Consider the following 110,058-nt stretch of genomic DNA (forward strand, 5'->3'; position numbering starts at 1 on the left):
TTTAACCTTTAACTTCAATATTAGACTTTTGTCTCTGAAAAACCAGCTCCATTCTGAGTCTGATTCCAATCCCACAAATCTGGTGTAAAACCTTTAATCTGCTCCGTTTCTTATCAGCAAAGAGCAGTTTACAAAGTGTTGAAGTCGTTGCTAAACAGCAAGTTTGAGACCTTTCTGGGATATTCTTTGAATGTAACTGAAAAACAAGTTTCACCAGAAAGAGCGACTCACATTTAAAATCAATCTTTTCATCTGGACTGAAGTAAAGTCAATTTAAAGCTTTCATCTCTCATCATTGAATCCTCAGTCTGCATGTGTTCCTGGTAGAACGTGACGTCTAGAGAAACCTTCTGCTTTCCACACTAAAACCTCGACTGAAAGCACATCGCTATTTTGTAAGAAAGTGGGGGGGAAATGGTAAATTCTGAAGTAAATGTTTTAACAGCTCGTCTGTGTTAGTGTTTTATTTAATCTTACACACACACGCACTGTCAAGGCCTCTCAGGAAGTTAAGTTTTGAGTGCACAGAATTGCTGCATGTCCTGACAACGCAACCTGTATGTCAGTGGAATAGTGTGAAACTAAAGCAGGAACGTTTACGTTTTTGAGTAAATGTTTTAAAACGAGTTATTTAAAAAATGGCTTGAGTTGCATCATCCTCACACCAGTTGTAAAACTAATTAAAAGTAATAAATATGGTTAATCGTCAGCTCTAGACATTAGTGTGTGGACACTGTGTCACATTTACTAATTTATATAAACAATGCAAGATTCATAATTTATAACAAACTGTAAAATGTGTTTAGAAAATGTAATTCTTTAAAAATAAATTTACTTAATTACTTTAATAGTTAAAGACAAAACCCCTGATTCATGACTCTAAATATACAAACTCAAAATCTTTATTTTCATTATCATTAATGAAACTTAAGTGTATTTGATGAGTTATCAGATAAATGTGCTGTAAATTTGGGCCTAAAATATTTGCCTCTGAGAAGTAGAAAGTAAAAAATGGAAATAGTAAAGTACAAGTATCTAAAATTGTACTTAGTGTAGGTACAGTACCTGAGTAAATGAACTTAGTCACTTACTAACACTGATTATTATTATTGCTCCAGCAAGAAACTGGCAAGGGCCATTTAAGGGGTTACAATTTTTACCGTTACTCCAGCGCAAGCCCCGGAAGTACATCGCAAGGGCTTGTGGGTAAAGAGGGTTGTTAGCCAGTCAAGTTAGTGTTCATTTCTGGTCAGTTTTGTCTTTAAAAGCGTTAGCTAGGAGGTAACTGGTTCATACACTTTACAATAAAACAGGATTTAAAGTCACGTCTTATCGTAAAGTGTTAGCGCGAGGGTTTTCTTTTGAGGACAACAGTCCCGATTTGTGCGGGAAGTGAAACCCTGGAACATGAAACTACGCTACCCACAATGCAACGCTCCGGAGGGGGTCACATCTGAATTTAAACGGCTAAAGCAGCAGAGCTGTGTTTAACAGTTCTCTTAACGCTTCAACCAGACCATAATAACTCAGCTCGGTGGATGTTTCGTGGTGTTGTGTAGACCTATGTAGCTACCGACCCGATCAGCGTGGGTTTCCTCGGACAGACTCTTCCGTTTGTGCCATGACTTTTACCGGATTTTGCCAGTTAGCGCTGCTAGGCTAAGCTAACTCGTTGCTAACGTGTGATGACTTTCAGTGCGTTCTGTGACGTCTCGCAGGTGATGACAGATCAACGGTATTAACGGTAACTACAGTTTTATTATAACGCCATTCTCCGAAGAGTCACGTCACCGAGGAGCGAGGAGACCATGACCCTCGCCCCGAAGGAGCTGTCCAACCTGCTGAGCATCATATCGGAGGAGGCATGCACCAACACCTTCGAGAGCCTCTCCACCCACTTCCACCACTACTTCGGGAAAGCGGAGCACTTCCGGGTGGGTTCGGTGCTGGTCATGCTCCTCCAGCAGCCGGACCTGCTGCCCAGCTCTCCGCAGCGGCTCACTGCGCTCTACCTGCTGTGGGAGATGTACCGCACGGAGCCGCTGGCCGCTAACCCGTTCGCCGCAGTGTTTGCACACCTTCTGAATCCATCACCTGCCGGGGAGGAGCCGGAGAAGGTGCTCTCAGGTAGGTCTCTAGTGTGTGTAGGTCTGTGTCGGTAGGTGTGTGTTAAATATTAATATATATATTATATTAACATTTGTTGTGTACCCTAATAGTAGAAGAAATCCTCATTTCAGATACTATTTCATGCACTGAACCATGTCTACACTAATACAGTAGTTGAAAGTAACTTAAGTACTTATGTACTTATGGTCAATTTTGAGGTACTTGTAAATAACTTTAGTACAGTACAGTATGTTCTGCTGCTTTATTTATAATTGACATTTCTGAGCCAAATATTGTACTTTTTACTCCACTACATTGATTGATAACTTAAGTTACTTTGTAGATACAGATTAAATGATACAAAATTTAATTTAAAAAAAATACAATATACATTTGAAGCATCATAAGTCTTACACATTTGTCTGTCCTGTGTCACGTGACCTCTGCAGGCTTCCTGCCTCCCATCACCCAGCCAGAGAAGTTCTTCCTGTCTCAGCTGATGTTGGCGCCGCCCAGGGATCTCTTCAAAAAGACGCCCAGGCAGGTGTCCTGCATGGACGTCGGCAACATGCCCCAGTCCATAGACATCAGTGGACTGCAGCTAGCGTTAGCAGGTCAGTGCTCGGCTACACCACTGTTCATCTACTGGAAAAAACAACAACACTGCTTGTGTTTAAAGGCTTAAAGTGTTTGCTGAAAAGTTAACAATTTGAGCATTTTACAAATTTGTTGGAGCGCACACACCATCAGCCTGCTCCTTGTTTTTGTAATTTAATTTTCCATGTTTTGCGTGTTTGTTGTGCAGAGCGTCAGTCAGAGCTGCCCACTCAGAGCAAAGCCAGCTTCCCCAGCATCCTGAACGACCCCGATCCAGATTCATCCAACTCAGGATTCGACAGCTCCGTGGCCAATCAGATCATCGAGTCTCTGGTCACAGGGCCCCGACCTCCTCTGGAGAGTAAGTGTTTTTGATGCTGATGTTGTTTTTAAAGTTGAAGAATTGGTCATCGTGTAGAAAACAGAAACAAAGTTACAGGACGTCTCAGAACTGCGTTTGAACAGAAGGAACCAGGGACTAAGTTTAGTTCAATGTGGCAGATAGTGAACGTTAACACACTGGTTTCTATTCACATGAAAAGAAAACATTTGATTTGTTGCATGTTATAATGTAGTCTTCTGTCCAATCTTCTGTATTTTGTCTTTTGACTGAGTGCTAATAGCTCAGCTGGTTGCAGACAAAGTGAAATCTTAAATTCATGTCTTTAAACTCAACCTGCTCTACATGTCACTTTGGCAAGTAACCAGGTGAATTTTAGGTAATTTGGAGTTCATATTAAACTCCACAACACAAAAACACATTTGTCAGGTGAAGTGGTTCCATGTTCTAGTGCCCAGGTTGCATAACAAAGTGAGAAACCACCAAACAGAAGCTGCTCTAGATCCCAGAGTCCTAATCCCTTCTCTCTCGACTCCGTCCTCAGGTCACTTTCGCCCCGAGTTCATCCGGCCGCCGCCTCCTCTGCATGTGTGCGAGGATGAGCTGGCGTGGCTGAACCCCACCGAGCCAGACCACAGCGTCCGATGGGATCGCTCCATGTGCGTGAAGAACAGCACCGGCGTGGAGATCAAACGCATCATGTCCAAGGCCTTCAAGAGCCCGCTGTCCGCCCAGCAGCAGTCACAGGTGAGCTCGTGTCCCGCTGTGTCGGTCACATGGTTGTTTAAAGCCCATTGGTTCCTAGTAGATGCATTCAGTGTTGGTTTACTTCATCAGTCTCTCTCTCTCTCTCTCTCCAGCTCCTGGCCGAGTTGGAGAAGGACCCAAAGTTGGTTTATCACATCGGTCTGTCCCCGGCGAAGCTCCCTGACCTGGTGGAGAACAACCCACTGGTGGCCATCGAGATGCTGCTGAAGCTGATGCAGAGCAGCCAGATCACGGAGTATTTCTCCGTGCTGGTGAACATGGACATGTCGCTGCACTCCATGGAGGTCGTCAACAGGTGAGGCCGCTGCAGTAAAATGTCCCGTGTTTTTCCTAAATTTGAACTGAGATCATCATATGTTTGTAGCATCGCTGTCCTGAGAGAAGCCACGTTAACGAACGAATGTGACATTACATTTTCCAGCTTATCCAAGAGGGTTTTTATTTAGCTAAAGAAGCGGGATACTTTTCTCAACACATAAAGAAACTCTTCATCCTTCAGTTGATCACAAACATTCAATATCAACACATCTGTCATAATGTCGTGGACACGTATTTAAAGGTGCCACTTCTTCTTTAAATGTCGATGGTTTTCTTTTCTTTTTTTCCTAAATCGCTGCTCGTGCTTCCTCAGGTTGACCACAGCTGTGGATTTACCTCCAGAGTTCATCCACCTCTACATCTCCAACTGCATCTCCACCTGTGAGCAAATCAAAGACAAGTACATGCAGGTAGAGTACAACACCTTGCTCATAACTATAGTTAAAATGCTGTGTTTTATCAGATCTTCGGTTGAACAAAAACAGAAAGAAATTCATTGAATATGTCAGTAATTCTCCTCCTGTACATTCTTTATTTATTCATTTATAATACGCTGTCCTCCAGAACCGCCTGGTCCGTCTGGTCTGCGTCTTCCTCCAGTCGCTGATCCGAAACAAGATCATCAACGTCCAGGACCTCTTCATCGAGGTTCAGGCCTTCTGCATCGAGTTCAGCCGCATCCGAGAAGCCGCCGGCCTGTTCCGCCTCCTCAAGACCCTGGACACCGGAGACACCGGCGAGGCCAAACCGGCCAAATAACGACGCTCACAGAGACACTGCACGGACGGTGGAAGTGGCCCGAATTACTAAAATAATGCCACGTTTATCAAAACTATCAGAGGGACGCGGTTTGTTTGAACATTCTTCATGTCTTTGTACGTCACAGGAGCCGGAACTAAAGCGAGTTAATATTGTAAATATGTAGTGACGTTTTCTTCAGACCTTAAAATCCAGTTCTGCCTCTGAACTCTGTCACCATTTCCCCCTTTTCTCTTTTCCAGAAGTTAAAAAAAAAAGGATCAACTCCGTTCACCTTTTCATTTTTTTAACCAGGGCTCTCTTTCCTTTGGAAATCTTGCGATTTTTCTCAAATTAAACAGAGTGTTTAATTCAATCTTGTGGTATTTCTGTTCTTTCATTGATGTTTTAATTTATCAGGTAAATATTTATGACATGAATCAACTTAACGCAGCTAACCATTTATAAAGACACAACGGGGCTGAGGCACTGAGGACTTTACTGTCTGTAGACGTCGAGCTGTTCCTCAGTGACGATGTGAGAAACGTGTACTCTCGAGTCAGATGTTCAGATTTATACCACTCATGTTTGTACGCTAATTATAAACATTCAGTCGTGTCAGCATAGACGAGATTTTCAGGGAGTGACTCTTTACATGTTAAGTGATATTAGTTGTTACAGGACAATCTCTCTCTCGTACAATAACAACACAGTTCTTAATACAAAAATCTGTTTATTTGTTCAATACATTTGGCGTTAACCTGCTTCACTGCTGCACATAAGTGAGATGTTTTTAGAAAAGAAAAAGGCAATATTACAACAAAGAGTTTAACAATCAGATTGCTTTAAATTGTTTGTAGAATCAAACTCCAGGAAGTTCTGTTTGAGTTTAAAGTCTGGACTTTTCTAAAGTGTGTGTGTGTGTAAAAGGAATAGACTGCAGTGGTTGTACCAAAATAAACGTTCTAATGTCCCTTTGCCTTCAGACATCACTTCCTACATGTGTACCATAACCTAATATCTGTACCCGGTCAGAAACCCTGTATAGCCAATATATTTAGGTGGATGTGGTCGTTAGGCTCTCTTCATGCCGCGAGCCATGAGGCAGGCGAACACCGTCATCACCATCTTAGGTTTCACCTCCACCAGGTCCTCAGGCAGCGCGTACACCCGGGTGCCGATTTTCCTGGCCATGGAGATGGCGTACCTGTCAACACAATGACAGAGATGAGAAGAACTGTTCGTCTCCAAACACTGACTCACAATCTCTCTCTTTCTACAAGACTTATGAAATGACATAGAAGATGGAAATTATGTGAAATAATTAGTAACAAATGTGTCAATACTTTGCATTGTTGAGTTTCTCCTCTTCAGTTAGATCTTCTGTCTTCAGCAGGTCGTATCTGATCGATCCGGGCTGGATGGCATCGATCAAGTCCAGAACTGGCATACTGCTGCTGATAGACCCGTCCTACACACACACACACACACACACACACACACACTAATGAACCTCTGTCTAACCAGAACTGCACAGCTGCCAGTAGAACTATAAATAAAACTGTCATAGGAAAGGATGGCATAAATATATCATAAAAAAGTCATAGTATAGTATGTCATAAGACATTGTATAAATACAGTATTAAAAAATATTATTTGCACAATATCTGATCTAATAACCAGGCGGCCTGACAGGTTTTGATATCATTCATAAGATAATATTTTGTTATTCAATCTTGTAAAATCTTCAGATTCTTCCTTCATGTCTATCCTCGTCTATCTTCGTGTGTATCTTTGTGCTTCAGTTACCTTAAAGCTGGAGATTTTGGATTTTCCAGCCTGTGTGAGCATGTCGTTGACCCAGGTCACGATGGTGTCATCCGTCACTTTCTGACCGTCGCCCAAGTCCTCCAGGATGTTCAGCGTGTATCTGAGGGAACAGACAGCGATCAGTCCTGCACAGGCAGCATGAGGGGAGAGCACAACAACACCTGCTTTCAAAATAAAAGCTTCACCTGCCCAGGGTTGATACAAAAACATAAGGTCTTCTTTTATAGCTGAGGGAACTGAATTAAATGCTTTTAAAGACGTGTCGTTCTCTGAAACATACTTTTCAGAACCACTTTGGTACTTAAAACATTATTTTTGTTGGCGTATTCCTTTAAGAAAACAGATGTTTTTGTTACCTCTTTAAAAATGAAGGTTTAAAACACAAAGGTGTTGTTACCTCCTCATGAGCTGCCAGAGCAGAGCGAGGGTGAGCTTTCGATTCCCTGCGTTCAGGTCCTGACCTGCGATTCCCACCAGGGAGAATTTGGCCTCCTTCTTCCCCAACTCCACTGCGTAGTTACAGTTCTCCAGCTGGAACACACAGAAGAATTATATTCTATTTTAGTCACAGTCCAGTTGTATTTGCTGGAAGTATTTCATTTTTAGAGCTACACAAACAGTTTCTTTCTGCTTTTTCAGTGCGTCACAAAGCATGTTGTGTGTGCTCAAATCACACAGTAATCAGGCTTAATCTGTTGACTTCTGAGTGTGCTGTCACACATTATTCTCCCACAATGCAATGCACAAAGGACATGGTGGAGCTGCTCATAGCTGGACAAAATTAAAATCACTTGCAGGAGGTGAGACGGCTCCAGAAATATCTCAGAAAACTAAAATACGACACACATATTGCAGAACTTCCTGTTGGAATAAAAAAAGGAAGGTGTGTGTTGATCTTTTTATAACAACACACACACACACACACACACACACACACACACACTTGTCAAATACTTTGGTTTATGACCAAATTCCTGAAAAACTAATGACTTTCCTGTCAGCGTCATTTGTTCTTTGTGTTTATTGCTAATCACAAGAAGATGAACCATTAAACCTGCTGGCATCAGCATGTTAGTATTTGCTGAGCTTTTTCTCAGTATTTAAACTCTAGCGTGAAACATAATTCTCAACCGTAACAGACTTGAACTTTGCTTGTCGTACCTTCTTCATGTTGCTGCCCAGTTTAGAGTACGGAGGCTTGTTGACTTTGTCCCAGTCCACCGGTACCTTGATCTTCTCGTACAGCTGGAAGATCACCAGGGCGTCATCGATGTCTCTGTAACAAACACACACATTAAATGACTTTTACTGCGGGGCCACCATCAGATAATTATCAGGTGTATTTGGCTCCGTTTGGCTCCATCTGCTTCAGGTTTTTAAATGGTTGTCAAAGCATCGTAGTGGTCAGAGAAGAAGAGTGAGTGTTCTTACACGTAGAGGTGGTTGACACGAGGATTGACCCCCAGTGAGTTCATCCAGTTCCTGAAGGTTCGCTCCTCCCTGGTTTCACCTGAAAGAACAACATCAGTGCTCCCATTAAAAGACAGGAATTACTGAAGTACAGTGTAACGTGAAGCTGATATCTGATTCTCTGTATTATTATTACTGTAAATATATCAGTTGAAAGCAGCAAACTGTGAACTGCGTCTTTGTGTTTGACAACAATGTAGAAATCCTGAAAGTACAGCGGTCCGACATGTTTTAAATTTCAAATTTCCAGACTTCTCGGTGGATTTTTCAGACTTGACTGTGTGACAGAGAATGCTGTGACAAGACTACAGCGCTTGCAGATGGCCTGAATGTTAATAAATAAATTGCTGTAAATAAAAACGTGCACCCTTCCATAAATAAAGATGTTGAGATGAGGAGAGAGAAGAACAGATCGTCTCATATTCCTTCTCTGTGGATGAACTCACCTTCGATGGAGCTCCAGTCGATGTCCTGGTTCTCTGGTTTCTTCAGAGCCGGGTACTTGTTGAACAGATTGGCGACAAAAGCCAAGTTCAATTTGGGGTTGCCGCGGACGACATCTGTTGGCATGACGAACTGTCTGCATCCGAGCCGGTCGGCCTGATCCAGCATGCACTCGGCCCGCTTCAGGTCGTCCTTCTCCTGCAGAGATGGACGACGACAACTGTGTTCATCTCACATTCAGATCAAACATTTAAACATCTTTTAAATCACTTCTCTCAGATTTCTATGAAAGCTAGCACCGTTTTATTTCCAAGTTTATTATTACTATATTATATCATTATTATTATTAGACTGTTGCTTTAAAAACAAGCGATTTGAAGGCGTCACCTCGAGCTTTAAGTCATTTTTTTGTAAAAACAAACCTGATTATTTTCCACAATTTTCTGACATTTATACCAGAGAATTGAAAGTAATGATAGAAAATAGTCTGCAGATTAATCAAGTAAGTAAATAGTTGTGAGTTTCAGCACTCATTTATATTCATACACTTAGAGTTAGTCTCTCTATATAAGAGCCAAGTGAAAAGTCAAGTCAGTTTTAGAAATCCCTCCTTATCCCCAGAGCCTCAACTAAAATGTAAATTAAATTGTCAACTCCATTTCCAGATGAGAGTAACAATACCTGATACACGAAGGTTAACAAGTGAACTGATGAGATCATTAATTAGGCTAAAGGAATAGTTCAACAACCTTTTTTCCCCAAAATGACAAACTATTCCTTTAAAGTTAAAGCTGCCAAATTATAGCTATTGAACAGATATTGTGTGATTCCTCCACATGATGTCGGAGTCTCTCACCCTGAGTCCTGACACGTCGATGGCGATGGGGGGAATTCCCTCCTCGTCTCCTTTGGGTGCCACCTGGTTCAGGAGGTTGAAGTACGCCTTGGAGTCCTGAAACAGTTTGGGAGTTAAGAGGGGGATTTGCCTTTAACAGAACATATTTACATATTTAATCTGTCTTTGTCTTTTGTTTTTTAAAGCAGATAGAAAATCAACAGTATTGATTTTATTGTCGAGAATCTTCTTTTCTTTGACTGGAACAGATGTGTCTATTGTTTTGTGTGTGTGTGTGTGTGTGTGTGTGTGTGTGTGTGTCTGTGTGTGTGTGTGCGTGTGTGTGCGTGTGTGTGCGTGTGTGTGTGATGATAACCTTGATGTCAGAGCTGAAGTTATTGATCTTGGCGCAGCCAGCCTCCTCCAGGTGATAGTTGGCCCAACGCAGCAGCAGTTCCTCCGGGGAAAGTTTCATCAGATCCTCCAGACTTTCTCCATCACGCAGCAGAGCGATCAGAGCTGCACACAACGTGTAACGTGTTCATCAGTGAGCTTTAGAGGTGCTGCTAGGGTTGATTTTGTTACCTTTGGACAGAGCCAGGCTAGCTGTTTTCCCTAGTTTCCACTTTTTGTGCTAAGCTAACTGTACAGACTGAACATCTAACTCCCAGCAAGAAGGCAAATAAGCGTATTCCTTTAAACTCTGGGGTCATTTTTGAGGCTGTAATTAGTTTTGCTGTTCAAAGTTGAATCAAGATGAACACACACACACACACACACACACACACACACACACACACACACACACACACCTTCATTCTTGCTGAGCTCGATGTCGGCGAACAGCCCGATCTTGATGACCTGCCACAGCAGACCCAGGACCAGGTGCTGCCTGCCCTCCTTCAGGTCCTCAGCTCCGATGTTGACCACGTGGCAGCCGATGGCCGACGACGAGTTCAGAGCCAAGTTCAGGTTCTCCTGTTGGGCCGAACGACACGACGCAGGATGTAAACAAACACACACGGAGCAGAGCAGGTAACAGTGGGACCAAACTGAATCTGACACTTCCTGTCTCACCTGGATAGTGAAAGGTGTGAGCTTCTTCTTGTTGATGGTTCTCTCGTCGATGGTGTCCGGGACAGACAGGTTGATCATCTTACTAACAAGCGAGAACATTGTAACATTTTAACGAAACGTTTATAGAATAAAGCACATCCTTAAACATACTTTAAACGAACAGTTTGACATTTCGGGAATTACACACTTTGCTTTTTTGCTGAGAATTAGATGTTTAGATTCATACCACTCTTATGTTTTTACAGTGAATATGAAGCTACAGTCAGCAGAGGGTTAGCTTAGCACAAAGACTAGCATGGCTCTGTACAAAGGTATTAAAATTAACCTACCAGCACCTAATTTGTTGTTTTTACTCTTCAGTATTTGTATAGATTAGCAAAAAGAAGATATAACATATCAATTAGTGAGCTTTAGAGATGTCGGTAGGTGGATTTTGTAACGCTGTTTCCCACTGTTTCCAGTCTTTATGCTAAGCTAAGCTAAGCTGCTGGCTCCAGCGTCATATGCAATTTATAGACATTATAGTCGCATCAATCTGTAACTTTCAGCAAGAGAGCAAAAAAAGCGAACTTTCAAAATGTTGAAAAATCCTTAAAAGAAATCTGACGGTATATTTTTCTCAGCAGAACGTACCACAGAACGATCCCGTCTCCCATAGCGGTGAACAGGTCGTCGGTGTTGGGATCCATCGGCAGAACATGTTTACAGTCGGCATCCTTCTCCAGAGCTTTATTGATCCAGTTCACAAAGGCCACTTTCTCCTCCTCTGCAGACACAGGAAACCACACAGCGGGTCACAGAGAGCAGCCAAAACCAAAAACAAGGTGCTCTTACAAAGCCCTGATATACGGAAAATGTTGAACTTGAATACAAATAATACTCTTTCTTCAGCTGTGTGAAAAACAAGATAAGTTGTGCTTTCACATCCTTAAGGCTATGTGTGTGTGTGTGTGTGTGTGTGTGTGTGTGTGTGTGTGTGTGTGTGTGTGTGTGTGTGTGTGTGTGTGTGCGTGTGTGTGTGTGTGTGTGTCACTGATCACAGACCTGAGTATGAGTGCTGAGTGCCGGACTGCTCTGAGGTTCCTGCCACGTTACAGATTCCCTCCTTTTTATTGATCGCCTTCCTGAAGGTCTTTGCCACCTCCGAGCTCTTCAGCCCGTGGACAATCTGACGGTCGACACACGAGTATAAAGATCAGTAATGAATTCACACCAAAGACAGTTTACAAAAAGGGAAGAGGTTCAAGGTTTCGACAGCAGGGGTCAGATCATCTTTGAGCATTTCGTTCTGAACGTTTGACCCGTGGACTCACCTGAGTAAACTCGTCAAAGGTGAGCTGGTCGGTGGTCTTGGTCAGCTCTTGGACGATCTCTCGGACCCTGTAGCCCGGCAGCGCCAGGTTAGCAGCCCTGAAAAGCTCGGTGAGCTCAGCCTTGCTGATGAACCCATTCTTGTCCACATCTGGAGGAGAATGGAAAGAGGTCAGAGGTCAAACACAGGAAACAGACAGCATAACTTTAATACCGTTTTTCCCTAGTTTCAGAATATTCATTTTAAATGTAACCTTTATTACTCAGAACTATAAAGAGGACAGACTGGTTTGGATTTGTAAATGCTAAAAGTAAAAAACGTCAAATCTTTAAAAGGACAATTTCAAAATGAGTAAGTTACAACTGAAGGGTTTTAGAAAGGATTAATAATATATCCCAAGGGAAGTTATTGTGCAAATAAAACAATTGTAAACAACTGAAAATATCAATAAGGTGCAAAAAAACAAATGTACACAATGCCAGAAATGTAAACAGGTTAACGGTGAGGTGCAAACCTATAATATCTAAAGTTCAGTGTGTTTTGTATATTTCTGATGCACCCGTCCTTTGCTGGTTGAATCAAAAGAGGAGGTGACAGGATCCTCTGTCAGTTCACTTACCAATCTTGGCGAAGGCTTCTCTAAGTTCCTCCTGTTCCTCCGGAGAGATCGGCGTTGGGGTGGTCATGGTGGGAACCTGAAACTGAAACAGAACAAAAAGCACAACATCCTTAAATTAAAAGTCAGAACCTGACAGGATGGAGCGGCTCGGCATACGTGTGTAAAGGAGGAACTTGGTGTCTCCTAATGTGATGAAAACTGCTCATAGTTCTCACTTCTGCCATCCTCCAACTTCCTGCATCGGCTGCACTTCCTGCCTGACAGAGAAGTGTTTCTTTGTTTGTTGCTGCCATTTGTAATAAGATCTGCTGGTCCCACAGGTAGTCTGTACTCTGGCCGGTGGACTGAGCATCACACTCCTTTTGTATAACACAGTCAGACTCATGCTGGAAATGGAAAATTGATGCCAGCAGAAGCAGAGAAATCTACTGCTTTTCAAATTGCGTACTTCTTTTTACTTTTAGTACTTTATGCATTTAATTGGGACATACTACTTCCTCATTACATTGCACTATGACACTCTTACTCATATATCCGCTGGATTGTGGGTCAAAATAGCCAGAAAAGCTGGCTGGAAAAAGTGCAGCAGGACATCCTGGTATATTTGGCATACTGCATTTAACGTACTATGTACTGACACATACTAAATACTATAGTAGCAGGGGTATTGGTTCAGATGGTCTTCATCTTCCTTACCCACAATGCAACTCTCCCTCAAACAAACATGATATAACATGCTAATCAGTGGGCTTTGGAGGTGCTGGTAGGTGGATTTAGTTACCTTTGGACAGAGTCAGAGCACAGAGTCTTTATGCTAAGCTAAGCTAACTGGCTGCTGGCTGTAGGATCATATTTGGTATCATCTCCACATGAACTTTAAAGCTACTGAAGGGGAAACTAAAGGGGGAAACGTTCTGTCTTTATTTAGTAATATGACGTCTCCACACTAATACATTATGTGTTTTAAATTAGCTGCAGCAATAGTTCTGTAACTGTTAACATCAACTTCTTGTGTCTCAAGAAAGGAAAAGGTTGCACATGAGGAAGAGTGAAGCAATTCTGAGAAGTAGGAAATTACATGACACAGAGGGCATTATATTTCAGCCTGTGGTGATTCACTGAGACAGTGTGTGTGTGTATGCGTGTGTGTGTGTGTGTGTGTGTGTGTGTGTGTGTGTGTGTGTGTGTGTATAGATCCTTTTTTGGCGATAAATGTGATCGAGGAGAACGTTAAAAAAAAGAGTGTGATATACTGAGGAGAACACTTGAAACCACAAAGAAGACCGACTTCAACCCTCAAGACGAGTGATTCAACTTCCTGCTCTGAACTATGAGAAGAGGAAACACGACGGTGTGAAGACTGAGGCCAAATGAATTAGTGATGATATATTACAGTATACTGAGAGATCTGTTCCGCTCATTACAATGGGAGCAAAATATTGTATGTCCATGTGAGGAAACCTTGTCTCTTAGAAATTGGGCTTTTACCACCTAAAGTCTTCAAAGCATCAAAATATAAATATTTAAACGAAACTACAATCTTTTCCTAACCTTAACTAAAGTGCTTGCATAACCCTACAAAAAACTATCTGGTCTCTGCTGTATCAATAATTAACAATTTCTTGCTAAATGTATTTGCAAAACAAATCATCAGTATATAAACGTGATTTCCAAGACGTAGGGTCGTATAGAGAGGTTTCTACCTGATCTATCCTCTTCCAAAGTAGACTTAAAGATAATCAAACCCGAATCAAAACGTAATCGACCGGATCCGACTCAAACAGCACGGCACTCTAACTAACAAGCAGCCAAAGTGGAAAATAAGACCAGTTCACATCATTTTTCCTGCACTTCACACTTCAAAGAGGGTCCAGACTGCATGACCTGAAACCTTCAGATCTGTGAGCCAATGAGAACAGAGTGGAGTCCTTATACGTGAGATGTGTTACTTCCTTTTCTGCCACAAAAGTATAAAAGCTAACAGGCTGCTGCTTTTACTGTTTTTTAAACTCCTCCGGATCTTGAATCAGCTATGAAAAACACACACAGATAGAACTTCATCTTCAGCCTGTTATAAAGACGCTTGTTATCTAACATTTTAACATTAGCGAGCCGTGGAAAACAATGTTAGTTTCAAACATGTTTGACGTTTTCATAATGTAGCTTTTTGCTGGCCAACATATATGCAGCTAAAGCTACGTTAAGATAATATATTGGCCTATTAATCTGTCAAACTGTATCAAATCTGTATTTTGTAAGTGTGGAGGGGACAAGGACGAATGTAATGAATGAACTAGTCTTAACATGAAGTTGGTTCAGTACTTATAAACTCCTCAATGTTGCTCAACTGACCGGAGAACAACCCGTTCCTGCTGTTACAGTTATAATTCAAGAGCATTAGTTATCAATTCAATAAAAATAAAATAAAACTCCTGACCTGACATGCTCCATCATTATCTAAATTTGGAAAAGAAATATGAAAATAAACTAAAAAAATTCAAGAAAAAGTCGAACATTTTATTCTGAATAAATCTGCATTTAAAAAGCATAAAAAGAAACTGTTCTAGCTGATTTATTGAGATGCTCTGCTACATACTTTGTAATTGCTCCACTGCTGAGGATCATAAAAGTTGATTAATTTAATTTTAAATTAAACTGAATTGTCTTGAATTAAGGCAGCAACTGAAGATTAATTGATCATCAGTTAGTCTCCTGATTATTCTCTATCAATGCATTATTTGTTTGGTCTATTAAATGTCAGATTATAGTGAAAAGAACATTACAATTTCATAACGTCTTTTTTCAAAACCCAAAGATGTTCAGTTTGGAAGACGGCAAATCATCACAACTGAGAATCTAAAAATGTTGGAATTTTGCTTTAAAAATGACTGAAACAATCAATATATTATCAAAGTAGTTGCCAATAATTTTTCTGTCAATTGACAAAATGTTGCAGCTCTAAATCTAACTGAATTGAATTCAACAATTGGAGCAGAGATGCTGAGGTTAGCTCACCTCAACAGGTTTGGTTGTCACCTTTAAATCTAACATATTCACGCTGCAGCGTGTCAGCTTGCTCATGATGCAGGAAAGTGTGAAGTTCAGACGGGGGAGTCGTGAAGTCAATCGTTTCCTGTTTGCTTTCAGATTAAATCAGCTTGAAGGCTCTTGATAAAATACATACGAATTCAGTTCTTATCAAACCCCAGAAGCCGACAGTTAAGAACTGAAACTACTTCCTTCAAAATCTCAGATTGAGGTATCCATTACTTGTAGATAATAGTCTTGTGAAACTGTGAAACTTTTTTATATTAATGTAAAATAAACATTAATATTAAAATGCAATTTCCCTCGTGCTCCTGCCTCCTGATTGGCTTCTGTCAGAGTGATTGAAAGTATCTCTGTTGTCAGGAAAATAACAAGATTGATTACCTGCAGACTTTGTTCCATATTATCTTTAATCTTTGTGTTTGGGGAAGACACCCGGAAACCTTTCATAATGTTGTTGATTAACATGAATTGATAATCGTTTACGGGTAAAACAACTGAAGTTTATTTTTATCCGAGCACACGTGACCCCTGAATTAGGACATTTAAAAGCTCAGTTTAAGCTTTAAAGTAAGAGATGACATTACGTCTCTTCTCTAAAATGTTGTTTTAAGGAACATTTGTTCCTTCTCTAAAGTCTAAATGTGACAGCAGCTCTGCTCTGTCTGTCCTGAAGAAGCAGAAATGAAACTCAGCAGCTACAAAGAACCTCTGAACAGTTTTAAACATTCACTTCTCATCAGCTTTGTTTGTGCTGATTTTAGTTAAGTGACTCAGTCTGACATTTAAAGGTGCAAAACTGGAGATACTCTGCACGTCTACTTTACCGTTTCTGTCCATGGCAACAAGCTCCACCTTCTTTGCAGCCATTTGTATTATTTAATTATCTTAACTGTCATCATTGTTTCTATTGTTTTAATTGACTACTTTAGCTTTGCTCTGTGAAATTGTAGTTTTCTTTCCTTTTGGCTGAATCTGTCCTGATGTTGTCTCCTTTGCTGCAGGATTGTTGTAATTGTTAGCCATCATCTGTCACACTATACCACACTCTTTGTCTTTATTATATTTATATCATATGAGGTTATTTGAACCACCTATTGATAAACAAAACACCCCCCCTCACCCCCCAAAAAAGGAATAAAATAAAGATTAGCGGATTTGTGCTTTCCATTTTAATTCATTTCTTTTGGACCTTACTTTAATGATTGTATTAATGTTTTTATATTGAAATTTTCTTATGTGTGGACCCCGGAAAGAGGTGGATTTCTCTAATGATTCACAGGGTTCAGATCTCTGTGTGCAGCACCTCAATGTGTAAAACAAGGCAGCGCCACTGAGAGGGTTTGTGGTTTGAATCCCAGTGACGACGCCTAGTCCTGAAACAACTAAGCCATTATAACTGATTAATTAACCCGCCAACAGTTTTGATAATTGTTTCATAAATTAAGCAAAAATAACAAACTGTTGTTGGTTCCAGCTTCTCAAATGTGAGGATTCGCTGCTTTTCTCAGTTTTGTTAATCACTGTAAACTGATTATATTTGGGTTTAAGACACAACGAGACATTTGAAGAGGTCGACTCGGGCTCTAGGGCATTTTGATTGAATTTTTAGGCATTTTAAACACTAAGTGGTGGATCAATTGATCGAAAAAGGAAAACAATTGTTACTTGCAGCCCTAGAACTGCCTCGGTTTTACTGGGAATCAACCAACTCTCTCCCACATTGACACATTGACACAACCACAGACATACAGTGAACGTGGTTATTCAACTGTGAGTGCAATTCAATTTCTGAATCTGTGACTGATCAAAGAAGTGAGGTACTTCAGACTTTATAAATCAATCTTCAGACAATAAAACAGGATTGTCTCTGAGCAGCGTGGCTTCTATCTGTGAGAGTGTATTTGCATGAGCTGAACCTCAGCATGCCTCACACGTGCTTGAGTTTCACTAACTTTATTCACAACGTCAAAGTATAAAAGACTAAAGAAACACAGCCCTGAGCTGATGGCGGAGTCTCTGGAAGGATTTCGTAGCAGTTGAAGTGAGGCTAACCGCAAACTTCCCTTTCAGCTCGCTGCAGTGGTTTTAACTTCTTCTTCCTCTCCCCTGAAGGCCTCACTCTGCCTCCAACTGCTCTTATCTTTTCAGTTGTACAAGTTTTGTATGATTTTTTTTGTCGTGACGGGCACAAAGTTGTAAAACGTAAGATATCCAGGTTTTATGTTTTTAGTTGTTGCTTCGTGCTCGTTTAAAGAAGTGGGACAATTTGTTCGCATAAACCTGGACTGCAGTGAAGAACAGTCAGGCGTTTGGATTGTGAAAATGTAGATATAATACAACAAAATAAGATGACAAACACACTCTGTCTTCCCCTCTTGTTCTTTTCTGCCATCCCTCTTTCAAAAAGAACATACAGAATAGTAAAAAAGAACCTCTCAGGGGTCTTTCATCTCACAGTGATGCCTTCAGGAAACACCAGTGTGGACCAGAGGCCCCCTGATCTCACGTTTAGTTACCTGAGAGGTGAGGCGAGGAGGCTGGTGATCTCTGGGCGTGGAGGACTATTAGTCTCTCTCTTCCTCGGTTGGTTCGTCTGGCTGCTGTGCGACTCACTGCTTGACAGGCAGCGCACTGAGTCGCCACCAAAAGCAGTGCGACGACGCCTCTATTCAAATCTACATGGAAGGAAGTGACACGCTAGCCTTCAGAAACGGGAATGAAAGAGGTTTTGTCTTTATATGGCAATGCACGCTGGCTGCTAGCGAAGGTGACCACCTTTAGATGTTACAGGACTGAGGGCTTCATTTAAAATGCTGTCATGATCAGAATAAGGTGGCGATAGAGACCACATTCACAATTCTGATCAACTGGATGTGTCAATTATTTTAATGGACACAGTTTTTTATTTTATATCTGAATACAATACTGTTGGTCCTTCCTGTGACATTTAAATCAAGCAGCCAGATAGACAGGTGTTTAGAGAGACAGACAGTTAGATGAAGAGGATACAGATACAGTTGAGTAGCCAGAACGGCAGACGGGCAGTTTTAAATGTCAATGTAGAGACGGACTGGTAGAGTGAGGTGGACAGAAAGACAGAAAAGACAGGTGGATACCGCCAGGCAAAGACACACACGCGTAGTTTAAAATACCAATCAAAGGTATAGCAGATAATTAGAGACAAGGAGGTAAATAAGAGAGTCAGACAGGTAGTAATGAGGAAATACTGGTAAAACTGAAGACCGATAAGATAAAGACATGTAGAGAGGCAGGAGGGTGAAGATAGACAGATAAGACCGGTGGAGACAACCAGGTGATGTCTACATACTTTTGGCAATATATCTGTCAGCTCCCTCTGGGGATGTTATATTCAATGTTACATAAAATCTCTCGATACTTTCTCGGCCAACAAGCTACCAAGTAAATGCATTCAAACTACAACTATTGAACTACACCAGACCTCGTTAATCTCCTGGTCTTAATGTTGTGTGCCGATAAAATCTGCGACAGGTTGTGCTCTCGTGTTGATCGGCTTCGTTTTTGTTTGTTTGTTTCTGGGCTTCTGGCGTCTGCTGCTCGGAAACACAAAATGACCTAAATGTTGTTGACATTCAGCAGAGCCAGACATCATCTTCACATCATGTCTTCTGATCACATCTGCCTTCTGCGGAGGCCTCTGCCCCCAAAACAGCTCCCTTCCATCGTGAAACCCAATCCTGTTTCCAGTAAACTCACTCTGAAGAATACAGATTTCCCACAAATATATGTAAAATATGCAGAACCCAGTATGTGGGGATGTTTTCATTTGTTCAAACAAGGAACAAAAACAAGATCTGTCCTCTGCAATATGCTCACATGATCAGCAGCAGACAGGAGAGAGGGGGGGGGGGGGGGGGGGGGGGGTGTTATCAGAAATTATGAAAAATCAAGAAGGAACTTTGTTTTGATACTTTTATAAAAATGTCAGAAGTGTAAAACCGAGAAAGAGAAGTTACAGTCAGTGTTCCAACTCAGCAGGACTGGTTTCGTGGAATGAACCTGTTCCTCTTCTATCACTGTCTGCATTTTCAGATTCAGATGATAGTTTATCAATGCAGGTATCATGAAAGTCGTCTCTACTCTTTACCTCAGCAGGTATCAGGGTGAGGTAAAGACACCTCCACCCATCTGACGGACACAATCACTGAGGGGTTCCCCTGTAAACCACCACGCCTCCGCCCCAAGAACCCCCTACTGACACTCCTTAAGTCAGGTAAAACTGAATGTAGTACGTCTAAACCTGGAGAATATCAAAATGTCACTTCAATAATAACTCTAACTTGTGTTTTGGCAGATACGAGGTTCGTAGAGGAGGTGGACATTGTGAGTATCTTGTGTTGTAATATTAACTTTATTCAAAATAAGCTTTTGCAGAAGTTTTAAGAAAAAGGGTTTGAAATGTCTTGACGAAGCCAAAATGAAAGACATTTGTCCAAATCAAACAAAAGTTTGGTCTTGAATCATATGTTAGCGTACATCTCGCTTCCCACACCGCTGAGAGCTGCTGTTCTTCCTCTGGTCATTGAGGTTGGCATATGTAAACTATTTCAGGAAGAGGACAGAGATTTTGTGGCCTGAGATCTGTTTTTTTTTAACTGTACAAATTCAGATGATTTAAGAGAGTTGACTGAAGATTTCTGAAAATTGTGGTTTACAGATGTTTATGTTTGCTAACTTTGTCTCAAATTCCTAAAACTAAATCCAGCACATAGCTACAGTGCAGTGGTGGAGTAACTGTGTTTTGAGATACTTGTCGCTGTACTGAAAACTACACTGAGCAGCATTGAACCTCCAAAAGGCAAACAGAGGGAACTGTTTTAAAACATCTACACCCTGTAGGTGGCAAGGGATGAAACTGAAAGTGACCAACTCATATTTACCCGCCCTGCTTTCTATGTGTGTGTGTGTGTGTGTGTGTGCGTGTTAGAGGAGTTTATTTGGGATATTGACTATCATTGTGCCTAGTATGAATTATTATATATTCATTTTTATTAAGTAAACTATGTGTTGTTATTTCTTTTTTTTGTCTAATTACATATACACCAACATATTGAGGTCAATCAGAAGTAGGAAGATTGGATAAATCAGGTGGAAAGATGGATTTTGAAATATTTGTGTTTGGATTTATTTACAATTATTATTTTTGTAAATAACACTGTTGACTTATCACATACATACAAGGGAATAAACTACTTCAGAGACTATTCATGTTATCAATTGTAAAAAAGAAAAAAAAAGAAAGTAAAAACATATAGTATGTTAATTACATTTTAATTACATTTTGTAAAAAAAAAATTTTAACATGTATTGCAGTTAATAGATTTTAAAAACTTGTTTATGTTAAACATTGTATATAATTGTGCCCATTATGGATGAAACAATCTATTATATTAGACCCATGACCAATGTTTTTATTTGATGTATGGTATTTTCTTATTTTCTGTGTGTATGTATTTGTTTAGCATTACTTTTATTTTATTCGAAATGAATAAAGAGATAAATAGATACATGTCACGTGTCGATGACGTGGCGGTAAACAAAGCGCTGAGCCAATCGCAGAGAGGCAGCTCGGTCAGCCGACAGAAGCTTCCGGGATTGTGTTGTGTTGTCAAAATGGAAGAACACCATCATCATCACTTCTCTCTGTGCCTCTGCGATTTAATGAGGTACGCTTCTTCTCACACAATCCCTCTCTTCATTCACTTGATGACATTTTATTTAGAAAAAGGTAGAATCCCACTGAGACGGACTCGAGTCACGAGTGGAAAGTAACACGTCTTTCGGTAAAGTCCCGGTGGTGTTCCCGTCTACTCACGGTCCTGTGTTGTGTGTCCTAGGTTGTTGTGGTCCCTGGTCGTGCCCTGCGTCTACCTCAGCGTGGTCCTGACCCTCGTGCTGCTGCTGCTCCTGCTGGGGGTCCGACTGTGGCTGAATGGCCGCCGCAAGGCCCGCGGGGCTCCGGATGGAGGCCCCGCGGTGGCTTTCTTCCACCCGTACTGCAACGCCGGAGGAGGCGGGGAGCGGGTCCTCTGGTGCTCCCTGAGGTCCCTCATGAACCGGTACAGTCTAACTGCACCACCTGTTCACACTGTACGGCCAGCAGCACGTGGACACACTTGTTCTAATGGCGGAAGTTCTTTACTTCAGTACAATTGTTGAGATTTCACTGAAGTATTTACATTTCCTGCTACTTTAATAATGTAGAATATAGTCCACACATAAATAATGATGTTATATTATAGATTAATGCTTAAGTACTTCACATACTTCAGTGTACTTTAACTGGTTTGATGTTTTCCCTCATCTCCTCAGATACCCGAGCGTCTCCTTCGTGGTCTACACTGGAGACCAGGGAGTGACGGGCGAGCAGATTCTGGAGGGAGCCCGACAGCGTTTCAACATCACGCTGCCCCGACCGATCACCTTCGTCTTCCTGCGACACCGCTCGCTGGTGGAGGCCAGTTCTTACCCGCACTTCACCCTGCTGGGTCAGAGCGGCGGCTCCATGTTCCTCGGTAAGGCCGCGCCAGAACTTATGCTGAATTAGTTTTGATGGACATAGACGGGGATTGTGAGTTCAAGTACATTAACACTGTGTGAGTGTTGCAGGCTGGGAGGCGCTGACGGCCTTCGTCCCCGACCTGTACGTGGACTCGATGGGCTACGCCTTCACCCTGCCCATCTTCCGCTACCTGGGAGGCTGCAAGGTGGCAAGCTACGTCCACTATCCCACCGTCAGCACCGACATGCTGTCTGTGATCAGAGAGAGGAACCCCAGGTTCAACAACGCCGACTTCATCTCCAGAAACCCCGTGCTGAGCGCAGTCAAGGTGGTGTACTATTTCTGCTTCGCCCTGCTGTACGGCCTGGCCGGCTCCTGCAGCGACGTCATCATGGTGAACTCCACCTGGACGCTGGGACACATACTGTCTCTGTGGCGCGCCCCAAGCCGCACCAGCATTGTCTACCCTCCCTGCGACGTCAGGGCCTTCCTGGGCGTCCCGCTGGAGGAGGATGAGGAGGAGGATAAAGAGGAAGTGGAGGAGGGCTGGGAGGAGCTCGGACGGGAGCTGAGTAGTGAAGAGGAAGGAGTCGGGGACAGGAAGTGCCACTCCATCGTGTCGGTGGGTCAGTTCCGACCAGAGAAGGACCACCGGCTGCAGATTCGGGCGTTTCACAAACTGCTGGACAGGAAGAAGGAGGGGCCCAGGGGACGGGAGTCTCTGCGGCTGGTGCTGATTGGTGGATGCAGGAACCAGGAGGACGAGGAGCGGGTGCTGATGCTGCGGGGGCTCTGCCAGGAGCTGGACGTGGCCGACCGCGTCGACTTCAAACTCAACGTGTCCTTCGAGGAGCTGAAGAGAGAGTTGGTGAACGCCACCATCGGTCTGCACACCATGTGGAACGAACACTTTGGTATAGGTGAGGACAACACGCCCCACACACACTTCACCTACATAGTATTTACAAAAACTACACAGGTACTTTATTACTTTGAAGGTCTCCCAGACATGTTTTTAAGAGACACAAAAGAAGTTTGATTACTTTAAAAATTATTAAAATGAATGACATCTCCTCCTTCTCCCTCATTGAAAAATCAAGAATGTATGACGATGCAAATATTGTTAATTTCAAGTTTAACAGGTGGACACATGACGGCAGAGGATTTCTGACGGTGAATGTTTGTTTGTATTAGATCAGCAGCTCTCTCTCTCTGTCTCTCTCTCTCTCCAGGTGTGGTGGAGTGTATGGCTGCAGGCACCATCGTCCTCGCTCATAAGTCTGGAGGTCCAAAGATGGACATCGTGGTGCCGTACGAAGGCGGACAGACGGGCTTCCTGGCCGACAGCGAGGACGGCTACGCCGCTGCCATGGAAGCCATCTTGGCGCTGTCTCCATCGGCCAGACTGGAGATCCGACACAACGCCCGGCGCTCTGTGGAGCGATTCTCCGACCAAGAGTTTGAGGCTTGTTTCATCGCTGCCATGGAGTCTCTGATGTGTCAACTGGAGCGATGAGGAGGACCAGACGAGGCCCGGTGTCCACCAGGGACCAGGACTTCATATTAAGTTAATTCTGCTCCCCAGATATATGAGGGGGGAAACAGTGAGTCATATCTAAGTTTAAAACAAGCTGAGCTTCCGACACTGTTACTAAAGTGTGACATAGTGTCTCGTTCCTCATTTAAAATAATAGTCGACATTGTTAAGTTCCTGGTAGACACCCAGAGATAAACTTGTCTGTCTTATACGCTGCGATGAAGCAAAAACAACAACAAAAAACATTTCCAGTGACTTTGCATGTGTCAAACTCTCGACGACTGTTCACCAAACGGACAGAAACATGGAGAAGAGATGAAGCGTCTGTAATGTTCGTAGTAACAAACGTCACTGTTGAAATCCTCCCCGAACAGAAAACCGTAGCGGGGCTGATCGCCGTAATGTTCATTTATCAAAGTGACCCAGCCTGGAGAAGCGGATGACAGATGAAACATAAAAGTCTCATCGTGTTCACTATTAAACCATCAACGTCGATGGGACGTTGGCTAACAGCTCAGAAAAAACTTTAAATCACATTATTCCAAGTGGGAAGTTACATTTACAAGAGGAAATGGATTTTGGGAGTTTTTATTATCATTAACGTCATATCGCTGTGATATTTGGTCCAGGACCTGTTGAGCCTAGTTTACCACAAAGGCTGACAGCAGAGGGACACTGCTAGCCTGCGTAAAATAAGAAAACGCACAGATATTCAACTTGTATGAATCTTCTCATCTGACTATGAAGCATATTTCCCAAAAATGTTCCTTTGAGGCGTTTGATTAAAATTGAGAGTAGTTACATTCCAACCAGCTTTTTATGCGACACCACTGAAGGCCGTATGTGTTTGCTGGTGGAAGTGAGTTATATCGAGTTATACTGGTGTGACTTTGAGTATAGTTTATTTATGATGATGTTTTACAATTACTGACTGATTCTTAAATAGATGTAAAGGGGTTTGCAATGTTGTTTTTCCTCACGAAGTTACCGAAATGAAGACTTTTTCTGTTTCTGAGCACATCGAGGGAGCACTTCAAAAGTAATGATGGCCAAATATCTCTCATTTAAATGTTGTTTCACTTCCTGCATTCCTGTTTGTAATGAGTTCACGAAAATATTACACGTGTTGAATATTAAAAATCTTTATTTCAAAAAAGAATTATTACTATTTAAGTATGTCCATGTTGAGAGGATGAGAAAACTGAAACAATACTGCAATAAACGCAATCGTCAAAACACTTCATAGAAACTGTTTGTTTGTGCTGCCAGCCTGTGGCAAGAAACAGTAACGGCACAGCAAAGGTAAAACACTACTGCTGCTTATTAGAGAAGAACATCCATTTAATAACAGTGACCAGCTGTTGTGAAAATTACTGAGCCTTTCCCTTTTTTTGTTAAAGAACATTTGTGTTTTTAAAGATTCATGTCTTCAGTAGGAACCTATTGGCACGGAGCTGAGAGCCGGGGCAGACAAGTATTGAGAGACGGACGAACACATTGTTACTTTTGGTCTTTTTTCGTGGGATTTGTTGAAAGTAAGAACGATATAGAACGCCACCAGACTCACCCGATATAAAGTACAAAACAACGCACGAAGAACCCTAACAACTGGGCGTTCAGACATGCTGGACCTCAAGCTCTCTCTTTGTATTCTGCACAAAACTAGTTCTTTCTGACTAAAGAGTGTGGCAGGCGAAAACATCAGATCTGTGTGGAGCGATGAGAAGACTTCCTCACATTAATACATGACAATAAATGTCATATCTCCATCATGTGTTCCACGCTTTGACCAGAGCTCTTTTAATTAATGACCTCATCTCATTGTGTCCTCTTCTTCTTCGACGGTTTAATGGCGCCGAATGGATAATTAGCTCCACCAGCTGCTTATCTCCATCAACCAATGAACTCATATTCACACAACAGTAGCGGATGGAAATGCAAATTAATTTGCCTTTACTTTTGCCAATTTCCTGGAAATTTTGTTATAATTTGCACTAAATTTGGATGCCTTGATTTATGTTCAGAACAGCTATAAACACTTCAAACTAGTCTGTTTCAAGCTAACTGGGACCTTAAAAACTGAATTAATAGGACAATGAAGGTGGATGGTTATAGGAGCCCTCAGAGAAAATCTTACCAAAGCGTATTATTTGTCGAACAAACAAATGCATCTCCTCCCCCATAAAACATATGCAAAGCTGAATTTGACATGTTTTAGTTGCTGCTGTCTTGTTTTGACGTGCGATCGTCTGAATGCTCGGACTGACCGTCACATTCTTCGGTCTCAGGCGAGACAATGTCTGCACAGGAGTCTTCAACTTCCTGCTCGTTGTGTTGCGAGTGTGCAGCGCTCACTTCTCGTCCGACCTCATTCTCGTTCATCCCTTCCTCCACTGCTGCCCTCTCCTCTGTGAGCTCCGCCTCGTCCGAGCTCCCGTCCTCCATCACAAACAGGTTCTTCATGGAGTCGGCCACCGCCTCTCTCAGCTCGTCCTCCGACTCCTCAAAGTTGCTGATGAGCAAAAAGGAAATTAAAATGATCTCATGCAGAGCAAAAAACAGTATGTTTGCTAACACACACTTATTATTATACTATAATTATATTCATAAAAAATGAAAAGGTAAAGAGCAGCAAACAGAAAGTAGTGTTTCTTACGTGTCGTCATCGTCTGACCTCGGCTCCAGACGATCTTCATCCATCTCCACATCAGAGTCCTCCTCCTCTTCCTCCTCCTTCCTCTCCTCTTCTTCTCTGTCCTTCTCTGGCTCTAAATCTGAGAGTAAACACAGTTCAGTGAGTCAGATTTTTTTTAAGTAGTTGTAATAAAACCTCTGGTTTTCTGTCCATGTTGTTAAGATAAATCCTTCAACTGGACACCTCATCATTCTAATAATTATTCAGATGTCAGTGTGAGAGAGTAAAGTCAGACCTGCATCCACTGAGTCCAGAGTTGATGCGAGTTCAGCCTGAGCGAGAGCGTTCAGCAGAGTGTTGGGGGGGTCATCGACCCACCGTCTGCGACCGGCCGCATCCTCACCTGAGGGGGGGGGCGGGGTCAGGTGACATACTTGGTCATACATCCCGCATTGTCATGGTCAAGATTCTCTACAGGTTTTCTGGAATAGCTGTAGAATTTCTCCACGGGGATTTTAAAGCTTTGTTGCACTTCAGCTAAGGCGAATTTTGTTTTCCAGTCTTTATGCTAAGCTAAGCTAACCATACACTGGCTGTGAATTCATATTTAAGGTATTTGAGAGCGCTATTAACCTGAACATCTAACTCTCAGAAAGACAGCGAATAAATATATTTATGAAAATGTCAAACTATTACAACTACCTTAAAACTAAGAGAAGAAGACAAGAAAAGCTCAGAAAATAAAAATAAAGTAACTTAAGAAAACAAACTTTAAATCTGTGAAACTTTGGTTTTTGTAAAAAGTGAAATATAGAGAGAAAAGATGAGAAGATGACGTGCTTTTATCACTCACTAATAATGGATAACTAAAAGTTACCATACATGACTTGAACACATTTCTGGGCCTCTTCACTCAGATGTTTAACAGGTGTACTGCACCTTGTTCCTCGGCCGCGGTGCTGTAGGCAGAGTTGATGTCCATGTTTGCGAGAGCGTCCAGCAAAGTCTGTGGAGTCCTCTGGCTCCACCCCCTCCTCCCCTCCGACCAATCTCTGAGCTTCAACTCCTCCCCCTCCTGGCAGCTCAGAGTCTGGTTCAGAGGGTCCACTTCCTGATCGGAGAATCAGGGACAGAATGAGAAAGAGACAAAGTGAAGAAGAGGAGCAGTGAAAGAGAGACAGAGAGAGTTGTCACTTACCTCCTCCTCCATTTGTCTTCCATCACCCACTTTCTCCTCTTCTTCCTCGCTTCCCTCCTGTTTCTCCTTCTCTGCGTCCTCTTTCATGCCTTCCTCGTCTAACCGGATCTCAAACATGATTCCTTTCTGCAGGAATAAAAGTTATAGCGCGGATTTACACTTTACAGCTGTTGCTCGAGGAGGTTCATGGTCTTTTTGGCCGTTTGTGCGTTTCAATTACCAAAAATGCACACATCACATGAAGGCTATTTGTAAAATTGCACGAATGAAAAAGATAACATCTTCATCATCATGGTGCTGATAAATCCAGAGGGGTCATCCTCTGAGAGCAGGAATATCCTCAGCAGCACGTCATGTAAACCAACTTCTATGATTTTAGGAGGATAGCGGGCTGAGAACTGAGCTGCTTATTTGGGGTACCACATGCTATTCTACGTAAAATATCAATCTGACACAACTGTTCACTAAACGGACAGAAATCGTGATTAGAAGCTGTAATACCAATCTCAAAGACAGGTCTGACTCTCGCGTTAAGACTTCAGCTCTGACTGTCTGAGCTGAATATTTAGTGTAGTCACCTTGTCTTTGTGTTTTCTCTCCAGCGCTCTCTTCTGGTCTCCGTTCTCCTCTCTGATCTGCCTCAGAGCTGCATCCACATCCTGCAGACACAGGAAGGACGAACTATTAGAGACTCATACATGTGTGTTTTGTTGAGAGCTTATGGGATGAACACGACTTGTGTAGTTGATTCTGAAACAACTCTGTGTCTGCATGTTTTATCTCTGAAGAGTAGCTGGATGACGGGAGGATGTCACAGAAAAACAAAACATACGGTGTTCAAAGTAATGAAGGAAAACGTCAACAAAGGCAACAATCCTTTCAGAGTATTATTGTTATATATGGAGTACTGACTGGAGTATGAAAACCATTATGGCCAGAATGAGAGTGACACAACTGATTTCTTGTGAGTATTTACCTGTGCAGGTGGAGCTCTCTGCTGCTCAGGTTCTGGGTCTCTGGGTTTCTCCACCACAAAGGTTTCATGTTTGTGCTGTGGCTCAGGCTGACACATGATCAAATGAAAATATGTTAATGTTTAACTCGGTCTCATTCATCACGCTGAAGCAAGTATACATTCACAATGACAGAGTTACTGACAGGAGGAGCTGATGTTGTCTCATTCAGACTAGAGGGGGAGGCAAAGATACTGCAGGAGGTGAATTTGAGTCAGAAATTCCAAATATATCATTATATAATGTAACGAGTAACCCTCCATCCATCCATCCATTATCCAAACCGCTTATCCTTTTGAGGGTCGCGGGGCGCTGGAGCCGATCCCAGCTAACATTGGGCGAAGGCAGGGTACACCCTGGACAGGTCGCCAGTTCATCGCAGGGCACATATAGAGACAGACAAACATTCACGCTCACATTCACACCTACGGGCAATTTCGAGGCTCCAAAATAACCTAAGCTGCATGTCTTTGGACTGTGGGAGGAAGCCGGAGAACCCGGAGGGAACCCACGCTGCAACGGGGAGAACGTGCAAACTCCACACAGAAGGACCACCCGGGATCGGGGGTTGAACCCGGGTCCCTCTTGCTGTGAGGTGACAGTGCTAGCCACTACACCACCGTGCAGCCCTGTAATCTCATAACTGTACAGTGCTGTAGTGTCTTTAAAGGGCCGGTGTGTAGGATTTAGCGGGATCTATACATACAAATGGAATATAATATTCATAGCTATGCTCTCCTTAGTGTGTAATAGGGCTGTCAACAAATATACTACATAGCTAATGCTAAACAAACCATGTACCTACAGTATCAGTATCGGTTGGTTGTAATCTGCAACCTTTAGTTCACACTAAATCCTACACACTGGTCCTGTAAGGATCACCCAGACAAATCATTGCACAGGTCACGTGCCATGCAATAAAGGGATAACAGAGATGGAGAAATTGTCCCTTTAAAATCAGACACTTTTCTGACCGCTGTTCTGTAACCTGAAGTGGAAATTAGGTTTTTGTGTACCTCTACTTCAGCCCTCAGCCTCATCTGTCTCATCTCCTGGTGGTACTGCTGTCTGATGAGATCCAGCTGACGTAGGTAATCCTGCACACACACACACACGCACACACACACACACACACAAAGAGACATAAACTAAACATTCAGGTCTGTTCATAGGTTTACTTAATACAATACTTGAGTAGTAGCTGCCAACATGTGGTTCAAAACTCTGCAGAAGCAGTGGTATTTTTGTATTATATATTTTTATATTACTTTATCATATAATATTATTTCTTTCCAGGATTTCTGTGGAACACCCATTTATGCCAGCCCATTTTTCTACTATTTTATTTATTTTGGCAAAGCACAACTCCAACACATTTCATTCAGTCTTCACTAAATCATCTAAACGACAAAAAGTCAGAACCTTGACTGTAATCACCGACCTGCTGTCCCTCCTGCCGCTTGTCCTGAGGTGCATGTTGTTGTGCAGGTCGCACTTCCTGCTCCTGACCAACGCGCTTCCTGTTGCACTCAGCTGTACACGGACGCAGACCCTGACGCTCAGAAAGTAGAAGTCAGTTAGAGCTGATTTTTGTTTTAAATGTGATTGTTAGTAATGACTGTGTTCCTTCAGTGTGGGATTTTTCTAAACTGGAAGGAACCTGAATGAGTTGACAGCTAAAATAAATAATTTAATAATCCAACAGTCAAGCCAATAATCAGAAATATGTTGTAGAGTCAGTAGAGTCAGCATGTGTGAGTGACAGAACAGACTGTGAAGCATGAGCTTCATCCTACCAGCTGTTTCTCTGCTCTCAGCTTGTACTGGTTGGCCTCGTGTCTCCTCTGCAGGTATTCATTACGAGCTGCAGCCACACTGACAAAACAAGTGAGGGGGTGGAAACAAAGACATGGTTAATATTGTTATTAAGACAGTATGTCTGGTTTTGATCAGAATCCATTATGACAACACATCACCAATGAATTATGCTGGAAACACAATATCAGCTCCAAAAAACAAGCTAAAACGAATTGTTGACTTAAAACATTCAACATTTTGGGAATTAATGTACGGTAACATACAAACATTACCTAGTTTGAGCTTCTCAAATGTGAAGATGTCCTGCCTTTTTTCTCTTATGTGATTGTGAATTGAATATATTTGAGTTTTGGACTGTTGATCGGACAAAACAAGCAGTCTGAATACATCTCCTTGAGTTATGGGACATTGACGGGAGAATAATCCACAGATGAATCGATAATGAATATAATTGTTAGTTGCTGCCCTGGGTGTATGAACACTCACAGCTGGTATGGTTCCACAGTGTGGTCTTCACATCGCTCCTTCTGTCTCTCCTGAGGAGGAGGAGGAGGAGGAGGAAGAACGTCTTCCTTGTTCCTCCTCTGAAAGGCGTCCAGCTGGGCGTAGTGGTGCTGGTAATGGCCGACTGGCTGCTGTCCATTAAACCTGCATCAGTAATAGTTTTAGGTCAAAGTGTACCTCTGAAGCTCATTGAGAAGATTTCCGTTCATGGAGGAAAGAGGTTGACTGTAAGATACAGTCGATCTAATTCACCTTTGCTTCTGCTGCCCTGCAGCTTCTCTGTCTGCAACTCTTTGATGAAGAGGCTGCAATCATAATTAAATTAAGTATTAGAACAATAGAAAGAAGAAAAACAATATATATATATATATATATATATATAATACAGCATTTCCTTCTGTGATGTAGCGGAGTTGAAGTTTAAAGTAGCATCAAAATGGAAGTACCTCAAAATTGTATTTAAGTTCAATACTTAAGTTAATGTAGTTTATTCTACCTGCACACTGTCAATTACTTGTACTCATTTTATTATGACATGTTGGTGATCAGGTGAATTTCATGAGGGCAAACAGCACCAGCACCATCACATACTTGAACATGGGGATGAAACACTATTCACAGGGTTCCAATACGAGGCTATTTTTATATAAATACCGGGGCTCTTTGCCAATTATTATAATTATTATTACTTTGTAGTGGGCAGGAGTGTAGACTCTGAGTGGGACCCTCCAGTCTGGTCTCTTCACAGCGACTCCGGGCCTCTCTGCTGCTCTGGACTTCTGCTTGTTCTCTGGATAACCGGAAAGTCTTAAGTTAGAATAGCAAAGCAGGTAAACAAGCTGTTTATCTAGATAATGGTGTAACTTTGAATGCTGTCAGTGACGTACATTTACTTAAGTACGAATTTAAGTCACTTGTACTTTTTCCATTGAATATAACTTTATACTTCTACTCCACTAAATCTCAGAGTCAAATATTGTCTCACAGAACAACAACCCTATAAACATATGATGATCTTATAGAATATGATGCATTGATGTAGATTAAACTACCCAACAACACTGGCTGCTGTATACATATATCACATGTGCACCTATAGGTGGCATGAGTTGCCGGTTTAGTACTTCCTGCCTTTGTCTGAAAGTGTTTAAAAATGCTAAAAAAAATGCTTTCAAATTTGAATAAACACTTTTAAGTTTACAAAAAACATGTAATAAGACATTATGAGCTGCCAGTGCAGGGATGAAAGATGAAATTAGGTAACCATTGTGAAGCAGACTAGCAAGTAAACACAGGCACTTCCTCATTGATTTAAGACTTTAATATCTGATGTTACCAAAACACAAAGTGTGCCAAGATGTGACACAATCAGTCCAATCAGGATCCTGCCCAGCTGTGATACGACCGAGGAGAGAGTCGTATCACAGCTTCAGTCTATCGGACGTGTTGAAGGACGGCAGCTGGAGCCGAGCCTGCAGCAACAAAGCCTGATCAGACTGAACTGGTGTCGGTGAACGACCACTGGGTGGCGCTAGAATCCAGAGTCGACACATCTTATGAGAACTGAACCTACTTTACCTTGTGGGAGGCAGTGTATTTTTTTCAGCATTATTGTGCAGACATTCCATGATAACCTTTCAGCATATTATAATTGAAGTGTTCTGAGATAGAACTATACTTCTGAACCTCCTCTTGGCTCTGTTTTCAGGATTTATTAAATCTGGCCTGTGATGGGAGACTTTACGAGACAATCGCAGGTCATATAAAAGAGAGGGCGTTTCTATTGGTTTGTTCTCCAAACACAGATGTGCGTGCAGGACTCTTCGGTGAAAGACTTTTTTTTAAAGGCGGAATATGCTGAAAGAAAAGTTGCTGTTCCAAAAGGACACCAAATATATACTGCTTACCCCGATCTAAAGATTCAGTTTCTGTGGCTGCTGTTACGCTGGTTGTTATCTGTGTTACACGTGTGTTGTGTACATGTTATTTTCATGTTTATGTGTGTGCGGCCTTACCTGCTGCTCCTGCTCTTGTTTTAACAGCCTGGGATGCTGCTGCTCTGTTTCGATGCAGCACCGTGTGGCTGAACTCCTCCTGCATCACCTGCACGCACACACACACACACACACACACACACACACACACACACACACACACACACACACACACACACACACACACACACACACACACACACACACACACACACACACACACACACACACACACACACACACACACACACACACACACACACACGTTTATTCATCTGTTCTTCTGGGGACCCTGATCCATGGAAACAGATAATGGCCACAGAGATTCAAATATTGTAAGAAACTGAACAAATACATGTCAAATTTAAGTACCACTAAATTCAAGGCACTGAAATATTTTGCTGTATTTCAGGGATATACTGTGTATTTTTAACACTTATTTGATTGTTTAATGGAGTGAGTAGTGAGCCGATCAGATTCATTACCTGTGGATCCAGGTGTTTGCTGATGTGCTTCTCCAGGAATGGACGCCTGAGGACGGAGCTGACCGAGGGTCGGTCCCGGGGGTTGACCTGATAAACAATGCGAGTGTCTTTATGTGTGCGAGGATAATGAAAGTGAAGATGAACACTGAAGAGCAGCATCATTTGCAGAAGATGCTTTTATATTTATTAAATGAATTTATAATTATTTGTGCAGTCCAATAACAAAACTCATCGCAAGTGACAAAACATAGATTTCCAACAATGTCACTTACTTTCTCTCCTCTAAATTCTGTTTAATCTGTTCCAAAGCTCCTGTAAACATCTGAAAGACTGCAGCAATAATTAACATTCTAAATGCTGCAGTATGTTTCATCTGCCTGAGTGTCTACAGTAGACAATGGAAGCTTCCTTATCTGCAGCTCAGGCTGATATCCTGAACAGCTGCTCAAACAGTTTCCTGACTTTCTGACATTGACACTTTCTGTTTCAAATTAACTTGTTTTGCAGTTTGAACTCGGAGAACTCAGCAGGCGATTAAAGGAAGAATGTGTCTGGCAAATTGTGAAAATGTCAGACGACCCTTTAGGTAAACCAGCAATTTTGGTATTCTGTATTGTTTTCATTTCAGGTTCCTTCCAGAATTTTGAGTCACGTCACAATTGAATTGACTTGTTAAAATTTGTGTCATCAATGTTCAAGTCCAGGTTTAGCTACAAGTCCTGATCTGTTGTTTATGCAGACCTACTTATGGTTGATGCACCTCATATCCACACACTGTGAAGAGAATATATGACGAGTATCTCACCTTGAAGAGTTGGGTGACCAGCAGGCGGAGATCGTAGGAGTAGTGGCTCGGTACTGGGTTGTAGCTCCCTCTGCAAATTTTACCGACCAGCTGCCGCAGACTGCTGCCCTCAAACTGCAGGTGAAGACAGGTAGAAATATAATAATATATGTGTGTCAATACATATTAGTAACCACCAGTGACCAACATAAATAAAATGTCTATTGACAGGTCAAGTGTTTCTGTAACACAAAATAAAATTGTAATACAAATAGTGCAAATAAATTCATATTGTATGGGTAGATATGTACATTATACGCATGTCTATATACAGTATATACCGCATGTAGGATCTGTTGAGACAGTGACATTGTATGATGATAGTACATGTTAAAAAAGAAAGTCGATGTTTAAGCGTGTGACAGATTTAAAGTGAGAGGTTTTGGCGCGTTACTTTAAGTGTTGGTTGTATAAAACAAGCTATTTCAATACATCACGTTAAGAGTAGAGAGATGCAGCAAAGGTGCCCGACTGGATTTGAACCAGTTACGTTGTGGTGTATGGTCAGCATCTTAACCAGCCATTTGTCACTAGTTCTTGACATTTTAAAGACTAAACAATCAATCAAATAGTGAAGAAAATGATTCGCTGATTGATATATATTGAAAATCATCGTTAGTTGCAGTGCTCATTTTGCTCTACAGTGTAAGTGCCGAGCTGTTTGTGTGGGTGTGTGTGGTGCAACTTACTGGATGCCTCAGGGTGCAGAGTTCATACAGGACGCAGCCCAGAGACCAGATATCCCTGCAGGGAGGACACACACACACACACACACACACACACACACACACACACACACACACACACACACACACACACACACACACACACACACACACACACACACACACACACACACACACACACACACATTATGTGGCATTATGAAGGATATTAAATGCAATCCGACATTAATTTAACAGGATTGTTATATCACCCCCAGATGTGTTCCCAGCTCATGCTTTGAAACTTGACGGAATCAGGGAATGCATTTATGAAGTAACCATGATGCACCATTAGTGCGTCTTGTGTAACTTGACATATTTCGTGTTGAAACAGGATGCTGGGGCAGGGCCTGACATTATCCCCTGTCCCCCTGAGCTAAAGTCATAAACACCAGAAAACAAAACCATCATGTAAAAATCCAGAACAGTGAAGTCTCCAATCAGAGCGAAGCCAACAGAAACTTCTAGTTAAACGGTTTTCAGTTCTGGAGTCATACGACAGCTTTTTTTCCTTTTTGGCAAGGAAGTAAGTATGTGCGTGTGTGTGTGTGTGTGTGTGTGTGTGTGTGTGTGTGTGTGTGTGTGTGTGTGTGTGTGTGTGCTAGTTTGTGAGGTCCGACTATAGCTTTAGAACTTAAGGATGAGGCCAATATCAGGAATTAAGATCTCTTTGTCCAGTGAGTTTAGAATTAAGTTTAGGTGAAGGTTAGGGGCTCAGGCATGGATTATGTGAATGAGGGTCTCACAAGTTTAGCAATCCAAACATGTCTGTGTGAGCGTGGGAAAGAGGAAGTACCGTAACTTTGACCTCAGTAGTATCAAAACAAGTTTACAGAGAAGAACCGTACAATGATCTGTCTAAATACACAGAAGTAAGGAAGTAAGTATGTGCATGTGTGTGTGTGTGTGTGTGTGTGTGTGCATGATGGTATGATGGTGAAATGAAACACCCATGAGTGAATGTGCTACAGTGCAACCAGATGATAACAGAATGATTGCAGAAGTATTCACTTCTATCATCATTTTGCAAAAAACAACCACAACATCATCATTCTTATCACACTAAACACTAAAATAACTGTCACACTGCATGTGAACATGTTAGTGGTTTGTTTCAGCCAACAGCATAACGAGCATCAGAATGTTAATCAGTCAAAATGTATCTCCTCTTCGGTTCTTAAGATGACAATTTACAGGAACCTCCGTGAACTGACCAGAAAAGATAGACTCCACCCAGCTGGGACTCAAAGTAGATGTAAACAAACGAGACACTGGACCATTTCCACACCACATACTGCATTAATAATATACAGTGTGAATTGTTATTTAATAATTATAAATGTTTATGAACTGCTTATAAATGGTGAATTGGTAAAAAAAAAACGTTTACAGTTTAAGTTTGTGGTGGTAAAGGTGGTGAAAATGCTCGAGAAACATTTAAGGAAGCAAAAGAATTATGTATTCATTTCGGATCTTCACAAGATTTTTCTGTCCGAGTCCGGCCCTGATTTTTATTTTTATTGTGTGAACTACGAGCCACCATAGCTCATTACAGAATGTCAGAGATGTGAAAGCATCCGTACGTACGTCTTGTTGTTGTAGGGTCGACTCTCGCAGATCTCCGGGGAGAGGTAGTACGGTGTCCCAACACAAGTCCTGGCCAGCTCCATAGTGCTGCACAGCCACAGGACACAAACACAACACAGTCAGGGTTCATGGCAAAAAGTCACACAAAATTGTAAAATCACTCCTTCTATTCATACCAAATATTACATGACCCCTTCCTAACATGCTTGTGAAATCAGACTTTAAAAGCTTTGTGTGCAGAGCTAAAAACGCTAAAAACATCAACCTGCAGCCCACTGAAACTGCTAATAGGTAAGAAAGAGACAAGCAAATAGAAATATGCTTATTGCTCTGCATTAGGACAGAACTCAAAAGGGCCGTTTAGGTTGCAGCTAGGTTAGCTCATTAGCCAACCTGCAGCCTGACTACAAACTGTCCAGTCAAGTTCTTCCACAACTGGGAACACAATTTGTTTAAGGAGTTGGCTTCATACCCGGAGAGTGAGTGGAAACAGGAAAGAGACAAGAGCAACATCATGATACGGAGTTGGAAGAATAAGGCTGGTGGTTCAATGGTGCAGTGGCCGTTCGCAGCTCATCCAAGCAATCTCCCAGTTCTATAGTTAAGGCCAGTGGTTCCCAACCTAGGGGGCGGGCACCTCCAAATGGTCACCAGATAAATCTGAGGGGCGTGAGTTAATAAGTGGGAGAGGAAAGAAGAAGAATCTAAGTTTCGATCCACAAATCTGTTTCCAGTTTCTAGGCTTTTCTCTCATCTTTGATTTGTTTGTGAAATATTCTTATTTGAACAGTTATTGTTCAGAGGAGAATCGTCTCTTTTGTGGAACTACAACAACTCAGATACATCTAAAACATAACAACGGGCCCAAATTAGAAACTGCTTGCTTGTGTCGGGTTACAAGCAAAAACGGTTGTGAATCATTAGTCTAATCTCTATAAAATAATTTAAATAATACGTATAAATATGTTCCCCCTTTTTTCCGTCCTGCAGGGCGACCATTATTTCCACAACATGTGTGTTTACATGTCCTGGTCGACAGTTTGTGGAATGATAATGACTTGTTTGGAGATCTTCCATGTGTTACAGAGAACTCAGAGACAAACAGCTGCACTGTGTATGTGTGTGTGTGTGTGTGTGCGTGTGTTTGTGCGCGCGTGTGTTTGTGCGTGTGTGTGTGTGAGTGTGAAAATGACACTGACTTACTTATTCAACATTCTTGCAATTCCAAAGTCCCCCAGCTTTGCTTTCATCCCTCCGTTGGTTAGGAAGATATTCTGGAGCAGAGGGAGAGCAGGAATGAAAGCATGTCTGTGTTCCAGCAGAGAAACAGTGACTGTGCATGTAAACGTGTGTGTGTGTGTGTGTGTGTGTGTGTGTGTGTGTGTGTGTGTGTGTGTGTGTAAACAGATATGATTGATGAAAGATAGTGATGCTTGTGAACAGAGACGCAGCCTGTGGTCAGTTATTCTGGGAGTTGGCACACAGTGAGGTCTTTGTTCAGAACAAAGCTGAAGCTCCGGACAGTTCAGCCTCACAATCCTCTGAACTCTGTAATGATAATACTCGTTAATTAAAAAGTTCAACCTCAGGGTCTGTGGGTAATGTTGTTTACCATGTACAAGTTGTACTAGGAAATGCATGATGTAGAGTCTGTGGGATACAAGGCTCAGTTAAAGTCATAGTCCACCCAAAAGTAGGCCACTGAGCTCTGAGGATCTCATAAAGAACCAGACCAAGTTTAACCTGAAAGTGTGTTTGTGTAATGGCTACCCATCAGCCCTCTGCTCACTCGACTCATGTCGAATAACATGAATGTGCTGCTTTTGGAAGTGAATGAAGCGTGATTGTGTGCAGCACTGAAGGCGGTCAGATACCTGAGCTTTGATGTCTCTGTGAAGGATCTTCCTGTCGTGGATGTGTTTGAGGCCGAGGCCGATCTGAACAAACCAGTCCACGACCTGAGGAACACACGGCTCAGTTTTAAGACCAAATGACTTCGTAATGACAGAGACATGGAGAGCATCCTCAGCCCTCCAGAGGCCACCTCACCTGCCCCTCAGTGAAGAAGACTCCTCTCTGCATGTTTATCTTCTTCATCAGATCTCCTCCGCCACAGTACTCCATCACTATGTACAGGCTGCCCCTCTCTATAAACACACACAGCAAACCTACAGTATATGTTGAGCACAAAGACACGACTACATGTTCTGTATAGAGTTTTACACTCACCTTGAAATGAACTGATGAAGGCCACGATGTTCGGGTGTTTCATCTTTGACAGCAACGTCACTTCTTTCTTGGACGATTCCTTTTCCCTCGCTGACATCTGAGCAGCGAACACACTTTTAATCCAACACTTTAACTTTCTACATGTGTAAATGAACACTAACCTGAAACAGCTGGCTAACAACTGGTTTAAATAACAAACCCTCATGTTTTTCAGAACTTTGGATTTCTTTAATATGTTGGGATGCCGCATAGTTTCCTGTGTGGAAATGTCCTGGTTCTCTCTGAGTGACACTTTGTGGTGGTCTGCTATTAACCTGAAGTGAATTGATTTTGTAACTATGCACCATTTCCTCTAATATCTAATCTGAAATTAGACAAATTGTCTCATGAATGTGATTTGAAGTTAGCTCATGAATGAGATTTTGAAGGGCTTTAATTTTGAAATGCTACATCAGAATGTCCTGGTTCTCTCTGAGTGACACCTTGAGGTGGTCTGCTATTAACCTGTGGTGAAATGATTTTGTAACTATGCACCATTTCCTCTAAAATCTAATCTAAAATTAGACAAATTGTCTCATGAATGAGATTTTGAAGGGCTTCAATATTTAGTTGGTTTGAAGCAATCACTGCTTATTAACTCAGGAAATTGCAATCTAAAAACGTGGATACACCTTCCATGCAGTGTTATTTTTTAACCATACATTCTAAAAATAGTTTTATTCAGCAAGGCCCGTACAGTATCAGCTGTGGTTTTAAAACATGAGTGAGCTGCAGGTTGTTGGTGAGGAACCGTTTTACCTTTCTGAGGTTGATCTGTTTGACCACACACTGTCTGTCTCCACCTCCCCCTTTGTCTCGAACCAGGAAGGCTTTACCAAACGCACCCTCTCCAATCTGACGGATGACCTCATAGTTGTTCATGACACCTGCAACAAGAAATAACAATAAAGTTTCTTCACCGAAATGTGAGAAGAGAAAATTATTTTATTTGAGGAGCTCGAACCATCAAATATTTTCGCATTTTTGCTTAAAAAAGAAATGATCATTCATCAATCAATTAACAAATGTATCAAATTATTTGCAATATTTTCTTTTGATCGACTAATCAGTTAATTGACGTATTGTTGCAGCTCTAACAGGTTTTATGATGCTTTGTGTGCAGCATTTTATGTTGTAGTGATATATACTGTTGATTAGTTTAATCTCCAACAGCAGTACATCATTATTTAATAAGCTAATAATTTATTTTGTATGTGAAATATAAATATAGCAGCTACAACTGTTAAATAAATGTAGTGAAGTAAAAAGTACAGTGTTTGCCTCAAAATGTAGTAGAGTTGAAGTATAAAGTTGCATAAAAAATAAGAATACACAGGTAAAGTACATTGTACTAAAATATTGTACTTGAGTATATGTAGTTACTTTCCACCAATGTGATTAATCAATACAGATACTATTCCTGAAATTACAGCCGTCTGTATTATCTGCTAAATTGTAGCTAATTTAACGTAAACAAAATGTTCCCAGCGTTCACAGCGACAACTTCCGGCGGAAGGAGCCCGTTGCCGTGGAGACAGATACACGGGGCTACTAACTTAGCTTCCATGCTAACACAAGTTGAGTTTCGGCAATAAAAAGTTGTTTTTCTCTTTTAGTGGCAGATAACAACATATCTTCTTACCCTCTACAGAGTGGTCTTGTTCTCAGAAGTCACATAGGGAAATGAAAAGCGGTGGCAACGAGTTTAAACTAATGAGACGTTGAAGTGTCTACGGTCTGAATACTGTAAAAATACGTCAAATACGACAAGTGCAAGGGGGAAAACACATGGTATGCTGGGAGTTGTAGTCGTAGTAGTTGTCTTTGCCCAGTCCGACAAAACGCATCTTCCTTCCAGCATATTGATGAAATAAACATGAAGTTAGTCAGTTTATGACAACAAGACACCCTAAAGAACTCAACTGCCAGTTTACATAAACTTTATTGTTGTATAATTTCAATAGTAGTCCTATTAATCTGAATTTGTTACAAGATCTGAAACAATTAACTAGTTAATAGATGACTAGTTAGTTGATTCCAAGAAAATGTAATTGTTCACGGAGTTCCTCAAATTTCAGATTTATTTTCCATTTTTCTGATTCTTTTTTAAGTTTGTGCTGAATTACCTGAATTACCCTTTGAATTCATATTACAACATTTAACATTTACTATGAAAGCCCCCCAAAAAACCACCCACAATCAATGTGGGTTTGCAGAAAGATTTATTGAGATTCATAACAGTGTGATGGCACTTTTATTTATATATTATGCATTCATCTCACACCTGTCCACTCTGTCATCAGAACCAGAGGCTTCACTGCGACTGCAAAGACAAGATCCTGTTTTAAATCCTCAGTTTGGCAGCAGAGGTTTGGTGCTTTATTCACAGTTACAGATCATGTTGCCGTTGTCACATTTTAGCCATCACACCCCAGAATGATATGCCAGGAATCCATCATGTGTGTGTGCGCGTGTGAAGTTATTCATAGTGTACTGTACGTTACTCTATCTGAAAGAGTGGTGGAAATGTAGCGTAAGCATCTTCAAATTAATATTTGCCTTATTAATACATTAATGCAATTTTAGTCGTGCTAAGCTCGGCTAACTATCTTGATCCCATATCTGCACTGAACATACAGACGTGAAACTGATATTCCTCTCACCTGATAGTGGGGGACAGAGATTAACAAAGCAATATTTAACAGTCTGTCTTTAGCTCCCAGCTCTTAGCTTTTCAATTATCAGCTTCATTTATCCTCCCACTGCAAAAACAGACACACAACTGTCCATCTATGTTTAAATAAATGGTATTGCAATCAGATAAGACAAAAGTAATTTATAGGTGCTTTTTTGAAGAATGTCCTTTGTTTCAGTAATATTTGTTGTGCCATTGTTTTGTTATTCTTGTATGTTATGTTTGTGCTCCATACCTGTGATCATAGTGCCCGAGAAATTAAATTAAAATGTATTTTCCAAATCTATTTCTGTAAAGCTTTGTAGTTGTTTTGAAAGACGCGATAAAACTGAAGTTTAGTTCAATAAAAAGAGTCAATGATGTTATTAACTGTTATTAACTTCTGTCGTTACATGATCACTTTGAACAACCTCCTCTCTGATCCGTCAAGGTGACACGCCACCTCTAACCACCTGGCTCGTTTCCCATGATGCCCCTGGGCGAGGTCCCTCTGATTAGTGCTGTAATCAAGGACACATTTCCACTGTGATCGAATGACACGCAGGTGCTCGGCCTGCTGTGACAGCTGATCTGGGGTCAGTCCTCCGAGGTGACGGCGGCAGACACAAGTCACATGATGACACAGCAGAGTCGTACAAATAAACAAGTACACAGCGATATTCATCCTCCATGATAATACTATAAACAATGTGTACTAATCAGTGGTGGAATAAGTACAAGTAAAAGGCCTGCATTCAAAATCATGCTTAAGTACGTATCAGCGAAATAATAAAATAGTCATTCTGTAAAATGTCTCCTGTGACATGAGATTGTTTCCATTTTACTTTTGTAGCTGCTCAAGGTGGAGCTACTTTTAAGTACTTTACATCCAGTTTGCTAGTTTAGTCCAGTGGTTCCCAACCGAGGGGTCAGGCCCCATCTAGTTTCAGCTCATAGACGTTTCTCTCATATTTGATTTTAATTGAAATATTGATAATTTGAACATCAACTGAAATGAAACCATGCGAGACATTTAGAGGGGAAATGTCTCTTTGGTGGAACTGATGAAGACTCAGACGTGAAACATGACAAGAGACACAACTACACACAAACCCCTCTTTAATAATGCATTATATTTTATACTCTTATCATATTATCATATTATGTAAAATCCAGAGTAACTAGTGCTGTCAGATAAATATAGTGAAGAAAAGGGGAAACATAAAGTAGAAGTTAACATTAAATTAAAATTCTGATATTAAAAAACACCAACAATAGTTCGGTTTGATATATTTCGGTGTTCGCTAAAAACGTTCCTTTATGCGGAGGATACCGGCAGCTTAACGACGACTCAAAGGAACGAAAACACACGAGAGCACCAGGTTTGTTTTTCTATTTTCTTTATTGTGTTGGTCTGCTCGTAACTTTAAAGAGAGTATATACACAAATTAGTACAACAAGAAGAGTTATCCAAAAGACAAATTACACATTCAAAAAAAAGACAGACAACCCTTGAGAAAACAGATTTTAACATAAGCGTGTGTCTAAACGCCCTGCTGTGAATTATATTTTCTCATTTCTATTCAATGCAAACTCATAATCAAAGCTTAAAAAGAGAAGCACGAATTCACACTCGTATTTTAAGATAATTTTCCAGTTAAGGAAGAACAGGTGCAGTGTATTAATAGCTACAGCAGACAAAATACAAAAAACAAAAAAAGTCTCCCTGGACTGATTCTGCTTCAACAACCAGGATGAGTGGTATAAAAGTCGCCTTTCTCTTGAAACTCAATATGTTTGTACTGAAAAGACGGCAAACTACATTTACCCTCGTCTACTGAAATACGTGTTCATGCTAATAATTGCATTTATTTTGATTAAAATAATTTACTATTTCATAATCGGATGACTTTTAACTAGTTATTTATGAAAACATTCCAAGAAGATCCCCGTACAGAAAAGTGGAAAAATACACAACTCTTTGCCTTTTTTTGTTTTGTTTGTTTTAAATCACAATCAATGAATAGCTTTACCAAACAGCTTCACATTTCACTCTTCTCAACCAGTCAAACTACCTGAAGTAAAGGACAGAAGAAAAAAAAGATGGGTTTTAAAAAAAACAAACAGATCTCACTGCACACCAGTGACTTTAAGAGCAGCTGTGAGGCGACGAGGACTCTTAAGGCTCACAGATCAGAGTTTCCACCACAAACTTGTTCTCGAAGTGACGAATCTTGTGGCAGTTCAGAGCTTCACGCTTCTGCATACCTGTAAGTCAAACAGAGGGATTTAGTGTACCGCTGAGGTCCCTGGTTAGATTCCCTGTGAAGCTCCACGGACAGCGAAGATTAAACTCAGCTTAAAGTATCAAGGTGTGTTCAGACTGTCGTTGTAGGTGCTACGAATTAGGCTTGCAAAGGCACGGGAAACTTCCTGAAATTTGGCCGGATGGATGGCTGGTATCCTTGCATTTGTTTTCTCCGCTTTACTGAACCCACACCTAACTGACTGTGAATGCGGGGTATGAACCCTCTGATATGTACAAGTATCACAGAAACACACATGGCCACATGCCTGAACGACACCAGAGTACGTTTGCGGGAGAAGCTTAATTTGTTAACTGTTACACTTAAAAGTAAAAGTCATTTTAATAAACTTAAATAAATAAAAAGGCTTGAATGGCTTTCTATTCCTACCCAGAATCCTGTCCCTGCGCTGCAGCTTGAAGGTGTCTTTGCCGCGGCAGAGGTTGTAGATGAAGTAGCCGAGCTGGTCGACGTGCTCCAGGCGCTCCGTCACAATCATCTCCTCGTGGAGCAGGTAAGACTGAGGCAGGTAGGTGCCGGCCTGGCCAGGGAGAGGACAAATAATAATAATAATGATTACATGATATCCACTAACACCTGCCAACCCTTAAATATACATTCTAAAAAGACTGGAAACAGGGAAACAGCGAGCCTGGCTCTGTCCAAAGGTATTGATCTCCTCATTTAACGCTGTATTCAGTCACCTTGACGTTGCTGAGCAGCTCCATTAAGTCTCTGGGGGGCATGACGATGGAGGTGTTGAGCGCGATGACGTAGCACTTGTTCAGACTCAGATCAAGGTAGGCGGTCAACCTCTGAAAACCAAGACAAACAGTTACAAACCAAGAAAACTAGTATTTATAAAAGTAGTATTTTATTTACCTTAATGGCCCTTCGATTTTTAATACAATGCAAGACACTTCCAGCTAATTTTTCACATTAAAAGTCTTCCAGCCTGCTTGTTATTGGTGGGTTTTTAATGTGAAAATCCACAGGAAGTGTTTCATTGACAGCTGCCATTATTTGAATACTGTGTTCTTTATGTGAAGTCTTACGAATGTAGCTGTAATCTCTCATACGGCGCCTTGTTACATTAACATTACAATATAATTTACATGACATCTGGTCTTCTGATGATCAATTAGTACATCAACAGAAATCATAATTCGCTATCAATCTTTCGAGTCGTTCGTGCTTCTTTAACAGGAAGCAGCAGAGCATCTGGAGTCTCACCCGCTGGAAGTCGTGCACGATGTCGGCCGGGTCTCCGTCACCGAACTCTGGGACGGGGACGCTGATGAGCTCCACCTGCTCCCTCTCCAGCACCCGGATCCTCTCCTCCATCTGCCGCAGGGGGAACTGGTTCGGCAGATCCACGCCAACCTACGAACCAGTTCAGCCAGTTAATTAACCGGCCCCACAACCAGTCACACAGGCGGTTAATGCCATTGTTCACTTTCTGAAAGAGCAGATTTCAACACCAACCACAAAAGGGTGGTGGAAGGAATGAAAGCGGGACGCAGTGTTCGCACGGTCGAACAAATCCGATTAATTGATAAATGATTAATTGGCAAATCCTTGCCACACTGCATTACATTCTTGCTAACATAGTGTGGAAATGAAGGAGAAACAATGAGAAGAAAAAAAAAAAAAAAAGAAGCGTCAACTGTACAACAAACAAAGTTAAAACTAACAACAACAACAGAGTGGTCCTTTTTGTGTAAAACTCAACATAAAGTACCAAAGCTCTGAGAGCACACAGATTTAAATGACTTTACTGCGAGTCCACTGCTGACCGAAGTTAATTAGTCAGTCAGTGACTTTGGTCATCAATCAATCAGTGACTCGGTCTGTAATGATTAATTAAGCTGCAGTGAAAAACACACTTCACGTCACACGTATTGAACACAAACATCAATGTCTGATAAGCAGCAGGAAGAGATACTAATGAAGTGATGCGTTGTACAGCTTCATACCTCCTCTTCCTCCTGGATCATGAAGTCTTCCTCGCGGTAGTTCACGCCGCACACAAACACCCGGCCTTCCTGCAGGGACGAGAGGAGGATGAAGAAATAGAGAATATGAGAAAACAGACAGAAAAATAGACAGAAATCAGAGAGTTATGTCTCTACTTTGAGCCTTATCACTACAGTAGATATGAATGCATGCCAATGTGTTGAATTAACACTGCCTCTTCTACTACATGAGACATTTCGTCTCCTCTCGCTCTGTGTGAGTGGTGTCCTTGAGTGCGTCTCCTAGGAGGCTCCTCTCTCCAGGTCTTCATGGTGGAGAAGAGGTCGTAGCACCAGGAGGTTTACTCGATGTCGTCCTGGATCAATGTTGTGTTTACATCATCTTTGTCTACCTCATATCATCATTCCGTTTCTCTACCTGACACCGCTTCCTTTTTACCGGTTGGATTCGTTATTTTGGAGGGTTCTTCCTCTGAATCAAGGGGTTGGAATGCTCTAGATTAGAAACCCCTTTGAGGCAGATTTTTTGATTTATGATTTTGGGCAAATAAAACTGACCATCTCGCAGGCGCTTGTGCGTCTAATGCACAACTATAAATCCATCTTAAGACTGACATTTGTTACCCCAAGAATAGAAAAGGTGTATCTGCATTTTTCATCCATCACAGCCTCGTGCGTCTGTAGATTCATAGTCGGGTTATATGCCACAAGTTAAAATCACCCGGACATAATAAAACTAACTAAAGGAGGAAATACTGTAAAGTTATAAAGTGTTGAACACAGCTAGATTCATTTATCCTCTCACAGCTGTATTTCCTGTGAAGTTTCTGTTTTGGCTGATTCCACTTTGCTGCAGTTATTAATCCCCAGGAATCGGTTTATCCTTCACGCTGCTTTAGAACCTGCCCAGGTGGGCGGCGTTAGCGCTTCTCATAAAAACAGCTCACTGCAGTTTGACTTGCTTCAACCTGTCGAGTTCGTCCATTCACATTTTCTCCAGAAATATGTGATTAACACGCCACGCTCGTGAGGTGGTTGTTGTGTTGGATCGTGGACTTTAACCCGAATAAAGACTATCAGATGATTTGTTTATTACTTTTATGTTATTGTGTTGTATTGCATACATTTGCTTGTGTGGCTGTTTGTTGTGAAACCTCTTCCGTTGAGTCTCCAGACTTTTAAGCAGCTAACTCCTCCTGGGCCTTTGCAAAACAACAAGTTCTAATCCGCCTTCAAACCTCCTTTGCCGATACTCTGATAATTGATCATCGTTTTAATTTACCTCTTCTTCCCACCCTTGTTGGGGCTGGTAGCTCACCTCCAGGAAGTAGTAGCGGTACAGGTATGCACCTCCAACCACCACTCCAGACAACATGAGGGCGAGACCCAAGCACATGCACCAGCACCAGGCGCGAGACTGGTGACGCATCGGCAGCGCCGCCTCCGCATCCTGCAGGAGAAGAAGAAGAACGAGGGTCATAAGACGTCATGAAGTCAGGGAATAGATAGGATCTCCTTCAACACATGATGAATATATACAGTAAGATCCTCCAGGGGCGAAAGAGAAAACACACTTGATTATGATCTTTCATTACTTGCTGGTACTTTCAATTTCCAATATTTCTACAATTCATCACCAGTGTATTTTCTGTACCCTTTGATTCAAAGTGTTTTATCTACATTTAACCATTACGACCCTGTCCCAAGCTGCTCACGACACGTTTTAATTCCTCAAACGCAAACTGCATGCAAGTTGCAGACCACATGCCCACATTAGCCTGGTTCCTGACCTCTGAGCTGCAGCCTACATCCCTTTTTTTTTGCCATTTAAACATTTTTGAAGAATAGCATCAAATGGGAACTAAAACCCCGCATCTCCAGTGGTGACTTCATGCTGTTTTTAGTGGCCGTCGTTAAAAAAGTCCAACCAATAAAGCCAATAAACCAATCGTGCTAGAGGAGCACCTCTTGGTTACGCAACTACTCCCTTGGTAAATATACAAGTATACGTGGAAGCGGAAAGACCGATATCCCATATGACAGTTCAAATAAAAAAAAAAAAGACAGATGCATGTGTGAATCTTTCAGTGTTTTATTTCCGCCTGAGTCATGGAGAACACCGAACACGAATCACTGTGTTGTGTGTTTGAGAGAAACTTGAGACTTTGAGCAGAGGGGAAAGCACGATTGTCAGTAAATATTCAACGGAGCAGAAGAAACCAGAGCTCATCGCCATCAGACCGCCATCAGCCGGTGGACTTTGGGCACGGCGGATAAAGAAGCAGCTTCCTCCAGAACAAGCCCCGACTCGTCTCCTGCTGCTACCGACACAAAACCTTTTTCAGACTCCGGGAGAAACCTGGTCTGAGGATTAACGGCCGGGAGCCATTGATGTGAGCGTTTGTGGAGCTGCTTCCTTCGACCACCATCACGTCTTCTTAAACTGATGTTATGCCTGAAAACACAACCTGTGGTTTCACTCACAGAAACGCCGACAAAAGCATTTTGCTGTTTATTGTCAACACACTGAAGTTTACTCAAGTGGTTCTCGTGAAGACTTCTGGTGTTTGAGATTGTTTTTGTTAAAGTATGAGTCACTGTAAGTTAGGGCGCTTTTACAAGTCACAGTCTGAAATAGACACTTGTGTTTAACTTTCTATTTTGTCTATTTAGTTCCCTTAGAAGTCCACAAAACGTCAAAAACAGAAGACACCATCACAGACTCGCAGAGCTCCTTTAAATGGCTGCTTTTGTCAGACCAACACTCCGAAACCAAAAACATATTAACGATTTATTCTGATATCAAACAGAGAAAAGCAGCAAAACCTCACATTTGAAAGAGACGATCAACTATAATGTTTCTGACATTATGTTTGTGCAGAATTGTCTTTGGTTTCCCACAATGCAACACTTCATAACACATGGAAACAAACAAACACCTCGAAAGAACAGCTTTACAAACGGTTTTTCAAAAGTTCTCCTTTTAAAAACGAGAGACCGTTGAGAAAAGAGGAACCGAAGAACGAGTGTTTGAGGAGAAGAAGTGAGGGTGAGCCCTTCAAAGAGGGATGTGCAGAGCGTGCCGTTAGATGTTGAGAGTGTGTGACCGACACTAGAAGGGAACATTTCCCCGAGGCTGTAAAGCTCCGGACATCTCTGCCGAGTGAACGTTTGTTGGAATCGCTCTCCTTCCCTTTGACTCCGAGGGAAAGAAAAGAGACGACCGCAGAGGAGGATGTTTGCATTTACTGCATGTCCTCCAGCAGACAGATGAGAACATCAAACAGTCGAGTTTAGAGACTTTCTGACGCTGAAGGCAGACACAAGAGTTGATAGTTTAAGAGATAAAACTGTATTTATTGTTATCTTCTCTTACTGTGTTTATTGTTATGCACAAAAACTCCAAAGGCAAGCCGGTGAGCTAAAAGATGAAATAATAGTCGCGGTGAGTTGGTATTCTGAACCCACAGTGAAGTGTTTTAGCGTCTCGTAAGTCTTTAAAGTCATTAATCTGTTACTCAATGATGAACACAGCGTAGCAGCTCAGTTTACTGAGAGTTCAACGGGTCATTCTGATGAATTTTAAGAGGCGAACTACTTCAATCTGTTGCACACACACACAGAATGTAAATGTTACAGTTAAAATATGTTTCAAAGAACAAGTGCGCTCTGGACTCTGCTGCAGCGATCTTCCTGTTTCACAACAGTCTGCTAAAGCTTCACCGACAGCAAGACCCAACAGGCCTTTAGACCGCCATTTCATAACTTCAACACACACACACACACACACACACACTCATTAACACAATCATGTGTCAACACAGTGAAGTATGTCAACTTCACACACACAGCAGGGACAACACGTACATGTACAACATGTACAGTCAGAAACTCGCTCACGGAGGACGAGGCTGCAGCTAAAGATTACTACTTATTCACATCGCCTGAAGCAACAGTACAAAACCCGAAAGATTATTATTTTACTATGGTGTGACAAAGAACTGCACCAAATCCTCACATGGGTTTTCCTATATAGTCGTATATATGGTAGTATATATAGTGCAGATGTTTTACGTGCAGGAACTGATTCCCATTCATTCAGCCTTTTGTATCTAAATAAATGTCAAAAACAAACAGATTCACTCCCTCTTTTGTTCTCCAAACTGTCTGTCCAACTCGTTTATGATGATTCGTCTCTACGTTGATGTCCACTGTTGGCACTTTTTGGTCTCATTTTGCTGCAGAACTCCCCGGTGTGGGTGTGCTGTGGTGAGGCTGGTTTATCTGGGCTGCATTCACATCACACACTCACGCTACTACAGGGATCAATGACCGTCTTTGTGTGTGATTGAGATGAACCAACTAGAAAAAACCCGAATTTAATAGGCTGGAACCAGTTTGGCATTTCTGCTCGAAAAATGTATAAAGAAACAACAACTACTAATCGATTAACTGATCAGCTGATCATTAATCGACCGACTTTTAGGAGAAATATGTCATGTTAACGTGATGTTATGTTATTATCCTACAGAAAAGTAATGACAAAGACATTTTTTCTACATTGTGTAAATACACGACTCTTCTCCGTGATCCTATACAAGGTTCGGTCCACGGCGAAATATCTGAAGCGGATCAGCCTGCCGTGTTGCGAGTGTCGCCTCACCTGAGAGCAGCTTGTGTTCCCGTCTCTGTGGAGACAGACAGGCGAGTATCAGTGTGAGACAGGCGAGTATCAGTGTCCGGGACTCAGCTCCAGTTTCCCTGAAACTCCATCCTCTGCTCGGAGCTGCATGCGGCCTCTGTGAAGACCGAGGAACTCGACACACCGAAGACCGTGTTCACAACTTAACTAGAAAAACCCCCTCTGTAGTTTAGATAAAGTTCAACCGAACATTTCCACGAATGATTGCAACGCCACACTGATGCGAGGAGTTACTTGGATTATCTTATTCAGATATCAGCGACATTACACACACGAAAAAAAACTGTATTCTCCAGTTATTAAAGTCCATGAAAACAATAAAAGAGAAACTAAAACTAAAGTGAAACTATAATCCAAAGCCAACTGTCCTCTTCCTCTTCCATTAAACCAGTTACACAACAAATGTAAAATGAGTGCATCACTAAAACAAAACTGCAAGACTTGTTTCAAGTAAAGCAGAACTAAACTAAATGGAGACATAACCAGAGCTGAAACTAACGATTATGAAATATCCAACGCGATATACGTCTTCTTTTGTGCAGCCAACAGTCTAAACCCCACAGATATTTCACCAACTGTCATAATGTGACGAAATAGGGCAGAAAATCCCCACGTTTAGGGAGCTGGAACCAGCAAATGTTTGGCATTTTTTAGTTTGAAAGAGGACCGACACGATTATTCGATAATCAAAATTGTTGCCGCAGCTTTCGACGAAACACATTCATCTCGTAGTTGCTGTAAATGTGGTTCTCTGCACTGGGTGAAGGGTCTCTGGAGGTTGTATATCTGTTGGTTAATCTTCTCTCTTCTTGAGTTTTAGCGCTCGGCGCCCCTGCAGGAGGCTGCTAAGTCTCTCCGGCTGAGTCTCCATCTGACCGATTAAACCGTAATCCTTCTCAAGTCGTCTGCATGCCTCAGACGACGATCGGAGGACACGCAAGGCCGAGAGCAGCAGCAAGTAGCTCAGGGAGAAATTTGGGCTGTAATCCTGTAATGTAGCCGCGTATGTACGATACCGCTGGAAGGTTTGGAATCTCCTACAACATAAGCTTGATCGGGTCCAGTTGATTGGGCTGAGAGGACTAAGATCTTTAATACATTAAGGTAGAAAGTCCTCTTCACAAAAACACGATATTTTCCTTCAAATGACTGTTCCTTCTCAAGTCCACCAGCCATCTTTATCCCTAAAAAGAATGCAACTGATGCAGTTTGGTTGTAATTTTTGGGTTTGTACCAAATGACCCAAAGTGCAGCCAGCAAACTGAAGTAAAGTAAAGCTGTGAGATTCACATGGAGAAGCTCTCTGGTAGCCAGAGATGTAAATAGATGTAAATCATTTCCATGAATGAATCGCCTGTTAACTGCTGCAAGATGAAGAACAACATCAAGTATGAAAGATGGCTGCCTGCAACTAATGCCTGTTATTCTAATGTATTCATTTGGTCTATGAAACGTCACAATTTCTCTCCGTCACTTCCTGAATCCAAAAGTGAAAAGTTTGTCCGACCAAGAGTCCAAATTTCTTAGTCCTTATTTGACTATTACGCAAGACAAAGAAGAACAGCAATTCCTCACAATTTAGAAGCTGGAACGTTGCATTTTAAAGCATTTAGGATCGACTGATTGATTAATTGATTTATCATTTCACAAAACCCTGTTAAACCCTGCAGCGATGGTGCACCAGCTACCCAAAGAACACCTGTAGCAGGGAAACAAAGTAGAGGTGAAAAGGGAATACATGCATACTCTGTTTACTAAATGAGAGATCTCATTGTTGCTTCAGGGCCTGGAGAAGATTCACTCCCACCACCATGTCTGTTTGAGATCTGCACACAGTGAATCCTTTGGCACACTGTGGACTCATTCCGTCATCACAAAACAGGAGCACACAGTAGGTGTGTGTTACCTGCCGACACACGTCCACAAAGTCACAGACTGCACAGTCATTGAATACTTCAAAAACGCACAACTTTCACTGTAAAAGCCAACAGTAATTTATGACTTTTATGTGCTCGTCTGGTTTTCCCACATGCACGCTCTTAAGCCGCACATATAAAAATAATTCCCTCTCACACATCATCAGCAGAGCAACAGCGAGGTCAGCAGCAGCCAACAAGTCTTAATAAAGCTTCGTTCCTGCATCCACAGACCACGGTCTCCGAGTATATCCGGCTGCAGTACCTCAGATCCTATAAAACCACTTTTATAGTTCAGACTCTCTCGCCGTCAGCAACAAAACGCTGTTTACTCAGCTGGCTTCAATTAACAAACTCAAAGTTGTGTCAATCAGTGCGTTGTTGTGGAAGAAATACAAAACAAACGTTAAGTACAGCTTAACAAATGCACGCTGTTGTTAAGATAAAAGCAGGTGACTTGTGATGGAAACTTGATTAACCTGGATTCACACGCTGCTGCTGCTGCTGCTGGTGTGATGTTTACTACACAGAGCTGACAGCAGAGTGTGACGTGTTAATGTGCTGGAAGATAATCTCAGGTGAGCTGCCTGGAGGTTATTTTAAGTGTCGTCTATAAGCAGAGAAACCGAGGCCCGATCACCACAAACTCAAGTAACGTCTGTTCGATTGTACAACTTATAAAAGATAAATCAATCAATAACTTTATTAATATATCAATTAAAATAACAGCTATTCAAATGGGAGCATTTGCTGCATTTTCAATCACAGTTATTACTATTTTAAGACCCTTTTGGGCAAAAGACAAAGTGAAGATTGGGAGAGTTTTTAAAACATCGGCTGACCGGTCCGTCCTGGTTCTAATGGAGCAGATCACCGTAAAGACTGGATCTATAAACCAGCAGAATCAGCACAAAGACACAGCGGGAAGCTCATTGTTCATTTGCACAAAAGTCAAACTGTGTTTGCAGCCGATAAGCAGATAAGATGCTGATTAACTGTAACGATGCTCTGGATTAATTAGACACAAACAGACCTGATGTTGTACATGTTGAGCGCTACTACCTCCATCTAAAGACACACTTCTTAACGCCTGAAGACTTCAGGAACCTGATGACAAACTAAGTGATTAAATATAACAAAAGTGTTTCCATTGTTTTGCCACTTTATACTTCTACTCCACTACGTCTCAAAGGGAAATAACTTGTTTCCTTACTTAAAATATCAAATGGAGGATTTATACTTTAACTGAGTATTTAAATACTGTAGCACGGATACTTTTACTTGAATTAAGTATCAGAGTATTTCTGTTTTTTTTTTAAGCGAGCTGGAACTTAATGTTCGACAGGAAGAAAGCTGCTTCCCTTTCTGAACCAGCACCACGTCTCTCTCAGGGAGAGGCTGAACTCAGCACGCTCAGCAGAAATGTTAAGCTCGGTCTATTTTTTTGTTGCTGTAAACGTCTCGGCGTTTTCTGAATCTGCTGCGTTTGCAGCCAGAAGAACAACATTAAGCCCCTTGTTGTCACAATAGAAGTCAGTCATACTGAAACCAACCCAGACCACCACTACAGTCTGCAGGGCTTAATAACCACACAGGAAGACAGCAGAGTTATGCACAACATCAACTAAAAGAAACACAGCCTCTGCATGTATGATGTCTACAGCTCTTTAGATTCATATTTATGACTCTACAGAAAAATTGTCTTTTGCTGAAACTTCCTCAGAAAGCCTTAAACAGAAACAGCTTCTTTCACAACAGGGTGGAGATGGAAGGAGTCGCACGAAAGGGTTTAACTAGACTTTATACCAGAGAGAGAGAGAGAGAGAGAGAGAGAGAGAGAGAGAGAGAGAGAGAGAGAGAGAGAGAGAGAACTAAAACATCTTACAAAACGTTGAGATTCACAGCAGCTGTTTTTTTTGTTTTGACTCAAAATTGTCACATTTTTGCAGCGATTGCAACCTAAAATTTGTCTTTTCCTGACGTTTCCAAAGCAATTAAATCCCGGAAAACAACTTTCACAACTTCTCTAGGATTCCTGTGAAAAGGGCAACTTGTGACAGGAAGCTTTGTCTTTGTCTGTAACAGGCAGATGATGAAAAACTCTTCATTTGCATGAGCCTGATATTAGCAGGAGATCAGATAAAGTTACCTGTTGCAGCTAAAATATTCATGGGTGTTTTGCTTGATGGGACATTTCATTTCATAAGCTTGTCTGCTTTCTATTTTGTAAGAGTGAAGCACTTTAGTGCCACAAGATAAAAGGTTCTGTTTTTTTCTTTATGATGAAGAGATCAGATATAATGAGACTGAGGAACTAAAGGGAAACATGAGAGCAAATCCAACCAAAAGGACAGAAAGAAAAAGGTGTTTGACCCTCTTTAAAAGAAACATTTAAATTACTATTCTTCACTTTTTGATTACTTCAATTAATTTTCTTAACACATGTTGAGTTCTTTGAGTTTTCTCACTAAAAACAAATAACTGTGTACCAATGATGCCTTTTAACCACCATCTAACAAGGATGTTTTCTCGAATTACCACACAAATTAAAAAACGATGCTGCAATTATTTTGCCACAAATAGAAGAGAAAAAAAATAGAAAAATGTGGGAATTACGGTAATAAATTTAATTATTTAAAATGTCAGTAGACAAGTCAGACCGTCAAACACAAAAACTGTGTAATATTAAATATTATATTATGTTTTTCAAAGAATAAAAACATGAAGTGTTACATGAGGAAGTAACCTATATAACGTTACCATAACACGATTACGAAATCCTGTTAAATTATTGCATTTGTCTTTGTTTTTGAGTGTCTAACTTACAATAACGGTGAAATATAAATAGAGAACTTGGCTAAACTAACCCATTGTGTGTTTATATGAACTGCGCCTTCCTCCCTCGAGCTGGAAGCTCAGTTAGCCATTTTCTACTCACTTTGTCCTCCTCGGGAATGAGAGTTTCCGCGTCCTTTTTCACGTCTTTCTGAGCCAACGCGGAGCTAAAAGACACTTTCACCATCCTGGAAGTAAACCTGACGAACTCCGGGACGAAACAAGTACCACGAAAAAAGCTGTAAAAACACAGCAAAACAGAGAGAATTTGCTCCGAAGTAAAAGGAAGTCACACTTCTTCTCTCCCGGTGCCAAGTCTGATCTGTTGTGATAACGAAAGAGGGTCAAGCTAAGGCACAAACGTACAAAACTGTTTCCGGTTTGGTTTCAACATAAGAGCATAAATAGCAAAACATGGCAACGTTTCCTGTTTGAGCTTTGGTGAAAGTTTTTTCATCTTTAACTTTAGTAAAAGTCGAAATACTAATAACTAAGTATATTTATTTACTACAATTTTGAGTGTTTATGTTTGAGTATTAATATATATGTCACAGGAGACGTTTATTGCACAACAGTTTACTTTTATCAATACTTTAAGTACAACTAATAATACGAATCCTTCTGTACTTAAGCCGACTGCTGGTACTTTTGATATATTTTGTTGATAATACTTCTGAACTATTACTTGGGAATTTGAAGAGTAGAGCATATAATACAGAAATTAAGCGCCTAAAGGAGGTTCTACATTTGACCTGCAGTCTGGTGGAGGGGTGGGGGGATCCTCCATTATCTTTTTCAGGCATCTAGCATTTTTATTGTGTAGGTTAAAGAAATAGTTTGTCATTTTGGTAAATATGCATTTTCCCTTCTTAATGGGGATAACATGAGAAGATTGATTGAACACACACAGAACACAGAACATGGAACACGGAACACATACAGAACCCACACGGAATGCAGGACACACAGAACACAGAACACACATAGAACACGGAACAGAACACACAACACAGATCACACAACACACACGGAACGCAGAACACACACAGAGCACGGAACACACAGAACACAGAACACAGAACTGTCTGTTCCTTCACATATTTACTGTACAGACACGAGTCTGAGTCTGACATGAGTAGTGTCAATCTGAACATCGAGCTAACTCACAGAGAGAAAGCAAATAAACGTATTTCCCAAAATGTGATTTAATTCCATCATGTTTGAAGGCCATAAATACCAACACAAGTATACGATACAAAGTGTATTTCCCAAATATAGGTCAATTTTCCATGGTGTTTTTGGCACTTTTATTTTGAAGTCAAACACACTCATGTACCGGAAAATGGCTGGCTAGCTACCGTTAACTTGATCTATTCACACCCATGGTTCCCACAGCTGCTACAGGAGACAACATTAACAAAACTCAACGGACAACCTGGGAATGGTTGCCAGATCTCGGTTGATTTCCACCGGAGTCAGACATTCAAAATTCTACTTAAGTGAAAGTACAGAGGTATTATCAGTAAAATGTACTTAAAGTATCACAAGTGAAAGTAGTTGTTTTGAAGTATAGAAAGGATATAGAAACACAATAACTTATATCACTATATAATAATATATAATACAATAAATTATAATGTTGTTATTATTGCGCTTTTATATCATCAAATGATATGCTCTATCAAAAAATTCACCTCAATTTCTATCATGTATACTTCATTATACTGTTATAATGTGTATTATTACTTTAATGTCTGTGCCTTACATAAACTGCACATGTATACTGTAAACTAACTAAGGTTAGTTGAGTAAAGAGTACAATATTTCCCTCTGAGATGTAAAAGTGTAAAGTGGAAATATTCAAGTAATGTACAAGTACCTCAGAATTGTAGTTAAGTTGCCTACATTACTAAATGGTGTACATCAAATGTAATCTCATAATTTATAAAGTAACCAGTAATTGAAGCTATTAAAGCAATCAGATAATTGTAGTACAATTGTAGTAAAAAGTACAATATTTGCCCCTAAGATGTAGTAGAGTAGAAGTATAAAGCATCATAAAATGGAAATAATATTTATTTAATTTAATTTAATTGTTTATACTAAACCACAAGTACAAGACAGCCTGATCCACACTCCATACCAGTTGATGGCGATAATCCACCAATTCATTGTTTGCTAACCGCCAATCAACCTACAAAAAAAGAAAGAAGAAGAACTTCACCAGAAGATAAATTCATGTACTTGTAGGAGGTAACTTCACCAGAAGATGGTAGTAGAATACGACACTTCCAGTTTACATTAATAAAAAAAACTCAAAGAAGAATTTGCAGACGTCACTTCCTGTCTTGAGGCAGAAGCGACGCGAGCCAACCATGGCGACGGTGGTCGAGAAATCAACGAAGGAACGGCTGCTGTCTGCGTTGGACGATTTGGAGGTTTTATCCCGGTAAAGTTAAAACTCTCGCAGTTGTAACCTGGTGTCGCTTTTATACAGTTAATTACGGTATTGCTGTTTCACGTGTAGAGAGTTTATTCGGCTGGTCAGAGCACATGAATCAGCTAGCTAACCATCACGTTAGCCGCTATTTGAATCTCCTTTGCTTGTGTGTTTTTATTATTTCAGAGAGTTGATAGAGATGTTGGCTCTGTCCAGGAATCAGAAGCTGCCACAGACAGGAGAGGACACCCAGGTAACACAACACACTGACCAAGAGTTTCATTCATAACAATACACAGACCAAGATTTTCATTCATAACAATACACAGACCAAGAGTTTCATTCATAACAATACACTGTCCAAGAGTTAAACCATCTGATTTCAATCAGAGTGGTGGAGGTAGTATTTAGTACACTCTATTCAAATAAAACCTGTGTGTATACTAGAAGTGTTTTGTGTGTGGTCCTCAGATCCTGGAGCTGCTGGTGCAAAGGGACCGGGAGTTCCTGGAGCTGATGGAGACGGCTCAGCAGCAGGGGAAGGTCCACCAGGAGATGCAGCTGCTGGAGAAGGAGGTGGAGAAGAGAGACAGCGACATCCAGCAGCTCCAGAAGCAGCTGAAGGAGGCGGAGCACATCCTGGTGGGTGGTGCTTTTGTGACAAATTTAAATATGGGACTTAATACTGTGACATTGAAAACAGTCCAGAAGATCTTTCTGCACCAACACTGTCTTTCCTCACGACTGACTTCATGCCTGATCTTATCTAAATCCTTCATCTTTATTTTTTAAGGCCACTGCTGTTTACCAGGCAAAAGAGAAACTCAAATCCATTGAGAAAGCCAGGAAAGGTGAGTTAAAACACCTGTCCATCACTCTCTGATGATTGCTGCGCTTGTTGACTCTGGTTTTGTGTGTGATGGTTTGTTGACTTGTTGTTTTGCAGGAAGCATCTCTTCAGAGGAAATCATCAAGTATGCTCACAGGATCAGTGCCAGTAACGCTGTGTGTGCGCCGCTCAACTGGGTACCAGGTAGGAACCACAGAATAACTGTTCCTCCTGCTCCTCATGTTTCCCTTCACCGCTAACACGCGTGTCGGTTACAGGTGATCCACGCAGACCCTATCCTACTGACCTGGAAATGCGCAGTGGAATGCTGGGTCACATGGCCAACCTGCCGACCAATGGCGTGAACGGTCATCTGCCGGGTGACGCGCTGGCTGCTGGGAGGTTGCCAGGTAAGTCCTTCCAAAGATTTAGGGTTTTATGCCTCTGTGCCGGAGACAGAGGCGGGATGTTTTCAGGTTGTCCGTCCGTCTGTGCGTACCTATGTGAACGCCTGGAGGGGATTTCATTACATCTGGCACAGGCATCATCTTGGACTGAAGAAGGAACTGATTACCGTGACCTCACAAACTCTTTTGGGCCATAACTCAAGAATTCATGTGCTTATTATGACCGTTTCACACAAACGTCTAATAGGACAAAATTATGAACTGATGGCATTGTGGACAGATGTGTTCTAGTTCATTGTTAGAAAATGTCTGCTTGTTTATCACGTGTAATGATGCAGATCTTACTCTACTCTCCTTGCACTTCTTTACTAAAGTGGCACGAGTGAGACACCATTTAATAACACAATTTCTTATGAATCAGTTTAAGTCGTAAGTTTTCATTTGGACGTTGATTTCTTATATTTTCTTTGGTGAAGGGTTTGATTTTGCCCAAACCAGTCGGGTGTAATTGTCAAAGTCCTCTACTGTGTGTATTATTTGTCTTCATCTGGACACCTCAGAGGACATTATTACTGTTATAACATGGGCACTCGCTCGCTAGATTTGTGAATCCCCAGAATAACCTCCGTCTCTCCTCTTTGTCCTCTCAGACGTCCTGACGCCTCACTACCCCTGGCAGTCCTCAGACGTCTCCGTGGGGATGCTGCCTCCTCATCATGGCAACGACTTCGGCCTCGAGCCTCCGGGTCACAACAAGGAGAACGAGGACGACGTGGAAGCCATGTCGACCGATTCCTCCAGCAGCAGCAGTGATTCCGACTGAAAGACTAAGACTGTGTGTGAGTGTTTGAAAGGTCACCACTGAGCTTTGGTCAGACAAAAAGGATAAAAATTAAGCTTGTAAATTTACAAGACCATTCTGTTTCTTTGCCTTGACATGTTCCATTTACGTCAAATCCAAGTCTACATAAGTGTCTTGTGGTAAAACTTTGCATGTAGTGAATCTCTGGAGTCATGAAGGAGCTAATTCCTAAAATGGAAAGAGATTAAAAGCTGTATGTAGAAGCTCCACTCTCATTCTTCTCAGCTGAGATCTTTAGTTTAGTCACTTCCCTGCTATCCTTTAGTAAAATAAGGGCCATCTTTTATGTACATTTTGTAGAATGAGCCAGTTCGTACGAGCCATTTTTCTTTTTTGATTCTTGCATTGCAAATAAGGTTATCTTTGTGTTTTAACTCCTCTTCTTTGGATTGTTCATAACTGGTCCAGTGTGGCCCAGCAGTTGAAGGTTTGAAGAAATCATTATCATAATTAAATCCCACCTAATCGTCAGTCTGTGTGGCTTTTAACAGTCAGAGGGAGCTGTTCCTCCAGAGTAAACAGAGCTTCTTGAATTTGCACCAGTTTGAAAATATAAGTGAAAACAAATAAGTGTCTGTCTGATGTACTTTAATTGTATATAGTTTAAACACAAATAAGAAAGATGAACTCCTATTCTAGACTTTTACACGATGTAATTATTCTAATATCCTTCTAAAAGACACTCAAAGAGAAACCAAACCCAAAATCTGACCTCTCTTGCTCTTTGGTGACCGGTTACCTGTGTTTGAAGTGTGTAACTACTTTTTGCCAGTTTTAGTGTGAATGTTCTACGTGTAGTGCAGGTTGTTCAATAACAATGTGGACTAATGCTGTGGATTTACCTCTGTGTAAATAAGATTGTACATACTCAGCCTTGTAAATAAATACTTTTTGAATAGAAACTGAGTGTGTGTTTGTTTGGTTTTTCCATTGTAAAAAATAATGTGAATGTTTGGTAACGTGAAGGAGGGAGTGTTTCTTTACGGGTTGATAATATTCAGACTCAGTAAGACAAGGTGTTAATGAAAAGCCCTGAAAAACATAAAATACAACAACACCTATTCTTCATCTACAAGTATGAGTTGACTTAGTTAAATATGATTAATACTCTAATTCCCATATATTACACAGCAGTGATTGATTTAATTTAGGTGAAAGGCCAGAATGAGGCTATATTTACAGTGTCAATGCCATGACACTGCTGCCTTCACGCACTCTGTAAACTCAATATGTCATGAATTGATATTGTATATTATAGTTAAAGAGTAAGAGCAAAGACATGCTATTTTTTAATATGGTATCGATTGCATTTCATCTTCGCCTTACACACATTTTAGTAACTTAAATATTTTCCAGTCGTGTTTACTGGGATCCGTTTTTAGATGATTTACTAATATCCGATAGCATTGAAGGCGACACTGGTCGAAGCCGTTTTAGCAGTTCACCACGCATGCGCGTCAGTTACTCCACTGAAGAAGGGAGACATGGCGACGTCCCTGATCTGCGGCCGTTTGACGGCTAGCCTGAGAAGCTCAGGGGCCAGAAACACCATCAGCTCCGCTTCCAAGGTGAGTGTGTGTGTCCTGCATTGAAGCGATGGTCTCCTGCTTCCCGAGCAGGTATGTGTGGAAGTGAACCACCATCGTTAAAGACTACAGTTTACCCCAAAACGGACAGGGTCAAATCTGACATTAGCAACATCATCATTGGGCTCCTGTTGTTTTGGCTAGCATGCTAACTAGCACGGAGTTAGCATTAGCGTTAGCTCGGCTGTCACAATGAAGTGATCCAGGCAGAAACATCAGCTAACACAAGCATAAACGTTTGTTTTATCCGGCGCTTATTCGGTCACATCCGTGTGTTTTGAACGGTGTCTTTTGGAGGTGAATGTGCGCAGTTGTAGCCCGGTGACCTCCACCAGCACAGCGGAGGAGAAGCTCTGCGCCATCGCTTCTGTCCCATCGCGTCTGTGTCATTGCGTCTGTGTCATCTGTCCCATCGCGTCTGTGTCATTGCGTCTGTATCATCTGTCCCATTGAGTCTGCGTCTGTCCCACGGCGTCTGTCCCATGGCCTCTGTCTCATTGCCATTGCGTCTGTCCAATGGCGTCTTCTGGAGGAAAGTTAGCTGGACAAATCCACTCAGTCTCAGTGAGCACTGACAACAGCGTTCACTGCAGAGAAAGGCTGTCAACAACAATGATCAACAAACATGGCGTCCTACTGGTATGTCAGAGGAGGTGTCATTATTAAGTACAAGTTACAGCAGGTGGGAAACCTATAATTATATTGCTATTAAACTCAAGTTTGTCTCGTGTATTGTCCCGCTCACGCAAGTTGCAAACAACTCCTGAGTTGCCTGGCTCAAGGGAAGCTTGTAACGTCTGATTTGGGCCTTAATGTGGAGCTTGTGGTTGACTGAAAGTCATTCAGAAAGTATTCACACCACTTCCCCAGCTCTGAGCCTCCACACAATCCGGTCTGTTGAGCTCTGCTGGCAGCTCCTCAACCTCATTAATATCAGGTGTGTTCATTTACCAATCATGTCCAATCAATTGAGTTTACCACAGATGGATTTAAATCAAGGTGTAGAGACATCTCAGTGATGATCAAGAGAAATGGGAGATGCCATAATTCAATGTCGGCTGTCATTGTGTCATTTGCAAAAATGTCTAAAATGCTGTTTTGCTGCAACGTGAAAGGTGACTACTTTCTGAATGCACTGTTCTGTATATAAAACCAGATATCAGGGATTTGGATTGTTATTTGTTGCAGTTTATATGAATGACATCAGCTGGTGATAACAACTGGAAACTGAGAGACAAAACAAGATATGGAACCACCTAGTTCCCCCAGATGTCCGAGCTGCTAAAAGAGTTCAAACAGCTGCGTGTTGGAGCTGAAATTGAGAACCAAAAGTGTCTTCTGAGTGACGCCATGTTGGAATACCTGCTCTTCTTCTATCTATTTTGCCCTGTTTTGATCATTGTGTTAGTTGATGTAGCAGATTAGCAGGCTTTTGTGTAAACACTGATGCAGCAGGCAGTATATTTTACTTCTCAGACCAGCATTACTGACTTCTGTAGTTTTCCCAGATTTTGGTATTTTGAATTGAGAAGCCCTTTAACACACTGTCTCGGTTTCATATCCTTAATGAAGTTCCCCCTGCTGCGTGTGTTGTCCTGCTGACTGTACACTTCTCTGTTCTTAGAAAGTACCTCAAGACACTTTTGTTGTTGCTGTAGATTGTTTTTTTTAAATGTGTGTTTAGTGTGGACAATTCCAACCTGTTGTCTGTAATTTAGCTGTTGTCAGTTTTACAGATGCTGTACTACATCTCTCTGCCTGTGACACACAGATATTTAATCTGATAAAGATGATCCTGACATAGATTTAAGATTTTCATAAATTTTAATGTTTTTAAATAGGAATGCACCGATACTGATATTGGGCCGATAATAATTCAAATAACATGATCTTGGACAATATGGCAGATATATCAAGTTCTATGTTCTTCCACTTTATACATGATATACTGGTATGTTATTGAATTCTGAAGACTTATTATTATTATTATTATTTTTTTTTTACCAATCATCCGGTGCCCAGATATCATATCAGTATTTGTTTTTCATATCAGTATCGGGACTGAAAAATGTTCTCAGCCAGCAAAAGCCATTCAATGCTTGTACATGCAGTAATGAACCCTCTATATAAAAACATGAAGTTTTCATTGGTACTGAAGGAGTCCACTATTGCTGCACAGGTTCTCGGTGGTTCTTCGGGTCTGTTTGGAGCCCATGTGTCCCAGCTGCAGCAGCAGCAGCAGAGGAACCTCTCCCTGCATGAGTACATGAGCATCGGGTTGCTGAAGGAGGCCGGCATCGCTGTGCCAGACGGCTTGGTGGCCAGCTCCTCGGAGGAGGCCTACTCTGTGGCCAAGCAGATCGGTAAGAAACTGCCAATAATCAAATAATAATAATAATATCATACATATTTATCTGTACAGATGATCAAAGGAAGGGTCTTTGCTGAACTCAAAGCATCTTATATTGAGGAAGTTTCCCATGCAGCCGTACAAGAACTTTGTTGATCAAAGAATAATTCAACAAGATAACAAATCTGACCAGACATTTAATGCTAACTTCCGGTACACACACGTTTTGGCAGCTTCCACAAGAGTATGGAGGTTCGACACCTCGCTCTAGTTCTTATAGACAAACCCAGAGTTTCATGACCTTTCTATGAGGGTTTTTAAATAGCTGTTTAGTAGGTGGACGGACACACACTTGGTCTAAACATAGCAACCTCCCGCTTCAGTGGTATCAGTTGACACCCGGCTAACATAATTGCAGGACAGTAAGAGGGAGCTCTAATATCTCTGCTCGGTGTTACGGAGCTTTATAGTGAGTTTCAGCTCATTGTGTATCTGTCAGGCCCACAGCTTTAATGTTGTAGTTCACTCTTACTGCTGCCATAGCATCGTTTTCAGAGGAAACGTATGTAGATAGTATCACAATATCTTTCCAATGTGACGTCTTCAGGTGTTTTTCACACAGTCCAAAGACATTTAGTTTACATTTAAGACTGATGAGCCCAAAACTCTTGATGTTAATTCTTAGCGTTAATGAATTATCTGACTTGTTTTCTGATACTCTGTCGCCTGATTGACTTGTTGTCTCAGCACTGCGGTGGGCGGGATGTTAGGGGGAGGTTTGGGCTGCAGAAGTCATCATCAGAGTCATCTGTCATAGACGTCTTTTGTTTCGTCACTATCACAGTTAATAGGACAGTGTTTTATTGATGGACGCTTGTGTGTGTGTGTCAGCTTCAAAGGACCTGGTGGTGAAAGCTCAGGTGCTGGCTGGCGGCAGAGGAAAGGGGACATTTGAGGGCGGACTGAAGGGAGGAGTGAGGATCGTCTACTCGTAAGTAATCCAGCTTCTTGTCATCAAACACAAATCCAGTGCCAACAAACATAAATAATGCTGCATTGACAGTATTAGTGCAGCTCCCCGAGAGTGGGCGTTCGGAACGGGCCGAGTGCTCGGGTGCTTGCAGCGTTCTCAAGAACCGCTCATTAACTCCAGGGAGGTGAAGAAGACTTTGGTTGTAACGTTGAAATATCCAGCAGTAAAAATAGACTGAAGTCTATAAGCCGCGGCCTGTAAAGGCCCACTTAAGACAATTGAACGCGCCCTCACTTCACTAACTTGGACACTGCACATCATTGGGTCCTCAGCAGTACACACACATTGGGAACCTGAGGCTTTTGCTTTTTATGAACCATTATCCACATTTTTTCTGAGCTTCCTGGAGAGGAATTTTAAACCTCTGCTTTTCAAGACATGCACCACAGAAATTAAGTTATAGCTGAAGTGCTGCAGGTGTCTTTTAGAAGGTTGCATTAGTTTTAAGGGGCAAAGCTGTCTTTCAGAAATGGTAAAATGTCAACAGTGTGGCAGGAACAACCTGCAGAGAAGCTGCAAGAACATGAAGGGGAAGATTATCTTCAGTCTGCATGTCGGGAACAAAAGACAGTTACCAGAAGCTCTCTAAAAGTCACCATCAGCTTCATGTGGTATTCTTAGATTTTACTTATTAGATGTGATAAGAAGGCCGTGTACATGACGCTTCTTCTGACGCTCACGATGTTCTTCCTCCCGCTCCTGTCCAGGCCAGAGGAGGCCCGGGACATTTCATCCCAGATGATTGGTCGAAAGCTGTACACCAAGCAGACCGGGGAGGCGGGTCGTATCTGCAACCAGGTGTTCATCTGCGAACGCAGGTACCCGCGCAGAGAGTACTACTTTGCCATCACCATGGAGCGGTCCTACCAGGTGAGGGAACACACACAAACATTTAGATACTGTGAAGCCTTAAGGTGGATTTAAACTGCTGTCTGTACTGTCTGCTACATGTCTCTGGTAATGGTATAAAAAGTATATAAATCCATCGTAATGACTATTTCCTGCATCGTTCAGTAGCTTGATGAAGGTGCTAATCGTTGCTGTAGCCAAAGGCCTGATTTAAATTCTGTCTCTTGCTCAAATGGCTCTATTAGTGGACAACAATATACACAAGGCAGAAAATCAATAAAGACCAAAAGGAGAGTGATTTCAGAGTTATTTAAAAAACCAAAAGTCATCCCTTTTTGCTGGTTGTGCTGTATCACACCACTAGATGGCAGCACAGTACTGAAGATAATGGTGACAGAGTACAATGGTCTCAGGTCATGGTTTAATGTATGTTAAATGACAGACCGTCAGAGGTTTGATCCCTTTAACGTCCAGTGAATCTCAAGTGTCCTCGTTCAGCTGAATACAGAATGGGCATTGCTGATGGGATAGGAAAGGCTTTAAATGTGATTTAACGAGTTAGAAAACCTGCATCGTCTTTCACCAGCGAAGGAACTAAATTGTGCCCTTGCTTCATCATTACCAGATTTTCCATCTGACCACTGGGTTTGCCTGCTGCCCTGCTGTCAGTCCACCTCCCAAAAGCTTAGAATTAGCGGCGGTATTCCCTGAACAACCCTAACGCTAGAAGTAAATTGGGAATTGGGAGAAAATGCCAATGAAAAAAAAAAGAAGATTTTAAAGCCATTGCTCAACTACTTGGTCAGAGAAATATCAATAGTACAGTTTAAGGAGAGTCTGAGTGGTAAGATAAGATACTAAATGTGTCTCTGTAGGAGCAGTATAGTATCCTTGCTCTTCTTCATTTTGGAGAAGGTAATACAGAGACATTACGTACATACACAATGAGATCATTATCATACATCATACACGTCATAGATGATGATGATGATGATGATGATACTCATCAGAGATGTGTCCTTTTGCTCTTAGTCTTCACTCCTACAGCAGGGAAAAGACAAAAGAAGCTATTTCACAGGTGGGAGTCTGTGGAACAAAACCTTTTATTAAAGGGAGAGTGTTTGAAGTAAAGTGCCTCCCCTTCAGATCTGTCGACAGGGAGACTTCTAGTAACCACAGATCTTAAGATCCAGCTATGTTCACCAATCTATGCAGCATCTCTACAACGTTTAGTTCACTTTTATCTACATTTCAGAGAGACATGCTGCTTCACAGGTAAGCCTCAATGTGCAGAAGAAGTGTGAGTGTAAAGGGCCAGAATAGACAATAACTGACGTCTCATCTGGATTGAAAAAAACTATTTGGATATATTTACTTTTTTGAGCTAGTGTCACTTGTCCTTTGTCCTACTTGTCGTCGTCGTCGTCGTCGTCGTCGTCGTCGTCTTGTAATAAAAAAAATAGAGCTGAAATGCTGAGTTGATAAATCAATACATCAAGAAATTGATGCAGAAATACAGAAATTAATTGGCAACTATTTAGATAATTGACTAATCGTTTGAGTCACTTTTCAAACAAAATTCTTAAATATAAGGACAACACGATTCATTGATTATCATTCAATCATTTATTGATGATTCCAGCCCTAAAAATAAGTTCAACTTAATGTAAGACTCAACTTTTTGCTGTTTAGATGCTCGTCCTCTCATTTTGTCATTAAACCACTTTCCTTATGTGGATGGAAATAGTTCGAGATCATTCATCAGGGCGTAGACAAAAAGCTGCGATCAAGTCGGGACAGTTTCCAGCAGCCTTCAAAGAATTTACAGGAAGTCACAGAAACGGTTACATCCTGTTGGATCCGATCTGTAGGCTACCTGTAGTTTGTGGACAACGTTCGGATAGTTTGTAATTCTTTGTATATGTGAAAATGTGTGCGTGTCTGGCATCGGATTCCATCCTTTTTTCTTTCTAAAATCTTTAAATTTCACGTATTTTCTAATTGAAATAGTGCAGAAAGTCAGAGTGTCAAACTCCTCATCACCCCCTCTTGTTTCCCACAGGGCCCCGTGTTAATTGGCAGCTCGCAGGGGGGCGTGAACATCGAAGATGTTGCCGCCGAAAGTCCAGACGCCATTGTGAAGGAGCCCATCGACATTGTCGAGGGCATTAAGAAGGAGCAGGCTGTCAAGGTACAATCAATAGTAGATGGAGCAAGTCACACAACACACGGGAGACGCTCCAACTGTGTGGCTTGGGCTGCAGGAGAAATCGAAAAAGAGAAGGAAGGGATGCTGTTTGTGTTCACGCTGCATTGTGGGAGACGATGTCTAAATCACAAGAGGCTATATGTTGTTTCTCAGAAGGAAACTGTTTCATTTAACAGGACACAGGTCCAATCTTTTCTCACAAATCAAGTCTCAGTTTAGAGAATCTCTCCTCCGCAGACTTCATTCCTCCCGGATGCAGATGTTATTTTTTCGGAGTAACAAAATTATAATCAATCTCCAGGTCTTTATAGAAAACAATCTGTATTTTATGATTGTGAAAGCTGCTTTGAAAATAATCATCCTATTTAGATTTTTCAGTCTGTTTGTTATTAGCAACACTCGGATGTTTAAAATCGTCCGTTAGTCATAAATAAACCCTCGACTTTAAAGGACACGACGGAAACAATTGTTTTATTTACAAAGATTACAGTTTTTCTAAACAGTTGAGCTTTTTTTTTTTTCACAGAACAAATGTCTTTTGGACAAACTTCAGTGTGGAACCATCTTCCATCTGAATTATTAAGAGCTGACGTACATGTGAGATACAGCAAACGTCAATGGAGTCTCTAAAGCTGCACTAATTAAAGTTGTCATATTGATAAAGCGTCGACTGACTCTAGAATGTGAGAGACGTTGCGTATAGTGATGAACACAGAGAGTTATCACCCGTCTGCGGCTCCGAGGAGCATTTCAGCCTCTTTTGGCTCTGAGATTTGGTTTTTAGGCACATTTACTCAGCGCTCATAGCGTCGTTTTTCAGAATAAAAGCTGTAAAAAGCTACTTTACTCTACCTGCTCAGCAGCAAACAGACACAGAAATCGGTTAATACATTTTAAGGTAATTACCTAAGTTAACCAGTCATTCTTTCTGAAATCTCTCAAAGTTTTTTCGTATAAAAGTTTTATTTGTTAACCAGTGACGGAACCCTGTCACGACCTTTTTACGGCTTCACGAACATTGTTTTTCAGTCCTGCCGGTTTCATGTTTATCTTTTCTAAATCTTTTCAGAAGCTGATTTAAGAGTTTCTTTTTTATAAATCTTGAATCTATTTTCTCTGAATTTGATTGTGAATAGACTCATTTCTCCACTCCCTTCATTTTCTTTGTCTTAGTCCAGTTTCCTTCTCGTCTCTCGCTGTATAATCTTGAGTTTTTGTGTCTCTGGATATTGAATGTTGGTTGTCACAGGAGAGCAGAGACTCGATATATTTGACAAAGGGGAGAGGTGCTGATTGCAAGGCTCTCCAAGTAGACGGAGGTTCATTGATGTTCTTTCACTCCTTTTCATTTATTTTTCTCCACCGAGACCACGTTTGTAAAGCTGCATGACATTCATCGAAACATCTGCAGCTTTTACTGTGTTTACAGTGATGCAAGAAGAAGCTCATAGTGTCCTTTAAAATCCCATTCCCAACTCTATTTTTTTATTAGTAATATAAGTACTACTAGAGCTAAAATGTGGTGAAATTACTTAACGACTAACAATGTTGATTCTCATTGTTTTCACAGATCAAGTTATCGTGTAATGTACTTGATTTTTTTCTAGACATAACAGACCATGAACTCATCAGAAATGACTAATCTTACCTTTCTCTTCAATTTTCTAAACACAAAACTGTTACACCTTCATGTTGTATTCAGTATCAACAAAGTGACACGTTAAATATGCAGATATTTCTGTGCGGCTGCAGCCTGACATTAACGAATGACAGCCCTCAACATTGTTTTTATTTGCTCAGCTGGTTGAGAAGATATGTAAATGATTAGAAAACGTATTTTTAAATTGTTGTATTTTTTGCCGCCAGTGTTTGAGAGAAGAGAGACTAAGTTAACTAACGGCACAATGTAGTGTATTATTTTGTTCAGTCTTCAAAGCTGAGATATGAAATGCTGATACTGTGTGTAATACTGAATTACATGGAAATGTTCTGAGGAATGACGCACACACGAGCCATCTGCTGTACTGTATAATCATCTGTTTGATGTGGCGGTATTTTAAATGAATAGTGTCTCCTCTTATCTTGTTTGTTTGATCCGTAAACAAACTGAAAACATGTTTGAGCTCACCGATTAACGTGTATTAGCATGAAGACTGGAAACTCTGTCCAGGCTAGTTGTTGTTTCCAGTCTTCATGCTAAGCTAAGCTAACCGGCTGCATCTTCAGAACGCGTGAACACGATACCGAGTGTTGTTGATGAAATCTTTTTGTGTTGCTGCAGGTAGCTCAGAAGATGGGCTTCCCGCCGGCGCTGGTGAACGAGGCGGCGGAGAACATGATGAAACTGTACAATCTGTTCATCAAGTACGACGCTTCCATGTTGGAGATCAACCCCATGGTCGAGGACGCGTCTGGAATCGGTACACACACACACACTGAATGTATCTACTAACAAATATTGTGTGTGCATCAAAGCCTGGTTTATCTTTTTCCTCTGTGCCGTAGAGGTCCTTCGTTTTAACTCTATTTTAAACACAGTTGCTCTGGGTACCATGAACACGTACACTGTAGTTTATTTTGACTCAATCCCACATTCACAGTCCTGCTGCCCCAAATACTTACTAGAGCAGCAAAGTTGGATTAATCCGCTTCTGAAAATTGTCCAAAACAAATGCATTATTTCCTCCTTTTGAATCATATATTTGTATTTTTTAAAGATATATGTCTCCACTAGGAACCAATGAGCTTGGAGCTGAAAGCCTCAGACAGGAAGTCAGACAATATTGACAGATGGACTAACACATGGGTGATTTTGGTCTTTTTCGTGAGATTTGAAGAAAATAAATAAATAAAACAAAAGCTCCATATTTAAGCTTTTAAGTTAAGTCGTGGTTTGAATTCCAGCTCTCTCGGATCAATAAGTTAGGGAGGCATCTAAAAATCTATGGGTCGATCTCACTATTTGCACAAACTTAACTTATTGTTTTAAATGACACTCGCACAAAGAGAGAGAGAGAGATTGATTTCAGTTTGAGGTGTTTTGCGTGTGTTGAGTGCTGGTTAATGACTCTCTGTAAACCCACATTGATGAGCTCCTCAGGCGTGAGTCAGAGCTCTTTAAACACTCGTATGAAGAGGAGAACACAGACCTTTGTGCTAAATGACAACTAATAACCAAAACATGAAACAATCATTAGTTGCAGGCCTACAAAGGTTCCTCCGGCTGCAACCGAACCTTAACCGCTAGCTAACGAGAGCCTGAAATATGTATCAATGTACTGTAATTATGCTTAATATATGTAATGGATCTCCAACTAATGACTCCTTTTATTGTGTATTTATCTGTTGATTATTATTATGATTGTGTGCCCCTTCTGGTTTTAAGACTGAAATGGAAATCTCTGCACACAACCGTCACGTCTTCTTCTAATGGCAAAATGTTGTGTTTGTTTGTCACCAGTGATGTGCATGGACGCCAAGATCAACTTCGACACCAACGCAGAGTACCGCCAGAAGATGGTGTTCGCCATGCAGGACTGGACCCAGGAGGATCCCCGGGACAGGCAGGCTGCCAAGGCCGACCTCAACTACATCGGCCTGGATGGAACCATCGGTTGTCTGGGTCAGTGCACCGTAAAAAGCCCCAAAGACGACTACAACGTAACAAACAAAGTCAATCAGGGGTTTCAAGGACTTCAAAATCAGATGTCAAACATGTGTGGTTGAAAGAAAACATTTGTGACAATTTTCTTTTTGGAAAACATTTTGACTCGCGCAAGAACATTTTCCTAACCCGAATCTCGCTCATATCCCCTTGATGAGTTCCTCATGTTCGTGATACGAGGAGTTGTGCTCGTATAAGGCTCCATTATGCTCCATAAGGTTCTGCTCCATTTGTGGGCATGTTTCATTCACAAAAATGTTACCGAAGAATTTCAAGTCTGCCGTCAGAAATCATCAAACTAAAATAGAGAAAAGTTGGCAGAGTCAGTGGTGATAGAAGAGGCCTCAAAGCAGTTAGAAAATATGAATATAGCTGCCGGCGACGTGACATCGGAGCAGCACCGTACTCTGACGTAGAAGGAGAGACGGGTTTGACGTGAAGTTGTTGGTGGCATTACACTGTCTGCTGTTGTAACGGAGGATGATCCCAGACAGAGACCTGCAAGAAAAGCTGTCAAACCTCTCAGTAAGCCGTGATGATACGGTGAACGGAATAGAAGTTCATTTAAGGTTTTTATTTTTACATTAGTTGATTGACTTGTGAGTATGACTCGTACGACAAGTCTGGACCTTTGAATGTGTGACTGACACATTCTCTGAAATTGCTCAAACGTCCCTCTTAGGACATATCCGTGAGTACAAGTGAGTCCTGCCTGAGGCCCAAAGTTATTATCTTCTATTTATAAGTGAGGCTTTTTGGCAATAAACTGTTAAATAAGATAAGAATTAACAAACACCGTGATGATAACCAGCTGATTCGGGCATATTTCAATGGATTTGCCAATCAAAATCCAATCCGTTCTTTACAATGTTCTGCTTTCCTTTACGACAGCCGGGCTCCACAGTGGAGCATTTCACCCCATATGCAGAACTGTTCCTGAATTACTTACAAAAAAGAACATTGAGGTAGCAGCTTCTCATTTATAGCCGGCACTGATCGTCCCTTTCACCGTTTAAAATGACAAACTTCAGCTTAGGAGTCCCATTTTCCCATCCAAACTTCTATTCATACCTTATCAGTGTGTCAACGTAATGGTTTTGAATCAGGACCTTCTACATCTGTTATGTCAACAATGGGAGATGGACTAAACAAACACTTCACTTTCCTGCTAGCTTGTACTGCAGTCAGTGATTGTCACGTTTGATATTTTACTTTGAAATGACCAAAGAGCGTTGTTCCTTCTAGTTAACGGAGCGGGTCTGGCCATGGCCACCATGGACATCATCAAGCTCCACGGCGGCACACCGGCCAACTTCCTGGATGTAGGAGGAGGAGCCACAGCTCATCAGGTGACCGAGGCCTTCAAACTCATCACCTCTGACAGGAAGGTAAGAACACACCGCCTGCTGATCCCACAGGCTGTTTAATTCTTTATGTAATGCTGGAATTATGTTTGTGTCACCATGACATTATTTATTGTAGCATAGGTAATGCTAATGTTATGGCGGTGTTGCTCAGGTTCAGGCCATCCTGGTCAACATCTTCGGAGGCATCATGAGGTGCGATGTCATCGCTCAGGGCATCATCATGGCTGTAAGCGAACTGGACCTCAAGATCCCCATCGTAGTGCGGTTACAAGGTAGAACACACACACACACACGCACTCTTAGAAATCTCTCACATAAAATGAAGAGCTAGATTCTCACACATCTGGGAAAACCTGGAACAATTTATCCATGGATGCCGGACATAGGCGGTCTGGCTGCGCTTGCCTTTTAGTGCGTGATGGTGCATGTGCGCATGCCCCAGTGGTTAGCTCATGGCCTGCGCTGCTCTGATACAGGGGTTACAGCTTGTTGCGGAAGTGTAGCACCCACCATCTGGTTCCCCTTCAGGTTAACACTGTTAGCTCTGTCTGCGCTGTTAGCACCGTTAGCTGCAAGTCGTCGGCTCAGCCGTCGCCATGTTTAGAGCCATGTGGAGGCAATAGAAATGCTCTGAATTTAGAATTTAGCCCATATAACCCAAATACTACGTCTATACTTGAGACTTCCACGAAAATGTGAGATTCACAAATTAGTCATTTTGCTTTTTGAAAATGTCCTTAAAATAAATTTAAACACAATTAAACTGAAAGCTTTTTATGTACTCAACTGACCTGAGCCATCAGCCTCTTTACACTCCAGTAAACTACACACACACACACACACACACACACACTGACGGACCTCACCACCTCCAGTCAGACGGGTTAACCGGCAGCAGCTGGCAGCTCAGAGGAACTTGTGTCTGTTTGATGCCTCCCACTTCAAAGTCTGGCTCCTGGACACATGCAGAGAACGATGAACCCGACTGAACTGTGGATTGTTATGTATTTATATGCATATGTACATTTATACTCTGTATTGTCGAGGGCAACTGGTGATCAAAAAGGTTCAAAGTCCTTTTTGTCTGTACATCACCTTCAGATGACATTTATAAATATTTGCGACCACACAGATTTGGCGCATCATCAGGTCGTCCTGCCGGATGTCTCGGTTTGGAGTGAAACTATAACACTCTGTGCATAAACAGATGTACTCAGTGACACTTTATTAGTCTTTCCTTGCAGTTGTCATCCATGTGTCAAAAAACAGAGAAGGAAATTGGACAGGTTTTTAAATCAGATTTAATAAAACCCTGAAATATAATAAGTACAACTCTTTTCTTACTTTAAAATCATAAATGACTGACAGCGGTTGTGACACACGACTGAACACCACAGTGGGAAGAAACTTCAGCGACCGCATGTCAGCTGGCAAGACGCTACGTTGGCCAATCAACTACACGCAAGCAGACATTGCCTTCTGGCTAGACTGGCTTCATTAACTCCCAGAACTGCTGACTTTTTAAGTTCAGTATTCGGTAAGAATGTCATGAATGATTTGGCTGCTTTATTTTTGCTCTCCTCTGAGATGATGTTTCACTGTTTTCAAAAACTCACATTTGATAAAATCTTGAATTTAGTTTGTCTTCTTTTTTGAAGGGACGAGAGTGGACGATGCCAAAGCTCTGATCGCTGCCAGTCCGCTGAAAATCCTGGCCTGTGACGACCTGGACGAGGCTGCCAAAATGGTACACACACACACACACACACACTCACACACACACACACGCGCGCACTAATACACTCTCTCGTGCTGTGAAAAAAAATTGAGTTGATTTATCGTGACAACACACACTTAAGCACACACTACCTTGTATTGTAGGTGGGTAGATGAATAAACATGCACCTGTCTGTAAAAGCTCCAGGTGTGTGTGTGTGTGTGTGTGTGTGATTCTGAGGAGAAATGTCACTTTGGCTTTATAACACATGAGCTCACCAAAGCACAGGAAGCAGCAACCTGTGAAAACACAGGTGAGAAAACACAGGTGAGAAAAGGGTTAGAAGCAGGTGAGAGTGAGTGAATCCGAGAGAAAGGAGAAATCTGAAAGCTCAAGAACAAACTACGGAGATTACATAATGGACATAACTCAGACACATCATGCCATTGATGGTAATATTCGGTGATATATGTTTTACTAACTGCTCACCAGGTTAGATGAGGATTAGTGTAGCAGATAAATCTACATGTATCAGTGCAGTGAGGTACGTAAGCTGCCTCCCACTGATGAATGTTAAATTCATCTTTAACTTTTTAACCTCTCTCTTCATCATCCTTTATTCATGTCTCTGCTCTCTTTTATTTTGTGTCTTTTTGTTTCTTGTCAGTACCGGCTACAATCACGAGTACTGAAACTAAAAAGCTATTAAAAGAAGCAGATTTTTGTCCTGCTATGGTAATATCATTTTGGAAGTTGTATGGTCAAAAAGCACCTTTTAGAATAATCAGTTATTTTATTATTTTATATTAGTGGATGGTTTTTTCTAAAGCTCTGGGCAGCCATTGGTTTCCATCTTTTTCCTTATGGTATGAAAATCTTAAACTTGTGATTGGACACATGAATACCTGTAATACCCCCCAAAATCACAGGTCACACCTTCAACAATCTGCTTTTAAACTTCTCTTTTTTTCATCTTTTAGGCGACTAGTTGAGCCTAATTTAGTTTGTTTTCTACCGACACATTCTTAACGGTCGATATAATGCCAATTATGTTTTTTTGTATCTAAGACAGTTGATGAATAGAAATTTACAACTCAAATTAAGCTTTTTTTCTTTTTAGCCCTGGTTAGTTGTTAATACATTTTCAAATCCTACAGAAACTAAAGGAAACTAATGGCTTCCTTGAACAGTTAATCTGATGTATTACAAACTTCTAAAACAGCAGCACGGTCTTCAAACTCTTCAGCTGTGATGTGAAGTATATATGATTTGTTGTAAATGGGTCAAAACATGCAAAACAACAAGTATGTTCCCTTTAACGTGAGGATCTGCTAACTTTGAAAAATAAGAATATTCGTTTGACTTCACTTGACCGTCTCTCTGCTCACAGGTTGTAAAGCTTTCTGAAATCGTCTCACTGGCTAAGGAAGCTCAAGTGGACATCACCTTCCAGCTGCCCATCTAAGAAAGAAACCTCCATGACTTCCTCACCCTAGCACTTCCTCCATCGCACCCCCAGCCGCCCACCACTCCACCCCAACAGACGGACAGCAAGACGAGCCTCTCACACCTGAGAGGAGATCAAAGACGTGTAGTTTTCTCCCTCTTGTGCTGTGGCATGATGGCGTGACTCTGTACAGGTGTCCAACAGGTAGACCGCAACAGGTTTCACTTAGACAGAAAGCAGCCTCCTTTTTAGTCACACTGGCATCTCCGCTTACAGTCTCAACCCTTCACGTTTCCTCAGACCTACAAACTTGAGTTGCACTTGAGTTGATACGCACAAACCTCCACTTTCAACTCCTTCACACACGATGAACTGTTCTGTTTACTTCAGTTCTTGTTGGGAAATGTTCCTTCGCCCCTTTTTTTTTTAGACAAATTCAAGCATTGCAGCTGAAGCCTGACTGGCATTATTTAGTGTTCTCAGTTCAGTTAAAATGAATAGACTGCTGATTGTTGTTATATCAAGTGGGTGCATATGGTTGACTGAAAAGGCATCAGGACAAGGATTGTAATCCCACTACTCTCTTTAACACATGTAGTTTTGTATGAGTGCCTTTTCAGTATTTTGTCTCAAAGTAGGAATGTAACAGAATAAAAGACATTTGTTCCCTCTGTGCAGAACATTGAAGTATTTCATCAAATGCATAAATCAGTGCTGAAAAGCCAAACAAAAATATTGTGCTGTGTCTCAGTCAAATACACTGAATAACACGGCAGCATTGATTTAATAACAGTGTTCAGAAACACAAATTGCTTCCGAGAATGAGCCGTTCCCCCCCCCCCCCCCCGCAGACGCCTCCACGTTATGTTGTTACCTCCTGTAGACTGAAGACATCAGCCGGTCTTTACTGGGCAAATGGCACACGTTTCCCTTTTCCCTAAAAAAAGAATGTGCGACACATTTTCAAGCGTCTAGAGAATTGTGTTAAAAGCTCAGTTCACCAAAAACGTGAAATCATTTACCTCCAGTTTTATCTATCCAGGCTTTGGATTGATTTGTCCAGATTTTGAGACGCCTCCATCCCAATATGATGTTTTTGCTGAAACTTATTTTCTAACAAAAACAAATATCAGCAGGTTGAAGCATGAATCACCACAGCCTGGACAAATTAATCCAAAACTATGTATGTATTTTCTCAATTGTGGACGCATGAAGTGAGAGTGATACAAATGTTGCTCTCCTGCTTGTTTGGTTCTTTGGTTAGTAATGATACATGTTAAATCTTCTCATTATGAGCTGAAGTTTTTGCTGATTGAAAAACAACCGTTGTGGCAGATTTCATCAGCTGTAATTTGAAATAAATCACCAAAAGACAAAATGTAACTCCGAGCTCAGTCGCTAAATCTTTAAATGTGAGGACGTTTAAAAAAAATTCAAAACTAAAACTCAACAGCTTCTCAACTCCATCTTAAGTTTTGAGTGTTTGGTGGATCAGCCTGTCGACACCAAACCTCCCGGCATGAAGTCCTGATGGATAAAGACTGCAGGGTCAGCATGGCTCACACGGTTCACCCTCAGCTTTGAACAGGCCACATTTGTCAGTCTAAAATATTAGTTGTGACACCTGTGGACCGGGGCGTATTGATCGCTGCAGAGATCTGGGGCAAGTATTGACGAACGGTCCTGGAGTTTCTGTTTCTGCCTCGGCTGCTGGTAAAGCTCCGTGTGTGTGTGTGTGTGTGTGGTCATGTTGAACAGAGGTGATGCATCTCAGATTTTTAAATGAGTCGAATGAATTATTCAGTGTTCCTGTTGTGGAGCTGAACTTTCCCAGAGAAAAGCCCCGAGGGAGGAACTTAAAAGTTGAGTCGAGTGAAAGTGAAATCGGCACGGTGTGGTTTCCTGAGTCCTCTTTGTCTCTCGCTCCGTTAGATGAGCAAAAGGACACTCGTCTCTCTCTTTCTTCCCTGATGATCATTTGCAAGCTGCTGTAGCGTGAGCTCGTGTGCATCCTCTCGCTGCCATCGCAAATATTGGAGATCTGTCGACCCCGTCCTGCTTAAGTGAAGCGTGCGTCATTATGTTAGCTAACGAGGGCGCACTGGACGTCTGAGGTGCAGGCGGCTGTTCATGAGTCGCATCTGTTTCTCCATTCGAAGCATCAACCAGATAAGATCGTTAAACGGCCTCGACGGCAGGTTTATTGTCATGTTGGATGCAGCCATCGTAGAAGTCCCTCATTTAAAAGAACTACTGCAGCAAGAGTTTTTTTTTTTTTTTTGGGGGGTTTTCTCTTCCTTTGCATGTCAAAAGTTACAAGAAATGGAGACACTGGAGATTTGTGTTTCTGTGTATTTATTTAGTCCTACTTGAATCCCGTTCATTGACTTGCTTCAGGGTTGAACAGGGACTTCTGCAATGGCTTCCACTGTATGTTCAGTCTGCCATCATGCCATCATGCCACGCAGCGGTAGCCATATTCTCTTTCTTTGGTTCTGTATGCGGCTGTGACCTCTCACAACGATAAAATGACTGTAGTGGTTTCTTTTCCCTCCTCCTCCTCCTCCTCCAGCGCTCCGAACACAAAGCAACATTGTGAGTTGTACGTCATTTGTTATATCTTGTAAATAACCAAACTGATGTTCTCTCGTTGTAAAATATTTATGCTCCTTCAATGGGCTACTACAAAGGAAGAAAAAATAAATACTGAGAACACCAATGTTTCTGTGGTTTTCTTTTCTTTTCCTGTCTTGGTTTTCGTATCGACAAAAACATCCATTGGTCTGTCTTCTGCCACTTATCTGGGTCCGTAGAATATTTCGTAAATACCGTACACATGCTTGGCAGGATCTGGATTCCTAACTCCCCGTGGACAACAAATACCAATTGATTTGTGATCGTACCTGACTGTACTCTGACATAATCTCAAATCAAACATCCACTAACCGATCCTTCTGGGGAAAAACAATCAAACTGACAGTGAGATTCAGCCCGAACTGTAATGTAGAGTTTATAAGATGAAAATGCATCTTCCAAAAGGAATTAAATAATAAATGAAAACACAGAGACATCAGAACCAGCAACAAGTTGGCTGCCAAGATGAGACTGATGACATTGAGGGGCATTGGCCAGCCAGTCATATGCAAAAACCTTGGCCAAACATTCCAATTAGGCATTATTTGAATAAATTTACCACATATTTGATATTATGCTTCAGACCATTTCTTGGACACGACCAGTTAATTCATGGATGATCTGCTGGTCGCCTTGCAGCTGCTCAAAGCAGTGGACTATCACTTTTATCAACCGTTTGGTTTGCTTGTGTTTTATAAGAATGGCCGACAGTGTGGTTATGGACTCCACTCTGTTGATTATAATGTTAAACTGTCTCCGTCTGCGTTGGGTACTGCCGTGGCCCCGACGGAGCTCGCTCTGATTACAGGTTCTTGTTGTGCAACGGTCACACAAGGCCGGCTCTAATGGCTGGTTGATTACTGGAGTGGGTGTTTAGTGGCACAACAGAAGACAGCAGGTTGAAATGTCGTTGACTCATATCGACAGAAATAGACACACGATGATCCAAACTCTGTTCAACAATTCATCGAATGACAAGTTGTTGGTCGTGATGAATCTGCAGCTCCCCTCGTCTTTACGGAGCGTTGTATTGAGTTTCCGCTCATTGTTTATGTTGGACCCAAAACGTAGCCGTACTCGTTCACTTTTACTGCTCTCATAGCATCGTTTTCAGAGGAAAAAAAGCTGTAAAACTCCAATGTACTCTACCTGCTCAGCAGCAAACAGCAGACAGAAACCGTTGGAGACTAGCTGATGAACAAAGTGGAGCAGTTTTAACCAAAACCGTTAGCCTGACAGTCCATGTGACTGTGTGTTTACAGCTCTTGGTTAGATTGTAAGTCAGTGTGAACACAAAGCACACAGTAATGTCAATGTTCCTTGTCTTCCTTATTTGTTCTGCACCAACCAGGAGAGTTGAGTCACATGACTCGGGTATAAGTTACTGGACAGAGTTTTGATAATCCAAGCTTTACGACGGACAGTTTGGGTGATAATTCTTGTGTTCTTTCATTTTTCACTCAAATAAATTTGACTAAACTGTCAGCATCTTAGATAATCTAGCTGCTTGTATTTTACCTAATGTAGCCATTTCAGCATGAATACAAAGCAAACTATAATCAAAACACTATATTTTGTACCCTTTTCCCCCCCTTAACTTGACCAAATTAGCAGAACCACAGGTGTGAAAGTGACCCAAGATTCACACTGAACCATGGGAGTTAAGTCACATGACTCAACTCTAAGGTACTGGACCTATTTTAGCAACGTTGCCATGTTCACACCTCGTCATCACCTTCACTAGTTTGTAAGAATTCCCTGTGAACACAAAGCAGACTATAATTAACAGGGAAATAATGTATTGTTATCCTTTGGTCTCGACTCGAGGGGTAACAGGAAGCAGACAGCTGGTGAATTTGTACCTGTAGATGTTTGACTGCTGAGAGCCTCTGACTGTTGGATGGTCGTGCCACAGCAGAAAAGATGAAAAGCTGGTTTTAGTCACTTGCCACAACACACACACACACACACACACACACACACACACACACACACACACTCTCTCTGCTTTGAAGACCTTGCTCAAGCCTTCTTTTTTTTTATTACCACGATTTCTTCTTGTGTGACACAAAGGCTCAACTTTTATCCTCCATCTAGAGAAGCAAAGATTTCACTACATACTTGCTGCCATGTTATTCTGGAGCTGAAAAGGCCACAGAGGCAGAAAACCTTGTCATGAATGAATCATTATTTAATACTTTTAAAAAAGGTTGCAACTAAAGCCAATGTAGAAGAAAGGTAGGAGGTCAGGGTCTAAGGAAGCCAAGTGAGAAGAGAAATTCTGATGCTCCATTTTCTAAGTCATCTAAATAGTTTGCTCTCGTGTGTCTATATGATTTTGCTGATAATCTTAAGCCCCTTAAATTTTGTATTTGATCTGTGGGTGTTTTTTTTTTGCCAGGATTACTTTTTTTGTTCCTTTTCTTTTATCCGTGAAAACAGATAAATTATTTTTAGCGCTGATTAATATACATTTCTAGCCCAAAGAAAGAGATGACAGTAATGTTACATAACTTAACACAATATATGTACCTCGTGGTTAGAGAGCATGGAGGAATGAAAACTCAGTTCTATTTAGTACAGGGTGTAGTGGCACACTTTAGCCTTTTGTTGCTAAAATTAGAACAACAACAACAAACAAATGATCCTGACAAACATGTAAACCTTTAAAATAGTGATAAAAGCTGTCACAATTACTCAGAGCCCAAAGTGACACCTTCACAATGTTTGTTTTGTCCAAGTAACAGTACGAACCTCAACATTATTACTAATACTTTAGAACTATTACTATTATTAAAAGGAAAAGCAGCAAATCTTCAAATTTAAGAAGCTGGAAACGAGAAATGTTTTTCCAAGAAAAATGGTGGCAATTGATTTTCTGTCAATCAAATAATCAGCTTGTCGCATCGTAAAACTATATTTCTCTGATTTGAAACAGACAAATGACATCGTCCTGCTGATACGGGTGTCAGATCAGAAAACACATAGTAAAAATATTTATGGGTTTATGTAAAATAAAAAATATAAATGCAGATGTATCAGAATTTAAAAAACAAAACTCTCAAATATCAATGTTTGTATTGGCCTGAAAATATCCCTTATAGGTCGGGCTTCAACAGAGAAATGCTGCTTAGGACACTTTTTCTGGATCAGTTCTATAAACTGCAACAATTCTTCTACTGAAGGAAAAAAAATACATAAACTCTTCCTCCGCCAATTGTGTTTGATCTGTCTTTTGAAACGTCAACATGCATCACATCTGGACTCCCACTTCCTCCCTCAGCAGCGTCTGATGGCGACTCGCTCTCATGTGAATCCTAATCTGCTGCCGCTGGCTGGTTGGTGCCTGCTTTGTTGCAGCGATGTGGGAAGAACGTTGAGCAGATTAACAGCATGTCGGACTGAAGAGAAAACCAAACACATATTGTATCACTTAGAAAAAAAACCTGTGCGTTCAGCGATCAGGGCCTCTTCTTATCAAGACACATCTGTCTTCCCAGATGTTGTCCCACACATCTCCATCTTAGAAAAGGTTGGCTGTTGAATTACATATGTACACACAATGTACATCATTTTCACATGTTGAAGTTTTTTTTTTAGGTCAATCAACTTTCTCGTTCTGTAGACTCCATGGGAAGATCCGGATGTTTTTATACTCAGAAGTCTAAATTGTTGGCTTCATGCGCCTCTGAGCAACTTGAATGAACGGGGCCCACGCCTCATATGCTGCATCCAGTTCTCTGTGCACATCCGTGGGCAACAACTCGCTGACGTTCAGCACCTTAGCATGTTGGCATGCTCACATGAGTGAGCAGTAATCAAAGTACAGCTGAGGCTGATGGGAATGTCATTAGTTCTGGAGCTTGAAAGTGATGAGCTTCATGTGAACTTGATAGTTTTATTAGGTCACAAAAACACATAACTTTCTTTCCATCTCTTCTTCCTCTCTCTCATGCAGACTCTTCTCCTCCTCAGTATCTCCACCTTTGTGCAGACAGTGATGGAGGTCCTGCAGTGTAAATACATGCAGGTAGGTTCGGCCGGCTGTTTGCTCTCAGCTGGCGCAGACTGATAAGGTTCAGGGTTTCGGGGAGTCGTGCTGCTGCAGCTGCCAGTTCATTTACTCACGTGGTGATAAGGCCGATCAGCCTCAGTAAGCTGTGTGTGTGTGTGTGTGTGTGTGTGTGTGTGTGTGTGTGTATGTGTGTGAGGGGGTTGTTGGTCATTTTAGTCCATTCAGAAAAAGTAAATTTGCATTCTGTGCTGGAAATGACAATAATATTTATTGAGTGGCCCAGTTAAAAAGTTTACTTAAAGTTTTGTGGATTTTTCAAGTTTTAAGTTAAATACCTGCAGAGGATGAGAGGAAGAAATGACTCAACCCACGATAATATATGAAGTCTACAGTTACAGGTATATTAAGTTATTAGTATATTAGACAAATCCTCTTTCAGCTTTATTTATCCGGGGAGACGTCGCTGTAAGCTCTTTTCCAGGAACACCCTGATCACTTTCACACACGCTGCATTCAGGTCACATCAGAGTTCTCGTAATGATGAGATTCTGACTTCAACATCAACATCCAAGTCATATGTGTAAGGCGGGCAAACAGATGTTTCTGAAGGCTCAGATACATCTGACATGAAGCGCCTGACAACGAAACAAACACAGATGTTGTTTGCCGATCACGGACATCTTTACCAAAACAACCTGAAAACGTTCATGTAGCTGCACGTCGTTTTCTTACATAAATACCATTTTTCCTCAACATAAGAGAGTTTTCACCAGACCGCTATTCCTCCATTCTTTCTTCCATTCCGTCTCTGATCCCTCCCAGATTTAAAGCAAATGAATAGTTTAATTTCATCATTGGTGGCTCAAAGATGCTAAATTGAGTGACGTCCTATTTCAGGACATTTAATATCTCTAATGCTCTCTGCTAATATCAGAATCCGCCTCCGTTATTGAGCCCTGCAGTCTGAACTATTAATGGAGGATTCTGTAGGAATTTAAGGATTTAGCATAAATATTTGATAAAGATATATATGCATATATATAATCTCTGCTATATATCAGCAGATTAACTGCATATATTACTTTTAAGTTCATTTTCCTGATAATACTTACAAACTTTTCTCAAGTACCATTTTCCATTCAGGACTTTTACTTGTGATAGAGTATTTTTACAGTGTGGTATGAGTACTTTTAATAGGAAAAGGATCTAAATACTTTCTCCACCACTGTTCGGTAGTAATACTCTGAGTAAATCATTGTGCACATTTAAAAAAAAAAACCTATGCAGAAGGATTTCTGGTGTGTCTAAAACTTTGGTCAGCTGTTTAGCTGTTCTTACATCCGCATGAGACCAGCTGCCATGATGACTCCATCTTGTGTTAGCAGAGATTTTTTGCTTGGTCCCGTTTGATTTTCTCACCATCTCTCTGCGAGAGTTCCGACGGCGATCGGTGGGAAGAGAAACCAGACGCAGCAGCAGATGTTTCCCGGCTGATAGGATCGCAAAACCATCTGTCTGACATTGCATCATCAGATTGTATCTTATTAAATTAGAGTCAACTGTGTCACATTGATTTGAATCTATTAAAAGGCAGAGAAAGAGACTGATTGAAAGGTAGAAGATGAAGAGATTCCTGCAACAAGTGTTGAACACATTTCAATGAAACCATCACAAAAGACTAAAACTGCTGGAAAAATACAAAACGGGTCACTATCCTGCTCTAACGAATATAATGAGAGGGACAGAAAAAGTTTAAATTAACTATTCTATTCACAAAACCTAAGTTAAAACACTAAAAGAGATGTTAGTAGTAGTCGGTAGAGCATTTCACACAAGTGACCGGCTGTGTGGGGGATTGTGGTGCGACTGAAGTCGACCACGCACCGGTAGAGAGCTCTTATAGTGGTTGAGGCGCATCAAGCTCAGGTGCTCCCAATCACTGATGAGACGACTCCGCCCACCAATCACCTGCCGGTAATCACCTGCAGGATGACGAGCTCAGGTATGCCCAAACCAGCCAGAGGGACAGTTAACTGATCAGACTTGACATCCAAATGATGGCCGGACAAGAAGCTAAATGGGGTTTAATGCTTTGACTACATCCTCTGGGCTTTCTGAATAAAATGAAAACCACATATCATATATCCCTTTTAAAGGGTACATGCACTATAGTACCCAGATGTTTTACTTAAAGGTGCAGTGTGCAGGATTTGGGGATATCTAGTGGTGAAGTTGCAGACTGCAACCAACTGCAACTTCTCCCATGTGCCAAGCGAGTGGGACAACTGTGGTGGCTGACGCCAAACTGCAGCAACACAGCGTTTTAAATTCACTACCACTTTCTGACTGGCTTCTTCTCCACAGCAGCCGGGGCTCATGGGTATTGTAGTATTTAGAGTTGCCAAACGGGTGGACAAAACATCTCAGAAACTTGGTTGGAATAATTAAAACTGGTGAAAAAACTAGAAAAAACACTTCATCTATAGCAAACTAAATGACAACACATACCTGTGACGTAAAACTTTGAAACACTCCATGGCTGCACAATCACTTTCATCAAACATCTTTCTCTTTGTTTTCTGTTTCTAGTGATTAATGTCCAATTCACGTCATTTAAAGTGGCTACTATAAATATTTTCATATGAACAATTTGGATCACATGACTCTGGTAGTGATAAACCTAATTATCTCCTGACTTTTAGCATCATTCAGCTCGTTGTTTTAACTTTTACAGCCGACGACTTTACTGTTTGTCTGTTCAAAATGTTGCATAGACCTGATGATGGCATTAGATAAAAAGTCAGAGGATCATCAACGTTTTTGAGATTCATCCTGAGGGGAACATGAATGTCTGAACCAAATTTCCTGGCCATTGATCCCAAACTTGTTGAAATATTTAAGTCTGGAGCAAAGTGGTCCACTGACACTATCTTTGCTAAAAATTAGTCAACACCAGACATGTTCAAGTCCTCAAAATGGTCAACAGTGAAGTCAAGAAGACGAGTAGTTGTGTGTGGGAAACAGGCAATAAAAACAGCAGAATGCTCCTTTAAAATAAACAACATTAGGAAACATGATTGTTTTATTCTGAGTGCTTCTGTTCACTGCAGATTCTCGGGTTTGATCGTAATGTAATTTGTGTCTGAGTCGTCATTATCAGCAGCATGTTTTCTTCACCCCTCTCTCTGGTCATCAGTGAGGCTCGCTCGTCCTCTCCACAGGTGTGTGATGACTCATGCTGATGTTTTTCTCTGCTCTCCAGTGTAAAGGAGAGAAAAGGGGCAGACGTCTTTTTAAATATAGATAATTGAGGCTGCCTGCTGATGGAGCTGTCACTCACAGTCAACCCACCTACAGCTACCATGTTGACTTCCAAACCACAATTAATGCCACATTCAAGTCATGTTGGATTTATTGTAAATATGAGCTGCCAAGTAAGAAACAGTTTCCAAACGTATTTGTGGTCTCCAAAATGTTTTGTTTGGATTTATATTACTCAACTTTCTTACTTAAGCTCATTTCACGCATGCAGCTCTTTACATAAATGTGATTTTAATTTAAATGGCGGACTCTGAATAACACATTTACTTGCTTACAAGGTCGGAACTGTGACATTTCCATAAAACGGTCAGATATTTATAACAGGAACAGAGGGAGCGATTAAATGGGCCTCTTGTTCTGCTTTACAAGATCATGGGCATCCAAGAGGGCACTACAGATATAACAAACGAGATATATTGTGTTTATCATTGAGCTTTAGAGGTGCTGGGAGGTGGATTTTGTTTCCCCCTGTTTCCAGTCTTTATGCTAAGCTAAGCTAACTGGCTCCATAATTAATTTCTCCCTCAGTTTACAGTGTGTTTGGTTATCTGACACACACACACACACACACACACACACACACACACACACACACATACACACATACAAGCTGATCTCAGCTGACAGTAAGAAGGCAGGTGGTTTCTGCAGAAACCTGGAAACAGCTGGACAGACAGATGTCCTCACCTGTATGTGATGTGTGAACAACCAGCAGCCTGGGGTGTGCGCACACACACACACACACACACACACACACACACACACACACACACACACACACACACAGACCGAGTACTTTCATGGACAGATGGACCCCCCTCCCCCAGGGGTCACATGGTAGCACATATTTCTACATCAGCATCAGCAGTAATAAACCAGATGGATGTAAACGGCAAGTGGGTGAAAAATAATAAATCAATAATGACAATAATCACCATGTACAGTAACCTGTATTAATTATTATTTTATTGAAACAGCGACGGAGCCGTGACTGAGCCGGAGCACAGCTGGATCTTGTGTACATTTAACGTATGCAGGCGATGGCAGATCAGGCTCCTACTGGTTTACATCCGGCGACGCTGAAGTCCTGAATATGAATCCAGAGGATAAGTTTATTAATCAATTCCTTAATTTGTGAGCACAAATTTCCACATCAGTGTATTTCTCTACCATATTCTTCAGAAACGTGGTGTGTTTGAACCGAATGAAAACTTTATATCATGTTTCATTTCATTAAATTCTCCCTTTGAGCCTCACAGAGATGTTACTGTGGCTGCATAGTCCGGGCCTATTCATATATCTTCCCTTTTGTTCCCACAGGTTACTGTTAAGAGGAAGAAAAAGAAGGCAAAGAAAAGAAAAATCACCTTTTCAAAGCATGACTCAGCCGATGGTTTCCAGAAATAGTCTCTCCATATCAATATCCATCACTCACATAGCTCACATTGTGAGTTAGTGGTCGCGGTTACTTCCCTCCTCCACGCTGTGTCTCTCTGTCACACCTCCCCAGCAGACGTTCATTTTAAATTCTTGCCATTTTGGGGGAGAGGTAAAATTAGCTCTCCGGCACCCAGTGGCTCCTCATTCACGTTATTACACCCCGAAGCAGCTCAGTTCACAGAGTGGACAGGAAGTCATCTCCATACAGCCACGACACGCAGGGGAGTGATGGTGGCACTGAGGATTTGTCACAGGCACATTTAGAATAAAAAGTCCATAAAAACCTGATTCATTAACCATTTGAAGAACTTATGAAGTGAGAAATGTAGTGTGTGTGTTTTGTCAAGCAAAGTCTCTGCTGCTGCAGTGATCGGAGTCACACATTCACAATATCACGGTCTCGTTGCAGTAGACATGTCTGTCTAAATTTAACTTGAGCTATGACTGATTACCAGATTACCAATCAAATAGGTGGCAGCATTTCACCTCTACTACTGGGTCCGTACAATATTACTTTATATACTTTATCTGCTGTGTGGCTTGTGAATTTGTCTTGCAGCAATCAATAAAGTTTTATCTTGCCCTCTAATAATACATCATAAATTATCTTTGTGTTTTCCTCGTTGCTGTATCTGGACTCACTCTGAGCTCTGAGAGCCTTATCTCCCTCCTCTCTTCTGTCTCCACAGAATGAAACACATCACAAGTGTAATGGTGCTGTGTCTATGCGTTGACATGAGATATTGGAGTATAATAACCCACAGCGCTCTGTCTGACTTTTATTTCACGTGACAGCTTCCTGTTCCTTTCAGCAGAGTGACTGCGGCGGCCGCTGGTGTTTCATATGTCGAGTTTGGATGCTGTTTATTAGGTCAAAAGCTTTGTTGTCTGAAAGGCTGAAATCATGTGCTATATTGTGTTATATAGGGAATCAAACACTTGCTGTTCTGAAAATGCGACATGGTCAACCCGCCGTGTCTCTTTGTTTCACAGACTCAACAGAGACAAGTTCGTTTTTTGTTATTTATTGTTGTTTTTGACTTAGTGACTTTGATTTTCCCACAAATCTCTTGTGTTACTTTGTCTCTTAGAAACATTTGATTTAGTCTCTTTAGTCACACTACTCTACATTTATGAAAGGTCAGTCCTGAACATAAATATTCATATCCAAACCACTTTTCTCTCCCTGTAATGGAACACAGATAATATCAGACCTACAGTTATATTAAAAATATTCCTCTGTCCGTGTCCGCGGACACAAGCTAGCCTTGCAAACAAAAAAACTCACACTCCCAGAATCCCCTGGAGCGCTTGTTAGGTGACATTAAGCTCACTTTCCGTGGTCATCCTCCTCTGTGTTTGACCTTTACTTGTTTTCCCTGCTGGCTTCTCTCACTCCTCCACACTCTGGATATATATGATTTAATGAGGAACTCTCTGCATGCATATCAATTTATGGATATCTTTAGTTTAATTAGATATCATTTAGATGAGATTTAGTTCAAAAGGAATTTATCAAATCGTACAAGCTCCACAAACCACATGTGACTATAGGACTGTATATTTTCATGCAAAACAAATGCAAGAAACGATGGAGAACCATGTGGAAAACATCGAAATATGACATTTTTGTCTGTACTTCCTCACAATAATAGATTAAACAGCCTCCTCATCGCTTCATATACAGATCTCATGTTCTGTAAGTCTGTTTCAGAATCTGAAGCAGGTTTTTTGCCAAATAGATTTTCACGAGGAATTTGCTTCGGTATCTTGGTGCATAATGGTCACAAAGAAGACAAAATAAAAGTACTAAAGTCAAGAATTTCAGATCTAAAAACTTACAAGAGAAACATCTATTTTAAAGTAAAAAAAAGTACTGTAGGCACAATTTATTGTACATTGTTTTACCATACTGTGTTTAATAGAAAGAGGATAGATAGTACAATTGTTCACAGTATAAATATAATTTTTCAATTTAGTCTTTTCCCCAGACACCAACTTTTCCACCTCAGACAAGTGTTAACATATTTGGAGTATTTAGACTTTTTCTTTCTTTGAATTCTCACTCATGGATGGAAGCGGACGCATTGAAGTGTCTTCTTTTACAAGTCGTAACCTTATCTCCTCACAGTACCTGTCCTCCACAACCACCTGCTTGATTCTTATCATTTTCAGCAGAGAGTTGTGACGATATCTCCGATAGAAACCTCCCTGCATGCATCACTTCATGTCTCTCTCCTGATCTCAAGATGAGATTATTCATAATTTTGTTATACGTCAAAATACTTTTATTTAATTCATTTTGACAGCCTGCTAAAAACAGAAAAATCGTGTTTGTGCTGCAGCATTGTGATGAACATTTGTATGCAACGTTATAAGAGCAGCAAGATGTTTAACTGCTCAGTGGAAACTCTTTCTTTAGTTCAAAGCAGCAGGGTGGAGGGAGGAGAGTGCAGCTTGTTTGGGCTGAATGAAGCGTTTAAGTGAAGTGGCTGAGCGAACGTTTCTCAACGATCGAGCAATGAAGAAGCATAGAAGCCTAAAAAGGTCTGATTTTGTTTCATCTCATCCAAAGACATCAAACGCACTTTTCATCTCTTTCAGTAGATCTTTGCCCAATTAGCTTTTTAAGAACCAACAGGTGAGATTTTGATTTAAAGTCCACCTAAAATCACACTCAATGCTGGAGGCAGTATTCAGATCCTTCAGCAATTTCAGTTATTACTAATAAATTACAATAATTAACGTTATTAAAAGGAAAAGCAGCAAATTTTGTGAATTTGTACTTTAGTACTTGTGTAAATGTACTGCAGTAAGTGTTTTTTTTAAAATCCATTAATATTTTGAGTGCATCCTCTAAAAAGAAGAAAAAATAAAACAAGTAGGATGTGAGGAAAATAAATAAAAAGTATATTTTGCTGTGTTTACCTTAAGAGCTCTGTTCCCCCAGTGCCTCGTATCAAAAGAGCAAGTCTGAGAAACTGGCTGATGAATATGAAACATGTGTTTGTTTACCACGGTGTCCCGGTATAAATAATTTAGGGAGGCGGAGTGGATGTAAACCAGGATATTAGATGTGCCCATGGTGTGATTGTACATCACTAACCCATGTGATTGAATTCCTCCCTGATACGTCAAAAACATTTTCCAGCCGTAAGTAGATGCTGAGACAGGAGAGTGGATGTTGAACTGGATTATATACACAAATGCTTGAATTTATATTCTATTGTCCTCTAAATTCTTTCATATAGTCCATTCAAACTTTGAAGTGTTCTGCTGATTCATAGGCATCGTATCTCATGATCTCAACTTTCAGGAATGTTTTTTTTCTACATTTCTGTCCTCGTTTAAAGCTTCACCTAAAAAAATTATTACAACTTTATACCAGTCTCCACACAGTGGTCCAGCCCCTCTTGAAAAAACCCAACGCAGATCTATTTCCAAACCTGGATTCCTGTCAGAAGTTCTTGAAAAGGTAATTCTCAGTTAATTGCCGCCCTACGTACCCCAAAATGGCATCTTGGGAATACTTTCTGTAGGTTTCAGGGCTTCCCATATCGCAGAGTCTGCCTTGTTGAAAGTGACGAAAGTTTCACGGCACTAAACACAGACAATGTGGTAACTCAACGGAGAAAACTGGGATTAAATGTGCACACAGAGACTGACGATGAAGTGTGTGCAAGCGGGTGATGAGCAGAGGGAACACAGTGACGGCCACCAGTAGAGGGATCTGGAAAGCTCCATAATAACTACAGAGAGAGAGAGGAGCTCAGCCTCAGCCCCCAAACCCTCTGAGGGATCAACATATAAAGGGTCACAAAACAAGTAGACAGTGGAGGAATGTAACTAAGTACATTTACTCAAGTACTGTGCTTCAGTACAAATTTCATGTACTTGTAAGGTAATTCATTTGAGTATTTTCATTTTATGTTACTTTATACTCTACTACATCTCAGAGGGAAATATTGTACTTTTTAATCAGTTATTCTGCACGAAATGTCATGTCAATCCCAAGAACATAAGCTACCACATGCAGCTTGATACAATGTCCATTAATCATGAGATATATAACACCAGCCAACCGATGAAAGGTTCAATCAGTGTCCATGGTGATGGATGTGTCCTGCTCATGGTGGAGAGAGTGCAGTTCACCTCTTTATTTATAACCTCCCCTTTATACCAGCGCTATTAGCATGAACTCAAACACAGTGACACGTTGCACACGCGCTGTCCTTTATGGGTCTACTGAACCACAACGTGACGTGTGTGACAGTGTGCATTCATTGTGTGTGTACCTGAGTAACATTACAATCAGAGGTGTGAACGTGACGCATCAGATCCAGATTCATTTTTACGGTACCAAGAGTCATTATTGTGACGTTTGGCTGCAGGGGGGTTTTTCTGTGAGAGTGTTATGTGTGCTGGTCTGCTGTGGCGTTCAGGTGTCTCAGCGAGCAGCCGTCAGAACTGCAGGTGAGTGCTGCATTCATGACACACTCTGCAGGTACATCAAGGACCAAGGGACGAACCCTGTGGTTGGTACTGGCTATTAATAATCTTTTTATAACTTGACTTCATAAAATAATAGTAACTTTTCACTCTGAGAAGAGTTACGCTTCAATTAAACTCAAATACATTTGATTTAATTAATTAAATTAATAAAACGTGATTCTTTAACTGTACGCCATTAAACAGTTAAAGAATCACAATGTGATGTATTTCATAGCAGTAAATGTCAGAATAATGACATTTCAGGGTTCCATGCTTTACAGGGAAACCGAGAGAGTTTCTGAATAACTGAAAATGAGCAGAGTACAAACAGTGTCACTTTACTGTAAAAGTCACAAAAGGCAATCTGTCCAAATTGACCTTAAAACTTCCAACGCAGCACGAGCTTGAACTGAATGTCATCACATTAACGGAAAGGCTGCAGCAGCACGAGGTCAAACACACACAGAGGCATTACATGTGGGTGTTGTTTCACCTTTTCAGAGCTCTGTATGAAACGAGTCAGTTAATTATCAGTTCTTATGCACAATTAAATTAAATCAGTTGAATAAAGAATGTGAGGAAGACAATTTATTAAACTGGAGATATCAGATATCAGATCAGTCCAGCTTTTTCTCCTCTCAGGTTTGGTGAGAAATAAACCAATAAACCAATAAACCAATGCAAAAAAACGCATTGTGTAGTTGAGTTACTTGCTACATATTCAACTCAACATATTAGTAATTGTGGCAGTTGCTGAGTAAATGCAGTGTTGTTTCCGGCTCAAACTTTGAAAATCTGTTGTTAAAAATAAGACTTTTGTGAGAACCTATTCAGAGTTGAACGACCTACCGGCACACAGCAGGGACAAACCTCCTATATGGATGCAGCAGCTCTTTTAATTGACTCGCCTGGCAAAGGACGAGTCGTAAAAAGCTGGTCAGCTTTGTCTAAACTGTCACTGAGTCATCTAATCAATGTGACAGTTTAACGGTTGTCTGACATTTTATTCAGATCGTTTGTTCTTTCTCAAACAGCCGACATCCAGAATGAGTCAGCCCAGCTGGGGTGGACTGTTCAACGGGTGTGAAAAGTGTATGTTTCTCTGCGTGAATGAGCAACTGAAGTAACAAATATATTTTCCTTTTAATGACTATTGTACACTAGAACATAGTGAACATAGTGCAGCATAAAGAGACATATATTTCCCTTAGGAGTTGGTGGAGACCAAAAACAGAGGTAAAAGAGAGTGAATATTGGACTATTCATTCATCACCTCGACACAAACACCACTGCTTCTCAGTCTAAATCTTGGTCACTGTTCGTTCTAAATTCTAGGCAACGGTATGATTTCCACTGGGGATGGGTAATAAAATAATAAATAAATACTCATGTTCATTTTTGTACTGAAATCTTTTTGAACTTTGTCTTCGCAGGCAGCCCGTCCTTATAAGTGGAGGTGTTTGGGGTCAAACATGTAGGCTGAAAGGAGAAGCTGCAGACACTACTATCTAAAAAAACGCTGGAATCGAACATCAGTCAAAGGTAACACAACAAGGGACAGTGCTCTTTGTAGTTACAATAAAAAAAATGTTCGTAATCAGGTTAGGTCAGGAGTTTGGGCTATTTTTCTTTTGTAACATGTCCTACTTCAGACTAGTGAAAAGAAAACATCCAAAACACACATTTAGATGTTTATTTGACTGCTCTTAGACAAGGACAACCATTCAGTATTGTTTGAATGTTTTTCCTTCCTCCAGCTCTTTTGCAGCACTAAACCTGTAGCCAGAGTCCCCACAAACCCCCACTGAGAAACATTTATCTTCTAACTGCTCTGGTTGTTTGTATCTCGCAGCTTCCAGCTGTGAAAGAGAATTAAACTGTCTGATTGTACAACAGTAACAAATGGACTAATGGTAAACTTGCATTAACAAGGCTGAAAACCTTTCTCTTAAAACAAGGATGAAACAATTATAATATCCCGGTACCCAAATTTGGAGATTGACTTTGCAGTCAGCCTATATTTGGCTGCATTTGGGCTTCGGAGAGATGATTTCCTCACATTTTACACAACAATCTCGGAGCTGTTTGTTGTTTGTTGGGGCTGATAAGAAGGCTTCTTATTGGCTGTAGGGAACCCGGACTTGTGATGAGGTCGTTGCGCTGCTGAGTTGGTAAACACATCCATCAAACTGTGGAGTCCTGACCCCATCATCAGAGCAGAACATCCTCATGCATCCACTCAGCTCTGACTGATACTCAGGGGTTAGGTCTGCCACACAATCACTCGATGCGTCACAATACGAATCTACTTTTTATAGAGTTGTTGTTGGTGATATTGGTGCATGAATATGGGGAGTTGAAACAGACGCAGAGGGACACATGATGAAGGATGTCTTGGGCCACTCCACCACCTGTGATACACAGAAAAATGATGGATGGATTTCACTCCTAGTGAAGATTGAAGTGGCCTCCGTTTGTTGTTTGTGATGATGGGATTTCACTGTTTTCTGTTATCAATCCTGGCTGTGTCTGTTGATCCACCACTTTGGTGAAACAGAAATATCAAAGAAACTATTTAATAGAATGCCATGAGAGTTTGTACAGACGTTCATGTCCCTAAAAGGATGAATCCTACCAACTTTAGTGGTCCGCCGATTTCTCATTTAGTGCAACAAGCAGGTCCAAGTTTCATTCATCCAGTTAATGTATCTCAATATCTGCTTGATGGATTGTCAAAATTTGGTTCAGACATTCATGTTCCCCAGAGGATAAATCCCGATACCCGTCTTGATCCGCTGACTTTTTCTCTATTGGCATTAACTAATGACTAATTCTTATCAGCCTCAGCTCCACTTTGTGTTTACTGCTAATTAGGTAATGTTAGCATGCTAACTAGCGGCCCGTGTCCACATAGCATCTTTTTTTCATGATAGAAAATCTTTCACAGGGTGCTGGCACCTCATCCCAGCATTTCATCCAAAAAGTGCCTCGAGAGCTTTTTTTTATGTTTCTTTGTCAACAATATCACCACTCATAACCACCGTTGTATTTTAGACTAGCATCGCTCTATTGCTTATTATCTATTTGGGCTACTATCAACTTTGTTCTTCACCGTGAGCACCACGACCTCATACTTTGTGTGGACGAGTTTGTCACTGCTCATTCTAACAGCCATAGGAGCAAGGAGGACGATCCGAAGGAGACAAGGCATACGGTGATAAAAGCACAAGCAATAATCGCTGTCTGCCAGAAATGGGTCTTTTCGGTCTTTGTTATGATAGGGTCTGACATACAAATCTAAGGACAGACAGACATGGCTAAAACAAGCTTTGCCTCCATTTCAAGTTCAGAGATCTCCAACTTGAACAGAACGGCAGAACTAAAAGGTGGAGCGCTCAGAAAAAAAGCATGGCTACTGCCATCCATCTGTACACAGTGCAGTACAATATATTATAGAGAGATGAAATTGGATTTCTCTGGTTTCTGCTGCAAAACAAGAAGAATGAATGATGCAGCTTTCACTGGGAGTGCGGCAAACATACACATAAGATGCAAAAATAGACACAAAACAAGGTCCTGACAAATAATGCGATACCAAACGTAGTGCAATAGTAGAAAGAAATATAGATATAACTAGTGTAAACAAGGGTGAAGTGAAGTAATAAAAGTGATTATTTAGTTTTACATGTTAAATATACTTTCAGTTATACTTTCAACCAGTTTTCCTACTCCAAGATCATTTTTATTCATAAAGAGAGACACAATCTCTGCACAACTTTCTTTCTCTCCCACTGTATCCACCTGCCAGTGTCCATTTAATAATAATTAGATCCTCTTCCAATAACTCGTGTCTGAGGGCAAATCACAAAGTGTCCTTTTTGGGCTGCGTGGCTGAAACTGTTATGACCTCCGTCACTGAAGGCGAGACGTTGTTAAAAAAGGTTAATTCACAGTGTAATTGTGTTCTTCACCACATCGATTTTATTACCACTTATGTCCTTACCAGGTGAAGATATCATTGCACCAAAGTAATTTGCTTATCATTATTTTCCATTCATCAATTCCACTGCTTGTCAAAAACCATGTGAGTCTATAACAATAACGGTACAGGCCATTAAACTCTGGCAGCATCGCTGTCTCTTTCATCTCGCTGCTCGTGGAAATTTTTTGTCCTTGATGTTGATGTATCTTTGAAATCGTAGCGCCGCTTCGCTCTGATGACTAAAGGAGAAGTCTGGATGCCAGAGGGTCTGACTTTAATAACCTACTTTAATAACAGACACCGGAGATGAGGTGGAGCACCGTGGAAAATAACACTGGAGGGAAATGGAGCGTGACCTACTGTACTATTAACCAGGAAGGTGGCACACTTTTCTTTTTATATTTCGGAGGTGTGAGAAAGGCTGAGCGACGCTTTGCTGGGAGGCACCTGGAGAGAACACAGTTCCCACTCTGTTCCCTCAGTGACATGCAGCACGTGTGACATCAGGAATCAGCTGCCACACAACAGAGTTATGTTCACAGGTGTTGATTGAAGAAAGATAAAGATTAAAACTGTAAAAGCAAACAATGACCAAGTATCTGCCAAAAAGTAATGCTGGTACGTCTCTGATTTAATGACAACTGAAGTTCACAGATTAAAGAACAATATGTTCCTCTGCATCATTTACATTCTGCATGTTTGGACGGTTTTGCTCTGAGATCATAGTCCGCTTTGATGCAGGACTCTGTGATGTGTCAAAGCACGGTGGACGACAGAAAAAGGATGGATTGGCTTGTATCACAGCGCTGCTGCTGTGCACAGCCCACAACATTATGTAACGTGTGTTTTAATCCTACAGGGGTAAGAACCCACTTCATCTGTCATTGCTGAAAGATATGCAGTGGAGGAATGTAACCAAGCAGCGTTGTATCAAGGGGAATTTTCCACCAGCTTCATATCAGTGTAATGTGGGTGTTACGTGCAAATGAACAATGTTCGGCTTCCCTCACATTGCAATGATACAAAGCCTGTTTAAAAATTGGTCATATTAAGTATGAATTCAAGGTACTTATATTTCAGCTTTACTTTGTACTTCTACTCCACAACATCTCAGAGGCAAATATACTTTTTACTCAACTACATTTGTCTGACAGCTTTAGTTTCTTTCAGATAAAAAATGTTCACCATTTTCATCGAGATGAAATTCTCGTACTTCTTAGGCAAAATAAACTATTTAAAAAGCCTCTTGGATCAGCTGGAAATGCGTCATTACAAAGCTGAAAATGGCTCATGAGCTCATGAACAGTTGACTTTTATAGAGATCCACGCAGGAGAGCGATGCTGCAAACATATGATGATCTTATAGAATATGATGCATTGCCGTAGCTCAAACTACTAAAAAGTATATAAAACATGTAAAGTGTGCTTTGGCGAAGAAAAAAAATAAATCCGGTATCTGTGGCTGTTGCAGGTTTGTGATGAACTTACTGAAGTAAAGAAACTGAATACCTCTTCCATGTTACCTCTTTCTATACAAGAATCTACATATTTCATATTGTAAATCAACAATGATGCATTTCTTGAAAACCAGACGCTGCAGTAACTTCTATGCTAACAGAAGACTTAAATGTGATAAAGACGCTGTATCTTCATCCTGTTTTATCTCCTGATGTCCTCTACATGCTCTACTGGCTTTGATTTAATCTCTACTTTAAAAAAAACCCTACATGGTGTACGTTTTCTCTTCTGCTGTAGTTTTATCAGTATCATAATCTTCTGCTGCAGAAACGCCACATTCTCCCCACAGGCATCCTATCTTATCTGTCGCTCCTCAGATTGTTAATTAGACTCTAACTTTATAGACATGTACTCGAAGAGAAAGCCAAGCCTGACTTGTATTATGCTGTTCATTATGCAAAGACTGGCGAACTTAGGAGGATGTGACTGCTGCAAGATTTTGTTATTAGAGAAGTTTCACTTTTATTGGATCTCCAAACTGTTTGAAGCCAGAGCAGCCAAGAAAACAGCTTTGTTTTTTGGACTTCTACACACATTATTTTTTCAGACATACTCTTAGTCTGTCTGCTAACCTTTGGTCCAGACTTTAATGTCTTAACTAAGCACTGTTGTGCCTGATTACAGTCTCGCAAAGCTGCTAGCATAGCTGTAGATTCACCTCTATTACTTCTGTTAAAGAGGTTATATTTTCAGCCTCGTTTGTTTGTTTGTTAGTTAGCAAACAAAACTACTCAACTCTTTAAAGAGTTAAATTTGGTTAAATGTACCAATGAAAGAATTAAACATATTTTGCAGCGGAACACAGACTGAGGAAAATAACCAGAATGAGGCTCTGACAGAGAGACAGGTGGGCTGCAGGTAAACAAGTTAACAGACAGTAATGGCTAGAAAGCTACAACCGCTATACCAGCAGAGACAGTCTGACAAACTGCTGATAAGCAGGGGAATGGGTCAGCAGGGAGACTCGGAGGAGGCGACAGCAGGTGAGGAACAACAGAGTCTGAACCATTTCAGAAAAAACCCACTAAAGCTAGGGAGGGATTGTGAACAATCTGTCCTTTCTCTCTCTGTGTATCAAATGTAATATGAAACGTGTCACTGTCTCATTAGCACATCACAACAAAAGGAAATTACCGTCACAGCTCAGCCTGTCATATGCAGTGACTAGAGACACACAAACAGCCAAGAGGTTCAAAACACAGAATATACGGTGAGGAATCAAACACGTACACACACATTTGTACTTCTCTTCAAGTCTCCAGTTTTATTAGTACAAATAAGAGCAGGCAAAACCAGTTACTCTGGTAAAAAAAATCCATACTTCCATTTACTTGAAATAATTGAAATAGGAAAAACGTTTCAGTCTAGTTGTAATAAATTGAAATGACAATATGTTTTGTCAGTCATTCGTTTTCAGCCCCTGTGTGTTGAGTCTAGTTTCAGCCTCAACAACTTGGTGCTGCAGAATGAGCTGAATATAACAATAAACTTGGACATGCTGCACAAAGATTCATGCATTATTGGAGGTGCTTCACCGCAGTATGTGTTGGTTAGAGATAAGATTTTAAAGATGAAGACCAACTGGTTGGTTTAGCAAATGCTCCCGTGGTTAACTTCTGATAGAGAACAGTGCACAAAGCTTTGCTACAGGAAGCATTTAGCATCGTCTCTCTCGCTGCCAGAACATTTGATACTGCAGGTTCGTGTCCTGTACCTGATCGGCCGTATGTTTAATAAAACAAACAGAGCCCTCTCTCTCTCACTGAATGTGTTCCTCTTCTTCAGTGTTTCTTGTTTGTGTCTCTCAGCACTGTTGGCCTGATTCCCCGCAAGCTGACACGTTTCCTCCAAACCAGTGATTTGCAACCTTTAATAACTGAGTCAGACTGAGTGGAGCATTACTAGCATTGCTCCCTGAACCCATGAGTCATGATTTACACTTTGTGTGCTGCAATGAATATTCATTCACAAATAAACAATGGCATCTCATTTGGCTGTACTCGACCGGCAGAGAGAGCCTCACAACAGCCAAACTCATGATGAATGAAAACATGATGGAGTTCAATCCTGCAGGTGGTACAGGGTGAAACGTTTGGTGAGCTGTTTGGAAAGAATTAAATTTAAATAAATTCTCATAATTAGAACATGCTTTAATAAGTAGTTTTTTTGCATTGGATATAAATTAACTGTAAAGGCATCCTCACAGAGCTGCTAGCTGTTCTCTGAGGATGCTAAATCGTGTTTCCTGTAATATTATAATATAAATTATTAGAATAAGAGAGTAAAAGAAATTGCACCTGTGTGTGTGCTCTAAATTGTCAGCTGATGTTTTGTTTTGATAGTCTTTTATTTACAATGCCAATTATGCAGCGTTTCCCAGCAGCCATTGCAGCAGCAGCAGACTGAACGACTGAATAGAGAGTCACCATAACAACCTCTCTCTCTTTTCTTTATTTAGGACCGGTCACATCAGCGCCTATGTCCACATACGTTCTCACCGATCCAGTTCATTTAAACGGAGTCGTCTCTGTCGGTGGATTTCCTGTTTTTCTCTGTGGACGGTGGAGACGGAGAATTATTCTTTTGAGAAGGCTCTGAATAATTTTGTCCCTTTTCTTGTCAATTAAAAATCTGATGTTTTCTTTATTGTTTGTTTTTCTGCTTTACTTTCCTTCTCCCTACTTGATTAGTTTTCTCTATTATATTACATAACATATATTTCTCTGCTGTTTGTAGTTATTTGTCCTTGTTGCTTTTCTTTCTTTGCATCTTTCTCCTTTAGTCTTTCCTTCTGTCTTACTTCTTTCCTAATTGTTTCGTCTCCTCGTCTTTCATGCTGTGTTTTAATTTTAAATTTATTTAATTATAATATGCACAACAATTACAGAGAAGCAGCCATTGGCAATACAAATCTTAGATCTCAGGTCCCCTCCAACAATGCCCATTAAAGGATAACAAAGGCGTGGCTCACAGTGTTAATCTGAGGGGGAAAAAACTCAAAAAAGTATGCTTTTGCGACGATGCCCTTATCAACGGTAACTGACGTATGAACGCAGTGCAGCTGCGGCGATTAGCTGGCAAACATACACACTGACATGCACTAACATGCATGCACTGCCGGACCGTCTACCACAACAAAGAACAGAGGAGCTCGGACTAAAACACACAAAGAGGGAGTGACTTCATCCCTGCTCAGGACGCCATTACTCCACTCTATCTTTACATCGCAAATGCTCTGAATTTTGTGTAAAGAACCTCTAAATATGTAAAGTTAAAGGGATAAAATATAACTTATATAGAATATAAAGTAATATATATATTTGTAGAAGACAGTAATTGAAAAGATACTAAACTGAATGTAAACAGGAATGTATTACATATATATGCATATATAAGTATATGAAATTAGAGTTTTTCTTCCTCAAACACAATATAATCAGCACAATGTGGAATTTGTTCGACAGCATGTGGGCATGCTGGATTTCAGAGGGTATTATTCCTCTGGACAGTGCTGGAAAGGCACAGGCGCGTGGTAAAGCTATGAATTGTGGGTAAACAGGGAGTAGAGATGGCCGGATTCCCGTAATCTGATGGTAAATCACAGCGAGGGCTCTGCAGGCAGCAGGAGGAGGAAGAGGCTCAGTGTGTTGTTGGACAGAGAGATGAACTCGGAGGAAATAGCGCTAGATGAAAAGACAGAGGATCACCAAGGAGAGTACAGTTCATCCAGAGGGGGAGATGAATGTGTTCAAACATTCATGATGAGTCATTCACTGTTTGTTAAGATGTATTGGTTTGGACCAAAGTGGTGGACCAGGCGGCTAAAACTCTCTATCTTCAACATGGACGTTGCTGTTTTGACCTCGAAATCATCAATGAAGTCCTCACTCGGTTTGACCAGCTGAAATGGCAAATGTTAGGGATTTTATCGGACTGATGAACGGGAGTGACAACAGGGTTCCTCTGGTTAGTTGTTGATGCACAAAGACTGAAGATACAATTAATCAATCAGAAAGAATTGATGATCCATGGAGACAGAGAAACGGCTTTGTTCTTGTGTTTCGGGGTGGAGCTGGAGTTATAATAAACTCAAAGATAGTCACCAACATGTCCTCACGCACACAGTGGGCGTGTGACTGTGGGTGTGAGAGGCTTAGTGAAGCGAGCGCTTTCTTTTTTCTTCTCATGTGGATAAGTTGTTTTATTAAAGCATGTCAGTCTGTCTTCCTCCTCCTCCCACCTCGTCCTGCTTCACTATTCTCTCTCCTCGGTTGATAAAAGTCGAGCTGTGCGAAGAGGAGTTCTCACCAGGGAAACACATTCACATGAAAAAGTGATAATCACCACTTAAAAAATGTCCTCGAGCTTCTTCCAGAAATCTCACTCCACTGAGGACCGTTTCCCAGTTTTTTATTTTAACACTTCAGCACACACTTCTCTCAAATACTAGAGCTGGCCGGCCCTTCTGAAAGGAGTTTGCATGTTCTCCCCCGTGTCAGTGTGGGTTTTCCGAAGACAGAGGTTAAGTTTAATGATGACTCTAAATTCTAAATTGCCCGTGGGTGAGCGTGAATGGTTGTCTGTCTCTATGTGTCAGCCTGTGATAGCCTGGCAACCTGTCTCACCTGAATTGACTCGGTGGTGTTCTTAGTCAAAAATCACCAGCAAAATAGTTTGAGTCAGAGAATCGTCATCCTGCTAAGTGTAAACACTGTGAAAAATGGAGTAGAACCAGCAACAGATGCTGATCAATGAACCTGCAGAGCCTGAACGCTGAGGCAAATATAAAATACAATCCCCTGTTAGATCTCCTTAGGGAAAAGACAGAGGGGAAAGGATCAGGAGACAGTAAATGAGTCAAATGTTTGGGATCAATTTTGTGGTATCTTCTCCTGCCAACATGCCCTCTGGTTTAGTCTGATATCTGCTCTTGTTATATTTGTTTACTCAGAAACATTCCCTTGGGGGATTCATTGAAGGTATCCTGAAAGTCAATATTTAACCTTAAAAAGCTTTTGATGAACTCCCAATTGTAGATACAGCCACAATTGATCTTTCTGCTGTGTTCACTAAAGTAAAATGCATTAGATTTCGCCTAATGGAGGAATTGTGTGTGAAGTGGAAACACAAGCTTTATAAGATGCAAAAACAAATCTTATGTCATCGATGTGAAAGAGCTGTTTGTTTTGTTTACAGAGAGTTGAGATAAGAGCCTGCAGGATGCTTATGGAAATAAATGAAACAGAATAAAAGCTAGAAGAAGATAATAATCAAGAACCAAAGAGTAATCATCATCATTATCAGACAGTCGGTGACTTCAGGAGGTAATGGAGGCCTGCCGCTGTGAGGGGAGGAGTAATCAGTAAACACAAAGTGCAGCCATGTTAGAAGATGAGCCTCGTCTCCTAAAACGTACATTCCCATAACGAGACTGCTTTGTCAGTTACTTTTCCTCAAATGTTTTTGACCTATCGCGCATATCACTCGAGTCATAGTCTGTCAGTCAGGAGGAGGTCGATGTGGATGGATGGGTCAACAAACACAGGACTTTTGACCAGGAGAGAAAATATGTTTGCTTCTAAACATAATTGAAAAGGCAGTTTAGTTATAGGGGGACATCACTTTGTAGGAGACAGGGTTGACTGACAGCAAAACAACGACTTTAATGTCATCACCTCGTTCTCTTGTCAGGGTTGCGGGTGTCTTCTCAGAGAATTCATTCAATGTTTTTAGATTTTTGTTTCTACACATTTGCATTAATTACAACCTTGTAGCCACAGAAATAGGATACAGCAGCTCTGAGAGGACGTAGAGCCGTGCTGAATGGTAACATCAGCAGGTTAATATGCTTCCACAGCAAAATAACTAGAAAAACAATCATTCGATTAATGCTTTTCTTGGATTTGTTAGTCTCTCTGTCAAACACAAGTTTGGATTAACAACCAGGCAAAGTGGACTGCCACCGGGCCCTACACCTGCAGTCGCTCCAGAAAGCCTGTTCACTGTGTGCTAATTAGTTTGTGACAATTTGATTAATTGCCCATTTGCTTCGGAGGAAGTCGAGATGAACTCTGGTGTCTGAGACAGAGCTGGAGAAAGGTATCGTAACTTTTTGCGTCACCAACAAATTTTATTGATCCTCCTCTGTCAGAATATAAACTGCTCCACAAAAAAACCTATGCTTTTTAGATAGTTATGAGACAGAAAGAGTTGGTACAAATGTGTGTTTGATTTAACTATTGCTGCGTTGGTGACTGAGCTTGCAGTCAGTTAAGCAAGCTGGTTGGGTCGGTTCTTTCAATCCTTATTGAACGAATTGATAAACAATCCACACAACAAAACGCCGCGGGGAGTAAATGTCCCAGAACTGAGAAAATAAAAGCAGTTAGTCGTAAGAGAGGTACATTCTGGTTGACTTAAGACCCACTACAGTAACAATATGTCTTTATTAGAAATATCAGAAATATTGAAGACAGTTTGTAATGTTTGTAATGAGTGATGTCACATCATTTTATGCACATTTTGAAGCATCACATTAGAAAAGCTGCATGGAAACGGCAAAATTCAATAATACTTCTGAAATTTTACAACAATAAGTTTTGACAGTCCCCTTTCAGTCTGTTTACAGGTGGATTACAGCCATGCAAGGCTATAGCGAACCTCAGATTAAACTGCACTGTAGCCAAGTTTATGCGCCGATAGATTCACATTTCTTTTTTTGCGACATTTGAAAAGTTTGCCTCAAATTCTCTTGATAATTACATGGAAACATGGCTTGTGTCTGTAACACAAAACAGCCTTGAAGCAGCTCTGACACCGGGATGTGTCTTGTGAATGAACGTACGATTAGTAAAAGGAGACATTAATGCTTGTAAATTCCTGTCGTATAGATTTCAGGGAACAGAAAACTGTCACATTCAGTTCATCCTGTGGGAGAGGAGAGAGAAGGAACGAGGGAAGGAGGAGAGGAGAGGAGGGGTAAAAAGGTGTTGAGGAATGTTTTTTCTCCTCCACCCCCCCCTATCTGCTCCTCTTCTCCTCTATGACACCACCTCATCTCTCTTTCTCTGTCAGAATTAGGAGGCACTGTGCAAGAATATACTATCAATGCTTTTCAAATCATCCAGAGCATATTCATTTTAGGAACCTCAACATACAGAAAAATATACATTTGTATAGAGAAAACAGTGGCAGCAAAAATGACTATTTTAGAGCTGTCCTTAAATGTCTTGTGTATTTCCAACCCTGGTCTCTCTTTACTCCCCTCTCCTCTTCTCCTTCTTTTCCCTCCTCCGACTCCTTCGCTTGACCTCATTTCTCCTCTCTCCTCCTTCCCTCTCCTCCTGTCACACCGTCACCCTTGTCTCCTTCCTTTTATGTCACCATATCCTCGTCCCCTGTTGTCCCTCCACCTTGAACTTTAAAAAAACTTTTACTATCTATAGTGTCTTGTCAGGACCTTTTGCCTTTTTTTCCAAACCCCTCTCTCATTTCATCTCTCTCTCTCTCTCTCTCTCTCTCTCTCTCTCTCTCTCTCTCTCTCTCTCTCTCCTCTCTTCCTGTGTTCTGCCTCCTTCCCTGTCTCTGATCTGTAATTAATCCCCTCTTCTGCCGACGCCTATCTCCGGAGGGATTTGTGAGGAATCCTTTAATTACCTCGTGCTTACTAAAACCACTTAAAAACTAAACTTTTTACCCCTGATAACCTCGCCTAAGATGACCGTACCTCAGAGGAAAGTCTGAAAGGACATTTCGATTTATGCACTTTGGACAAAATTCTTACCGCCTACTCAGTTAGCATTAATAAGCCCATGTTTGAGATCTTCAAACTTTGCCAGGAAGTAAAGTATTTACTCAACGTTAACCTTAAAGTTTCTTCTCTGTGGCCGATTTTGCCTCATCTGTGTTTTTTTGGTGAGTGAGCCGAGGAGGGGAGAATATTTAAGAGATCGCCTGTTTGAATAATTTATAGCTTGAACGATGTGTGTCTGTGTGTGTGTGTCTGTGTGTGTGTGTGTGGAGCAGCAGGTGCACCAATCAGAGCATTCATGCTGACTGACATTTCACGACCATGATTTGCACACACAGAAAGCGGGCTGATGGATTATGACCCACCCAGAGGATTAAACATTCACAGCTTTCATGATCTCCTCAACACAAACAACACTCCCATCCATTAGTTCAGACACCAGGGAGGATTCACATTGTGGTGGTGGTGGTGGTGGTGGTGGGGGGGAGAGGCTCATGTCAGAAATACATCAACCTAATGAGAGTGCAGTCTGTTGATTTCTGTAGGTTTATTTATTACATCTTTTATCTATGCTCTCAGCGTGGCTGTAGGGATGGCAGTGTCGGTCTAATAAATGTCCCACAGAAATATTCCTACAGGTCCTTTGAATTTTCCTCCAGTGCCACCATAAGGTGGACATTTTTGATTTTTAGTGAAATATCTCAACAACTATTTAGGAGGATTGTGAGGAATTGCAGTTCTGACATTCATGTTCCCCTCGGGATGAATTTGAATAATCATCAGGTCAAAATTTTAATTTGAACAATTATTTGATTTATGACCAAATACCTTCAAAACTAATGATATTCCCATCATGCTAACACTAGAATAAAACAATGAACATGGTAAACATACCTGCTAAACATCAGCATGTTACACTTTTTAAATGTCCTCAATTTCTAACAGTGTCCCCACCTTTAAAATGTCCCAACTTTCCACATATTTCCCCACTTTTCAAATTTCCTCAATTTCTGAAATCTCTCCACTTTCCAGAAATGTTCCCACTTTCTGAAAACATCCTCTCTATCCAAAAATGTCCGAACTTTTTTAAATGTCCAAAATGTCGTCTTAAGGCATTCAACCCAATTTGGTCCTCACAAAGATAGACGGAAAGGAGAAAACACAGATACTCTTGTTGCTTGTTGACTGCTTACATGAACGGATCAACAAATATTCATATTACATTATTCAATCAGGCTAAGTTGAAAGCTGACTTTGTAATTACTGTACTTTGTGTCTGTGCGTGTGTGTGTGTGAACAGTTCTTGGCCTGTGCTATTTTAAACAGCAGAAGACAGATGGGGAAAAGATAAATTCTTTACAAAGACAAATTGGATGGTTGGACAGTACTCGCTGTGGGCGAATCAGATTAGTACGATATCAGACTCTCTCTCCTCCCAAAGTTCCAGCTTGTGCTCTGAATTTATTTCAGTCTGAAGATGAATCATTAGTAATGAAGCAAAGGGAGAAGTAGGTTATTATTATAAAAAGCAGTGGTGTAGGGGGAGCGATGCTGTTAAGAAAATTTGGTTGTTTGTGATGCAGAAAATAACTTAAAATAATGCGCCTGAAAATGTTCACTGACTCAGTTTTCTGCTGTTACTTTGGCTCTTCAGAGGCTGAATGAGGGCTGCAATATTTTAATATTATGATGGAAGCAGTACGGATGAATTTATATCACTGCTGCATTGATGTGTTTGTTACATTATAATACTGTAGGTGATTAAAGTTGTGCTGATTTGAACTCCTTCATATACTGTTGGGTAGTTAATCTACAGCAATGCATCGTATTCTATAAGATCATCCCATGTTTGTTAAGACCCTGTCCGGTGAAAACCACATCTCTAAAAACTCAATATTTCATGAGCTCACAAAAACAGTTTTCAGCTCTGTGACCATGCATTTTACAGCTGATCCAAAAGGCTTTTTTAAATAGTTTATTTAGCTTAAGAAGTAGGAGGATCTTCTCAATATTTTAAGGAACACTTTAATTTTCCATTTTCCACAAGCACTCAAACTCAGCACATCTGCAACTGTCAGACAACTGGAGTAAAAAGTACAATATTTCCCTTTGAGATTGGAGAATATAAGGTATAAAGAGGTATAAAGATCCATAAAATGAAAATACTTACGTACAATACATGAGTAAGTGTACTGTACATGCTGGTGAAACACCTGAATCTGTCTTGTAAGCCTTAAAACCAAATTTCAATTAAGTACAACAATATTTCAGCAAACTAGCTAACTTCTGTCCACAACAAAAACAAAAATGTGTGAATCTTACAATCTTTGGCTCTAACTCGCACAAACAGCTTAACGCCTCCTGTTGTATGATCCTGATATCTCTGGAGCTGCTTTTTCCTGTCGCAGATAACGGGATTCCTAAGTTCAGCTGGTGTTATCACAGGGGACAGCACCCTTTTCTACAGCACTGGGGGGAGTATCGAATACGTATTTGTCTCGGAGAGATGGCTGCATCTGTTCCTTTTTAACATCTGGCTATCAGATTCCAATCTGCAGCTAATGCTTCTTATTTGCAGTTAAACTTTTTAGACATCAGATAGCTGTAAATGAAGTCAAAGTCAGGATATCTTGATCTCTGCTGCTTCAATTTAGGCCGTGTGTTTTTAAAAAATATATCTCTTGTGAGCAGCTGAACCTTTCCTAAATGAAACAGAAAAAACAGGACGCTGATGAGGGGAGTAATTGCAATATCATTACTTCTTTTCTGGAGGGTTGATGTGTGTTGACATATGATGGCAGTGTATCCTGAAAACCTGTCTCTGACCAAGAAGTAACAAAATAAAAGAGAAAAACGAAGAAAAAAAACCCACCCCTAAGACTGAGGCATCATGCATTATTAATACACTATCAATATGGCAGTTCTGGTTGAAAAACAAGGCAGGGAGAGTTGGATGAATGTAAACACAGGTTGTACAGTAACCATGTTTCTACAGCAGACGAAAACACGGTCTCTGAATTCCTGCCTCAGCCTGGTTTCTCCCAGTAACCCACTTTATTTTGTGAATCAAAACACAACCAGCTGTTGTCTCAGGGGAATCTGAAGTTATTTGGGTTCAGGGACTTCAAAGACCTCGGGGCTGAACAGGAGAACTGTGTTGTGTACAGCAGAGGTTCCCAAATCACCGGCTCTCAGACCAGAAAACGCTTGTCGTTCTGGAAAACAGGGACCAATGATATATTCTGTGGTTTAAATTGGAGGACTTGTTGGAACCCCTGGTGTACAAAATATGAAAAATGAACACAGAATTGAAGCCTTGTGTCCTTGTTCTCTCTTTATCTACACAAACATTTATTTATCCACTTGAATAAATAAAAGTCTTACATGAACGGAAAACGCTTCGTCTCCAGTTTTTCTTTTTACTTTCATTTGAAAACAATGAGAAAAAAAATCTGTGTTCGATACAGTTGACATACAAAAGAAACATGACGAACCATCAAACATCAAATTCCAAAATAGACACTATAGTTAAAAAACAAAACCCTCCAAACCAACCCAGAGTCAAGTTTGTGGATCCAAAGTTACGTCAGCAGAACGGTGTCGATGGTCTTCACATCACTGCAACAGCAACAGAACTACACACAGAGCTACGTCATCTGAGTGGGTCCAGATCCTTTAAAAAAAAAAAAAACCCAGACTGGGACTGGACCTGCATGAGCAACACAACAAAGCCAAACAAGATGGTTCTTCATCTGCCACGGCTGAACTCACACATATACAAAGATGGCTGATTCGGAATCCTTTAGCATTAATAAAGGAAAATTCAGTTTGTTTGTCTGTAACGTCCTGGGTTTCATTTCCGTGGTTTTGTTGAAAATGACAATAAGAAGGCCGGGTAGTATCATCATTACAGTTCAGCCCAAAGGAGCGGGAACATGAACCATCAATTTACAGCAAAGTCCAAAGGTAGAAAAGTTTCAAATCTGGTCCAAAATGTTTATTATACATTGAACAAAACATCTTGAACAAAAAACTAAATTGAGATTGAGAGTTCTGGAACGAGCCTACAATTTTCAATAACTGCTAATGCATTTTAAATTGCAAAAGAAAACAAAGGCAAATATTAAAATTACATCACAACCTGTGTCTTGTAAACACCAATTAGAATTAGAACTTTAAGTGCAGCACAGATTTTCTATGAAATGGAGAGCTATTACCAACATTTTTTGGTTTCAGTTTCACCTCCAAGTAGTTTTAATAAATTGGCAAAACTGATCGCCACGCCTCCAGATCTCTTTAAACTTCATAATGGATAGGAATAAACCCCCAAAATATGAAAATAAGCCCCAGATCAAGAAATAAACTCCAACAGACGGAAGCTGAAGAATCTGAATTTTCTGTTTCTACGTTATTAATGCAGGTTGTGACTCAGCAGGTATCGGAGAAAATGCATCACTGCTGAATGTTGCTGTACCACTGAAAGCAGCCACCTGCTGAGCTAATATTTCTCTTCACTGCTGTTGGTAATGAGCAGCCTCATTGTTGTCCTTCTCTGGGCCACAGCACTTTACCTGCTGCTGTAAATAACAGCTGTGGTAATGACAAAAAACCTCCCTGTTGCTTGCTTTGGCTGTTTTTCTTCTTCAAATAACTTATAGTCCGTCTGTATCACATATAGTGCAACAATCACCATGATATCTCTCTATACCTCTTAATAAACCCTGAGCAAGCTCTATCCATCTCATTACATCTGAAGAGTTCTGGTCCAAATGAAATACTCCAAAAAGTAAAGCTGATATGATTTGTGGAATAAAGTTTCCAAACATGATTATTTTTAAAGAAGCTATTACCCTAATAAAATCATCAGTTTCCAAGCAGGGTCCAGTAGATGGATAATTAACATTTTGCAAGTGAACTCCTCATTACATCCTACTTATCAAAGCCACGACAAGCAGGAAACATCAGGGAACTCATTTGTGGTGAATTTTGGTGAGTGAATATTTTTTACGTCCTTTACATTCCACTTTTACTCCACATTCATTTCCGCCCTTCATCCTGCGTCTTGCCTTTGGTTTTCAAGG

The 110,058-nt window shown here is 41.0% G+C and overlaps 7 protein-coding genes across 10 annotated transcripts; 4 read left to right on the forward strand and 3 right to left on the reverse strand.

Moving 5' to 3' along the window:
- Positions 1 to 1,304: 1,304 nt before the first annotated feature.
- On the forward strand, positions 1,305 to 5,246 carry cnot11 (CCR4-NOT transcription complex, subunit 11). The gene is made up of 7 exons (XM_076109815.1): positions 1,305 to 2,127; positions 2,559 to 2,723; positions 2,915 to 3,067; positions 3,591 to 3,793; positions 3,907 to 4,109; positions 4,446 to 4,542; positions 4,697 to 5,246. Exons 1-7 carry the CDS (start codon positions 1,809 to 1,811, stop codon positions 4,889 to 4,891), a joined length of 1,335 nt encoding a protein of 444 aa, XP_075965930.1. The 5' UTR covers positions 1,305 to 1,808; the 3' UTR covers positions 4,892 to 5,246.
- Positions 5,247 to 5,583: 337 nt separating this feature from the next.
- lcp1 (lymphocyte cytosolic protein 1 (L-plastin)) lies at positions 5,584 to 18,166 on the reverse strand. Its single transcript, XM_076109801.1, has 16 exons — positions 18,025 to 18,166; positions 12,458 to 12,539; positions 11,840 to 11,988; positions 11,571 to 11,694; positions 11,160 to 11,292; positions 10,527 to 10,608; positions 10,262 to 10,427; positions 9,826 to 9,968; positions 9,471 to 9,566; positions 8,617 to 8,812; positions 8,132 to 8,210; positions 7,862 to 7,976; positions 7,098 to 7,231; positions 6,680 to 6,800; positions 6,217 to 6,341; positions 5,584 to 6,077 (listed from the first exon to the last, which is right to left on the reverse strand). The coding sequence occupies exons 2-16, from the start codon at positions 12,522 to 12,524 to the stop codon at positions 5,945 to 5,947; spliced, it is 1,863 nt and encodes a 620-aa protein (XP_075965916.1). The 5' UTR covers positions 12,525 to 12,539; positions 18,025 to 18,166; the 3' UTR covers positions 5,584 to 5,944.
- Positions 18,167 to 21,040: 2,874 nt separating this feature from the next.
- Positions 21,041 to 24,745, forward strand: LOC142969809 (GDP-Man:Man(3)GlcNAc(2)-PP-Dol alpha-1,2-mannosyltransferase-like). The gene is made up of 5 exons (XM_076109850.1): positions 21,041 to 21,213; positions 21,385 to 21,606; positions 21,860 to 22,062; positions 22,157 to 22,969; positions 23,282 to 24,745. The coding sequence occupies exons 1-5, from the start codon at positions 21,056 to 21,058 to the stop codon at positions 23,563 to 23,565; spliced, it is 1,680 nt and encodes a 559-aa protein (XP_075965965.1). The 5' UTR covers positions 21,041 to 21,055; the 3' UTR covers positions 23,566 to 24,745.
- Positions 24,713 to 40,137, reverse strand: nek5 (NIMA related kinase 5). 2 transcript variants are annotated; one of them, XM_076109829.1, is made up of 24 exons: positions 40,023 to 40,137; positions 39,417 to 39,544; positions 38,619 to 38,715; positions 38,439 to 38,536; positions 38,264 to 38,347; positions 37,593 to 37,663; positions 36,390 to 36,476; positions 34,767 to 34,821; positions 34,039 to 34,152; positions 33,234 to 33,320; positions 32,770 to 32,857; positions 31,444 to 31,544; positions 31,007 to 31,059; positions 30,737 to 30,898; positions 30,229 to 30,307; positions 29,874 to 29,984; positions 29,449 to 29,529; positions 28,396 to 28,482; positions 27,998 to 28,078; positions 27,420 to 27,545; positions 27,161 to 27,332; positions 26,517 to 26,624; positions 26,243 to 26,360; positions 24,713 to 26,098 (listed from the first exon to the last, which is right to left on the reverse strand). In XM_076109829.1, the coding sequence occupies exons 2-24, from the start codon at positions 39,537 to 39,539 to the stop codon at positions 25,801 to 25,803; spliced, it is 2,481 nt and encodes an 826-aa protein (XP_075965944.1). In that variant the 5' UTR covers positions 39,540 to 39,544; positions 40,023 to 40,137; the 3' UTR covers positions 24,713 to 25,800. The 2 variants fall into 2 exon arrangements, with proteins under 2 accessions (XP_075965944.1, XP_075965954.1); XM_076109839.1 differs by lacking the exon at positions 40,023 to 40,137 and having other exon boundaries at positions 39,417 to 39,908.
- A 2,577-nt stretch (positions 40,138 to 42,714) lies between these two features.
- itm2bb (integral membrane protein 2Bb) lies at positions 42,715 to 55,395 on the reverse strand. 2 transcript variants are annotated; one of them, XM_076109871.1, is made up of 7 exons: positions 55,170 to 55,395; positions 46,932 to 47,063; positions 45,614 to 45,682; positions 44,871 to 45,020; positions 44,342 to 44,452; positions 44,028 to 44,178; positions 42,715 to 43,599 (listed from the first exon to the last, which is right to left on the reverse strand). In XM_076109871.1, exons 1-7 carry the CDS (start codon positions 55,251 to 55,253, stop codon positions 43,511 to 43,513), a joined length of 786 nt encoding a protein of 261 aa, XP_075965986.1. In that variant the 5' UTR covers positions 55,254 to 55,395; the 3' UTR covers positions 42,715 to 43,510. The 2 variants fall into 2 exon arrangements, with proteins under 2 accessions (XP_075965986.1, XP_075965978.1); XM_076109863.1 differs by having other exon boundaries at positions 46,896 to 47,063.
- Positions 55,396 to 57,389: 1,994 nt separating this feature from the next.
- On the forward strand, positions 57,390 to 60,506 carry med4 (mediator complex subunit 4). The gene is made up of 7 exons (XM_076109899.1): positions 57,390 to 57,515; positions 57,693 to 57,759; positions 57,978 to 58,148; positions 58,300 to 58,357; positions 58,453 to 58,539; positions 58,614 to 58,745; positions 59,393 to 60,506. The coding sequence occupies exons 1-7, from the start codon at positions 57,442 to 57,444 to the stop codon at positions 59,563 to 59,565; spliced, it is 762 nt and encodes a 253-aa protein (XP_075966014.1). The 5' UTR covers positions 57,390 to 57,441; the 3' UTR covers positions 59,566 to 60,506.
- Positions 60,507 to 61,045: 539 nt separating this feature from the next.
- Positions 61,046 to 76,497, forward strand: sucla2 (succinate-CoA ligase ADP-forming subunit beta). Of its 2 annotated transcripts, XR_012959141.1 has the most exons (12): positions 61,046 to 61,172; positions 63,370 to 63,553; positions 64,432 to 64,531; positions 65,281 to 65,443; positions 67,485 to 67,613; positions 69,913 to 70,051; positions 71,092 to 71,253; positions 72,541 to 72,683; positions 72,814 to 72,934; positions 74,031 to 74,199; positions 74,321 to 74,409; positions 75,770 to 75,795. XR_012959141.1 is itself a non-coding variant. In XM_076109883.1 (11 exons), exons 1-11 carry the CDS (start codon positions 61,089 to 61,091, stop codon positions 75,842 to 75,844), a joined length of 1,389 nt encoding a protein of 462 aa, XP_075965998.1. In that variant the 5' UTR covers positions 61,047 to 61,088; the 3' UTR covers positions 75,845 to 76,497. The 2 variants fall into 2 exon arrangements, 1 of the variants encoding a protein (XP_075965998.1); XM_076109883.1 differs by lacking the exon at positions 74,031 to 74,199 and having other exon boundaries at positions 61,047 to 61,172; positions 75,770 to 76,497.
- The last annotated feature ends 33,561 nt before the right edge of the window (positions 76,498 to 110,058 follow it).

Source organism: Anarhichas minor, unplaced genomic scaffold (assembly GCF_050575085.1).
Source record: "Anarhichas minor isolate MPS153535 unplaced genomic scaffold, ASM5057508v1 ptg000004l, whole genome shotgun sequence".
NCBI lineage: Eukaryota > Metazoa > Chordata > Actinopteri > Perciformes > Anarhichadidae > Anarhichas > Anarhichas minor.

Bases quoted from the DNA above. Each gene is read 5' to 3' on its own strand.
- itm2bb (XM_076109863.1), bottom strand. From the start codon at position 55,253: ATGGTGAAAGTGTCTTTTAGCTCCGCGTTGGCTCAGAAAGACGTGAAA. The intron at 44,453-44,870 runs GTGAGACTCCAG...CTTGGTTTTCAG, and splicing joins TCGTGCACGACTTCCAGCGG to AGGTTGACCGCCTACCTTGA. The intron at 43,600-44,027 runs GTAGGAATAGAA...TTTGACTTACAG, and splicing joins GCGCAGGGACAGGATTCTGG to GTATGCAGAAGCGTGAAGCT.
- med4 (XM_076109899.1), top strand. From the start codon at position 57,442: ATGGCGACGGTGGTCGAGAAATCAACGAAGGAACGGCTGCTGTCTGCG. The intron at 57,516-57,692 runs GTAAAGTTAAAA...TTATTATTTCAG, and splicing joins GATTTGGAGGTTTTATCCCG to AGAGTTGATAGAGATGTTGG. The intron at 58,358-58,452 runs GTGAGTTAAAAC...GTTGTTTTGCAG, and splicing joins CATTGAGAAAGCCAGGAAAG to GAAGCATCTCTTCAGAGGAA.
- sucla2 (XM_076109883.1), top strand. From the start codon at position 61,089: ATGGCGACGTCCCTGATCTGCGGCCGTTTGACGGCTAGCCTGAGAAGC. The intron at 63,554-64,431 runs GTAAGAAACTGC...TGTGTGTGTCAG, and splicing joins CTCTGTGGCCAAGCAGATCG to CTTCAAAGGACCTGGTGGTG. The intron at 65,444-67,484 runs GTGAGGGAACAC...TGTTTCCCACAG, and splicing joins CCATGGAGCGGTCCTACCAG to GGCCCCGTGTTAATTGGCAG.
- lcp1 (XM_076109801.1), bottom strand. From the start codon at position 12,524: ATGACCACCCCAACGCCGATCTCTCCGGAGGAACAGGAGGAACTTAGA. The intron at 11,293-11,570 runs GTCTGTGATCAG...CTGTGTCTGCAG, and splicing joins CACTCAGCACTCATACTCAG to AGGAGGAGAAAGTGGCCTTT. The intron at 6,078-6,216 runs GTATTGACACAT...TTGTGTTGACAG, and splicing joins GAGAAACTCAACAATGCAAA to GTACGCCATCTCCATGGCCA.
- cnot11 (XM_076109815.1), top strand. From the start codon at position 1,809: ATGACCCTCGCCCCGAAGGAGCTGTCCAACCTGCTGAGCATCATATCG. The intron at 2,128-2,558 runs GTAGGTCTCTAG...TGACCTCTGCAG, and splicing joins GCCGGAGAAGGTGCTCTCAG to GCTTCCTGCCTCCCATCACC. The intron at 4,110-4,445 runs GTGAGGCCGCTG...GTGCTTCCTCAG, and splicing joins TCCATGGAGGTCGTCAACAG to GTTGACCACAGCTGTGGATT.
- nek5 (XM_076109829.1), bottom strand. From the start codon at position 39,539: ATGAACAACTATGAGGTCATCCGTCAGATTGGAGAGGGTGCGTTTGGT. The intron at 29,985-30,228 runs GTAGGATGAAGC...TCTGAGCGTCAG, and splicing joins TGAGAGCAGAGAAACAGCTG to GGTCTGCGTCCGTGTACAGC. The intron at 29,530-29,873 runs GTCGGTGATTAC...GTGTGTGTGCAG, and splicing joins AGCGGCAGGAGGGACAGCAG to GATTACCTACGTCAGCTGGA.
- LOC142969809 (XM_076109850.1), top strand. From the start codon at position 21,056: ATGTCACGTGTCGATGACGTGGCGGTAAACAAAGCGCTGAGCCAATCG. The intron at 21,214-21,384 runs GTACGCTTCTTC...TGTGTGTCCTAG, and splicing joins TGCCTCTGCGATTTAATGAG to GTTGTTGTGGTCCCTGGTCG. The intron at 21,607-21,859 runs GTACAGTCTAAC...TCATCTCCTCAG, and splicing joins CTGAGGTCCCTCATGAACCG to ATACCCGAGCGTCTCCTTCG.